The 113,867-nt window shown below is 44.9% G+C and overlaps 1 protein-coding gene and 1 pseudogene across 2 annotated transcripts; one reads left to right on the forward strand and one right to left on the reverse strand.

Annotated features, from left to right (window-relative positions):
- Positions 1 to 1,626: 1,626 nt before the first annotated feature.
- WDR59 (WD repeat domain 59) lies at positions 1,627 to 66,021 on the forward strand. Of its 2 annotated transcripts, XM_040982368.1 has the most exons (27): positions 1,627 to 1,724; positions 10,232 to 10,281; positions 13,001 to 13,136; positions 16,077 to 16,162; positions 17,250 to 17,330; positions 18,786 to 18,823; positions 20,332 to 20,420; positions 24,068 to 24,184; positions 25,576 to 25,653; positions 27,150 to 27,306; positions 31,060 to 31,139; positions 32,235 to 32,367; positions 32,457 to 32,581; positions 34,294 to 34,458; positions 36,581 to 36,676; positions 36,936 to 37,092; positions 37,575 to 37,644; positions 41,639 to 41,792; positions 45,173 to 45,229; positions 49,658 to 49,791; positions 52,887 to 52,968; positions 54,447 to 54,559; positions 55,863 to 56,013; positions 56,121 to 56,193; positions 57,280 to 57,406; positions 57,881 to 58,023; positions 65,589 to 66,021. In XM_040982368.1, exons 1-27 carry the CDS (start codon positions 1,671 to 1,673, stop codon positions 65,822 to 65,824), a joined length of 2,982 nt encoding a protein of 993 aa, XP_040838302.1. In that variant the 5' UTR covers positions 1,627 to 1,670; the 3' UTR covers positions 65,825 to 66,021. The 2 variants fall into 2 exon arrangements, with proteins under 2 accessions (XP_040838302.1, XP_040838303.1); XM_040982369.1 differs by lacking the exon at positions 45,173 to 45,229.
- Positions 66,022 to 77,808: 11,787 nt separating this feature from the next.
- On the reverse strand, positions 77,809 to 92,496 carry LOC121157915 (annotated as a pseudogene).
- Between the last annotated feature and the right edge of the window lie 21,371 nt (positions 92,497 to 113,867).

The raw sequence follows: 113,867 nt of genomic DNA on the forward strand, positions 1-113,867 counted from the left end.
GGACTCCCAAAGCTGCAGAATGCTAAATAAACAAATAAATATTAAACATATTTTGAAGGAAAGGGGCGCAGTGTCATGGAAGAGTTAACTGGGGAACAGCGTATCCTTCAGGGTCTTTGTTCACACTCTTAATACTGAAGTGCTTGCTTTGGTAGTGTACCCTATCAGAAGCAATACTGCACTTGAAACTTCAAATGTCACCTTCTTCATGCCAGCTGACAGTCTGTTACCTCCTGACCCATCACATGCAGGTCTAGGACAGCATGCTTGTATTTGTTGTAGGGTAACTGACCACTGCAGCTCACCTGATATAAAACAGTTTCCTGAGATGGAATCTTTTTTCTTAGATGCAGCTAACACCTGTCAACTCATGGGCAAACCAGCCCAAGTGGGTAGTCACCCTAACCTGTCCACAGTATGATCTCCAGCTCTCTGGAAGGAAAGGGCCCCCACTTCCTATCTCTATTCCAATTTTAGTATATGTGCTGCTGAGGCGAGCACTCTTATCTCTACTCATGCCATGACTTTCACTTGCTAACAGTGACAATATGAATAACAACCACAGTTTATGTTTCAGCCTTTTATACACCCAGGCCCTGTGGTGTGGATAGCACTTCACAAAAATCAAATGAGATGCTATTTTCCCCTTTTACAGAGAAAATGAGACCAAATCACTTAAACCAGGATTTGAGAAAATGAGACTCAAAAGAAGTTGATGATCACTGATTGTGGTTCTCAAACATTTTGATCCCAGGATCCCTTTAAACCTTTAAAAATTATGGAGAACCTTAAGTATTTTTTAATGTGGGAGTATTTTTAATGTGGGCTGTATATGTTGACAATTACTATCAGAAATCAAAACAGAATTTGAAAAATTCATTATTTAATTTAAAAGTTAATTTGAATGAACAGTAATAATACATTCTAAAGTGAAAAAACACTAACATTATTTTCCAAAATCCAAAAGTGTTAGTGGATTACGGTAAAACACCTGTTCTTCCCCCCATCTACTTCTACGTTCAATCAGCTGCAATATTTATGCCTCTAGAAAACTCAGCTGTTAAGCAAGGGGAGAAAATGAAAATAACTCCCTTAATGTTTTCGGGACCCCCTCCCCAGCCAGGAAACCCCTGGATACCCTAAAGGTGCTACGGTACCAGCACAGACTTTCCAATGCCTGAAGGAGAAGAGGTGCCTTTAATTTTGCACGAATGTTAAGGTTTACTTTGGTAGACTGTCCTCAATGCCCCAGACATTAATGAGGACACAGGACAAGCTCCTGCTGTCACCCAGACACCCACCTGCGAGCTCTTCCTGGGTCACTGACTCGGTGTCCTACCTCAAACTACAACTCCCGGCAGAGCTCACGGCGAGGGCTGGGGGGCCGTGCCCGCAGCCGCGGAGAGCGAGGAGGACTCAAACTGATGACGGAAGTGAGAGGAGGCGTGCCTGTTTGGGGTAGATGCCGTGCTTCGATTGGAGAAGCTGTGGAGGATGGGCGGAGCCGTCGCTTGGGACAGCCAATGGTTTGTGTTCAGGCGCAATTTGGGGGGGAGGACGGGGCGTGTCAGGGCTGACTTGTGGGCTGCGCGGGGCTCACGGAACCTGGGGGACGCGGGTCTGAGGGGTGGGAGGGCACCGTCCAAGGGCCCGGTCGGCGGTGTGAGGGGATGGCGACACGATGGAGCAGCGAGAACGTCGTGGTGGAGTTCCGCGACTCCCAGGTGAGCCGGGGTCCAAACCGAGCCGTCTGGGCATGCGCCCTCCGTGGTTCCCCCTCCCCCCACGTCGCCCCGTGGATCCTCGGGGTCGCCGGGAGAGCCTCCGGCGCGGGCTGAGGAGATGGGCATCCTGTTGGCCTGGAGCTGTCGGGCTCCGGCCGGCGAGGGGAGCTTGAGGACGGTTGGGGGTTGTTGGCGGGCACGTCCGGGGTTGCGAGGTTCGTTGTAGGGGAGTCCAGAGCACAGGGTCCGCCTTGGGGCGATGACAGGAGGTGCCCCATGCTCAGGGTGGAGAACGAGGGGGGTGTGTTAAGGCCGGGGAGTGCACTTAATGACTTCGGGCAAGTCACCTGCAACCTCTGCGGGTACTTGACCCCTGACTTGGGGAGGAGGATACCATGAACCTGCTACTTGCAAAGCGCCTGTTAGGACGCCTCAGTTGTTGAGGAGTTGCTGATGATGTAGGACAGTGGACCCCGAGTGTCTTGCCCGGATTGAAATCTTGGCAGAGGTCTTGGCCTGTCTTGACTCTCTACCTGCCAGTTTCCTCACCTGTAGGAGAGACTTCCTCGCCTCTTCTCGCAGGATTGGCGTGAGGATATGGGGAGGGGTGTGTGTTTGTGTCAGTCACAGAGAAGGGCACATGGTAGGCTTCCAGAGATGTGACTCCTCATTAAGAATGTTGCCCTTTTTCTGTATTGTGAATTTCTGTACATTTTCTTCTAACTCATGAAAGAACCATGCAGAGAGGGAGAAGCCGATGTCCGTATGATCCAGTGACTTGTCCAAGGCTTCCGAAAACATGACCATTGGTGGGAAGCCTTCTTATTTCGCAGTAGAGCCTGTTCACGCTTCCCCAGCACCTAGGTCAGTGTCTCGATGAACCTGTTTGTTCAGCAGAGGTTTATGGAACAACCTGTGTGTACCAGATGTCCAGTTATTTATTTGACAAGGAGCCATTGAGATGCTAGCAGGTGTCTGTGGTGCCAGGGCGCGTGTCTGTAGGCAAGTGATTGCTGCTGAGGGGCTGGGTGCCTTTGTCTCCCACCAGTTCGCGGGCACTGCCCGTGGAGAGTGAGCAGTGGCGTTTGGGTGCAGGGTTCCTGAAGCACTTGGCACTGTCAGCGTGGCGTCTGAGACCTGATGTACCACAGAAGGTGCTAGACTCTTGGCGGGGGACGGGGGGCGGGGGGGGAGGGTCAGGGGAACCATGTCCTTGTCACCCTTCTCATTAGTTGAGTCTACTGGGGACAAGGATGGAACAAGAGCCCGTGTCTGTGCTCCCGCGCCTGTTCCTGAGGAAGCTGCTAATCCGCAGAGCCTTTAATTCTCACAGAAACCCAGGTAGCCTCGCTCCTTTTTAATAGAAATGTAATTGCAGAGGCCTGTAGCAGAGCAAGTGCTGACACTTCGATTAGGGTGCTGTGAAGTAGGAGCAGCAAATAATTAAACCCAAACAGCAGTAGTCATAGGGAGAGAACAAAGTAAATTGGATAATTTAATTGCCTTGTGGGAGTTTCCATTTTTCCTTTCTGCTTTTCCTGTTTGGTTGGAAGAATATTAGTGTGAATTAACATGGCTTTGTGGTTCATGCTTGTCATGATCGGGAAGGGGCAGGAGCTAATTGATGAACCTTTTATTAATGTAGAAAAGAAATGTGGAAATTCCTCATATTGCCTTTCTGAAAAGGCCAAAGCAATAAACTTTTCCCACATCTATGAAAATAACTTTTTTTTTTTAAGATTTTTTTTTAAATTGGAAAATCAGCTATACAGAGAGGAGGAGAGACAGAGAGGAAGATCTTTCATTCACTCCTCAAGTGACTTAAATGGCCAGAGCTGAGCTGATCAAAGCCAGGAGCCAGGAACCTCCTCTGGGTCTCCTACACGGGTGCTGGGTCCCACGGTTTTGGGCCGTCCTCGACTGCTTTCCCAGGCCACAAGCAGGGAGCTGGATGGGAAGTAGAGCAGCCTGGATATGAACAGGATCCTGGCGCATGCAAAGCGAGGACTTTCACCACTAGGCTACTGCGCTAGGCCCACTAGCACTGTTGTTCAAATAAATAAATCTTTAGTAAAGCAAATGCTTATTTTAGGATAGTTTTAGATTTACAGAAAAACTGGGAAGGTAGTACTGAGAGTTTCCTTGGAAGCTACCATTTTCCTGTTGTCTGACCTGCATTTTACATTTCTGTGGTCTTTCCCACTAATAATGCACCAATGCTGATCCATCATTACTAGTCAAAATCCAATCTTTCCTGAATTTTCTTAATTTTTACCTCATTTCCTTTTTCAGATCTGAGGTCTTATCCTGGATTCCACTTTACATTGAGTTGTCGTATCTCTTTAGGCTCCTCTTAGTTGTCATACTTTCTTAGACTTTCCTCGTTTTGATAACTTTGGTAATTCTTGGAAGTGCTGGCTGAGTCTTTTTTCTTTCCACCAAGAGGGTGTGAAAGCAGCCACCCTGCAAAGGCAGTGAGTGCTGCTATGCCAGATCTTGATCTCTAATAGCAAGCAACCTTCAGTAAAAGGAACCAGAACTCCTTGGAGAAGTGGCTGATCTGAGGACTGAAGTAGGAAATACACATTCTACAAATAGAGCATCTTACAGTGCCAGGACGTTAAAAGAGAAACAGCTACAACCCCAGGATAAGGAGGGTTTGTCAGAGGAATCAACAACTGACTAATCAACTGGGCTAGCTTCCTTTGATCAGGGCTAGAGCAACCTCTTTTTTTTTTTTTTCTTTTCTCAAAAAGGCTTATTTGCCTGAAAGGCAGAATTAGAGAGAGAGCAGAAATCTAATGCTAATGAAGTCAACTTGATGGATTGTATCTTTTTTTTTCAAACTGGTGTTTATTTTCCACCAACTTCATTTCCATGTCAGCTTCAGGGTAGATTGTACTCTAAGAAAAATTTCCATATCCTAGGTAAAGATACTCTGTGATAGTGTATTATTTTTTTCTCCTGATACCTCGAAATTGAAAATGAGATATCTCAGTAGAAAGTGTGCCCTCTGCCATCCTGATGGCTTAGAGTCTCAGCATAAGATGATTTTTGCAGAAAGATATGGAGGCAGGGGATTACCCTGTTATGCCACAGTGCTGACCATCAGCACATTTTTGAGCTCAGAGTAAAGGGGGAAATAGTTAATAGTTTGTGCATTGTTGTATTACAATCCAGCTCTGGTGTCTGCTTCTATAATTTTATTTAAAGCTTATGTTGAAACTCTAGAGTTGGAGGGATACAGTAGGCTTATTTTTTGTGGAATTGATATTAAAATGGGAATTTTGTTTTCAGAAAAGTTTACAGTTGATGAGTGGGGGAACAGCATAATGCAGCAAGGAGGACAAGGGTTTGGAGCCACAGTGCCTGTGTTCAGAAACAGAGAATGCCACCTGCTATAGTATCTCAAATAAGTTGTTTCCAAACTCCAGTTTCTTCATCCATAGAATAAGGGTTATAGTATCTACCTATGTTGGGGTTCCACTGGGAGGCTTCACAGTTGTACTTGCTGCTGCGACAGTGAAAGAGCATGAAGCAAAATCCCAGGGAAAAGGCAGACATGGCAAAGTTGGGAGAAAACCAGGTCCAAGCTTGCAAGATCCTCTCACTGAGGAGTCATATGGGGCGTGCTTAATTCCTCCACCACTGAGTTGTAACTACACCTGTGAAAAGTGCCAGGAAAACTCCCTGGGGACTGAGTGTCCAGGGTTTATTTGGGGATGGTCGTGTGGACACACTCAAAACTCCAGATTCCCAGAAGGAAAGGCCGTGATCAATGTATACCACCTGTACATACAGTGTAAGTCCGGTGGGTGAGGGGAGTCTTACCAGGAGTTCAGGAGTTCTTAGACTCTGGCTAAGAGCCCCCTAACAGCAGAGCTTTGTGAGTCTAGCAGCAGGGTTGCTCTGACAGCTCTCTTCTGCACACTTCTTTCCTGAGCTGCCTTGTGGGTCAAATGAGAATGTCCACATAGCACGCTTAGCACGGTGCCCAGCTACTCAGAGTACTTACTGGCTGAGAGTGATGATGTTAGAAAACTGGCTACACAAGCAACAAATTAGGCTGGAACAAGTAGATCATAGAGCTGGGAGGGTGTCCCATTAGCTGCCTTATTTTAAAGAGGAGAAACATGAACCTCAGAAAGCTCTGGAGGATTTCCCTCCTGATACCTAGTGTGTCCCCTTTTAGGTGCTAGGAAGTGAGTGTTCCTGTTTTGAAGGGAGGCTTCCCAAGTGACACCCTTCTTGTGAGCACATGATGGAGAGCCTGAGAGATAATGCAGTAAGCGTTAGACAAGGGTGGCTCAGAAATAGCTCTGGCTCACTGTGTCTTGAATTTAAATAGAGATTAGATCTTGTCATTTGAAATGGTCTGATCCTTTTTATGTCAGTGGGTTTCAGCTTGTGCTTTTAGTCTATGAAACCTGATAATGCATACATTATAGTCTTTACTCAGGCCTGTGGCAAACCGATATTAGGGGAACTGACCCATCTCTAATTTGCGTTAATAGGATGTTACCATTTTGTCTCCTTTGGAAGGATGAACAGACAAACTGCTTTTTTTTTAAATTTTTATTTAGCTGGGAGTGAAAGAAGGGCTTGGTTTTTTCCTAATACCTTCAAGTAGACACATCCTAGATTTTGTTTCACAGATAGCAGAGCTCTATAGAAAGGCTTTGCTTAACATTGAATCAGGGTAGATAGTCCCATAAAGCTAAAATATGAGTTCTTTATAGAGAGGTCAACTTTTAAAAGTAAGATCTGTGGACCGAGGCACTAGAGCTCAACCAGCTAATCCTCTAACTCCAAGTGTCCGCATCCCCATATGGGTGATGATTTATGTCCTGGCTGATCTGCTTCCCATCCAGCTCCCTGCTTGTGTTCTGGGAAAGCAGTAGAAGACAGCCCAAAGCCCTGGGACCCTGTACTCAAGTAGGAAACTAGAGGAGCTCCTGGCTCCTGGTTTTAGATTGGCTCAGCTCCGGCCATTGTGACCATTTGGGGAAGAAACACTGGATGGAAGATCTTTTTGTATGTCTTCCTTTCTATAAATCTGACTTTCTAATAAAAATAAATAAATATATATATTTTTTAGAAAAAGTAAGATTTGTGCTATATCAAAATTTACCAGAAAATTGAAAATGAGTTTATAATACATTCCATCTTTAAATTTGGTATCATGTCTCTTTTTATCATGTCTGCTATTGAATAAAAAAAAAGCATGAGCTTTTTGGAGTATAATTCATATACTGACCATTCACCTGTTTTTTACTTTAAATTTTTTTTGAAAGGCAGTTTTTCACAGAGAGAGAGAGAGTTAATTATCATCCATCTCCTAGTTTGCTCCTCAAATGGCCACAACAGCCAGAGCTGAGGCAATCTGCAGCCAGGAGCTAAGAACGTCTTGCTTGTCTCCTACGTGGGTGCAGTATTGTAAGAATTTGAGTCATCCTGTGCTGCTTTCTCAGGCCATAAGTAGGGAGCTGGATCAGAAGTAGATCAGCCAGGGCATGAACTGGTGCCTATTTGGAATGCTGACACCACAGGCGAGAATTAGCTTGCTGTACTATTGTATTGACCCCTACCTATTTTCTTTTTAAACTTTTGTGTATAGCAGCAGTCTGTTTGTTTAGAGACAGAAAGAGAGCATGAGAAATGAACAAATTCTATTCTCTGGTTTGCTCACCAATGGAACTGGTCCATGCTGAAGCTAGGAGCCAGAGACTCAATCTAGGCCTCTCACATGGGTGACAAGGACCTAACTACGTGAGCCATCACATACACTAACTGGAAGCCAGAATTGCTTTATTTTTAAAAATGTTTTATTTATCTGCTTTTGTTTTTCGTTGACCTGAAAAGGCAAAAGAGAGAGTGATCAGTCTTGCATCAGTTGGTTTGCTCCCCAGATTCCCACAACCACAAGAGTTGGGGCTAGGCCAGGCTGAAGCCAGTAGCCTAGAACTCTGTCAAGATCTCTTATGTGGGTGACAGGGGCCCAAGCACCTGGACCATCCCCTACTGTTTCCTGCAGCAAGTAGGTGGAAAATTCTACCTCTGTCATTGCAGAAGTTGCTTTGTCCTGTAGTAAGATCATCCCAGAGTCATGGTCTCATGTTTCTTGACTCCTAATATCTACTTTACACCTCTCAGCCGTTCTTCACGTGGTGCATGGGTGGCGGTGTAGCCTTTGGTAGTGAATGGCTGAGCTCCACAAAGCACAGCCTATTTTGGGGGTTGGGTTGTTTTCAGTTCCCCTGCTTAAAGTGCTTCCCTCGCCCCATGCCCTCTTAGCTCCCTAACCCTCCCCAATGTGTTCCTACAAATGCAGCAGTAGCTTCTTGCTAGGGAAGGGATGGGGGAATCAGTTAAGTAGTGTCCTTTTAAAAAATAACTTCCTCTGATGTGATGAGTTATCATCCTCCATTAGCATCAGATGCATGAAGCATTTGATGGGTTTTGGATAGATTCTTTAAGTGGGATTACAGGATCAGAGGATGTGAGTTTTTGGACTATTGCCAGATCATGCTTTATTAGCGTTCTCTTACTATTTAACACACAAATTTAGCAGCTCTAAATACCATTCTTCTGTCAGCTCCAAGTTCTGTTTGTCAGCAGTCCAGGCATGGCCTGACTGGCTTCTTTGTTCAACATCTCACAGGCTACAAGCAAGACAACGGGCCTCATCTGGAGGTCTCACTTAGGACAAATCCATTTCCAGGTTGTTGACAAAATCCAGTTCCTAGGGATTAGAGGACTAACATTGCTGTTTTGTTTCTGGCTATCGCTTAGGGGTTGCTTGGCTTCCAGAAGGCACTTTGAGCCCTTACTGTGCAGCCCCTCCTCCACAGCTGGGACTGAAGGATCTTCCATTTGGATCCCTTAACCCTTCCAGTTTCTGACTGCTGGAGCTGGATTTATTTAGAGTTGTGTTTGTTTATTTACTTATTTGTACAGTGGATTAGATTAGGTCTCCTACGCCTCCCTCCTTTTAACTCTTCATCATCCTGAACACTGAAACACTGCACCTATTAAATAATAGCTCTGCATTTTTCTGTTCCACTCTCTGTGCTGGAAGTCGCTATTTTACTATCTTTTTCTATGAATTTGCCTATTTTCAGATGGAATAATGCAATATTTGTTCTTTTGTTTCTGACATGGTTCATTTACTTTATTTAGTGTGTGTGTGTATATATATAGTTTATATAGTATGTATAGTTTAAATATATACTATATAGTATGTATAGTTTATATAGTATGTGTAGTTTATGTATATATACACACATATAAATAAATAAAGATTTATTTGTTTGTTTATTTGAACATCAGAATTACAAGGAGAGAGGAAGTGACAGAGAGAGAGAGAGATCTTCTGTTTGCTGGTTCACTCCCTGGATGACCTCAATGGCTAGAGCTGGTCCAGGTTGAAGCTAGGAGTCAAGAACCACATGGGCGTCAGGGGCCCAAATGCTTGGGCCATCTGCTGCTGCTTTTCCCAGACTATTAGGGAGCTGCACTGGAGGTGGAACAGCAGGGACTCTTAATAGTGCCTGTGTGGGGGTCCAGCGGCGTGGCCTAGTGGCTAAGGTCCTCGCCTTGAAGGTGCCAGAATCCCATATGGTCACTGGTTCTAATCTCGGCAGCTCCACTTCTTCTCTGACTCTCCTCCTCTCTGTATATCTGGAAAGGTGGATATACAGAGAGGAGAGACAGAGAGGAAGATCTTCCGTCCGATGATTCACTCCCCAAGTGAGCGCAACGGCCGATGCTATGCTGATCCGAAGCCAGGAGCCTCTTCCGGGTCTCCCACGCAGGTGCAGGGTCCCAAAGCTTTGGGCCATCCTCGACTGCTTTCCCGGGCCACAGGAAGGAAAGTGGGGCTGCCGAGATAGCACCGGCGTCCATATGGGATCCCGGGCGTGCAAAGCGAGGACCTTAACCACTTGCGCCACTGCCCCGGGCCCCTCAGCTTAATGCTTTTAAGGTTCATTCCAGTACTAATATGTGTTAGAGTTTCCTTCACTTTTCAATGCCAAATAATACTCCATTGATGTGAAAATCACATTTTTCTCATCTGCTCAGTCATTGATGTTCATTGAGAAAGAATGGTATTCCCTTAGGAATTAGTAGTCCTGGGAAATGAAACCCGCAATATGTGCTAGAAATGTCAGATTGAATGCTAACTGGCATCTCAATAACAAGTAGCATTGGGGTTTTAATGGGGATAGTGTTTGAGTGGAACCAAATGCTACACGGTTGAAGTGACTGCTAGAGCCCAGGGCTCATTCAGAACACTCAGCTTTGTGTGGTCCTGGTGCAGTGCTGCTGTCAAAAGTGAGTGTGAGATCTGGGTGGAAACTAGAAGGAGCAGCAGAATCCACTGTGGAGCGCTGATGATACGTGCTACTGGGAACTGCCTGCAAGATGAGAAGAGCCCGAGCCAGAAGATCTTGGCTCTCCCTCTGAGCTGGGTTTACAGCAGGACTGACTTGGTGTCTCTCTTATAGGCGACAGCAATGTCTGTGGACTGTCTTGGGCAGCATGCCGTGCTTTCTGGGTAAGTGAGCTTTCCAAGTTTGTCTACCTTGATTGCTAGGAAACATTGTAAATTGAGAGGTCTCTGGGAACTTAGAAAATGTGCTTATATTTTAGGAATTGGATTATTGAATTTAGTTGTGATATCCTGTTGATCTCAGGGGTACACATGAGATTGTTTACAATTTATTTTGCCTTTTTCCCAACAGGTAAGCAGTAACATTCCCTAGAAATCTCACTAGAGGTGTGGTCTTGAAATGACAATTTTCTGTTTACTACAGAGACTCGTTAAGGATACATACAGTCTGGTGTAGTCAAAAGGCAGTTTGCAGAATTGAAGAGATCTGGTTTCTGGTAGGGAAGTGCTGCTCATTATGAGCCCATAGACATTTAGTTGGCTGGCCTGGCTAGACCTCATTCTTTCACAAAGGAATTAAAAATTCTCAGGAAGAAATTGAATTTCATAATTACTGTAGTGTTGTGTACATATGCATATATATGTATATATACATATATATATTTAAGATTTATTTGTTTTACTTGAATAGCAGTATGAGAGAGAGAAAGAGAGAAAAGAGAGAGAGAATGAGATTGAGAGAGAATCTTGCATCTATTGTTTCACTTCCCAAAATAATATCTGGGGCTGGACCAGGACATGATCAGGAGCCTGGAACTCTATCTGGGTCTCCCATTGTAGATGAACAGGGACCCAAGAAGTTAAAGTGTAATCTCCCACTTTCCCAGGCACGTTAATAGGGATCTGGATCAGAAGCAGAGAAGTGGGACTTGAACCAGTGCTGCCATGAGATGCTGGTGTCATAGGTAGTAGCTTAATCCTCTGCTCTACAATGCCAGTTCTGAAATCTTTCAGTGTTTTTAAGAGTCTGGCAGTTGGACCCGGTGCAATAGCTCACTGGCTAAATCCTTCCTTGCATCTGCTGGGATCCCTTATGAATGCTGGTTTGTGTCCTAGTTGTTCCACTTCCCATCCAGCTCCCTGCTTATGAACTGGGAAAGCAGTGGAGGATGGCCCAGAGCCTTGGGATCCTGCACCTTTATGAGAGACCTGGAAGAAGCTCCTGACTCCTGGCTTCGTATTGGCTCAGCTCCGACCATTGCGGCCACTTGGGGTATAAACCAGTGGACGGAAGATCTTTCTCTGTGTATTTCCTTCTCTGTAAATTTGCTTTTCCAATAAAAAAATAATAATAATAAATCTTTAAAAAAAAAGAGAGAGAGAGAGACTTCCCTTTTAAAAGAAAGTCTTGCAGTCAAGGGGCATCCTCTGCCTTTGCTAACTTCCCCAACATTGTACCATTATAATAAAATTTCACAGTCAGGGTTTCCTTCCCTTTCATATCACCCTGGATTGCTACCCCTGCTTCTCAAATTCAGCTACTTTCTTATTTTCATTAACTTGATTGTTGATGAACCTGTTTAAAAATCAATGAAAGCATTTTCTTTCCCGTTAGCTTCATTATTTTATTTTGAAATTGTGTTTCAATCTTTTTTTTTGATTCTGTAACTTATTTATTTTACATTTTATATATTTTATTATTATTATCATTTTATGATACAGTTCTATAAGCCCCTGATATTTCCCTTATTCCCACCCCAATTTCCACCCCCCCAACTTAGTTCCTCTATATCATTACTAAAGTATAGTTCTTCATACACAGTCATATGTTTGTCAGTTTTTGTCTCGAGGCTTCAGGAGGGGATAAAGATAAACATATACGATCAATCAGATAAATTTGTCTCCGAGTGCCATTTTATGCTGTCCTACATTTGCTCTAATACCTCTGAACTCCTAGGGATCTACACCTCATATGCTTAGCTTTTAGTGTTGCACTGTTTTTCTTTCTAGTGCTACAACACCAACCTGCCCACCACAGGGCCAAATGATCCCTTTGGAGAAGATCAGAACTTCTAGACCTTTGTTCTATGCTGACCTACCAAGTCTGTGAAATCATGTATTCCCCAAGCTTTTCTTCCTGTTTCTTTCTTAACCATCCCTCCTTACAGTTTTCCCTACACCTCTAGTTTTGCATGACATTTCCTGGAACTTCTGAACTGGACTTAATGATTTTTTTTTGAGCCTACCTATGCTCCTTGAGATCTAACAGCTTAGATAGACTCTGCCACAGACTCTGGCAGATCGCCACAGGGATTTTGAGTCACACTCCACAGATTCTTTCATTGGAATTGAACATGGGGTATCCCTGTAATCAGTGCTGTTTAACACTCATTTCCTGCACGCAGAGCACTGTGCCTTGTGCTATGGGGTAAATGAAATGGTTCAGACCTGGTCTGCACTCTAGGCACTCGGCAGGACCAGGACAGGAGCTTTGACAGTAGTAGAGCTGATGTAGAGATAAGCACTGCCATTAAGATGTCAGCTACGTGGTGATAGTGATGCAGAGACAGATCATTCTTTCTGGGGGGATTAGGAAGGACTGGGGGGCAGGCTGAAGCTGAACCCCAGTGCAGAAGCCGGACTCTGTCATGTGGGTGATGTGGTTGTGATGGCTCACAGAGACACCGTACCCCCTTGCCTCGTTGCGAGCTTGAGTTATTATTGTCACTTGGATGCCTTTCACAGTGGATAGGCATCTTGTGTAGCTAAGGTTTTTCTGGAGCACAGCTTACAAAATGATGGTAGTTCCAAATGTGCTTTTTCTGTCTCCATATTAACGCTGTCATTTATGTGTGGTGTTAACACAGTGTTGGGGTTCTCCCAGCCGCAGATTCCTATACATCGTCAATCTGGATGCTCCTTTTGAAGGTCACCGGAAGATCTCTCGCCAGAGCAAGTGGGACATCGGAGCTGTGCAGTGGAATCCTCATGACAGCTTTGCTCACTATTTTGCAGCTTCGGTGAGCTCAGAGTCTATAAGAATGTATTTAAATGTGCCATCTGGGGCTGGCAGGTCTGCAGCCCATGAAGTGAAGAGATTGTATTCCTCATTGCTCAGAAACAAGGTTTGAATGATTTTGGGAAAAAAAAAAAAAGACAAGCTAGTTACAGGTTGAATGTATGTGGTGATATTTATCAGCCCTGTCTATGTCAGGCTTGCTTTATATTTCCTGGAACTTCATCTGGACTTTGAAAGTGGATAAGTAGGTAATAACCCTCATTTTTGCTGGTTATCAAAGCGACTGTGTAGCTGGTCAGTGCCAAGTGTAGATGCCTCTGCAAGGTGATCTAAGAGACTGGGAGCTGGTCTTGAGTTTGCCTTCAAAAGGAACGGATTAACTACAACTGCCCTTCAGAGGCACCCGTCCTTCTGAGCTGGGGAATTGTTAACTTGATTAACCCCTCACATTTCATGTCACCAAGATCTGGTAAGTTTCATTCTGGAATTCATGACTGTGGCTTAGACTGTCTAAGAACCTTTGTGTGAAATTTTTACTAGCCTTGTTTTCTCCTAGTTAGGTGGTTAGACATCTAAGCCTTTTGCTTTTTTTGTCCTGGCCACAAGGAGAATGCTTAGAAGGTTCTTACTAGTGAGGGATGGGGGACGAGGGATGGGGCTTCCCGCAGTGCCTTTCAGGAGTGAGGCTTTGACAGGAAAGCACCTGAGCAAAGGGGCCGAGGCACACTGTCTCCTGAGAAGGAATAGAAAGTCGCTCTCTTCATTCATTTCCCACTGAGTGTGTTGTTAAGCATGAATGTCTGAGGCAGGACTGGTCTTTGGGTTTTTCTGAAAGGAAAGAGTTGGTCTACGGCTTTTCCTAGGCATCACAAGGATGCCCTTTCTGGCTGCTTATACCTCTGGACCCTTTAGTTCATCTCTCACCCTCAGTCCTGACGAGCTGGTCCAGGCTTTCTGCACATTGGTGCTGGGCACTATTCCGTAAGTTGTAGGATGGTTAGCAGCTGCCCCAGTGCCTGCCTGCTTGATCTCAATAGTGTCTCTCCCTTTTCAAGTGACAACCAAAAATATCTAGGCATTACCAAATGTCCCTTAGGAAGCAAAAATCACCCCTGACTGGGGATCTCTGGATTAGGCTAACTCATCTGTACTTGTTCAGGAAAGGTAAGGAAGAGAGCTTTTCTGGTTTGTTAACAATTTTAGTAATCTCCCTTATCCGTGGGGCTAACTTCAGGGCTTGCAGTGGATGGCTGAGGCTGTGGATACTGCTAAACCCAATATACACTGCTTTTTTTTACTATATATACACACCCATATTAAAATTTAATTTGTTAATTAGGCAGTATAAGAGATTAACAACAAAAAATCAACAATGAGATAGAGTGATTATTAAACAGAATACAGTAGTAAAAGTTGTGTGAATATGACCTTTCTCTTAAAATACTTTTCTATTCTTTCTGCCTTTTGCTTAAAGAAACACTTCATGGCTTCATTTGGCATATCTGCTCCTGCTCTTTGGGACCATTATTAATCAAGTGCTAATGTGGCATCAATACATGATTGAGCACAGTCATACCATGATACTGCTCAAGGTGGTGCACAGCGCAAAACTTCTGACTCACTTTTTTTCCCAAGCTTTCCTATTCATTATTTTTGGGCAGTTCTGACTGGGTAATTGAAACCATGGAAACTGAAATCATGGAAATGGGAGGGCTATTATAATCATTCTATAATGAACAAATTAGAAATGGCTGTTGGCCTATGGTGAAGCTGCCAATTGAGATGCCACATCCCATGTTGGTATGCCTGGATTCAGATCTTGGCTCCATATCCAGTTTCTTTTTCCTGCTAATGCACACATCCTTGGAGATGGTAGGTGATGGCTCAAGTGGTTGGATTCCTACCAGCCATGTGGGAACGTGGGCCCAAGTGCCCAGCTCTGAGCTTCTACCAGGATCTTGGAGGCATTCAGAGACTAAGCCAATGAATGGAAACTCTGTCAACTGTCTTTCTGTGCTTTTTCTGCTTCTCAAATATAAGTAAATTAAAAATAAGTAAATAAATAAATAATTTTAAATGAAATAAATTTAAAATGAGCAATTCAGTGCCCTGGACTGCATTCACAATGTTGTGTAACTACCACAGTCATTCCGGGAGCCATGACTGGGCATCAAAGCTAGGTATTTTGATATGGGACAGCATGTCTTAACTGCTCATCTTATCGCCTGCCTGCTATTAGTATTTTTTATTTATTCTCAATGTATTTTATATACTCATGGCATTTAGGAAGCTGTTTCATAGTTTAAGTGAAACTTTATTTGATGAAAGTTTTTTTTTTCCTCCTTTGTGGCTTATCCTGGTCCATTTTTTCCATGTCTTTCTGATGAACTCTTTAAGATAAGTTTCAGAGTTTTATGTATTTTTGCCTTCCTGGGGCATTGTTTTGGTGGTTTCTTTTGTGTGGTTTGAAAATGTGGGAGGTAGCCTCGGGGCATTTGATAGTGAGAAGGGTGAGCTAAAACATCTGGTGTCACTGAAACTGGAGACATAAGTTTGTGACCCTCTGATGGGAGAGGAGCATTTGACTGATATTTAAATTGTCTTCATAGCCCATAAAGTGTGTGCTGAGCAGCGAATCTGTAGCTTCAGTTCAGCTGTGGCTTTGCAAGGAGGTTTGCTTTTACTAGTACTACTTTTCCATGTTGAAATTCACAGCCCTACCTACTGAGCTGAGGTTAAGCTAATGTTAATCATATGTATTTCTGATGACCTTAAGAAAAAACAAAAACAAAAACAAACAAAACTTCAGCTTATAGGAACTGCTTTGCAAATTGACTCCTAGTTGGCTTCTTTGTCATAGTTGGTAAATTGGGGTGAGAGCATATTTTCTGATGTGCATTGTTATACCACTTGTTGGCTTTTTTCCCTCGTTTCTTTCCAGAGTAATCAACGAGTTGACCTGTATAAGTGGAAAGATGGTAATGGGGAAGTAGGCACAACTCTACAAGGCCATACTCGTGTCATCAGGTAGGCACCAACCCTCCATAGGCACTTGGCCTTTTTTTTTTTCACAGTTCCTTGGGAAGAGAAATGAGGATGCCATCTATATCACAGCTGGCCCTGGGCGGCCGGTACATCCTAGTGTCTACTGAGGTGATTGCAGAGAACACGGGGTAGAGTAGCAGTTATTTAGGAAGCATCACTTATGAGGTGTTGACCCCAGTCCCAGAGACAGTGAGATACAGCCCCGTCTGGAGTAGAGGATGAGAACAGACATTTTGTCACAAGAGGGTGAGGAAGCTGTGTGACAGACTCTCCCAGTTGAGGCTCCTCAGTGTCCAGGGGTATGTGGAGACCTCAGGAGTAGTAGGTGGTGCTCTCAGACCATCACCCCATGCACAGTTGCCTCCCACGTGGTCTTCCAGTTGGCCTCAGGTGTGCCTGGACACATCTTGCCTGCCCTGAATCACTTTTCTGGATAGGAGAAACTTCTTTTGAGGGAATAGCAGCAGGGAATTCCAAGGTGGGAGGGGGTGCATGGGGTAGGATGACGTGGAAGTGGTAGGAAATTGATGGGCCTGTGGGAAATATCCTGTGAAAGAACTGCCTGTCTGGGAATGAGGGTGTGGGCTGGGAGACCCCCAGGCCTGCCAGCCATCGTTGAAAGCTGAGAGTAGGCATCGCAGTTGGCCTCCACCTAAAGTGATGGCTTTACTGAGATGCTTGTGGTTGAATCTGACTTAGAAAAGAACTTAGAAACTGATGCAAGTGTTTTATTCCTCCCCTGCTTTGGCCTGAGGGTGGTTGAGGGAGAAAGGGATTAGTTGAAAGAGCGAGACTGATTTAACTGAAATGCCCCATTTATTTGTGTGGAGCAGGTGATAGTATAGCTGTTGACCCTAGTGAGAAGGACTGGAAAGGTTCGTTCTAGCTCAGGTAACTGTGTAGAGTAGCTAAAGTAGAACTGTGGGTTGCAATCTGAACCGTGTTAGGAAGCCTGTTAGCACTGGTCTCTGAAGATACTAGAGACCAGATTGCTCATACTTTGGGATCAGATTCTGAGATTTTTTTCTTTATTTTTTTTGTCTTTGTTCTCTTCATTCATGTGTTCCAGTGACTTAGACTGGGCGGTGTTTGAGCCAGATCTTCTGGTTACCAGCTCTGTGGACACATACATCTACATCTGGGATATCAAGTAAGAACAACAAAGAGGTATAACCACTTGCTTACAGGACCATCGGGGACATTTATTTTGGAGAGCATGTGTGTTGGTATGGTTCCCCTAGATGCAGGCCCTAAGACAAGGATTTGATGCAGATACGTTATTTAGAAGGTGAAAGAATTATGGGTAGGGTGATGAAGAGAGAAGGAAGGAGCATTATCCACTGAGTGACACAGTGAGCAGGTGTAACTCAGTATCCCAGGAATCAGTAGGAGCTAGAGTAGAACTTCCTCCTCAGAGGACCAGGGAAGCAGGGGTCCCACCCTGTCAGTCACTGGCAAAGGGTGCAGTGAGGGACCTTAATTCCATGGCACTTGAGGCTGGTGTCACAGGTTTGCAAAGCAGGCAGGGAGAGGCCCTTTTGTAAAGAGACACAGGAGCTGACACTGGGAAGTTGACTGAGTGGCAAGTGACAGTTGGGGGTATTCTGTTGCAACAGGCGGTGCTGAGACACTTCTGCTAAGCTCTCTATTGGCTCCAGTTTCCCACATATGTGAGGGGACTAAGTCACCTCACAGAGTTACATTTCATGGAATAAAGAGTAAGGGAGCACCTTGCCCAGGGCCTGGCGTATTACAGTAACAACAGATGGCAGGTGGTTGGGGGTGGCTGTTCTAAGAGTGTCGTCTGTGGAGTTGCCGGCCTGGCCACCCATTCCCCTAACCAAGTTCCTGTGGCTCTGTGGTGTCCTGCACGGAAGCCTTGGAACCCTGCACCCATGTGGGAGACCTGGAAGAGGCTCCTGGCTCCTGGTTTTTGGATTGACTCAGTTCTGGCCATTGCAGCTATTTGGGGAGTAAACCAGCAGACGGAAGATATTTCTCTTTCTCTCTCTCTCTCCTCTCTGTATATCTGCCTTTCCAATAAAAATAAATAATAAATCTTTTTTAAAAAAAGTGATAAGTATGCTCACATTTGCCAATTAACTCCCTGGATAGTCACAATGGCCTGGGCTAGGGCAGGCTAGGCTGAAGTCAGGAACCAGAAGCTTTCCAGGTTTACCGTACATGTTCAGGGACCCAAGTACTTGGGCCATCTAGGAAGCTGGATCAGAAGTGGAGCACCTGTTGTCACTCGGAGTGACTGTCACCTGTTGTCACTCGGAGAAACAATATTAAGAAGGGATTCTTGTCACTTCTTCTGCTGTGGCCCCGGGCGGGATTACTCAGACTGTGCTGAATCATGTAAAGCATTTTCTGTGTTAGTATAGCCAGGTGATTTGAAACCCAGACTCGCCTCAGTTGAGGTGACTGAGAAGGTTCATCTACCTGGGTGACAGTTTGTATGCTATTTCCTAAAGTCATCAAGGCAGATCTAACTAAAAGTTCCCACTGAAAGAAAAGCTAAGAGATGTGTACAAATGGTGAAAAGTGCTAGTGGATGGTGACGTATGTCTTGGGCATTTATCTTGTGATTTTTGTGTTTCAGGGACACAAGGAAGCCTACTGTTGCACTGTCTGCTGTAGGTGAGCATACTCCCACCTCACCTTGTCTTCATCATATCCACTTCTCTTCCTTTCCCTCTCACACTCTGACCACCCTTGCCCTGTGCTCCATCATGGTAAACCCTGCCTTGCCAGGGCCTTGCCTCGAGCTGCTCTCAGAAGCCAGAGTACAAGCTGTTGAATGTGGATCAGAAATTTAGACTCGGAGGACAGGAGTCACATTGCTCTGATTAATAAACAATTTGTCGTGGAAAATGTCAAACAGGAAAAGAGCAGATAATGAGCTGCTTTGTATTTGTCATCAGCTCTTAGAGTTGTTACAGTAAATCATATTTCAGAGCCAAAATGTTTGACTTATTAGTGAAGACACCCATTTCCCTTCTCAGGGTCCTAGGCTGTGACACTCATGCACAGCTTCTGACTGCAGCTTCTGATGTCGCAGGCCCTGGGATACAGCAGTGCCCGCTTAGGGAGTCGGATCTCTGCTGTCCGCATGGGAGGCATGGAGTGGGTTGTCAGCCCAGGGCGTTGGCTTTGACCCAGTCTCAGCTTTGTAGGCATTTGGGGACCAAAACGGCAGATGAGAACTCTGTGTTTCTGTCTCTTTGCCTATCAGGTAATGTTTAAAAAAAAAAATAAAGATGTATTCGTTTTTATTGGAAAGACAGATTTACAGAGAGGAGAGACAGAGAGCCTCCATACACTGCCATGGGTCTACATGGAGCTTATTAAACTGAGCTTCTGCTTGAGGTAGGATTTTCCTATGACTGTTTCTTCAGAAACAGGAGGTGGAATGGAACCACTGTGACTGCTGAAGTTCCTGTGGTGTCATTGCTTGTAAGGAAGGGTCATCTAATGAAACAGTCGCATTCAAGAGTTCTCTGTGTAACCACTGCCTGATAAGAAGCTACCTGCTCCAGGGAGCTGACATAGCACAGTGGGTAAAGCTACCACCTGTGACACTGGCATCTCATTTGGATGCCAGTTTCTCTTCTGACTGCTCTACTTGCAGTCCAGCTTCCTTGCTACTGGCCTGGGTAGAGCAGCCCAGCTACCTCATATAGGAGAGTTGGAGGAAGCTCCTGGCTTCTCCCGTCAGCCTGGCCCACCCCTGTTTGTCACAGCCATCTGGAAAGTAAACGATGGAGGGAGGATCTCCATCCTTCTCTGTCTCTTGTTCCCTGTGACTCTTTCAGATAAATAAATAATTAAAAAAAGAAGAAACTGTTTGCTCCTGCTGATCCTACTCAGAGTAACCCGCAGAATTCTCCTCTCTGAGATCGTGCCCTTACTTAGGTGACTGTGGTGGTTCCGTTCCCATATGCTAGTACATTTGTATGTGTCATAGGGTGCTGATGTGGGCATAGAACCTGGAAGAGCTCTGCTCGTTCAGCCAGAATTCACTGTCCAGCTCCCCTGGATGAGCCTCACTCTGTGTCCAGATGTGTTTAGGAGCATGGGGAGCAGCAGCTACAACAGCTTTCTTCCCGCACCCCCACCCTTTTTTTTTTTTTTTTTTTTTTGCCCAGCTGGTGCCTCTCAGGTCAAATGGAATAAAAAAAACGCTAACTGCCTGGCCACCAGCCATGATGGTGATGTACGGATATGGGACAAGCGGGTGAGTGATTCCTTCCTCCTACCTCCTGATTTGCCTTTGTTTCCTTGTGAGTTCCAGGACTTGGCTTGAGAGTCTGGGAAAACCTGTGCAGCTTGTACGAGGTGACTTTTATGTCCCAGTTGAATCAATATTAACCGAAGGTAGAGAAAGTGAGGCATAATGATCAGTGGTGAAGATAAGCAGACTTGGTATATTGCTGCTGAAATTAGCACAACAAAAGTGAACTTGGCTGCTTGCTGTGACAGCACAAATAGTAAAATTGGGAAAGATTGGAGGTTAACATGTCTCCTGTGCAAGAGTGACATGCAGATTCGTGATGTAGTCTACTTGCTTTCAAAGCACAAGCTTAGCTGGAATTTAACTGGAGCCCAGTTTTGGTGCTTCCTTGTCATTACATCAGGCAAGCTAACTGTATCTTCTTTAAAAAAATTTTTTTGAGATTTATTTTTATTGGAAAGGTAGGTTTACAGAGAGAAGGAAGGACAGAGGGAGGTCTTCTGTCCACTGGTTCACTCCCTAAATGGCCGCAATGGCCGAAGTTGAGCTGATCCAAAGCCAGGAGCCAGTAACTTTCTCTGGGTCTCCCACGTGAGTGGAAAGTCTCACGGTTTTTTGGGTCACGCTCGACTGCTTTCCCATGCTACTGACAGGGAGCTGGATGGGAAGTGGAACAACCAGAACATGAACCTGTGCCCATATGGGATCCTGGCACATGAACAGGGGAGATTAGCCAATTGAGCCATTGCACCAGGCCCTGCTCTGTGTTTTATTACCCAAGTGTCTGGCAATAATACACAGGGAAGGCCCTTTTCCCATGTCATGATTTTCATTGGTGCTCATATGCCAAACTTCAGTAGACTTTCATTGTGCCACAGTTTGAACTCCACATTCTCTCTAAGCTTCCCACAGGTGTAAGATCTTTCTCTCTGTCGTCTTCTCTCTGTAAAATCTGCCTTATTTCAAAACAAAACAAAAAAATAATAGAGTGGTCAACTTCTGTAAGATGTGGAATGTAACACTGCCTCACTCTGAAACCTGGGGCCAGAGACCTTCTGCCCTCATGGGAAGGTTTTGTTTGGGAATGTCACTACCCAGTGCTGACCATCCAGTCTCAGCATGGTTTCTGGTTTCACTGCTCCCTATCCTTGTAGCAAGGATCCTTGTCTTATGTCTGGAAGAGAAGTGGGAAATGAAGAAGAAGTTGGGTATGGCAGATCCTGTCAGCAGGAGCAGGTTCCAGGCCTGCTGGGGAAGCAATGTGCTGGTACAGTAAGCTACCTAAAGAGCTAAAGGATGGGAGGTGATTTTGTGGTTTGTGTCTTTAGTGTAGTCTGGTAATAGCCACTTCTTCTTTTTCTTTATTTCTGAAGTTGGTGATGGATTTTTTTTTCATATTGTCATTATATTAGCACTTACAACGTGTAAGTGGTTAAGTAAAATAAGTTTGGTTATAGTGTTTATTTGGTCTTGGGCACCACAAACAATTTACTATTTAGCTGTGATATGTCTTGCTAAGTTTTTCCTTTCTAGTTTCCTGATTGGTCCACAGTAACACTGCTTTCTGCTTTTTTAATTTGCTGAAAGGGTTTTAAATGTTTCTGTTTTTGATGTTGATAATTGGTCTTTGTGGTCAGGTGGGTTGTAAAACTTAGTGATATATTCACTTCTCAGAGACTCTGATGTCAGCCACACTGAGAACAGAAAGCATCATGGGCTTGCAGAAGGGCAGCGTCAGCGGGCCCTGCAAGCTCACGTATAACCAGTAAGACTAAGCTTTACTAAGCATTTGCTCCGATAGGCTTTGTTCAAAGAGCTTTGCATTTTGATTAATTTCTCTTTGTAACTAGCCTTGAAAGTCAGATCTGTGATCACCCCTGATCTACAGATGAGTAAAATGAAGTACCCTTTGCTGTAGGATGTGAACTGAGGGAAACAGTTTCTGGAGTTGGCACTTTGAACCCCACAGACCTAATGCTCATTATAAAAGTATTGGGACTGGGCCCGGCGCAGTGGCGCAAATGGTTGAGGGTCCTCACCTTGCACGCCCGGGATCCCATATGGGCGCCAGTTCTAATCCCGGCAGCCCCGCTTCCCTTCCGGCTCCCTGCCTGTGGCCTGGGAAAGCAGTTGAGGACGGCCCAAAGCTTTGGGAACCTGCACCCACGTGGGAGACCCAGAAGAGGCTCCTGGCTTCGGATCGGCATAGTATCGGCCCGTTGCGCTCACTTGGGGAGTGAATCATTGGACGGAAGATCTTCCTCTCTGTCTCTCCTCTCTGTATATCCACCTTTCCAATGAAAAAATAATAAAAATAAATCTTAAAAAAAAAAAAAGTATTGGGACTTTTTTTTAAGGAAATAGAAAAGATAAAAGCCAGCAACAAGTGCTTCCATTTTGATGGTTTTTTTTCCCTTCCATTTTCTTAAAGAAAGCATGATTTATCATATCATACACAAGATTCTAAATACTTAACACTGAACAACAAATGTGTTCCTCCCATATTGTCAGCTCTAAGTATGATCTTAGTGACTGTATCATACTGTATCACATGACCATAGTGTGTGCTGTATATAATTTTTTTGATTGTTTACCACTTACTGCTTATTTTGGTTGATTTTCTAATGAATAGATAGCACCATGATGAAAGTATTGTATCTAAAATTTCTTTGTGAATTTGAATTATTCTCTTTAAGAAGGGAATGAGCTTTGATAAATGCTACCAAATGTTTTCCTTGAAAAGGTTGTATTTTATATACATGCCAGTAGTAACAAATGTAGCATCAATAGCATTGAGTGTTACTTACAGATATCTTCTTGCTTAATCAAGTATCTCTAAGGTTTCCACAGTTTGTCTTATATTTGCCATTTATCCTGTGGTTTTCTTTTCTGAGATCTGTTCATTTACACTATTTATACTGTCACTTGGAGATTGTGGTTTAACCCTTGCAGTTGAGGTTGGGTCTTTTTGGATGTCACAGCCCCTCTTCTTGAATGGCTGTGAGGAAGAGGAACAGGACTCATCAGATTGACTGTTAAACCAAAGGGGAAGAACACAAACTAGTTACACCTCAGACTAGAATGGGAAGCTGGGTGGCTCACAGGCCCATGGACATAGCATGTGAAGGAGAGCTGGCAATGTCTTTTGCTGTTATCTTTGGCTTAAAGAGAACAGAACAGGACTAAAGGGACTAAAGTCCTCACCTTACATGCGCTGGGATTCTATAGGGGCACCGGTTCTAATCTCAGTGGCCCTGCTTCCCATCCAGCTCCCTGCTTGTGAGCTAGGAAAGCAGTCGAGGATGGTCCAAAGCCTTGGGACTCTACATCTTGGGAAGAGGCTCCTGGCTTCTTGTTTTGGATTGGCTCAGCTCTGGCTCTTGTGGCTGCTTGGGGAGTGAATCATTGGATGGAACTCTTTTTCTCTGACTCTCCTCCTCTCTATATCTGCCTTTCCAATAAGGAGAGAACAAGAGCGCGAGAGAGAGAGAGAATGAGAGAGAGAACAGAACAGAACAGGATAGAGTTTCTAAAGGTCAACGCAGTGTTTGGCAGTATTTGTGTATCCTCACTCAAGACAGCTGACTTTTGAGAGTAGTGTACCCTCAATGAATTCTTTTGGGGTTGATAGACTGACTGGTCTGTTGTAGAAACCCAGCACAGCAGTGGAGTATCTAGCAGCCCACCTCTCGAAAATCCATGGCCTTGACTGGCACCCGGACAGTGAGCACATTCTTGCTACTTCCAGTCAAGACAACTCCGTCAAGGTGAGTGGTGCCCACTCTGGGAGTTGGAAGAGCTATTTAAGTGGCATTGGGGATGTTGGCTAGGTCTTCTAGAGTAAAATTGTGACAAGTTAGTATAGTCTGGTATGTCCTGGGTACATGTGCTTCTTGGGGAGCTGTGCAAGTAAGCCTGGTACTGTTCACCAGCAAGTGGTGGTATAGCACCCTTCTGATATGCCTCTCAGAATCTGTGAAAGGGAGGCAGAGGCTAAAGCATTTAGATAGATAAAGAAGCTGCAAGAGAGTCAGACATATACACTGACATGTAAGTAAAGGACAAGGGTGTACACAGAATTGTTGCGATTATCAGGATTACAGTGAGTCTGTGGTAGGAGAACGTGTTTTCTCATGTGATGATCAAATCTGCTGAAGTTGTAACATCTCAGACATCAGCACTGCCAAAGTCAGGAACAGCATAGTTTCATTAGGACCTCTAACTTACAGGAAATGCTCGAGGTATTTGTGTTTCAGTGACCCTGTTGTTTTTGACTTTTCTCAGAGTTGCTTGTTTTTCCTCTCTGACTATGGCAGGGCAATCATCTTTGTACTGTAATTCCTCTTGCTTGTTGAATCTGTGTCCTTAAGGACTTGGATATGACCACAGAATTTGGTTTAGGGATTTTGTAAATCTGTGCCATTAATGTAACGCTTTGTTGTATCGACATAGGCATTTACAAAATCTTTCTGGTATGATTAGCAGAACTATAATAATACAATAAAGCTTAAAAGTGAACTCTGTCTCCAGGATTGTAAATCTCCTGAGGTTGTCAGTTACTTTTACATGCAAGAAGTGGCTTTTCTTTTTGTCCATGTTGCCTTGACCTTTTGTCCCTACATCCTATTCTACTTGTGTTCCAAGTGCAGGAACCAGAAATCATCCAGTTCTACATTGGAAAAAGGGATTAGTAACACCCATTGTGTAGTTGTAAAGATTAAATGGGTTAAAAAAAAATAACCAACCAACCTAATGCTTTAAATGCATGTCTGATTCATGGATGTGCCCGAAGCAGTCAGGTCATTTTAGCTGTTGTTACTAAATTGCTCAAAAGGTATAAAATGGACACAGGATCAAAACATGTTGCTTTTACCTGTCAGCCAAGGTCACTTAATCAATACTCTGGTTGACAGTGACTAGCCATCACTGAGGGTCCTCGTGAGGTCCAGAAATTGCCCTGGAATTTTGTAAATGGAAAAGGGAGGATTCTTTGTTGTGTCTGTCTCAGTCTCATGGTTATAGGGACCCAACTAAAAACACAATTGAAATTTATCCTCACAGGACAAAAAGCAATGAATTCAAAGACTATGCTTATTTCACTAGTTGAATTTTTTAAAATGGCATTTATTTCACAAATTATCTTGCTTTTCCATTCTAGTTCTGGGATTACCGCCAGCCTCGGAAATACCTCAATATTCTCCCTTGCCAGGTGCCTGTCTGGAAGGCCAGATACACGGTGAGTAAGGCAGCCCTTCCTGGCCAGGAAACTCATTCAGTGTTCTTCTGGAACATGCAAAGGGCCAGGGAACGTGGTCGTCCTCTTTTTCTCGCTTGGTTTTGGAGTGAGGTAATTGCGGTAAAAATGATATTAATGCTGTTAGCTGTTCAAAAATCTATCTTTGGAATGCTGGGTAGGCATCTGCATTAGGATCACTCACTAAAACTCGTTGAGAAACCTGGCAGTGCAGAGATGGACTCCAAGGGCAGGACAGCAGGGTCGGCTAGCAGGGAGGGTCGAGAGGCTGGCAGACGGTGAATGGCCATGGGAGACATTCTTACTTCAGGTATAGGAGACCTGTGTTTGGGGCCCAGCTCTTATTTCATGCTCCTGCTTGTGTGGCTTTAGAGAACATACAATTGATTCTGAGCACAAAATTCCTCCTGTGTAGATTGTGAATGATGCTTTCCTTTTTTATTGTAATACAATTCACCGTTTTAAAGTGTACAATTCAGTGGCATTTAGTACTTTCACAATCACCCATCCTGTTGAAATATTGCACATAAATGTGCTTTATAAACTATAAAATGCTGCGGATATAGGGGGTAGACTGTTATCAACCTTCCAACAGTTTTCCTCTGGCTGCTTATCAGAGATAACTTATTTCCTTAATGTCATCTTGAAAGCCAGCACAGGGATGCATAAAACTTCCTTTATGTGTTAGGCTGTTGCCCTGAGGCATTATAGAGCAAAGAAGAGAATTGGGGTATTAAATTGTTTTTGCATTTGGGATCACTTGCTAAGAAATCAGACCCTGTTCTTGTGAGTCAGAATACCTGCCTAGATTAATATATTTGCTTTAAAAAATGAACTGAGAAGTCCTGAGTGTTACCAAGAGAGCAGTGGAAGGTGAGTGTGCTCTTAAGTGCTTGAACCCTTTTCCCTTTTACAATTTAGTCCGGTTGTCACCCAGATGGGCCCTTCAGTGACTGGCAGATGCAGTGTCAGTAAGTAAACTGTGGCATTGCTGAGGTGTCAGACCTTGTGGAAGGATATTTGTGGTGTTGGGACTATGGGAAGGTGGCACGTCATGTGGATGATGTGAATCTAGCACATTTACATTGGGCAGACCAGGTTTGCTGCGTTAGGCTTTTTCCCAGTCAGTCTAGCATGCTTGTTTTGGAAAAACAGTTGATAGCATGAGTGAGATCATGGCGAGAGGTAGCTGGGATGTGAAGCAGCAGCCAGAGCCATTCACTTCTTTTGAAATTTTAGAAGTTCTTGCACAGGCATTGGCTCAGCCTTGTTTTTCACCTGCAGCTATTCCTTCCATGGACAAAAAGAAGAGTGGATATAATGGTCAGCTTATGGAATTTAGGGAAATTTTCTCTAGATGAGCTGAGGCCTGCCATCATCTAATTTATTTTTATTGGGAAGAATTTCACTTTTGGAAACTGAAGACTCTGATGGTTTTCTTTGAAAGAATCCCCTTCCTTTTCCCTTTCTGGCCATAGCCTTTTAACAACGGGCTGGTGACTGTGATGGTTCCCCAGTTGCGGAGGGAAAACAGCCTTCTCCTGTGGAATGTGTTTGACCTAAACACACCGGTCCACACCTTTGTGGGGCATGATGATGTGGTGCTGGAGTTCCAGTGGAGGAAACAGAAGGAAGGTGAGTGCCGTGTACCTTCCATTCTTTTCACAAACATGTGATGGTGATGATGATGGTGTTTTACTTCATTTCCTTGAAGATAAACTTGGTCAAATGACTTGCTTTGATCATGATCAGAGGCAGAGGTGAGGTGATCTGTCCTGCCTTGAAGTGTTAGGAGCTCGTGTACGATAGTTAACAGCCTTTCCTCTCTTTGCTGCTGTCCTGGCAACTGGCAAGAGTCCAGGTGGATCAGCTCCCAGCAGCTGCTAGCACAAGGATAATGTGGAGAAGTAGATCAAGTTAGAAATCCTTGTTTTAACCCTGAGATTGCAGGTTGGTTGTTATTACAGCTGAGTCTAGTCAGTCCTCACTATTACAAGGTTATTGTATAATGGAACCACATAAGCATTTTGCCTCAGTTTCTCAACTGACTCTTCAGATGCAGCCTGTTTTCTTGAGATCTCATTATCATGATCTATAAATGTTTATTTGTGACTCCCATAAATCTCTTCTAGGATATATATGTACACACACACACAGGGTTTATTTATTTATTTGGATGGCAGAGATACAGAGAGAAAGAGACAGAGAAAGATTGATCTATCAATCTTCTATGTGCTATTTCACTCCCCAAATGTCTGCAATGGCCAGGACAGGACCAAGCAGAAGTCAGAAGCCAGAAGGTTCACTGGGTCTCCCACGTGGGTACAGGTGTCAGATACTTGGGCAGTCTTCTGCTGCTTTCCCTAATATATTAGTGGGGAATGGATCAGAAGTGGAGCAGCTAGGACTGCAACCAGGGCCTATAAGGGATGCTTGATATCACAGATATCACAGCATGTGCCAGTATACCACAATGCTGGACCCAGGATATTTTTTGTTAACCTTTATTTTTTCCCTCTTTTTGAGATTTATTTACTTATTTGAGTTGAGTGGGAGAGACTGTGATTTTCTATTCACTGTCCAGATGAGCCATGCCAAAGCCAGAAGTTGGGAATTTCATCTGGGTTCCCCACTTGGATAGAAAGGGTCAGAGCACTTGGGGCTGTCTTGTGCTGCTTGTCTAGGTGCATTAGCAAGGAGATGGATCAGAGTAGCTGGGCTTGAACTGGCACTCATTTGGATGTCAGTGTTGCAGGCACTGGTTTATTCACTATGCCTCTGTGCAGGCTTCTTAGCTTTCTTGTTATCTCCAAAATCTTTCCTGCTTCCGGAAGCAGGTGACTACCTGGTCTTGATTCCCTCAGCTGCATACATGGTTTTGTCCTTGAACCGAATCTCTCACCTTTTGCCACAGGAATCAAATGATATAATTTTCCTATATTATGGTGGGAAGGAGTTGACCTGTAGTTTTGATTGAGATGAAACGTGTTTAACCAGCCATTTTTAACTATCTTTGTCATCTTTAAGCTGGTGGGGTAAGTTATATGAATTAGAGCTGTTGAGTATAAGTTACAGAATTCTTTTTTGAAGAGATACATCTATGTTCTTTTTAAAAAAATTTTAAACTTTTATTGCAAAGTCAAATATATAGAGAGAGGAGGAGAGAGAGAAAGAGGAAGCTCTTCCCTCTAGTGATTCACACCCCAAGTGCCTGCAACAGCTGGAGCTGCGCCAATCCAAAGCCAGGAACCTCCTCCAGGTCTCCGATGCAATAGCTCAACTGGCTAATCCTGCACCTCCAAGCATTGGGATCCCATACGGACACTAGTTCATATCCCAGCTGCTCTACTTCCCTTCCAGCTCTCTGCTTGTGGTCTGGGGAAGCAGTAGAGGATGGGCCAAAGCCTTGGGACCCTGTGCTCATAAGGGAGACCCAGAAGAAGTTCCTGTCTTTGGATTGGCTCAGCTCTAGCCATTGAGGCCATTTGGGGAGGGAACCGTAAACAGAAGATCTTTCTCTCTGTCTCTCATTTCTATGTTCCTATGTAACTCTTCCTTTTCAATAAAAATAAATATATATTTTTAAAGACTAGGAATAGGATGAGCCAGTTGGCAGAGATTTCTGACTTCTCCATTATATGGCAGAGGGAAGATGCAGGATTGGGAGTCTAGGGGAAAACAAGGGTTCTTTGCCGAAGAGTGGGATAGGGTTGAACGCACAGGGAGAGGAGTTGAGCTTGAAAATTTATGAGACACAGCTTTTGGCCAGATGCAGGGTCAAGATGGTGGAACCACCACAGGCCTTGGTTAGAGCAGTCACTGCCTTGCTAGATGTGTTTAAGGATGTAGTGAAACACTTAAGGCTTGGCTTTTTGGTGGAAGATACTTACACCAAGGAAGAACCGATGAGAGAGAACTAGGTGTAGCATCTCCTGGCCTGGGATGGGGTACTGGACGACCCACCCTTCGGCCACGGGCAGCTTGTGTGCTCTGTTGCTTCAGTTTTCCTGTCTGCAAAATGAAAGAACTGGATTAAACTGTTTTTGAATTCTTTGCTTTCTGGAGATGTTCATTAAAAGTATTTTAGATAATTTACCTCAAATACCCTGCTCTTTCATAAAATACCCTGAACCTTTTTTTAGGATGATTTTCCTGACTAGATGTAATGTATGAAATACAATTCAGTCAATTAAGAACATTAAAGATAGATTATTCATTTAAAATGGGATGCATATTTATCAAAAAAATTCCTTTGTGAAATAAGACACTATAGCGCATTTAAAACAGTTCATTATATGTATGTAAAAAAATTCATCCTCAGCTCTTCAAGAGTGTACAAAAGGAGGAACATTTGTAGAGGTGAAAGTTTAATGTGATGTTAAATCCCAACACCACTCTTTGCGTGCTAATTTCGTAGTTATTAATTCACTTCATTTAAGCTTCTGTTCAGGGAGCTAGCATTATGGTATTGCAGGTTAAACTACTGTTTTCAAAGCTGGAATCCCATTCACTTCCATTCCAATGTACATAGGAAGGCAGTGGAAGATGACCTAAATGTGTGTGGGGGTCCCTTTTACTCACATTGGAGAAGCGGATGGAGTTTTATAGGCTGCTGGCTTTGGTTTGACTCAGACATGGTTATTCGGGCATTTGGGAATGAACCAGTGGATGGAAAATCTCTATCTCTCTTTTCTCTCTGTCTTTGTTTCTCTCTGTTGCTCTGCCTTTCAAATAAATAAGTCCTTGGGGCCCAGCGGCGTGGCCTAGCGGCTAAAGTGCTCACCTTGAATGCACTGGGATCCCATATGTACACTGGTTCTAATCCCGGCAGCTCCACTTCCCATCCAGCTCCCTGCTTGTAGCCTGGGAAAGCAGTCAAGGATGGCCCAAAGCCTTGGGTTCCTGCACCCATTTGGGAGACCTGGAAGAAATTCCTGGCTCCTGGCCATTGCGGCCACTTGGGGAGTGAATCATCAGATGGAAGATATTCTTCTCTGTATATTTGACTTTGCAATAAAAATAATCTTTAAAAAAAGAGGAAGAAGAAGTGGAGCAGCCAAGAAACAAACCTGTGCCCATGTGGGATGCCAGTGCCACAAGTGGAGGAATTGCGCGCTATGCTACCATGTGAGGGGGAGGGCTTTTCATGTTTTATGCCACTTACTATGTGCATTTGTGTATTTCTGCCATGGGAATGTGAGATCTAAAGACATATTGTCTTGTTTATGATATAATCTTGGTGCCTAGAACGGCACCTGGTGTTTGGGAAATATTCAATGACTATTGGTTGGGTGAAGGAGTGAGCTGATGAATCTGACTCCATCGTGACTTGTAGCAAAACGGATGTTGACTCCAGAAGTTTCCAGGATTATTATTGATCATTTCTAGGGTCCAAAGACTACCAGCTGGTGACATGGTCTCGGGATCAGACCTTGAGGATGTGGCGGGTAGATTCTCAGATGCAGAGGGTATGTATCCAATATTCCCCTTGGAGGAAGGTGGTCGATGCCCTGGAAGCTCAGCAGGACATATGCAACTCAGTATTGTAGGAATTAGAGGATGCATGGTGGGCCTGAAGTACAAGCTTGCTGGTTAGCTGAGTACTGGTGTGTGCCATACCTGAAGCTCTGGGGTCCTTAAGAGCTTCAGGATTCAGCACTTCAAGGTGGAAGAGCCTCTAAGCAAAATTTTTTTTCCCTCTTCTAAAAAAAGAAAGTGGGGATACCACACAGAGCACATGTGCTGTATGTCTCACATCTTTCTCTTCTAAATGAGCTGAGAAGTCTCACCTTGAACTCTGCATGTATTCAATACCCTCTGCCACCTCCTGTATGAAGCTGCCTCCCATTTTGCTCCCATAAGTGAAGTTTCTAGTACCATCACAGTGGTACCTAGCGTGAAGTGCTTTGATAAAGTCCTTGTTCCGCTCTGCCTCATCATAGGACTGGGTCTCCTGCTCACTCAGGGACTAAATCCCTTGATAGAGACAAATGTGCCACTTATGCAGGGGCATTTCACAAAATTTGGGGAAACATGAGAGTGAGAAATAGGTTTATTTTGGAGCAAAATCTTTTAAGTCTGTGTGTTTGTATGCTGTTCCCCCACCTTGCCTACATTGCCCAGAATTTTTAGAAAATGTTGGCTAACAGTTACAGTAATTCTTAATAGGAAGACATGAATAAGCATTGAGGTCAAGGCTCACCACCTTACTGCCCTTTCAATCTGCTTCTCTCCCCGCAAAGTACTATAAGCTTCCAATGCTTTGAGGTTAAGTTAGATTTGCACTTGTGTTAGCTGATTAAAGTTAAACTTCAAATCCCCCCACCCCCCAAGGCTTACAGAAACTCTACATAATGCAGACTTGCAGGGTGAAATAATGGAGCCTGTTACCCTCTATATTTAACAAGGGAGAGCTGGTGAAGGGTGAAGTCTGATTGTGCTAGTTGTTGGCTGACACATCTCTGCCCTGTGATTCCTATTTTTAAGTCCAGATGCTCTATCCAGAACTGATGATCATTTCCACCAGCTCCTCTAGCCTTGCTTGTCCTCTCCTTTCGTTACAGCTTTGTGCAAATGACATATTAGATGGTGTTGATGAGTTCATCGAGAGCATTTCTCTTCTACCAGAACCAGAGAAGACCTTGCACACTCAGGATGCAGATCAGCAGCACAACTCAAGTCATGGGGAGGAGGAAGGTAATTTAGGAAGTGGCAGTACCCAAGAGCTGTTCACTGACTGCTTTTCAAAAGATATTTCCCAAAATTAAGCTTGTCTCTCTTGGTAGCCCTGAAGGAAGATCCCCCGAGCAGTGTGTTGGAAGAAAGGAAGTCAGATCAACTGGGCCTGCCCCAGACCCTACAGCAGGAGTTCTCCCTGATCAATGTGCAGATCCGGAACGTCAATGTGGAGGTACTGAGGGCTCAGACTGACCGTGTCTCAGGCTTGCTAATAATGTGGAGGTACCGAGAGCTCAGACTGACCGTGTCTCAGGCTTGCTGATAATGTGGAGGTACCGAGAGCTCGGACCGACCGTGTCTCAGGCTTGCTGATAATGTGGAGGTACCGAGAGCTCGGACCGACCGTGTCTCAGGCTTGCTGATAATGTGGAGGTACCGAGAGCTCGGACCGACCGTGTCTCAGGCTTGCTGATAATGTGGAGGTACCGAGAGCTCGGACCGACCGTGTCTCAGGCTTGCTAATAATGTGGAGGTACCGAGAGCTTGGACCCGACCGTGTCTCAGGCTTGCTGATAACGTGGAGGTACCGAGGGTTCAGACTGACTGTGTCTCGGGCTTGCTGATGGCAACCTGGTGAGGGAGACTTTCCAGTATGATCTGGCAAACTGTTTAGTTTTGCTGCTTTTATGTGTCTCTTCACTTACTTTTTTTAATTCCTAGATTTTCCAAAGAAGTAGGTATTATCACAAACCAGACTTTTTTTCCCAATCCCATTCTTTTCTCCTAAAACAAGCCAAGAGGTATGCTAATGCCCAGCTGCCTCAACACCGTTTAGGTGCCCCAATATCTCATTTCACCATTTACAAAGAGACTTGCATTGGGACTGCACAGTGAGAGACAGGCATTACTGGGCAAGTTGATGGCATGCCTTTTGTGCTGTGCTGTCTTTCCTCACAAGCTGCTCATTTCCTCAGTGAGTTAGATTCAGAGTAAAACAGCGGCCAAAGGCTCTGTGCAGTGAGCACATGGGGCGATCATTGTTGTTGGGCAGATGCTAAACTTCTTGTTTCAGAAAGTTGAGTCTGTAGGAGAGAGTTTCGGAGTTTGCTTAGTTTTTTCTTTTATGCAGATTTGGTTAACTGTGGGCAGAGATACGTACTCTCACATAGTTGTCGACTGGCCTTGAAAGCAATCTGCAGTCAGTGGTTTTATTCCCATCTTACAGATGAGCAAAGACACCAAGAAATGAAGTGATTTGTTTGAGGAGGGAAAAAGAGTATGAATCCAGATCTCCAGATTTCCCCCGTGCACGACCCTTTTCCCTGGACTTCCTGCTCTAGTTAGTGGCATAAGGAACCCCAGAATTTTAGAGATTTTTTGATTACATGGGTTTTCATATCAACTCAGATTATGATCCCTTTGCTTTATTTGAGAACAGTAATCTAATTTAAGAAAGGGATTTTGATTCTTTTCCTTAGGGCTACTTCTTTTTTTTTTTTTTAATTGGGAAGTCAGATATACAGAGAAGAGGAGAGACACAGAGGAAAATCTACCGTCTGTTGATTCACTTCCCAAGAGGCTGCAACAGCCAGAGCTGAGCCGATCAGGAGCCAGGAGCTTCTTTCCAGCTGTACCACTTCCCTTCCAGCTCCCTGTTTGTGACCTGGGAAACCAGTCAAGGATGGCCCAAAGCCTTGGGACCCTGCACCCAGATGGGAGGTCTGGAAGAAGCTCCTGGCTCTTGGCTTCAGATCAACTTAGCTGCGGCCATTGCGGCCACTTGGGGAGTGAACCAGCAGTAGATAGAAGATCTCTCTCTGTCTCTTCTTATCTCTGTAAATTTGACTTTAAAAAAAAGGGGGGGGGCTGTGTGATTTAAATCTTTATGCCTCTTTAGACCCCTTGTGATTTGTTTCTGCTGCAGTCATGGGCTATCTTTTGCAGATGGACGCAGCGGATAGGAGCTGTACAGTGTCCGTGCACTGTAGCAACCATCGAGTCAAGATGCTGGTGAAGTTCCCTGCTCAGTACCCCAATAACGCAGCGCCTTCCTTCCAGTTTGTCCACCCTACCACCATCACGTCCACCATGAAGGCGAAGCTGCTGAAGGTAGGGATCTGAGTTCCCACATTCGCTTTGCTGGTGTGAACCAAAAGCTCTGCTCATGTGTGTCAGTGTCTCCAGAGAAGAATAAGAGCTGTGGTCCACAGAACATGGAAGGTGTCTTTGCCTTATACACTGCTGTGTTAGCCACATAGCTACTGCACTTGTTCACGTGGTGTGGAAAGCAGGAGAGCAGTGGTTCTTAGCCTTTGTTGGCTCATAGATTGAGTTTAAAAGTCTAATGAAAACTGGATCCTGTCTTAGAAATACTTATGCAGATGTCCTATATCATTTCAAAAATATTACATTAGGTTAACACACAATTCTGCAATGGCATAGAAGCTGCTCAGAGTTGTCATTAAAGCTGTGCATTAAGAATGCTACATATAATTCACTTTACCTGGAAACAGTAGGCCAGCCATGTTGTATAGTTCAACAATATTTTAAAGTATTTTTTTTTTAAAGATTTATTTTTATTATTTTTTCATTGGAAAGGCGGATATGCAGAGAGGAGGAGAGACAGAGAGGAAGATCTTCCGTCCGATGATTCACTCCCCAAGTGAGCACAACAGGCCGATGCTATGCCGATCAGAAGCCAGGAGCCTCTTCCGGGTCTCCCACGCGGGTGCAGGTTCCCAAAGCTTTGGGCCGTCCTCAACTGCTTTCCCAGGCCACAGGCAGGGAGCTGGAAGGGAAGCGGGGCTGCTGGGATTAGAACCGGCGCCCATATGGGATCCCGGGCGTGCAATGCGAGGACCTTTAACCACTTGCGCCACCGCGCCGGACCCAACAATATTTTATAGTCAGAGAAAACAAGCATATGTAGCCAATAAAAATATCAATTCCGTAGAAAGAGCTGGTGTTGTATGAGGAAGCTGCCCACTGCACAGGTAGATATTCTGTGGAGTGGCTCAACCCGGCACACCCAGCAGCTTTGAAACTTGAATTATCTGTGTCACCAGAACTGAATGGGCGGCACTGCCATCACAGAGCCCCCTGAGCCGGGTAATGACACAGCTGTTTCAGTTTGAGCAGAGTCACGAGGTAAGGAAATGAAATGTCCTGACAAACACACGTTGACCTCAGGATCACTCATCACTTGATTGTCCTCTTGTTAGGGACACAATGGTTCTCAAGTGGCTGAAGGTTTTCTGAAATGCCTGTTACTCAGATTTTGTTGTATTTGGTGTTCTAAACTTGGAATTTGAGTATCTCATTGCCTAGCTTGAATTTTAGATTTATAGCACCTCTCATTTTGGAGTAGCCCCATTTCATGTGCTCGCCAGTCCCAGCTGCCTAGTGACAGTGCGGGTCTGGTGTGTATGTATGCCTCTTAAGTGTGTGTCTGTCAACTCCATCTATAGTATGCACCTTGAAATGTTTAGGTTTATAGTTTCAAAGGACACACACACGAAAGACGCATTGTAATACTCATTAAAAGGGTGTATATGTTCCTCCTGGTTTAAATCACTTAGTGAAATGTTATCTAGCACATCAGTTAATGCTTACAAAGTGCTGATCTAATGGTGGGTTAGGATCAAGGGAGTAAAAAGGGCAGAATTCATGAGAAAGAAAAAGTGGTCATTCTGTGACAGATTGAGTGTTCCTGATCCAAAAATCCAAAAGCATCACTCAAGGGTATTCCACGTCAAGCCTCCTCTGATAGGCTGCAGTCAAAAGTATAGACACACTGCAGTTATAGATCAGAATACCTTCAGGTGTATGTGTGAGGAATCTGTGAAGAATAAGTGAATTTCATCCCTAGACTCAGATCACATCCCCAAAACTTAGATCATGTAAATGCAAATATTCCAGAATCTCACAAAATCCAAGACATTTCTGTTCCCAAGCATTTGAAATAGGGACTATCCAGCCAATACTAGAAACTGCTGCCCCCTCTAAGCCAGCATGCATGCCTCCCTTGACTGAGAAAAGGGCCATTTGAGCACATTCAGGCACAGGTCCCATTTCGCCCTTTGTGGAGGGTAGGTTGGGCTGGGCTGTGTTGGAGGTTTTAGACTCAACCATGCTTTTCCTTGTGTCTCCCTTGTTTCTGACCCCTTTGCAGAGGCAAGCCAGGTGGAAGGAACATAGTGCTCATCTTAAATGTGTTTTTGGCCTTTTCTAGATCCTAAAGGACACTTCCCTGCAAAAAGTGAAACGCAACCAGAGCTGTTTGGAGCCCTGCCTGCGCCAGTTGGTCTCCTGCCTCGAGTCTTTTGTGGTGGGAAACATGAAATTGTTGCATCATCCTGTGCTTTGATGTTTTGTCTCATTGCTTTCTCCTTAAAATCCTAGGCTCCCTGGTTTTAACCCATTCAGTTTTAAATCATTATGTCTCAAGTTTTCAGTTCTGTGCATAATTTATTTCAGAATTACCATGAATAGTCTATTTACTGCTTGGTTTAACTCTTTAGAGGTGTTCTATATATACATAATGGATTCAAACAAGGAGTGGTTTTTAGTTGATTTTTAAATTTCAGAACCAGGAAGACAGTGCTTCCAGCAACCCATTTGCACTCCCAAACTCTGTCACACCACCTTTACCGACGTTTGCAAGGGTCACCACTGCCTATGGGTCGTACCAGGATGCCAATATACCCTTTCCTAGGACGTCCGGGGCCAGGTTCTGTGGAGCAGGTTGGTCTCTCTGTTTCTCTGATTCTAGATTTGAAAGGGAACAGCAAATAAAATTACATATCCTCTACAGACATTTTCATCTGAAAATTTTCATTGTTCTTTTCAGAGAATTTTTAAAAATCCTTTTTAGATAGTGTTATGTGGTCTGATATCAGATTGATATCCATGGACATATCCTTAGGATGTGCACTAAAACTGAGGCTGTTCTACTCATTCTTGAGTACACTTCGATCTGAGTCTTCCTCAGAGCCCTGAGACGTCCCCTCAAAGTGATCATGCAAAGCGTCCATGAAGGCTTTGTCTGCCCTATATACAACACATCTCTCCCATGTCCTGAAAGTTCTGGCCTGTGCTCTTGCTCATGGGCTCCTGCAATTTATGAAATGAATCTCATCCTTTAGGAATACTGAGCACAGAAGTTACTGACAGATTTTGCCGTGGGATTCGCCACTGATGGGCTCATGTGCTGTCTCCTCTGTCAGGTTACCTGGTGTATTTTACAAGGCCCATGACCATGCATCGAGCTGTGTCCCCAACAGAACCCACTCCAAGGTGAGTCCCAGAGCTGTAGCAGGAGTTCATGCTCATGAATGGGCAGAAATCTGGGGAGGACCCCTGCGTTTGTCTTTGGACAGTTTATTTTAGTCCTTTGTAAACTCCTATTCAAGATAGATTAAGTTCATTAAATTGTTAGAAAAAAAAAAAAAGCCAAGATTGCTGTGTAAAGGTATTTACTCCTCCCCCCACAAAAATGTATTTACTCTTAAACCATTAGAAGGTGTGACTCACTTCAAAACAAAATAAAACAAAAACAATTAATTGATCTAATCAGCATTAAATAAGACTGCAGGAATAACAAAAGAGTATCTATAGTCCGAAAAAAACTAATATGCCACTTCTAGCCAAAAAAAAAAAATACATAGTTTTTACAAAATTACATAGGTTGTATTCTAGAAAAACTCAGACACTGTGGAGTTCTGAGCTCGGTGTGAGAGCCTTCCCCATCCTCTGTGTGCTAGGGAGGTGACTGTATACGGTGGAACGTCTCTGTCTCTGTCTTCATCAATTTCCTGTCAGTTTGGTAGAGCCCTAGGAATATGGACTTCAGAATCAAGCTTTCCAGGTCCCAATTTGATATTGCTGCTCCATGAGAACAGACAAGTAGCCTAAGCCATTTTAGTGTCTTCCACAGTAACATGGAGAGGCTGACCTTCCTCCGTTAGTTGCTGGGAAGATCAGAGGAGCTAATGTCTGAAAGCACTGAAAATCACTGCTGAACATGTGGGGAATGCTCTCAGTGTGTTTCCTGTTATGGCCAGGGTTTTGTAACTTAAAGATTGTACAGGAAACTTCTGGTTCTGCAGGAGGATAATCAGGATGGCCCAGAAACCTTCCTGCTCAAACACCTGAGTATCTTGGATACAATATCATTAGCAGAGTCAAGAAGAAATAATTAAGCCAACAAGAAGAGAACTGAATGTAGCATTGTGAGCTGGCAACTATTGCCAACTGGACTGGGAGACTGTGAGGCTCTGCAGCAGCCCAGGCAGGTGAGACCATGGCCCCAGAAGTAGGGGTTGAGTACTGGGGAACCTCTGTATTATTCCAGATTCCATATTACAAATTGGACTGGAAAACAGTAATCTATTCTCACAGGGAAACAGTGAAATATCTATCTGAAATTTGGGTCAACTGTCATAGTAGAAGCATTTTTCACCCAATAGTACATTTTTGAGGTATAGTTTACAGCACGCAGATCTGAAGTGTACAACTTGGTGACCAACACTCAGCTCAAAATGCAGAGCTTTGCCCTCACCCCTGAAGGTTCCTGGTCCCCTTTTCTAGCCTCTCCTAGCTCAGAGAAACCTGACTTCTACCACCATGGCTAAGCTTTGCCTGATCTTGAACTTCATTGAAATGGAATAATGCTACATGAGCTGTTTTTACATCTGGCTTTATTTGCTCAGCTTAGTGTTAGTGGAATTGATCCACACTGCTCTGTGTATCAGTAGTTGCATTGTGGGAGTATAACACAGTTTATTTATTCATTTTCCTGTTAATGGCACATTTGGATTATTTCCAGTTTGGGTCTAGTAAACCTAGACATCTGTGTTTTTTGTGGATGTGCATATTAATTTCTCTACTGACAAAGTAGAATTGCCAAGTCACAGTATAAAGAGCATGTTTAATTTGATCAGAAATCTCCGAAAGGTTTGTGCATAGCAGTTGTACTATTTCACCTTGTCATCAGCCGTGAACAGAATGCTGGTTCCAGTCCTCTCTATAAGTTGCCATTGGCTAATCTTTCCACCATAGGGTATTGTGGTGCGTGGGTGTGCAATTTCCTCTTGTGGTGATTTTAATTTGCCTCTCTATGGTGGTGATGTAGGATGTTGAACAGCTTTTGTGTGCATATTGACTATTTGGGTGTTTCCTTTTGTGATGTAGCTGCTTAAGGCTTGCACATTTTCAAACTATTTTTATTCATGACAGTTACCTATTTTGCTTGTGCTGGATGTATATATTGATTTTCTCCTGATAATGTAATTTGTCTTTTTCCCTTCCAATGACTTTTGATGAATGACAGTTATCAGTTTTAGTGATGTATAATTTATCTCTTTTTAATTTTATGGCTAATTATTTTTGTATTTTTGTTTAAAAAGAATGTTTACCTTCTCCAAGGTCATGAAAATATCCTTTTGTGTTTTCATTTTAAAGAGTTTTAAATCCCCTCTTTAAGATATATTTTACCTCAAATTAATTTGTTGTTTGATGTTAGATAAGGTCAAAGTTTGTTTTCTTCAGTGGAAATAAACAGTTGTTCTAGCCCCAATTATGAAAAAAGGTTTCTTCCTTGCATTTATAATGGTGACTTTGTTTAAAAGTCAGTTGACCACATATTTGTGGTCTCTGAACTCTATTTTTTCCTTAGGTCTATTTGTATCTCTTTTTGCCAACACTACGCTTATAATGTAGCTTTATGTAGGAAGTTTTCAAATCTGATAGCATAAGACTTCCAGCTTTATTGTGTTTAGTTTCATGTTGTCATCTATTCTAGGTCTTTTTACATTTCTGTAACATTGAGAACCCCACTTATTTGTTTCTATAAAACTCCCTGCTCATATTTTGAGTACATTTGTGTAAACTCTGTAAGTCAATTTAAAAAATATTGGTGTCTTTTTCTTCTTTTTATTTGAAAGGCAGATGGGCTGATTGATATATTCACTGATTGACTCCCAAACACCATTCATTCAGTCCCGAGCTGCTTCTAACAGCCAGAGCTGCACCAAGCCAGAATCAGGAGCCTAGAACTCTGTCTGGGTCTCCCACATGAATGGCAAGACTGAAATACTTCAGCCATCAATCTGCTGCCTCCCAGGTTGTACCTTAGAGAAGGAAAGAAGCCAGGACTTGAACTAGGGGTGCAGATGTGGCATGCAGGCATCCTGAGCAACATCTTAATGGCTATATCATGGTATCATAACATTATGGAGTCTGCTAATCCTATCTGTGCATTTTTGCATGACCACATTTATTTATTTATATATATATTTGAGAGAGAGAGAGACAGAACATACACTAGCTCCCACCCACCAGTTCATTCCTCAGATATAACAACTGGGGCTAGGCCAGATTGAAGCCAAGAACCAGGATCCCAACTACTGGAGCCATTGCTGATGCCTCTCAGGGTTGTACTGGCAGGAAGCTGGAATCAGGAATCAGAGCCAGGAGTCAAAACGAAGCTTTCCAAAATGAGACATGGGTACCTCAACTGGTGTCTTACCCACTAAGCCAAATAACTGCCCCCACTGTGTCTGTGAACTTCTCTCAACAGTATGTTGTATTATCAATGTACAATTTTCCTATTAAATTTGTACCTAGGTATTTGATGAGATTAAAAATGTTTATTTTTATTGGAAAGGCAGATTTATAGAAAGAAGGAGAGACAGAGGGAGATCTTTCATGTTAATTTATTCCTTAAAATGGCCACAACGGCTGCAGCTAAGCCAGTCTAAAGCCAGAAGCCAGGTGCTTCTTGCAGATCTCCTGTGTGTGTGTACAGAGTCTGAAGGCTTTGGGTCATCCTCTACTGCTTTCCCAGGCCATAGGCAAGGAGTTTGATGGGAAGTAAAATAGACAGAATAAACTGGTGCCTGTATGGAATGTTGGTGCTTGAAGGTGGAAGATTAGCCAATTGAATCATCGTATCAGCCCCCAAACTATCTTTTTTCTAAATGTTTGCTTCTGATCTGTTAAAATATGAGCACAATAGGTTTTTATAGCTTGACCTTGTATCTAAATTTTCTTACTGGTAGCTTTTAGATTCCTTTGGAATTTCTGTATATACAATCAGAACCATTCTATACTTGTGCAGATAAAGCAGTTTTCAGTTCTGACAGTTTTGTTTGGCTCTTTATTTGGCATTTCTATTTTTTCCCCGTTTTGTCCATCTTTTCCTCTTGGTTTCATCAAATGATGAGAATAGCAGTACTTAGAGATGATGAGGTTTGCCAGCAGTATGGATAATTCTCACTTTCCTCTGCAGATCTCTATCGGCCTTGTCAGCTTACCACACTGGCTTGATTGCCCCAATGAAGATCCGCACAGAGGCTCCTGGGAACCTCCGATTGTACAGTGGGAGCCCCACACGCAGTGAGAAAGAGCAGGTCTCCATCAGCTCCTTCTACTACAAGGAGCGGGTAAGTGCCCAAGCCGTGGTCTCTGATTCTCACTTTTCCTCCTGCATCCTTGTTTGTCTCCCAGCCTGCCAAACACAGCAGCCTAAATTAGTAATCCCTCTCTAGTGTTTTTCTTTCATAATCAGTTCACTTGAGGAATGCCCTTGTTCCTTTCACCTGGTTTTAACCACTGTTCAGTTGTGTGTATGAAGGAGGAGGGATTAGTTTTTATAATCCATATTCTTCACTTCCTGTTTAATCCTGAACATTCATTGAGTTGGTTCTTGATATTTCAAGGGGTATTGTTTAGTTTCAGGTTGTCTTTAGTATGCTGATGTGTATCAACAAATTAAGGAATGTTTCTGAAGGCTTGGAATGTTATTATGCTTGGAGCTTTGTAGTTTTGGGAAGTTCTAAAGTTATTCTCCAAAGGAAAGAAGGAAGAGGGAGGGAGGAAAGTAACATTATATACTTACAATTGTTTCTGAGCTATATTGAATCTTTTTCTTTGTATTAATATTACATTATCGTAAAAATATATGGGAAAAACCTAAAATTCTAGAGCATAAAAAGTTGATCTTCAAAAAGTTTTGTTCTTTTACTAATTCTGCACTCAAATACCCATTTGAATGGACCAGGTTTGTATAAAAATTATCTGAATTTGTTCTTGTAGCCCTTATTTCTTCAGGAATCTATTATCCCTAGTTAGTGAACTGTCTAAAATCTTTGGGAAACAATGGAGGGAATGTTGAAAAGTATGGGAAGGAACCTAAGAACTCTGTGCTGTGTTGTCTGAGATTGTGACTTAACCAGTACTTTAGCTGACATGTTCTCAGTAGTTGTCTCTGAGCTGCTACAGACTCCGTCGGTGGGACTTTTCTGTTGCTCCCAATGAACGGAAAATAAGGGACTATCTAGAATTAAAATCTATTTTAAAAATGAAGAAAAATTGTGAAACAGTTCCCAGCAAGTGTCAGAAGTACCTTTAATTCATTTGCAGCCCAATATCTAACCTCAGCTCACACTGGTGGTTGGCTGTCTCTCACTTAAGGAAGGGGTTACCTGTGACTGAAATTAGTGGTATTATCTGGTGTCAAAGACAAGAGCAATCTTGGGCAGAACTGTGTAGGTCACAGGGAATATTCCTAGCTGACTTTCCACAGTCCCCTTCTTGCCTCTGCTGGTGGAATTCTACCCTGCATGTTGTCATAGACCTCCTTAGAACCCCTCCTAAGTAATATCCTCCCCAAGCTCTTTGCTTTTATAATGTTAGCTTCCTTCTCACCCCGTAGCAAAGTATTTGGAGGGATTATTTGATAAAGTACTTGGAACTTAAGTTTTTATTGGCATTAAAAGACTCATAATTGGATGTATGTGAAATGATTCTTTAACCTCAGGAGCCAAGTTGAAGAGATCTTTTATCAAAAGCAAGTTTCTAAATTCCTTTTCAATTCATCTAATGTACTGCTTTCCGTGCCTGAATAGCATTGAATCTCATGGGTGACTAGCACTTTTTACTGGTGGTGTGTGTAACACCCATCTCTGGTTAAAATAACTAGATCCCGATGTAAAAACATTGGTCAAGCATACAGTCCTGTTTTTGACAGCCTGGCTTCCTTCCCTACAAATGTGATTATAAAAAACAACACCAAAAATCATGTGGAAAATTTCTTCCTGCCGGAGTTTTTTGGGAGAGAAGGAAAGATCGTGTATTTACCTTTAGGGTAGTTTTCGTTGAGCCTATCTCCACATAAAGTGGGTTCTTGTCTTTGAGTGGGACATCATTAGTGATCTTCAAGTTTTCTTTCAAATAGTGGCCACTAAAATGGAAGGACATTTTTGTTTTTAATAATCTTGTATGAAAGCTTTGTATTTACGTATGACATGTATGTATGGCAGAGAAGTTCATGCATGACTCATCACATAGGACAAAAATAGTATCATATAACAACCCCAGAATCCTTGTAGGAGAGGGGACATATTTTAATAGATGACATATACTAATTAATAAAGCATATGAAATTGCTGGTATTTTATCATTTTTATCTAAAAGAAAGTTCTATATGTTTCAATCTGATAGGTTAAGAAGATAAAAAGTGTGTTGAAATGTGGGGCAAAGGGTTGAATTCAGGGACTGGAATATGGCCATGGTATCTTAAATAGGCTATCTTCCTTGCAGAGGTTGATAATTCTTGATGTGTATTTTCTGATAATTAGGTGTGTAGCTGTCAAATGGCAGCACTTTTGTTCTGGAAATGATTCCAGTTTACTACATTTCTTGTCTTCATTTACAACCCCAATCTCTGCTAGATATTAGAAGTTTATATAAATGACAACTAGAAACTAGACTATGACCACATTAAAGCATATCTTGTAGAGGAATCTTTGAGATTGCAGTAAATCATTTTAAGAGCAGTTTGGGGATTGTTTACTTTGTGTATTTTTAACCTCCTCTACATTAGTCATTGTTAATTGCTCAAATGTTCTCCAGGTGAAATCCCCAAAATTCTCATATGTATGTAAGAGACTAAAAAGTTCAAATTTCATAGAAGTAAGAACTCACAAGGAGATGTTAATGAATTTGGCAAGTAAACCAACAATTATGGGCTGAGGAAATATTGTTCATTCCTAGGGTAAATCATAAGACTCAGAGCTTGCAATGAACATGAAGCATTGCCCTACAAACATTTTTGAAATTTTACAACTTTCTGCCCTTTGATCAGTTTGTTACTTAAATAGCTCTGATGTCAGTAACTGGGGAGATCTGTAAGTTAATGGAATAACTTCTGATCTCCATACAGCACTGTCTGCACCCAGTTGCATACTCAGACGCTTGCGTGGTTAGTGTGAATCCCAGAGAAGGAGCGTCAGCCTGAGCTCCCCCCGACCTACACCTCACTTTTCCCAGCATCCCTCCGAAGATCGTTCAGCAGTATCAGTGTCAAGACACCCAGTTCCCCTCACTGCCCTCAGCCCCATGCCAAAGTGTATTTGCTGTGGAGCCTGCTGAAGAGTTTCTTCTTTTCTAGGCATGAGACTGTCCTCCCAGTATGAGTTCTGCTCACCTCCACCTGCATTCTCATCTGAGTCCTTGCTAGGGAACCTCAGACATTGATTGTTACTTTGTCAGAGCTATGGTGACATCACCCCCCCTAATAACCTGAACTGCGATGAGGGACAAGGGAGTTGAAGCTGGGTTTGGAGTGTGGTAGGTTGGGGGAAGTGAGGAAGTCGAGCACTGCTGTGCTTAGGTTCAGAGTCCTCAGACATCCTGATTTTGCGGCGTATTGTGGGAATCCATCAGATATGTGGGAAGCTTTCATTTTATTCTATATTTTTCCCCTTTTAATTTTCTTGGTGTTTTTCTTCCCTCCTCCTGGGTATAATGTTTTCACGCACAGATGTCTCCTCGCTCTGCCCGGCGACGTTGGTCCATACAAGCAATTAACGACTTCCCGGTACTGTGCGCTGTGCAAATGCTCTCCATGACTAATCCTGTCTCTACCCCAAGGCCCAAGAATAAAGTGCCACCTGCCTGGCTTTGAGGAACCTGACTTGACAGCTGGCTATTTTTCAGGACCAGTAGACATCAAGTTTTCACTCCTGAGGAGTCAGGCACTGGCTCTTGTCAGTCATTCAGTTGAAGTAGGTTGACATTGTTAAGGATCAAGAATGGCTCTTCGCAAATTAAACTGAATAGCAGGCTTCTTGGAAAGCCTTTAGCTCACCTGATTGCCCTTGGAGCTTTTGTCTAATTTCTTGGAGCTTGCTAAAGTCTACCTTTGGCAAGGGAAGAGCAGAGGAAGATAGAAGAGGCTTCAACCATTTTTGGGGGGGTCTCGATCCAGTTCTGAAAAGGAAGTGCCTACCTGCTTCCTCGGCATGACGCAGGAGCTGATTTTTGTCCTTTCTCTGCAATAAGGGTTTTTCTTACCATTAGTATTTTACATTGACAATAAAACCCCTGCTACGGACATTCCCGCTTCCTTTTCTTCCTTTCTCACTCCTGTTGGCCATCTCCCCTCTTCTGTCTTCCTCTCCCACCTCCTCCCTGTTTTAGTGATGCCAAGGTCTCCTCAAGGTGACCTGCTGAGCAAAGCAGTCTTGAGCCTTTGTGTAAATTTTATTTGGTGTGAAAAATATTTTATAGTGTTTTGCTGTGAAAAAAAAAAAACAGTTAAAATCAGGAGCTCCAATTAACAAGTATCACTGCTGCCTGCAACTTGGAGGTGGAGCCACCACTGTGGCCACTTTCCTCAAAAAACCTGCCCCAGCCCACTCGACTGCTGAATCTCCTCTGATTTCTCCAGACACCCCCGCTCCCACTGCTGTTTAAATTTGAGCTCTTTTTTGACTCACTGCCCACTCTGCTGATTATGCATTGTTGATGGGGTTGCTGCGAAGCAGTTGGTGGCTTATTCTTGGGCTGTTTGCGCATTTAACCCATTTATCGGCATTGATGTTGCCTCTGATTGTAGCAGTGACACTGGTGATACAGTCGCAAGCTGGCTGTTGGTTGTCATTCAGTGCAATTTGCACCAGTAATCCCCTCCTGTCCCCTCTACCCACTCCTCTCTTCCCTGTCCTCTTTCGATAACTCCCCAGACACCTTCTTGGTATGTTCAGAGGGGCATCCCAGTGTTCATCTTGTAGTAATTTGTCTGTCCTGCTTTGTCTTTCTTCCCTCAATCCCTTCTCATGAAATCTGTGGGAAAAGGGCATTTTCTGGTTGGCAGAACAATGCAAACACTTAAGAGAAATGCAGAATCCCCTTGCTCACCCAGAGGTCCTGATTTTTCCTCAAGGAAGAGAGACTACATGATGGGTCTATGAGAGTGAGACCAGATAATCACAGGAGTCAGGGGCCTTGGGACTGTAGTGTCCTTCCCTTACCCAGGAAGATGACTCATGCCTTCACCTGGGGTGTCAGGGTTCTCTGAAACCAAAGGATCCCTAAAGAATTCTGATAGGTGTACAGACAAGAGAAAATCCCAAATGGACCACCAAGGCACTAGGGGAATGATACATTTTCAGGGGACTTGACTAGGTGGTCAGTGAGTCCTTTTCATTGAGTTTTAATAAGTTTATTCAGTTAGTTAGTTTATTCATTTATTTATCTAGGATTGCTTATGAAGTCAGGCCACTGGTTATTTTCAGTGTGCTGTGACTGCCAGTGGAGCCTGTCCTTCCCAAGTCTCCATATATTTCAGCATGAAGTTAAATGAGCTGTAATGAACTGCTCAGTTGTTCATAGATGTCTCATTTTCTGCTTCTGGTCAGGCCCCATAGTCACTGCCTAGAACCATGTTTTAGAAGCCTTCCAACCAACCCAGAAGACCAGATTAGAGAGTACCTAGTCCATTTCAGGTAGAATCTGTGTGGGGAGCTTTTTTTTTTTTAGATTTATTTATATTTTTTTATTGGAAAGTCAGATATACTGAGAGGAGGAGGAGAGAGAGAGGAAGATCTTCCGTCTGCTGATTCACTCCCCAAGTGGTTGCATAGCCGGAGCTGAGCAAATCTGAAGCCAGAGGCCTGGAGCCTCCTTCAGGTTTCCTACACGGGTACAGGGTCCCAAGGCTTTGGGCTGTCCTTTGCTGCTTTCCCAGGCCACAAGCAGGGAGCTAGATGAGAAGTGGGTTTGCTGGGATTAGAACCGGTGCCCATATGGGATCCTGGCACATGCAATGTGAGGACTTTAGGCACTAGGCTACCACACTGGGCCCAGGGCATTATTTTTAAATCCAGCCCCCTGAATCTCATCTGAGATGACCAGCTAAGTGGAGTTGGTGGGAGTATTGTTTCCTGGGACTTACAAATTCCAGGAAACCGAGTGAAAATCACACTGAGGTGAGTTTGTGTACCTTTCACTCTCCCTATTCTAGTTGACCTTGTGCTGTTCACTGTGACCACTGGGCTGATGCACGCTACTCTGCCTTCCTTAAAAAGGGTTCTATGGCTGTAATTAGTGCATGGATGACTGCATTTGTCTTATGATGTTAACACTGGCTGCAGTCCATTCTGACAACATGTACTTTCTTTCACATATCTGCCTTATACCCAAAGCAGGATGTTCATAGTTAAAAGGGATAGTGGTGTGAGTATGCACGTCATTTCGTGAGATTAACAATAAATTATATGGCAAAACAGTAAATAGTGGCTGAATGGCTGCCTAAGATCAGATAGTTGAGGTTCAAAGATGATAGTGTAGTGTATGCATTTACAAGTTAGTGATAAACAATTTGCAGACTCTGAACCAAGTCCAGGGGTCCTGGATTGAGTAGGTTCCAAGACAATAATCCTAAAGGTAGATACAATGTGTTTGGTCAACTTTGGAAATTAGATGTGACGTCACTGATCAGAAATGCCTGAATTCAGACAAAGACTAATTCATAGAAGAGTAGAGATACAAAAATCACTATACAAAAACACTTTTCTTGTGAGCATCAAATTCCTGAGTGTACATTTTGTTATGTTTCATTTCCCACAGTTTACACTCACACCTTTCACTGAATCCTCCTTATTAACCTTGCAAAGTGGAAATATCCAAACTCATCATTATCCCCAAGTTAACCACCAGTGATGAAAAAAAAAAAAAGTTAATATCCATGAGGCTGACTTTTCAGCAAATATGTAACTTGCCTAGGGCCATAGGGAGTCAGTCATGTGGAAGAGCGCCATGGTTTCAAGTTCCCAATTACAGGCCCTTTTTACCTGCTGTTTTTGCTTCCTTTATTATAGCCCAAACCCATACACATATGTATGTATTTAAAAGGCAGACAGAGAAGGACAGACAGAGGATATCTTCTATCCACTGATTCATTCCCCACAAAACCACAACAGTTGGTTTAGACTGAACCCAGGAATCGGGACCTGCATCTAGATATCCCGCTGGAGTGGCAGGAATTCAAGCACTTGGGCCGCCATCCTCTGCCTCCCAGAATATTATTAGCAGGAAGCTGGATTGGTAGTGCATAGTAGCCAGGATTCACCTAGTCATTCTGTATGGGTTGTAGATGTTACAAGTGGTAGCATAGCTCATTGCACCACAAAGCCTGCTCCTATAGCCCCTTCCGTAGTTTAATTACTTGATACGCCCTTTTAAACTTCTGACCAAAATAAAATAGAGTATTTGTCCTTTGGCTAGTTGTCATTTGAGGATTGCAGATGGGGCTACACTGCAATAATTCTGTTTCAAGACACCTCTCATTTCACACATGCATTCTTCTTACACATGTAGCCACTTAGAGATCAGCCCCTGGGGAAATGGGACATTTGTTTAGGATCTTTCATATCCCCAAGTTCTTTTAGTCACATATAAGTATCCTGAGTTGATTACTTCTAGAAATATTTAAGTCTGCTACAACAAAGTGATTTCCTCAAGCTGCTAAATTTCTCTGTCTCCCTGCCATAGATTGAGGTTTGCAGAATATACACTGCTGTGTCTGAGTTAAAGTTTCAACAAATCCTACTGAAAAGAAGAAAAAAAAACCCTTTGATTAATTTCAGGCAAGAACTTTGAATCTGGTACTGAAGTCAGCCTTAAAAGTTATTCTTCCACATTTTTGTGGTTGCTACTAACTTACTTGCTCTTTTTGATTAATATATTAATTAATTTTGGCTTTTGGGTCTCATTTTTGAGCACCTGCAGAATGTATATAGCCCTGAAGTAGGTGCTTACTTTCCTGTTAGGATTTTGGATCAAGAACTCAATGCCCTTTGTCACCTTTCTTTTTCCTACAGATGCTGATTCATGTAATTGTGGGCATGGTATAATTTAAAGTCTGCAAATTACCAATGACCCAAATATGATATGCTTTGCTCTGCTACTATAGGTTTTCCACTCATCAAAGCCTCTGTTACTTACATCTTGTCATCTCTCCCAGAAATCAAGGCGATGGAAGAGTAAGCGGGAGGGATCAGACTCTAGCAACCGGCCCATCAAGGCAGCTGGGAAAGTCATCATCCAGGATATTTCTTGCCTCCTTCCTGTCCACAAGTCACTTGGGGAACTGTACATGTAAGTTCATGCTTTGAAGTAGCACTTACACAGGACAAGCAAACTTCTTGAGTGTTGGAATCAAGTCTCCAAAGACAGTTTCAAGAGAAGCCCCATGTCTTAACTTTTTGTTGCTGCATAACAAGGTACACAAACTAAGCAGCTTCAATTAGCATACATTCTTTAGCCCATGATTGTAATGGGTCAAGATTCTAGGAATGACTTTGCCAGGTCCTTACCCAGAGCTCACCAGACTGAAACCATGGCTTTGGCCAGGGAGTAGCCTCATCTGATGCCCTGTCTGGGTCTTCCAGCAAGCTTGTTCTGGGTGTTAGCAGAACTCAGTCCTTTGCAGTTATAGAACTCTTTGGAGAATTGCATGTTCCTTGCGACCAGCAGGAGTGGCTCACAGACACTTGACCTTCCTTCTAAGGCCTTAGCTGAGAAGGTCATTCCCATCCAGAATAGCATCCCTTTTGACAAGTTCAAAGTTAACTGGTTAATTACCTCATCAGGAGACTAATGTCCAATTATTTTTGACTGGTGCTGCCTATATTCAAAGGGAGGAGATTATAGAAAATGTGAATGGTGGGGGGCAGGAATCTTGGAGACCATGTTGGAATTCTGCCTCCTGTCCCAGTTTATAAAGCAGATAAAAGTAAAGCTGTTTTGGATGAAGAGAAGTGGGAGTTGAGTGAGCAGCTTGCATGTCCAGCCTGCAATTTCCTGTCTTCTTTCTGAATTTAGAAATGTAAATGTTTCTATTTGACATTTGAATTCTATATTCAAGATTCAACCAACTGCACATCAAAAGTAGTCATCAAAAAATTGCATTTGCACTAAGCATAAACAGACCTTTTTCCCTTGTCATTATTCCCTAATTAATAGAATAACCATCATATTAGGTTTTAGTAGTAATCTACAGATGGCTTAAAGTATACAGGAAGATTTGTCTGGTTATAACCAAGTATCACATCACTATTTTTATACTTAGAATACCTTTTTTAAGAAATTAAGTTTTTTAAAAGTTTCATTTATTTATTTGAAAGGTAGTTACAGACAGAGATATGGAGAGACAGACGGGGTGATCTTTCATCCATTGATTCACTTCCCAGATGGTTACAATTGCCTGGGCTGTGCCAGGAGCCTGCAACTCTATCTGGCTCTGTCATGTTTGGCAGGGGTCCCAGTACTTCAGCCTTTCCCACTGCTTTCCTAGGTATGTTGATGAATTATATTTGAGGTGGAACAACGAGGACTCAAAACGATACCCGTGTGGGATGTTGATGTCACAGGTGGCAACCTGATTCTCTATGCCACAATGCTGGCTCTAATAAATTTTCTTTTATTTTCATTTTATCTTCTGTCTGCTGATCCAAGTGCGTACAGTAGCTATGGCTGGACCTGGTCAAATCCAGGAACTCAGTTCCATTTGGATCTGCCACATAAGTGCTAAGGGCTAAACTACCTGAACCATCCCCTGTGTTGCTTCCTAGGGCGTGCATTAGCGAAAAAGCTGGAGTTGAAAGTGAAACTAGAACACAGATACAGGATGCAGGTATCCAAGTGCCGTCTTTTACAGCAGATGCTTGTCTCTTACTACACCAGTATACGTTAGGAATTTGAGCATTCACAGATTCCAGTATTCACGGGGACTCCTGACACTGATTCCCCACAGATACCAAAGGACAGCTGTGGGGCATACAGGGTATGCCAGAGTGTTAAGAGTCACAGTCATCACATAATGCAATGCAATTAACAATAATAATAAAAAAAGAGTCACAGTCACGGTTGTATGCATTTAAATCCATTTACAGTTTTAAAAAGGTATGTATTTATTTGAGGTAGAGTTGTGAGGAGAGAAAGAAAAACAAATAAATAAACCTCATTCATTCATTTGGTACTTCACCTAGTGCTGTCAAAGGCTAGAACTAAGGTGAGCTGGGAATGCAGTCCACTTGGGTGGTAGGTGTCTCCCAGGGTCTACAGTAGCAGGATGCTGGAAGTTGGTAACTAGAGGCAATATCAAATCCAGGTACTTTGATGTGGGATATAGGTATCTTAACCTCTAAGCTAGATAACCGCCTTTTTAAGTCCACTTTTGTTCAATCTTCAAGCCTTAGAAATACTGCAGAAAACATGGTTGGTAAATAGGTATTTGAGTATGGCCCCTTTTCCTGACTTCAAAGCTGTGGGCAGGGACTGGCATTAGAGTATAGGGTGCTGATTTGCCACTTGGAGTGCCTGCTTTCCATACCAGAGTGTCCTTGGATCAAAGTTCCACTTCTGCTCCCAGTCCAGGTTCCTGCTGATGAGCCTGGGAGGCAGCAAATGATAGCCAAAGTACTTGAACTCCTGCCACCCACTTGAGAGGCTCTGATGGAGTTCCTGACTGCTGGCTTCAGTCTGGCCCAGCCCTGACAATCGAGATTGTTTGGGAAGTGAACCAGCAAATGGAAGAGCTGTCTGTGCTTAGCCATAGGTAACTGTGCCTTTGAAATAAAATAAAATAAATCTGAAAAAAAATAACTATGAGAAATTTCACCTTTTCTAGCCTAGAACCAACAGCTGTGTTAGCATCAGTGCTGGTTAAACTTTTCTTTCATGTCAGGTAGAAGGGGAGCTTAAGGCCAATGCAAAAAAAAAAAAAAACCTTAGAGAGAAATTTATGTATTTATTTATTGATTGATTTGTTTATTTATTGAAAGGCAGAGCAGCAGAAGAAAGGAAGGAAGGTAAGGTGGAGGGCAGTAGTGGAGGCAGAGAGATTGATCTTCCATCTGCTGGATCACTCCCCAAATGGCCACAAATCCAGGGCCGGGCCAAGTTGAAGCCAGCAGCCAAGGACTCCATCTAGTTCTCCTGTTTGGGCCATCTCCTGCTACCTTCCCTGGTGCACTAGCAGGGAGCTGGGTTGGAAGTGGAGCAGCCAAGACTTGAACCTGTCTCTCCTATATGAGATGCTGTCATCACAAACAGCAGTTTAGCACACTTCGCCACAAAACTGGCAGCCAGGCAGGGGAGTGACAACCGCAGAGACAGTTTCTCATCTTTTTGTATAGAATATTTGATTTAGAAAATGAGACAACTTTTCTTTTCTTTTGAAAAATTTTCAGATTGAATGTGAATGACATTCAGGAAACATGTCAAAAGAATGCCACATCCGCTTTGCTTGTTGGAAGAAAGGATCTCGTGCAGGTATTGTGCATCCCTTCCGAGCGGCTCTTTCTTGAAGGGCAGTCTGTGCCCTGAGAGCTGGGGGGGCTTTTGCTTGGTAGGACCTGAGGGTAGCAGCTTTCCAGCTGCCCTGGATGGCCCTGGATGCCCAGGGAAGATCTGGGAGCATTGCCTGAGGCACTGGTTGATAGATTGTTTGGACTCTTTTCTGCCCCAGCTCCATGGTGATTCATACACCTAAATTTGGGTTTCTGTTCTCTGCCATTTTCACCCTCAAAAAAATTTTTAACTTTTTTTTTTTTAAAAAAGCTTCATTTCATTAACAGTTTACTAAAATGTTTCTTTATTTAGAGATGTTGAGGGTTTTTTAAAAAAGATATGTTTTTTTTTTCAATTGGAAAGTCAGATATACAGAGAGGAGGAGAGACAGAGAGGAAGATCTTCCCTCCGATGATTCACTTCCCAAGTGGCTGCAAAGGCTGAAGCTGCTCCAATGTGAAGCCATGAGCCCAGAACCTCTTCTGCGTCTTCCACTTGGGTTCAGGGTCCCAAAGCTTTGGGCCATCCTCTGCTGCTTTCCCAGGCCATGATTAGGGAGCTGGATGAGAAGTGGGGCCACTGGTATTGGAACCAGTGCCCATATGGGATCGCAGCATGTTCAAGGCAAGGACTTTAGCTGCTAGGCCACCATGCTGGGCCCGAGATGTGGAGTTTTAAAATATGATTTCATTGTACAAAAATTTAAATTTCCTTCATTTTATAGGAACACACAAATAAAAGCAAGCTCCTTTTATGTTTTTATTTTTGTCTTATTTTTAGATTTCTGTTATTTATATGGAAAGCAGAGTTACTGAGAGGAAATAAAGAGAAAGAAATCTTGCAGCCATTGGTTTGCACCAGCCAGGGCTAGCCAGGCCAGGCTGAGGCCAGAAGCAAGAACTTTATCTGAGTCTGCTATGTGGGTGCAGAGGCCAAAGAACTTGGGCCATCCTTTGCTGCTTTAAACAGCTGATAGAAGACTTCTTTCTCTCCTCGGTGTCTGGAACTTCGACTTTGAATTAAATAGATAAATATAAATATTTTTTAAAATACACAGACACACAAAATAGAGACCTTAAAGGAAATCTAGAATGCCATTTTCCTCTCCTGCCAACCCAGTTCTATAAAAAGCAGCCGAAAGTGTCACATGTGTTAGCAGTGAGATGACCTGCTGACAAGATCACAGTGTGTCATTTCTTTGCTGTTTGCATAATGAAAGTTTCAAGACTGGAGTTTCTCAGGCTTTGTAGTACACACACGTCCCCTGAGGCCTCATGAAAAGACAGACCTGCCTCCCTAGGCCTGAGCAGGGCCTGAACTGCCTCTCTGCAGGCCTGCAGCATCTGCCACCCTCCAGGCACCAGGGCCCCAGGCTGCTTGCATAGCTGCAGTGGGTAACCGTCATGATTTTTTGGGTTTTTGTATTCACTGGTTTGAGTGTTTCTCTTTCATTTATCCAGGTTTGGTCGCTGGCGATGGTAGCTACAGACCTTTGCCTAGGTCCGAAGTCTGACCCAGATTTGGAAACACCCTGGGCTCGACATCCATTTGGGCGACAGCTGCTTGAGTCCCTGTAGGTTTTCAAGGGTGAAAGTGATGTCCATTTTGGGTCACTAACCCCAAATACTGTGTGTGTTGTTGCCCAAGGGACAGGTACAAAGGCCTGGGACAGGAGAAGTAGACTCTTGCTTTTATTGATGAGATAGTTTCTGTGCAAAACCAGCTTTCCATAGCAGAAGGGATTTTGCGGTAGCTAAGGGTTTGAGACATCTGAGACTCAGGAGTTCGTTAGAGATCCCTGCTTGATTCATGAGTTACAGCAGTGTGAACCCTGGAGTTGGAACCCTTAGAATGCCTACATTTTCTTTTGGCTGCTGGGAAAAATGTCAGAGACTTGCACGTTGGCGTTTATATTTTCCAAAACTCGTGACCCCTTCACCCTCAATGGGCAGCTCATGAGAACGTTTGTGCAGAATTCTCAGTGCTGAAATACGGCAGAGGGGAATTCCAGTATACGGAATAACATGCCACCAAGTAACATGAAACCACTTGGTGTCCGTAACAGTGAGGCCCAGGGCCGGGCACAGAAACTGCTTCCTTCAGAAGAGAGGTCACTCGGCCTGCTTGCTGAGGGCAGACCTGGGAACTGTGTTGGTGCCGCCATTGCCTCCGGACTGAGCTCTTTCCACCTCCTCCAGTAAGACAGGGAGAGTGAGGCTCCTACAAGATTTGCTGCAGATTGACCAGTGTCAGTGCTCACAACAACAGAGGCTTTTCTCGTCCCTGCTCTCATGTTCTAGCTTGGTTGTCCTCACAGGACAAAGGGAGCATGAGGACCTAAAAGGTGAAAGTGCTCCTAGCCATTTTATTTACTAGTTCATTTTCATAATTCCCTCCTCTGGAGTGTCCTCACTGCGGTATGGTGTGAGTATGCTTTCAGCTCTTCATGTCACTTTAGGTTCCCTGAGTGCTGTGTCTAGGGAACCCCCTGAAAAGCATGGTGGCTCTTTCTTGGAGTGAGGGAGACCGAGGGAGCAAATATGGCCTTGCCCAGAGGCTAGTAAGTGTGCTCAGTTCTGGGAGAAGCTGCGCTCAAGTCTGAACCCAGGCCTGGATGCCAACTTGCAGTGCTCAGGTTTCATGCTATCCAAGTGATTTCTAGTACTATGATGCCTTTTATTCCAAAGCAAATTTAGCTAGACTCCAAATAGGTCATACCATTGGATCTGTAGGCACCCCAGTTCCTGGCAAAGGTTTCCGAGGCAGAATTAGCCATCCTACCAGCCTCAAAGGCAGTAAACTCCCTGCCCTGCTGGTGCCAGTTATCCCCACCTTGCCTTCTGATGGGTTGTCTTCCCCCTTCTCCTTTGCTGCAGGTTGGCTCATTATTGCCGGCTCCGGGATGTGCAGACCTTGGCCATGCTCTGCAGTGTGTTTGAAGCTCAGTCTCGGCCTCAGGGAATACCAACCCCCTTCGGGCCTTTTCCCAGCCGGTCTTCCACTCTCATGGTGTCCCACAGTCGCTATGTAAGCTCGGAGCATTGCAGTGTGTGTCTGAATTTTGCCTTCATGTGAGCTCCGCTGTGGACTGGGTTTCTGATGCCAGTGATCTGTGTCCCTCTTCCCTTCGGCAGCCCAGCTTCACCTCCTCTGGCTCCTGCTCCAGTATGTCAGACCCAGGGCTCAGCACCGGGGGCTGGAACATAGGTTGGTATGCAAGCGGCACAGGACGCTGTAAGTTCTGTGCAGCGGATTCCTGATGACCTGCATGGGTGCATGTTCTCCATATTTTTCCTTGATTCTCATTTCTCCTTCAATATAACAGGCTAGGGAGAGAGCCCAGCTTGTGGGCTAGACAGGCCACTGCCTGGTTGATCACTCTGTCTTGCTGGGTTCCTTTACATCTCATATCTTTGAAAAGCTGATGGTGGGGCTCCCCTTTGTTCACCCCTAAACCTAACCCTTATCCTTTCTCCTTCGCACATCTTTGCCTATGATCACCTACCACTTCCTGTCTCCATCCCTCTCCAGGACCACTCAAGGGTAGAAAAGTAAAACTGGGCCTGGTTCCAGCTGGCCATAACGTTTGCTTCATGAATAGGAATATTTGTTGTTTCCTGGATTGTAAAATCTTCTTTTTCAAAATGATCTTAATCTTACTGACTATAACACTAGTTATATTGCAAACGAAAATCTGTGGACAAGAAGCACTGTGAGGGAAAATAGTGATCTTTGATTTCTCACCCAGGGATAATAACTTAACCTTCCAGAACATTTTCCTCTGATCTGCATATGGCCGTGCCCTTTGCATACATGTGATATTTGTGTTCCATTTCTAATTTTTTCACAAGCATTTAAACAAAATCTTTGTAAACAGTAACTATGTAATATCCTGTTACATCACTAGATGACAAAGTCCTTAGTTATCATGCTGTGGGCTTAATTGCCAGGTTCTCTTAATAATGAAATACCTGGACAAAAACGCAAGGCTAAGAGAGTGGTGTTTAGTTGAGTTCCTCAGAATGCACAGCTCAGCTTGTTTCCCCCCAGAGATTCAGTCGTGCACATGTGTACACACACATACACACACACACACCCATGCTGGGAGGGCTTGCAGACCCTGCCCTCAGCCTCTCTGATTGCTGAGCATGCACACACACACACACACACACACACACACACTCTCTCTCTCTCTCTCTCTCTCTTTCTCTCTCTTTCTGCAATGCTGGGATGGCTTTCAGACCCTGCCCTAGGCCTCTCTGATTGCCGTCCTCCCTCTGCTTGGTTCTCCAGCTGGCAAGGAGGCAGAGCACATCTCTTCACCTTGGGGGGAGTCCTCACCTGAGGAGATGCGCTTTGGGAGCCTGACCTGCAGTGACCCTCGGGAGCGGGAGCGTGACCAGCATGATAAAAATAAAAGGTAACTGTTTTCCTAGGCTGCAGCACCTTTCCAAAACTCTAGATTCTCTCAAACTGAGACTCCTACTTTGACAAAGGTCTGTTAGAGGGGGCATTGTGGCACAGCAAGTTGAGCCACCGCTTAGAATGCCAGCATCCCATATTGGAGTGTGAGTTTGAATCCTGGCTTCTCTACTTCCATCCAGCTTCCTGCTGAATGTGCCTGGGAAGCAGTGGGTCATGGTCCAGGACCTGAGTTCTTTCCACCCAGGTGGGAAATAGCTGGCATTCCCAGGCCCTTGGTTTTAGCCTGGCCCAGCTGTGGCCATTATGGAATGAACCAGTAGGTGGAAGATTCCCTCTGTCTCAGTGGCTCTGCCTATCAAATAGACTTATTCATTAATGTTTAAATTTTAAGGAGACCTGTTAAGTGCTTTTGGATCCAGCTTGTTTTCCTTAAAGGAACCAAAAAGAAATTTTTTTTAATTTCCTGTAGACTTTTGGACCCTGCCAATACCCAGCAGTTTGATGACTTTAAGAAATGCTATGGGGAAATCCTGTATCGTTGGGGTCTGAGAGAGAAGCGAGCAGAAGTGCTGAAGTTTGTTTCCTGTCCCCCTGATCCACACAAAGGGATTGGTGAGTATGAATTTCTTTTTCTGCCACTATCTGGAAAGTTCTTTACTATGCTCATAACTTCAGTTTTAAAGTGAAGTTTTAGCTTCTGATTGGTAGTCAGAAGTTTCTGAGAGATATTTTTGATCCATTCCCAAGGTTCTGAAAACTTGCATTTCATAAGATTAAATTTCACTTGTGAAAGAAGTGGTTTTATAGACAGTTCTGAGCTATTGATTTGCAGTAGGAACACTAATTTATTCAACTAATACATATCGACCTCCTCTTAGGTGACAAGTTCTTGCATCCCTTCCTTTGGTGTGCCTCATAGCTGAATGGGAAAGAGAAACCAAATAGTATTCTTGAGCAAGCACAGTGCTGCGCAGCATGAACAGAAAGCATTTGGACAGATAGGAGATGGGTGTTAAGGGAGGCACTCTTGGGCCTGGCAGCGTAGCCTAGTGGCTGAAATCCTTGCCTTAAACAGAGGTACATTTTGGCTGCTAAGTGAGGGATTTGAAGGGAACAGAGAAGAAGGATGACCTTTAAGGAAACTCGCAATAGTTCGATCTGCTGTCTTGTCTAAGTGTGGGATTGCTAGAGATAGAGAGAGATGGATTAGAGTCTGTTTTAGAAGTAGGTGTGTGCTGTAATGATTAAGAAGCAAGTACAGAGCCCAGCGCGGTGGCCTTGCGGCTAAAGTCCTTGCCTTGAACATGCCGGGATTCCATATGGGCGCCGGTTCTAATCCTGGCAGCTCCACTTTCCATCCAACTCCCAGCTTGTGGCCTGGGAAGGCAATTGAGGATGGCCCAAAGCCTTGGGTTCCTGCACCCATTTGGGAGACCTGGAGGAAGTTCCTGGATCCCGGCTTTGGATCGGCATAGCATCGGCCGTTGCACTCACTTGGGGAGTGAATCATTGGACGAAAGATCTTCCTCTCTGTCTCTCTTCCTCTCTATATATCTCACTTTGCATTAAGAATAAATAAATCTTTAAACAAAAAAAAAAAAAAGAAGAAGAAGAAGAAGAGGATGACGAAGAAGCCTAGTCCATCCCCTGCATCCCCTATTGGAGTAGCTGTTTGCTCCCTGGTGGAGCTGCCAAGCCTGGGTTCCTGCTAATTGCATTTTGGGGGAGGCATGATGATGGCTCAAATGGTCCAGTTCCTGCTACCCGTGAGGGAGGCCTGGATTGAGTGCCTGGCTTAGTTTCTGTCTCCCAGCAGTGTGGGCATTTGGAGAGTGAAATGGCAGGTGGGAACTCTGTCTCTCAAGTAAGTAAATGATGATCCTCTCCAAGAGGTTCAGGAAGCAGTGGTATCTGATAGCTCTAGAACGTGATGGAACATAAACGTAGGAATCTTGTTTGGTGGTTCTTTTGGGAATTCCAAACTGCCACTCCTACTTCTCAGATCTGGACATGCCAACTCTCCTCTGCCCCAAATGAAGATTGGATTTTTTTCAGAAAAAGGAAATGCATTTCTCATCAAGTCCCTAACATAATAAATGAGGAAGAGCAGGGTTACAGAACTTCTGCGGGTGGGGGAAAAAAAGAAAAAGATCACCTAGGAAAAGTGAGGCATGTGAATGAATGGCCTAAGGTCTCAGAGGATCAATCTCTGAGTTCCAGGATAGAACCTCAAGGAAGTGGCTTCCGACCTAGACTCACCTGTGTAAGTCAGCGATCAATCGAGTGTGAAGATAAGCATCAGCCTGTCCAGGGTGAAGGAGTAGACTCCCTGAGCGAAACACAGGCGTGGGGACACCAGGGAAGGTGCTCACAGTGTTCACAGCCAGTCTGTCCAGACTGGAGCCCTGCCTCCAGCAAAAGAATGTAGAAAACAAATCTAGGGTACTTCCGTGTCCAGTATACTTACAGACAACTTGGAAGTTCAAGGGAGAATGTGGAGGTGAGTTGCTAATAAAGTGCACAGCAAACTAAAAAAGCAAAAAAATCAAGGATATTGCTCTGGGAAAGGCAAAATATGCACTAAAGGAAGTGCCATGGTATATGGCGTGGCTTGCATAAGGCTGGCTGACTTAGCTAAGTAATGTGAAGTGGGAATACTGAGCAGCACTGCATGGGGAAGATGAGCAGCAGGTGGAACACGCATGCAGTTGGGAGTGAAAACTTTTCCCTGTGGGAAGTCAGTGGCTAATGCATAAACATGAAAATTAGAAAATCACTTTATAAATGTGTTTGGAGACAGGAAGGTAAAAGTTAGATGGCAAATGAGCTGAAAGGATTTTCTCTAAGGAGTAATGGGATGTGGTTGGCAGGGAATGGTTTTGCAATAAGGTGCATAGAGCTGTTTGGGTCAGGTTGTGTTTTGTTGTTTGAAAAAAACTAGAGAATGTATAACTTTAGGTGGTGAATAACAAGGATGATTTTAATGTTGATTATTTTGGTACATACATTTGGAGAACTGTAAAGACACTGTATTTTTTTTTTCAGAGTATTTCAATTCAGGAAAGGGTAATAGGAAGAGATTAATGATAGCCTTTAAAATTAATTTTCAGGGAGCATTCATTTAGCCTAGTGCTGAGGTTGCCTGTGTCCCACATCAGCACCTGGGTTCAGTGCCTGCTTCAAAGCCCTAACTCCGGCTTCCTGCCAATCTGGGCAGCAGCGGTGATGGCTCAAGCAATTGGGTCCCTGAAACCCAGAGGGTGAGAGGCCTAGACTGAGTTCTCCGCTCCCGGCTTTAGCCCTGGCCCAGCCTTGAACATGGTGTGTGTGTGTATGTCTGATTTTCAAATTAAAAAAAAAATTTTTTTTAGTTATTTTATGGAAAAAAATGACTCAGACATATGGAACTAATGTGTCGATGCTTCAGTCAGCTGAATCATCGCCAACATTTATTATGGATCAGGTGGGTCATATGCAGAAGTAGGAAGGGGTGGCTTGGTTGGGTAGATGAGAAGTCTATAATACAATCCAGTTCTGAGACATACGCTTAGGAAGACTTAAATGATAATCAGAATGAATTTGTCCTAACATATCAATTACTAGAATTAATATTTGAGTATTTTTACACAGATCAATGTGTAATTATTTCTTATAGACTTGGTTCTTAAGTGTTCCTGATAAGTTATGATCTTGCATTTAGATTTTGATTTTCTGTTTTTTATTTCTGCTTAGCAAAATGGAATAAGATTACCATTTAAAGAGTGTTTTGATTTATTTAAATATCATTGAGGGATAGAGATGGAACAAGGAGGGAGAAAAGGATTGTTCTCAGATGTCTGCTAGCCGAGGTTCTGTTTTTGTTGTTGTTTGTTTGTTTTGTCAGTCTTACTTAGCCCTTGCTGAGTAATTCCTGTGCACTTACCATGGGTTCTCCAGCCATCTACATGTATTTTCATGAAAATCATTTCTGTTTCTGGGCCGTAGGTCTGGGGATCCTGGGTCCATTCCTGTCCAACACATGTGTAGGGACATTGTCAGCATGCAGGTCTCTCTGCACTGGGTCAGTAGGGAAGAGGGCTTTCAGTGGTTTCTAAAGAGCCCTGATTTTGATGTTTCTTCTGTGTGTTTCTATTTCTGTCTTTAAACAAATGTAAGACAAAAGCAGAAACTGGAAGTTAGCAATGGAGCTAAATGACCCTGGTAAATGTACGGTTAGCAGTACCACCAAGGAGAAGACTCCTCTAGTTGGCCACATCATCAGGTAACAGGGCCTGGACAGTGGTTTCCCTCAGATGAAAAGATTTTAGATCAAGGGAATTCTCGGACCAGCAGGGAGCTATAAATTCACGTGATAAAATGCTTGATACTACCAAATGAAACAGATTTAAAAAGCTGACTTGTCAGGTCTGCCACTCTTCATAAATAGCCTTGGTATCTTGGTATCTTCTTGGTTGGTCTTTTTTCTTTTTTTTTAAGATTTTATTTATTTTTATTGGAAAGCCAGACATACAGAGAAGAGGAGAGAGAAAGAGGAAGATCTTCCATCCAATGGTTCACTCCCCAAGCAGCTGTAATGGCCAGAGCTGAGCTGATCTGAAGCCAGGAACCAGGAGCCCCTTCCAGGTCTCCCACATTTAGGTGTAGGGTCCCAAGCTATTCTCGACTGCTTTTCCAGGCCACAAGCACGGAGCTGGATGGGAAGTGGGGCCTCCAGGATTAGAACCAGCACCCATATGGGTTCCTTACATGTTTAAGGCGAGAACTTTAGCTGCTAGGCTACCACGCTGGGCCCCCCCTATTGGTCTTGAAAGACAGTTGTTGAAAACATTATGGTTTAGTAACTCCTTATTGTATACAGTCACCTAGGAAAATGGAATATTTTTTTTCTCATATTGTGAGTTAACTTTATTTAATTAATATTAAATTTATCTATTGATTAATTTGAAAGGCTGAGAGACAGATAGCTAGAGAGGGAGGGAGCGAGAGAGCTAGAGATCTGTCACTCACTGGATTGGTCTCCAGATGCCCACAGCAGTCAGGGCTGGGCCTGGCTGGAGCTGGGAGCTGGGAACTCAGTTCAGGTCTCACATGAGTGACAGGAGCCTAGTTACCCGAGCTGTTACCTGCCACCTTACACAGTCTGCACTGACAAGAAGCTGGAATGACACACCAGAGTTGGGACTCAAAGCTAGGCCTCCAGTGTGGGGTGCAGCCACCCCGTAGAGTAGGCTTAGTAAGTATAAGGGCCTCACAATAACGTTGCACTGATTTAGAAGCATGAGGAGTATCAAACATTTCCAGTTCATTCTGATATCCCTTTTGCTATGCATGTACAGAGGGGGGATCAAATCTGCAGTGTTGCTCAGCAGCCATCTGGCAAGTTCTGGAGGTGGTGCCCATTCAGGAGACACCTTGACACCCTGGTTAACATGCCCCATGTTCTTTGCACCCCTTCAAACAGCATGCAGAGGCCCCGTACTGCCTGCTCCGCATGCTTCAACCACAACTTGCCTTGTGGATACTGCAAAGAGGCAAGGGAGAATGGTTTAGTGTTTTTGCATTTTTTGTCTTTGTGGATTTAGATTCACTTAGAGATTGTCCAGATTCCTCCTAAATTATTCATTTATTAGCTAAGTGAAATATTAGTCCAAATTCTTAAAGTTAATAAGGATCTTGAAAATTATGTTTGCTCTGACTCACTGTAGAGAAACAATTATTTGTGACATTCTGAGTTTTTTTTAGAGAGATGAAACTTTAATAATCTTACTTAGATAAATGAAGTTTACATTTACAGTTATCTCAAGTGCCAAAGGACAAACCATTCAAAAAGACATATTATTATAATTCAGTTTACTTGCACATGCAATTTTTGTGTTCTAGTAATTGTAAATGTTGAATAGAAGTAATATCTGACCAATAAAGCCAGTAATAGGAATTTAAGGTTTTTCATGAGAATGTGAGGCAGAGTCTTATGTAATATAAAAAGTCAGGCTTACGTGGAGAAGACCTGACTCTTTTTAAACCAAAATTATCGAACTGGTCTGATCAAACTCAGGATATCCCTTAACTAGGACCTCTGTAAACATTTGTGTTAGTTACTGTGTATTCAAATAGATTTTGTTGATGTATTTTTATGACGTGGCTGTAATACAGCAGAGGGGTCAGGTGTGATAGAAGAGAGGTGCCTGCCTCTGTCAGGAACGACAAGGAAGGCCCGACTTGGGAAGGTGAAGGTGTTATGCAGAGGGAAGTGAACTTGGCAGAAGCTCAAGGGAGCCATCTGAGGTTGGAAGAAGCACACTGGCCTAAGAGACCTGACAGTGTCTGAAGTGAGAGGCATGTCTTTTTTCTTTTCTTTTCTCTTTTCTTTCTTCCTTCCTTGCTTGCTTGCTTTGTATTTTTTTAAAGGACTTATTTACATTTGAAAAAGTGACAGGTCAGAGAAAGAGGGAGAGGGAAGGAGGGAAAGAGAAGGAGAAAGGAAGGAGAGCAGGAGAGAGATCTTCCATCTGCTAATTCACTCCCCAAATAGCTGTAACAGTCCAGTCTGGGTAAGGCTGGAGTCAGGAATCAGGAACTCCATCCTGGTCTCCCATGCGGGTGGCCAGGGTCCACATACTTAGCTCATCTTCCTCTGCTCCCTCAGCCATATTAGCAGAGAGCTGGGGTTGAAAGCAGTACAGCCAGAACTCAAACTGGCATCTGATACAGGGTGCTAATATTGCAAGTGGTAATTTAACCTGCTGTACCATAATGCTGGCCCCTTGAGTTATTTATTTTCATTTTCGTTGAAAGTCAGAGAGACAAAGACACACAGGGACAGAGAGCCATCTTCCATCCACTGGTTCACTTCTCAAATGACCACAGTAGCCAGGACTGAAGCCAGGAGCCCAGAATTCAGTCTGGGTCTCTTTTGTGCATGGCAGGCCCCAGCTGCTTGAGCCCTCTTTCACTGTGCATTAGTGGGAAGTTGGAATTGGAAATGGAGCTGAGACTCAAACCAGACACTGTGGTATGGTACATGGACAACCCACATAGCACCATCCTCCAGGATTCTTTAGCTTCTTGGGGACAGGCATGCGTGCACAGGTGATGAGGTTTGTCAAGGTTGAGGTTTTTTCAGATGCTGTAGTTGAAGGAAAAGAAGGATAAAGAAGTTGGAGTTGTCTGCAGAAAACTAGTAGAGTTTAGTGTGTGGGATTCAGGTTGACCAAAGGGCTAATTGCATCCAGAAAGAGGCAGACAGAGAAAAGTGGATTGCAGACCAGAGGGAAAAGACTGAGAGACCAGGTGAGCCAAGGGCTGGTAGGGTGGATTTGTTAGACACGAAGGACTGTACTAAGTATTGGGCCAGGGTGTATTTCACCCTGTGAAGCAGGTGGTTCTGCAGAATGTCAGTGGATGGCTGCTGAGAGAGTGGAAAAGGCTGGTGCTGACCACTGGACTCAGCCTCTGAGCAAGGTGACAGTCGGGAGCAAGAAGGGCTGGGGCCTTGTGTGCACCTTTGCTCTGACTGTCATGGGACTTAAGGAAGAAATGACCATTCACCCAAGTCAGCAGAGACAGTCAGCATTTAGTTAGGGTCTGGTGGGGAGGGGAGCATCCCAGCAAGAGAGGTAGAGCATGTGGGGAGGTCTACCCTGGGGACAGAGAGGAAGGATGCACTGAGCAGCAGGGATGAGAGGGGAGCCAGGGCAAGCAGGGCCCCTGGTCCCTTTATTCTACATGTTAGTAACATGCCAACTGGGTCTTGGGAGGGTGGGATGAACCTTGCAGCCTCTCCCACAAGGCGTGCCACAGTGGTGTCCTGATGGGGCAGTCTTCCTGAACAATCACTTAGCACACAGACCGGAAGGAGGCCCGGCCATAGCAGTCTGCTCTCTCCTGAGAGGCTTCATGAGTTGTGCAAAGTATCTGATGAGCACCTTCTTTGTGTTGGGCCCCTGCCAGCCATGAGTGCAGGAAGAGATACCAGATGACTGCTGTCAGTGCTAGTCATGCCCTCTGCCCGTGCCCTGCCACTGCGGTGACACTAGCTGCCCTTTCTAACACTTACCTACATAACAGAAGAAATTCTGCTTGTGAAGATGAAAACCAAAGCCATGCCGGTGCCCAGTTTCCTCTATTCAGAGCAAAACTCACCATTCCTCTGTTTCCCCCACCCTGCCTGATTCCAGAGTTCGGCGTGTACTGCAGCCACTGCCGGAGTGAGGTCCGAGGCACGCAGTGCGCCATCTGCAAGGGCTTCACCTTCCAGTGTGCCGTCTGCCACGTGGCTGTGCGCGGATCATCCAATTTCTGCCTGACCTGTGGGCACGGTGGCCACACCAGCCACATGATGGAGTGGTTTCGGACTCAGGAGGTGTGTCCCACTGGGTGCGGGTGCCACTGCTTACTGGAAAGCACTTTCTGAACTTGCAGATGCCGGCAGTTGTCAGGACCCCCCCAGTGCCGGCCACCAGCGTTCAGCCAGGAGGTATTGGGCAGGCACTGCAGAACCAGGAGCTCCTGGCCTTTGCAGAGTGTCCCTGTGCCTGCTGCTCGGGAGCCTTTGCCTGCTCTGACTGTGCCAGCATGGATGTCTCTTAGGAGGAGGGGACACGAACTCAGAGCCATGTTCCATGTGTTGCCAGCAACAGCTCCAGAGCTGGAAGTTGTCATGGAGGAAAGCACCTGTCCCCAGAGCCAGCGTGAGCTGTCAGGGTGTTGGCCTTCACCCTCTGAGGAGTGTTCTCCTGATGTGAGCAAAGAGACCAGAGGCTGACGTAGAAGGCTGTCCCCTGAGTCAAAGAATGTGACGGTCAGGGTCACTGACCAGCAGGCCTGAGATGTTTGCAGCTCTGGAAGTTGGAACAGCAAATGGTCTCATGGAGAGTAGTCTTCCGGAAAGCCATGCTTATGTTGGTAAATATGTGAAGTACTTATGGAGTCCTAAGATACATTTTTTGTTACTTCTCTAGCTGCTGTTCCTTGTCTAATAAAATTCCAGTCATTTGAAAAACTCTGTCTCCACAGAGAAAGTTAAAGGTTTTAGTGAATCATTTTTTACTCCAATTCTAATTGAGCTCATTTTGGATGGATAGGATGAAAGTCACTGCTCTGACTTTTAAAGGAAATGCTGATGTGTTTATGTCATCCTACAGGAGAAAATAGAGTTTGACACTCAAGGTTGTTCCCAGCCCCAAGAGTATCATAATTACTTCCTCTAGGAAAGACAAGGCGAGACTGCATCGCAGCGTTGAAGCATGAGTGTCCCCTGTCACGGTGCCGTTGGCCAGGGTTCTGATGAGCACCTCTCTTCATTTAAGTCCCTCGGAAACTTTGCCCATGTTTTCCTGTAGTCTGAGTGGATTACAACTCCTACATACACCAGTTCTTCAGTGTAATTTTCAATTCTGCATGTTTATAATATGCTGGGAAAAATCTTTTAAAAATGTATTTCTGTTGAAATCACTATTTTTTAAGTGTTTATATTAATTTCCACATTAATCAGTGTAAGGATTGTACCATAACATAAGAGTATTGTGCATCACCAGCTTCAAAGTGCAGGAATTCCAGACCCGTGGCTTCAGCCTGGTCTAGCCCTGACCGCTGTGATCACTTAGGGAGTGAACCAGCACGTGAAGGAGCTCTCCCTCTCCCTCTCTGTAACTCTGCCTTTCAAATAAATAGTAAATAAATCTTTTTTTTAAAAAGCTGCTTTGTAAATGGCATCATATTGTATGTAAGTTTTTTCATTTGACTTTTCACTCATGTAGTTCCCACAAAAGCCACCCAAATTGTTGTGTATGTCATGATGTGCTTCCTCTTTGCTGCTAAGTAGTACATTCTGTGGTGTGACCGTACCAGAGTGTTTGTTTTCCTGTCGACAGATGTTACCGTCGTAGCTAGTTTTCAAAATTCATCTTTGAAAATTCTCTGTTAATTTTTTTCTTCAAAAGCATTTTTTTAAGATTTATTTATTTGGGATGCAGAGTTATAAGTAGCAGGAGGGGAAAAAGAGAGAGATCTTCCATCTGTTGGTTGACTCCCCAGATGATTATAACAGCCAGAGCTGGGCCATTCCAAAGCCAGGAGCCAGGAACTGCCTCCGGGTCTCTCACATGGGTGCAGGAGCCCAAATACTTGGACCATTCTTTGCTGCTTTCCCAGGCACATTAGGAGGGAGCTGGATCAGAAGTACAACGGCTGGGTCTTGAGCCAGCACCCATATGGGATGCTGGTGCTGCAGGTGGCAGCTTTATTCACTATGACACTGTGCCAGCGACACCAAAAAAAAAATTGTTAACTACAATCAAAAGAATAATACATAGAAATAAAATTAATGCTGTTGTTCTTCTCTCCCAGCAACCAACATGAGCAGCCCTGTGCTTATCCTCACATACTTTTTATCTAAATGCACAAGTATCGAAGGGCATTTCTGTGTTTAGTGTTGTTCTGTTATACACTTCGCCCTGCAATTATGTCCCTCATAGTTGGATGGGTAAAGAGTGACTTGCCATTTGTAGCAGCACCTCCTTAACACACATCGCAGACAAGGATCATGATATTCTGGCCTTCAGGAGAGACAAGGTGCAGTAGACGGTCTCCCTGCGCCTGCCTGCTTCTTGCAACCCTAGACCTCAGAAGTAATGCCAAAGAACTCTATGAGAGGTGGGAAAGGAAAGGTGAGCTGAGACTCCAGGCTCAGAGGAAGGAAATCTTACACCTGTCCCGCACTCCCTGCCAGAGAACCAGGCAGTTCCCAACTTCCAAGCCAGCAGTGGAAGGCACCCTCTGCCCCCTTGTGAATCTCTCAACTCCAGTGAGACCAGCAGTACCAGCAATGGGGCACACACTCCTTCCCCCTTCTCCTGAGGTCCCTCCTCCACAAGCCTAGCACAGGAAGTGCCTTTGTCCCCAGGGGCCTGGAGGCACGAATGGCACCAGCCTGGGCTATGTTTGGCCCCTCAGACAGCACCAGCAGGCACCACTGGGAGCCCCTAAGAGCATACCAGACAAGTTAAACCACAGAGTAACACCACTGGAAGGGGTAGGACTGATACAGTCACAACACTGCACATCAAGAGGAGATTCTAAGGAATATTTCAGCAGCTCACAGAAAAGCAGAAACAGAGGAAACAGACAAACACTTAAACAGTAGATGTGTGATAACCCCTAGCTGGGATTAACCCAGCTGTCCTCCAGGAGGTGAATGATAAAACTGCAGTGCATCATCCTATGGGATGTTAGTTGTCAAGAAAGCAGAACAGACCGCTGGTACACCAGATGGCTAAAGGGCACAGGACTGAGTACAAAAAATAAATCCCATAGTGCTAACATTTTGTACAGTTCTTTGTTAAAGTTCTCTTTTCATTTTTTTAAGTATTTTTTTTTAAAGTTATAAACACACACACAGATCTTTCTTTTATCCATTGGTTTGCTCCTCAAGTGGCCATAAATGGCTGGAACTGAGCTGATCCAAAGCCAGGAGCTTCTTTAAGGTCTCTCACACATTGAAGCATGGGCGTAAGGAGTTGTGTCATTCTCTGTTGCTTTCCCAGGCCACAGGCAGGGAGCTGGATGGGAAGTAGAGCAGTCAGGACTCAAAATGATGTCCATATGGAATGTCACCATCAAAAAAAGTGGAAGCTTAGCATAGTGTGCAATGATGCCAGCACCAATTAATTGCCTTTTTACTTGAAAGGCAGAAAGAGGGGTCTATCACACAGGAAGTAGGTCAGGCCCAAGTCAGGGGCCAGGAATTCCTTCCAGGTCTCCCTCGTGGATGGCAGGGACCCAAGTCCTTGAACTGTTCCCTGATACCTCTGAGGGTGCACGTCATCAGGAGGCTGAATCAGAAGTGGACTCAGAACTTGAACCAGACACTCTAGTATGGGCTGTAGGAGTCCCAGGTGGCATCTTAACCATTATGCCTGTCTGGCAAAACTAGGGCTGGAGGAACAGGCTGGTGGTTGTCAGGGACAGGGAGGGCAGGAGACAGGGAGAAATGGACATAAAAAGTTCCCTGTGGAGGGCCTGGTGTGATGGCTCAATTGGTTAATCTTTCCCTTACAAGTACTGGGATCTCATATAGGTGCGGATTCATGTCCTGGCTATTCTATTTCCCATCCGGCTCTCTGTTTATGACCTGAGTCAGTAGTGGAGGTGGTCCAAAGCCTTGGGACCAATCCTGCAACCACATGGGAGACCTAGAAGAAGCTCCTGGCTCCTAGCTTCAAATCGGCTCAGCCCAGCTAGCTGTTGCAGCTATTTGGGGAATGAACCAGCAGATGGAAGATCTTTCATTGCTTCTCTGTAAATCTGTCCTTCCAATAAGAAAAAAAAAAAATTTTAAAAAAAGAAGCCTGTGGAATGTAAGTTTCAGACGTTGATGGAGGTGAATACATCCCTACATTGCACTATCATTCACGGAGCTGAGTGCCTGCTCGTGAGTGTACATCAAACGGGGAATCTGAGCAGGTGAGTGCATCGAGTGAGGGTCAGCCTCCTGCAGAGATCTGACACTAGAATTGTGCAGAACATTTCTGTGGGAGAGAACTGTACAGAGGATGCCCTGCAGGTCTCAGTAACTGATCACAACTTTTTTTTTTTTTAATAAAAAGTGTAATTACTTAATGGAGCCGGTTGTTGCTGTTTCCCACAGTTAATGCTGAAAAACAGTTTCAAACTTTTGAGCACCACCTCAGCTATCCTAGCCCTTCCCTAGATCCAGCTGTGGTCTTGTTGGCCAGTGATCGTGGGATTTTTTTCAGTGTAGGTACTTAGGGAGCCCTCAGTGTAGTGAACAAGATCCAATTTGTACTTAGCCCTTCAAGGTCCCAGCACCTGGACCAGCACCCCTGCATGCTCCCTTCTCCTGCAGAGTCAGGCGTGAGTGTGACGAGCAATGAAACAGAGGGTTTGTGTTGACAGCTGCCACAGTGCATGCCTTGCCTACAGCAATAGCAAGTACAATGTTCCTCACAAACAGTGGGAATGGAGAGGAGAAGGCAGAGTGTGGTACCTAGTGATGGACCCAGCAGGATGCAGTGCAGGCCCAGCACTGCCCCTCGGAGAGGGATGGCTGGTGTTGTGTAACAAGCAAATATGGCTTCTCATTCCAATTTTAGTCCATTGACTCACTTCCCTTAGGAAGGTGGTAGTTATTTTCCAGTAACGTTCATGCTTGTAAATCAGCAACTTCCAGAAATGGCTGATAGTTCTGATGTCTGTCATCACTTTGGAAATACTCATCTCCTGGGACACCAGTTGTCTCCTGCAAAACCAGATGCAGAAATCCTCAAAGCTGCCCCTGGGGAGAAGGCCTAGTCATGCATGGGAAGACCATGATTCAACTCCATTGAGTTCAGATAACCAAAAACAAGGGGCTGGCACCATGGTGTGATAAGCTGAGCCTCTACCTGCAATACCAGCGTTGCATATGGCAGCTCCACTTCCCATCTAGCTCCCTGCTTGTGACCTGAGAAAGTAGTGGCAGACGTTCCAAATCCTTGGGACGCTTCACTCATGTGGGAGACCTGAAAGAAGCTCCTGGCGCCTGGCTTTGAATTAGCTCAGCTGCAGACATTGTAGCCCTTTGGGGGAGTGAACCAGCAGATGGAAGATTCCTCTCTGTGTGTCTCTTCTCTATTTACCTTTTATATAAAAATAAATCTTAAAAACATAGGAAGAAAGCACTGACATGAATGCCCAGCTTTTCGCCATCATAAAATTTTGCAAGAACATGAAACATGAAACAGTCTCTAATCACTACTTGTATTTATTTATTTAATTTTATTGGAAAGGCAGATATACAGAGAGGAGGAGAGACAGAGAGGAAGATCTTCTGTCCGATGATTCACTCCCCAAGCAGCCGCTGTGGTGGAGCTGAGCCAATCCAATGCCAGGAGCCAGGAGCTGCTTCTGGGTCTCACACGTGGATGTAGGGTTCCAAGGCTTTGGGCTGTTCTCTTCTGCTTTCCCAGGCCACAAGCATAGAGCTGGATGGGAAGCAGGGCCGGCAGGATTAGAACCGGTGCCCATATGGGATCCTGGCGTGTTCAAGGTGAGGACTTTAGTCGCTATGCTATCGCGCCGGGCCCACTACTTTTATTTTGTTACCTTACACAACACACAGTATGCAGAAGGAAAAGAGAGATGCACAGAAATGCACAACTCTTTGCTCATCAAGCTTAGCTGTTTGCTGCTGTGGTTCTGCATTGTAAGGCAGGAGTGTGTCCTCAGAGCTGGGAGCTCCAAGAGGCTGGGAGCTACTGGGTGCTTGGATGCCCTTGAACCCAGGGTGGATGTAACATTGGGTTAAATAGGCCCAGACCTAGGCCAAATGTCATTTTGTTCTGCCACTCTTCCTTCTCCAATTTCGACAGAACCTTGATGTGGATAGATGAAAATTCGGACTTTCTACATGAGCATTTGGTTTCTCTCTCCACCTTTGCCAAGTGGAAATGAGAAATGGATGGAAGGCAGGAAAGATTGACATCAGTGCCCCAATCAAAACAAACAAAAAACAGTCATTTTCCATTGGGGAAATAGCCCAACAACTAACGTTCCTATACCCGGAAGGAATCACACCTGTTTTGACTTTTTATTTCTCATACACATTCTGGGCACATCTGAGACAACAGAATTTGCACATCTTCGCAGGACAAATAGAGGAGAACACCTTTATTGTTTTTCCCCAAGGAAGTTGAAAACTCTGGGATTTGCAGGGAAGCTACAGGGGTAGCTCTCAGCTGGTAGCTTCCTGCAGCTGAGATGACTAGCACCAGGTGGCGGCAGAGGTTAGCGCCTCAAGCGTGTTGAGGATACAGTTTCCTCCCACCAGATCTGTAGTTGATCTCTAAATGTGAGATGAGAGCTCTGCTTCCCTCTCGTGCCCTCCAGATTCTTCGATGCTCCAATTGGAAAGACATCAGAAAGAAAAAGCTGTTTGAAATGTTGCCACTTGAAACAGGCCTTATACATCTTGCAGAACCCATAGCTGTGAAGGTTAGCTTTAAAAAAGAGAAACAGCTCCAATACAGTTGTAATGCAAGAAGATGGGTGTGGTCGAGTCAGATCCTAGAGCCTAGCCAGTCAGGTGGTTCCAGGGGCTCTAGCAGCATGGCCTCCACAAGCACATGGGAAAGGCAGAAGTATAAAAGAAACAAAGCCTTAGGAGCAAAGTGTGTGTGTGTGTGTTTTAATGTGCTTTGACCTCTGGCCCTCATTACCAGCCCGCTTCAGGAACACAGTTCATTTGGCAGTTGGTGAGCGTAAGACTCAGACACACATTCAGAGCAACAAAACTGGCATTGGAGCCCAGCTCTGCAATCGGGGCTGATTTATTTCCTCCCACACTGCTTTAGCCCCAAGCATGTGATGCCCTGCTCACAGGAGAATGGATTCTGCTGGCTGGGTGGATGCCGTCATTCTTATGTTGGATAATGGCATCTCATCAGGGTGTTAAAAACTCCAGACTGGAAAGATAAATTATATGAAGGCTAGAGGTAGGTCTCCAGTGAATTAGGAACAACTGCAGAAGTATGGGTTGAGGGAGTTCATGTGACAAAGACCTAGAGACTCTAGCCAACTACAGGCGGTAGATGAATGACATGAGTGTGTGGGAATAGAAAACAAACAAAACATCAGTGTTCCGGATGTCACTGCTTGTGTTGAGACAGGAGGTAGTATCCTCTGTACTGGTAGAGAGCAGGATGGGAAGCTGGGTCACCAGGATTAGAAATGGTGCCCATATGGGATCCTGGCACATGCAAGGCAAGGGCTTTAACCACTACGCTATCGCACCGGGCCCTATAGAGGACTTTCTTGCCTTGCTTAGGGAGATACTTCAGTTGAACCATTAGGATCCTTATGAAAGGAACTGCCTGTCACTCTACCTGCCATTCAAAGGTCAACTGTGCGTTTACATTTGAATTCAATGTGACTCAAAGTGTGCATATTTAAGTCACTGATTATGTTTTGAAAGATCTGATTACATTTTCAAGTGTTTCACAAGTTGCTGGTTTCAGCCACCATGCTACTCTTCTTTTTAAAATATTTATATTATTTCTTTGAAAGGCAACTGCTGGTTCATTCCTCACATGGCTATAGCAGTTAGAGTTGGGCTAGGCTGCAGCCAGAAACCAAACACTCCATCCAGATCTCTCACACGGATGGCAGGGGCTTAAGTCAAATACTTGGGCCATCTTGTGCCGCCTTCCCAGGTGCACTAGCAGGGAGCTGAACTAAAATTAGAAAATCTAGGACTCAAAATGGCTGTTCTCCATGGGATGCTGGTATTGTAGAAGTTTAACCTTCTGTGCCACAACATGAACCATTGTGCTGACTTTAATTCTTTAGCCATGACTTGCACACATCTGTTAATTATGATCTAGCATTTGAAGGTGCCCCATGCTTGCGAGGATGGGTTTGCTGGGTCGCGAATTGGGAACAGCAGCTGTGCCTCTGGAAGCCTTTGTGTTTACCCCAGCTTTGCTGTGTGACTGAGAGAAAGCGCAGGGCCTCTGTGGAAGTCTGACCTTGCCTCTGTACGTGCGGATGCAACACTGCCTCTTTGCCACCCATTCCAAAGCTCACAGGGTTCAGGCACGTGGCAGAGGTGATGCAAGCTGGTGCCGAGATTTGTTTCCCGATGACATCTCCTGGTGGAACTCTCTGGGAAGGTACTTTACTGACTAGGCCTTTTTTGCACTAGCCTCCTCCATCAAGAAGTGTGTTGTCTCCCAGCTTGTTCTTGATGGACCCAGCCTTTGAGCTCTTGCATTCGTTCTCCCATATTAATAGAGATGTGGTCGAAGAGGGTTTTGTGGCCCACTAGACTCCCCTGCAGGTGTGCAGAGCAGACAAGGGATGTTTGAGATTCTGAGTGACTCACAAAAACTGCAGGAAGGCTGCCCATGGAGGCTGTGGTAGCCAGAGTCGGGGAAGGAAGGGGTGGTGCAGGGGAAGTGGGAGGAGTTGGTGGGGCTTGTCAGATAAAACCAAAGAGCCCCATGCAAATCTGAATTTCGGTTGGAACTTATAAAGTTGTTGTTAATCTAAAGTTCAAATTTCAATGGACACCTGGTAGTTCTATTTGCTAAATCTGGCATGCCTAACCAGGGATCAGAAAGATAAATTCCATGGGTCCTTTTTATCTGCAGAGGATAAGTTCCAAGAAGATAAGCAAAACTGTGTTTTCACTTGTGCAGCCATACTCAGACGTCAGGCTGCTGCCATCTCAGCCCAGTGCTTAGGCACACACACCATGGCCAAAACAGCAAACGCGGTGCAAACGTCCTTCTGCCTCCCTGCAGCTTTGCTCTCCCTGTGGATCTCAGCCACCTCAGCATGCAGTGGTTTTTGTGTGTGTTTTTCTTTTTCTCTTAAGAGCTTTCCCCATCTCATTGGAGAGAAGCACTTTATGGTGATCATTCTGTATCTGAGTGCCAGTACTCCTACTTTTGTGTTTTAGGGTTCATTACAGAATAAATTCAGGGTGACATGAACACAAGGACGAAGGCGCTGTGACAGTTAATCTGATGACGGAGATGGCTGCTAAGAGACCAACAGGTGAGTGGTGTGTACCGTGTGAATGCATCTGGGAAAAGGTGACTCGCATCCCACACATGAGTTGTCACCAGTCCTGTTCCTGGAAATACCCATTTACTATTTTTAAAAAATATTTCTACCTATCTCTGTGTGTAGAGATAGATATCTCTATGTGTAGAGATAGATAGATAGATAGATAGATAGATAGATAGATAGATAGATAGATAGATAGAGATTGCCATCTTGCATCCATTGGTTCACTACCTTACAAAAGCCATCAGCAGCTTGGGTTAAACCATGTGGCTTTGCATCTCAGCTGCTTGTATTTTAGCTGCTATGCCTCAGTTTTCTCCTCTGTCAAGTGTGGCCAAGGTTTTTTTTTTGTCTGTTTTTCTGAGACACAAAGTGAGCACCCATTCTCTGGTTCACTCTCCAAATCCCCACACCAACCTGGGCTAAGCTGATCTGGAATCCAGGAGCCAATCCAAACCTCCTCATTGGGTGGCAGGGACCCAGTTACTCAAGCCATCACTGCAGTCTCCCAGGGTCTTATTCATAGGAAGCTGGAAGTGGAAGCTGGGTGTCTTAAACCCTGGGCTATATTCCTGCCCACTCCCACCCCCATGCAGATTTCTAAATTCCCAGGCGCTTCACACTCAGACACCGAGCCATCTGCTCTCCCAGCCTGGAGAAATGAAAACCATTGACTTGCCTTGGCTGCACCCCCAGCCTGGCCACCATCATCCGCTTTGGAAAACATCATGTGCATTCATTGTATCTTGTGCCTTTGTGCATGTCAACCCAGGAAATACGTTAATGTGCTACAGCCAGGTGGCCAAGTCCACGTCACCAGCAAGTAGCCTCCGACAACACCATCGGGGCAGTGATAGCATACTCCAAAACGTCTCATGAAAGGTAAGGAGAAAGGAAGACTTGACATTCTTTCTTTCTTGAAGCTTTTGTATATTTCTTTGAAAGACAGAGTAGTACACACACACACACAGAGGGAGAGAGAGCATAAGTGAGAGAATTTTCATGGAACAGCCCAGACTGGGCCAGGCAGAAACAAGGAGCCAGAAATTCCACCTGGGCTTCCCATGTGGGTGGTGGAGACCCAGCTACGTGAGCCTCCACCTGCTGCATCCAGGGGTGTGCTAAAGATGGTTGGGAAGCAGAGACAAGACTCAGTCACGAGCATCTCCGGTGGCAGTGGAACTTGGCTGCAGTACAGTAGCCACTCCAGGTGACTATTCTTCTCTATGCAGCATATTGTTAGGAAAACCAGCTGCACAGAAACCCTCAGTGTGGTGAACTTTATGAATTTCATCCTTTTCAAAAATTCTAAAGAGAAGCATGAACTCTTCTCAATAATTGACTCACAGTTGCAATTATTCTTTATATGTTATCTACATACTTCCCCTCATTCATAGCTTAACTTTTTAAAGATTTGAGATATAGTCAGAAAACTGCATAAAAGGACTGCTCAAAATGTAAATAAATAATATTTCCAACACAGACTGTAAAACTGACTAATCATCTTTAGGAATTAGGAGAGACTTTTGAAGTGGCCTTTATATTTCTCACTCCCCTGCGTTTATTTACCTGGGCTCATGTGTTAGCTTTGTGTTACTACTGGGCCCAGGTAAATAACTGGAAATATAACAGGTAATAGCTGATGTAATTCACCTGGATCCAGTTACAGCTGTTACTACAAGCTATTGATGATGTCATAAAGCTACTGATGAGCTTTATTTTGGTCACAGCTTTGGAGGTTTGAAGGCGTGATGCTGCATCTATTCCATTCTGGCAAGCACTGAAGCAAGCGGTCCTGCCTTGACCTCCATAGTAGACAGAGGGGAAGAGGGACACAGTAACAGAGAAGGACCCCCAGTGATATCCCCTAAAGTTTCTGGCACTTCCTGTTGGCACCAAGATAGGTACCAAACCTTGAACACATGGACCTGCAAGGGATATGCAAACATCGGATCATAGCCATGATCTTAAACATGTCATACACTAACTCAGAGCACATACATATGCATGCAGGACATACCGTTTTCCACTTACCGGTCAGGCATAGATGGGAAGGTTGAGCACAGCCATGCTGGCATATGGGAAGATGTATGTGGTGTCATACGTCACTGGTGGAAGTGTGAATGCACACGGTCTTACAACCAGCATGGCAGTGGCTCTGTAACTGTCCAGCACCCAGCCCTTCCACTCAGTTGCCTTTGTGGGAATTTATCCCCTAGGAGTATGCGTACAAATGCAGGAAACTATTTGGTTGAAGGTATTTACTTTCACATAACTTGTAGCATGAAAAGAAACAGCCTAAATAAATGATCCTCGGAAGGGAGCTGATTAAATAAATTGTGGCATGTTCTAACAATGGAGTACTACACAATCCCGGAAAAGCAGACCAAGGTTAAACATGCTACAGTAGATGTTATCAAGTAAAAGAACACACTGCCAGACTTATATTTAAAATGTCCTATTTTTTAAAAATGGTATATGTGTGTATAAAGGCATAAAAAAATTCTGGGAGAATACATGGTTAATAGCAATTTTCTTTGGAGATTAAGCCTGGGGAAGGGGTTTTGAGAGTGAGAAAGGACTTTTATCTTTAGGTGTTTATATTTTTTGATTTTTTGTTTTTATTAGAAAGATTTGTAGAAAAAAAGGAGAAATAGAAAGATCTTCCTTCCTCTGGTTCACTCCCCCAAGTGGCCACAACAAACAGCTGGAGCTGAGCCAATCCGAAGCCAGGAGCCAGGAGCTTCTGCCAGGTCTCCCACATGGGTACAGGGTCCTAAGGCTTTGGGCTGTCCTCCACTGCTTTCCCAGGCCACAAGCAGGGAGCTGGATGGGAAGTGTAGCAGCCAAACTTTGATTTTTAAAAATACGTTCTATTCAAATCATGACAGAAGCACCTCATTAAATATTGTAAGGCTTCCTCAGACCTTCAAAACCTGAAACTCAATTCCTTTTTTAAATACTGGAAAAGCATCTATAGACTGCTTGGTGCCTGAGTGAATGGCAGGTGCTGGTGCCGGTCACAGCGGTTCTTAAGGGTCATGGCAGTTCCTGTGTCTGGGGAGATGTTTGTATAGATCAATAGAAGCACCCACCCACAGAATTTATGCTTCTTAAACAGATTTATTACCAGGTAATTCTCGTGGGTGTGTTTTATGTGTCAGATGTTACATCAAGATAGCCTGAAGGAACTGGCCTGTCACGACTTAAAGGTGAACAGTAATACACAATGACAATTACAAATATGTTTTTGAAAGCCCCTCCCTAAACAATATTTATAGGACAGACGGCAAACTTATCAGTCATCCTGAGGAATCAGGATAAACCTCTGAAATGGCCTCTGTACCCCTGGTCATCCTGCGTCTATGAACTTGGCCACCTGTGTGAGTCAGCCTGGTGTTACTTCTGAAGCAGACGTGAGAGAAGCTGCTAATGAAGTAAACAACTGCATTTGGGTCCATAGTCTTGGAGGGTTGAAGACCTGGTCCCTGCCCTAACCCTGTGTTGCCATCCGAGAATGCTTGGCTCATCAGAGTAGGTGCCATGCGATGGTTGAGGTGCCAGCTGGGACAGGTAAGTCATGTATTAGACTGGCTGGTTCAAGTACAGCTTCCTGCTAATTCACACACACACTCACACACACACACCCCAGGAGGCAGTAGACGATGTCTTAAGAGCTTGGGCTCCTGCCATCCACTCAGGGGACCTGGATTGGCAGGGCTCCTGACCCAGACTTGATTATTATGGACATTAGAAGAGTGAACCAGCAAGTGGAAGGTGTCTGTTTATCTCTGCACCTTTCAAGTAAATGAAAATAAAGGACACTAAAATAAATAAATAAAGGTTCCTAACTTAAATCCATCTGCTCTTTTGGTCCAAAAGCCCATAGCCTGCTGGTTATATTGAGGACTTGGACCACCCAGCAGCTTGCAGAAGGGCCTGCCATTCCTTTGGTTCCTCATACTAAGCGTCCGTGTCTCTGGTGCTTGTAAGCTGAGGAGTTAAACAGGTAGGCCAAACAAAAAAATTACCTGCACAGTGGAATGGGTAAGAGTCATTACCAAGGGAGAGCAGAAGTGGATGTTGAGAAGGTGACCAATAAGGCCACTGTGGGAAGCAGCTGTAAATTAGGCTTGACTTGGAGTACATGGGCAAGATCAATCTCCGTTAAGGTTTATCAGAAATCTGTCAGTACCCTCCAATGGAAGCCTAGCAGGAATACACCTATGGCTGAACTACCTAGGTGCATAGCCCACCTCTGAGGTGAGAGAACCACAGGCCATGGAACCTGGGGCGTTTCACTAGGGAGGTGCCGGCAGGGCCTTGCAACAGGGTTTGTGCATTGAGTGAGCTCATGGAAGGGGGTCGCTGGTCAGGCTTGGATGTTGTGTTGCTGTTGGAAGCCAGGGTAATTCTAAAACTGGATCATAACAAAACCAAATGAGAAAGGGTAGCTCAGAACTGAATGCCACTGCAGTCATGTTTAGGAGGCAGCCATCAGTGCTGGGGATGCTATCTGGATTTTGTGTGGGTTCCAGCATGGTACCCTGTTGCGCTTGTTTTGGGTGTCTCCATCACGGTCGCAGGGAGCCTTGTCAGATGCTGTTGCTGTATGCAGTGGTGAATACTCACCAGGGGAGCAGCAAGGCCTGGCTCAGGGTGCCAGGGGTGGCTTTCTGCTATCTCATCTGTTATTTATAAGAAAAAATAATAATAATAACTGAGAGTCAAGTTACTTTCAGAGTAAAACCTAGGTTGTTATCTATTCCTCTAAGTCCGTAGCATTTTGGTAACTTTGCTTGTTCATAGCAGCTCATCCTCCCTAAGGTATAAAAGAATCACATAGCAAAGTGTTCTCAGTCTGTATTTAAAAAAAATTTTTTTTTTTTGCTATTTAAAATCCAAACTTTTTAATGTATCTGTTATAGTCAGACTTTATGTTTGACTGGACTCTGTTTTAGACGTTGATGCTCTTGGGGAAGGCAGCCTATGTCTCTTGGCAGTCCGTTCCTGGTGTTCCTGGTATTCCTGGTGTTTTTCTTTAGCTTCCTTCACGCTCTTGGCAGAAAGTTTAGCATATTCCACCGCCTCTTCCTTGTTCTCCTTAGTCTGCTGTCTCTTCAGAGCAATGCACTGGCGTTTGTATTGAGGAATCATGGAGTAACAAGGCATTGAATCTTAGGTGCTTTGGTTCTAGGTTTCTTGCCTTCTTTGTTTAGGGGCTTTCTTACAACATACTGGCTAACATCAACTTCTTTAGAGAGACTGAAAAGTTTGCGCACCTGGGTTACGAGGCACCATGCTATCAGTCAACTCAGGAATATGTTTTTCTCTCTCTCTCTTTTTTAACAATAATCAAGTTGAGAACACTCAAGTTGGCAGGCCCAAACAGATTTGCACTTTTTTTCTCCAGTTCTTGATCTGTAGCAGGAGTGCCCTTGCTTAGCAGCAGGAGGTCCCAGCCTCATATCAAGACATCTTGCTTCACTGGAAAACCTTGTTTGGACCATGTAGCTCTTCCACTCTCCACCCATAGCATTGGCACGACTTCAATGGCCACGTGCTTCTCATAGAAAGACGGTTTATGTTCATTGTCCATTTCAGGGAGTTTCTGGCAGCCAGTGGCTGGGAAGGAGCTGTTCGGCTTCATCTAACATCAGTTCCTCAAGTCCGTATTTTAATGATCACTTAACACTGAATCCAGAGTTGGAAAGCAGGGGCAGCATTCAGGCTGGTGTTAAGATGCCTTGATCCTGAGTCTTGACTCCAGCTTTCTGCTACAGACCCTGAGAGGCAATACATGATGACACAAATGATCAGATGCCACTCATGTGGGAGACCTGCATCACGTGAATGGATCCTTGCTTTGGTCCGGCTCACTCCTAGCCCTTGCAGGCGTTTGGAGAGTGGAACCATCAGTTGGGAAATCACCTGTCTCTCTGTCTCTTAAATAAAGAAGTAACTTCTAAAAGGGTCACAGAACAGCCAGGTGACAATAAGATAGGAGTTCAACAGAACTGAAGAGCAATACAGTCCGATGTGACATGTGTCCTGTGGCACTTTTCATGTCTGTAAGTGGAACAGCTTCTGGAAGGACACACATCAGACCACCCACCCCTGGGCAGCAGGGAGATCTGATGGAGGCACCTTACTTTAGAAGCACTAGGCCTGTTTAGGGAGCAGTTCACAGCAGCCAACAGTGATGTTGAGTGGAAAGCACAGAGCTCTCACGGCCCATCCTCTTCCATGAGCAACACCCGCATCAGAGTGACACATTCATGGCTCACATGAGGGTCCCCTCTCGGGGTTGTTCCCTCTGGGTCTGGATTGACGTCTGTCAGCCCACATCTGCCATTGTAGTGTCAGGCAGAGGACTGCACCGCCCTGGTAGTCTCCCTTGATTGGTCCATTCTGCCCAGCCCTCCACCTTGACCCCAGAGATCACCAGATCTGTTCAGTGTCTCCATATTTTTGTCTTTTCTGGAATGTCACAGATTTGGAATCAACTAGTACACAGCCTTGTCCTAATCTGAATTTCCATCAGCTTATTGAAGACCCCCTTTATAGTTAAAATTTGAACTTCAACAGCAAAAAAGGTGTAGAGCCTGTCCCCCATTATCATGGGTCACTCCCATTTGTGGGAGCCTACCTCGTAAATAGTTCCCGGAAAAGTAGCCTCTCGGTCCCGTATTTTACCAAGGAGGAAACTGAGCTTCCATCAGCTAGGACTCCAAGGCACACAGAAAGACTCCCGACCCCCTTCCTCTGCCACTGCGAATGAACTGGTTGGTCCTGGCACTGAGCCCCTCTTCTGACTGCCACCCTCCACTGGCTGGAAATACCCCTTGCAAATAGATCCATGATGTGGCAGTCTCGTGCTGTGGAGGACTTTCTTGTCCCTTCCTGTGCACTGTTTCCAGACCCCACAAGTAAAAGCTGTCCCTGGCAGCCCTTGACATCTGTTCCCTGGCTCTGATCTGTCTGGCACTCCCTCTGCATCAGACTATCACAATTTCTGGTGTACATTTTAACGTTTCTTGTAGTATAAAAGAGCTTGCAGACTTTTTTCCTCCCATGTGCATTTGTTTGTTTCTTGTTTCCCTGGTAGTGGGAAGGGCATATCATATATGCACAGGTGAACCAGCCAGCCTAAGGCTCAGGGCCTCCTGCAAATCCCTAAAGACCCACCACAATGCCCAGTAGCCAAGTTATAGCAAGAGCCAGGGCACAGACTCGGCCAAATGCATTGTGAAATCATCTCCAGGTTCTAAGATTTCAATCATGACCATTTGTCCCTGAATTTACTGGATTTTCTCAGGTCCTAGCCTTTTCAAATTCATGTTGTAACAGACCAAGGAAAAGCATTCCTTGTTACTGTGGCACAGTGGACTTTCAGCGCTAGCATCTCATATGGGCACCGAGTCCTGATAGTTCTACTTTCATTCCAACTCCCTGCTAAAGCTTGTGGGAAACCAGCAGAGAATGGCCTGAGTACTTGGCCTCTGCTACCCATGTGGGAAATCCAGAAGCTCTAGGCTACTGGCTTAAGCCTAGCCAGCTCTGCCCATTGTGGCTATTTGGGGAACATATGGAAGATCTCTATCTCTCTCTCTCTGTGTAACTGCCTTTCAAATAAATCTTTTAAAACAAAATTTTAAAAAAGACCAAAGTCATGATTTTATGCATATGTTGGATACCATGTTAATGTAGACCCATGGCTTTTCATCTGGCAATCTTACCTGATGGCCACTGCTCAGAGTCATCCCTTTGTTAGACAATGAAATTCCAAGTCCGCCATTCCAGTTACATAACTTAGCCAGTGTTCTTTTAGAAAGAACTTACCATATTGAGTAGTTCATGTAGGAGAAAGCCAAGCTCTTAAAGTTCAGTGTTTGTAAGCATTGAAGAAAAATCCTTATAAATAGAAGAAAGCCTTGATAAGAATTTAGATAAGCAGGGCCCAACGCAATAACCTAGTGATTCAAGTCCTTGCCTTGCATGTGCCAGGATCACATATGGGCACCGGTTCTAATCCCAGTGGCCCCGCTTCCCATCCAGCATCGTGCTTGTGACCTGGGAAAGCAGTTGAGGGCGGCCCAAAACCTTGAACCCACGTGTGAAATCTGGGGTGTGTGCCTGGCTCCTGGCTTAGGATTGGTGCAGCTCCAGCCATTGCGGCCACTTGGGGAGTGAATCATCAGATGGAAGACCTTTCTCTCTGCTTCTCCTTCTCTCTGTATATCTGACTTTGCCATAAAAAAATAAATCTTAAAAAAAATGAATTTAGATGACCTTCCAGATCATCAGATATATTCACTCACAGGTTGCTTAGTGATGGGGCTATGCTCTGAAACAGGCATCTTTGGTGCTTTTGCCACTGTGTGAACATCCTGATAGGAAGCTAGCTAGCACAGCTCATGGCATGCCTGCACTGGACACAACGGCCTGGTGCTCATGGACTGCAAAGTCGTGTGGCAGATTACTGCTGTGCTGCTTATCAAGGCACCTGAGGAAGGGGTGTCTGGGTAGCTACACGCAGAAAAAGTGCAGCAAAGGCTGTGGGATGAAAGGTGAAAAAAATGTGCACCTGTGCAGAGCATCCACTGTGAACTGAACTTGCAAGACTGGAAGTTGCTCTGGACTGCCAGTGAGTGAGTGACAAGAAGGCTTAGCTTGATAGAGCTCTTCTACCTTTTAAACTTGGACGATTTTGACTCTTCAGTGTCTCTGTAATAACACTTTGCATAAAACACAAGCATATCCCACAGCTGTATAAAAACATTTTTCTATCCCTAAACATTTTCTGTTTTTAAAAATGTTTTTATTTATTCTTAAGAATTTTTTGTATCAAAAACCAAGACATAAGCACACACATAAGTACTAAGTTTGTCTACACCAGCATCACCTCAAACATGTGGGTAACATGTGCACCATGACATTTTGACAACCCATCCCCAGGCAGTCGTAAATCTCAGCTCCATTAAAACCTTTGGGAATCACCATTGTGGAGGTGGTTTGTGGTGACTGGAGCATTGCTGGCAGCACATAACTGCATCACTTCCTTATTGCATCTCCATGTGCTATAGATTGGAATCAGGGCAGGTGTGTGGCATGCCACATGGGACATCTGTATCCCACCTCCAAGTGCCTTGGCCCGAATCTGGTCTCCATGTCACGTCTGCTTTTCTGCTAATGCAACAGATGATGATGATCTGGGAGTTCCGAGTTCTGGGTTCCTGGCTTCAGCGTGACATAGCCAAACTGTAGCAGGCATTTGGTGAGTGAACTAGCAGATGGAAGATCTTTCGCTTTTGTCTATTTCCCTGCCTTTTTCATTTAATAAAAGGAAAGTATAATGAAAAAAATAAAATGTTAAAATGTTAAAAAATAAAATGTTAAAAATTATCAAACTTACACATTTGGAAAAGCATAACTCTTCAGCATTTAGATGTAGATTGTCTAGTCATTTGCTAAATCCTCCTAAGGATTGTAATTAAAATTGTGTATTATGTTCTCTCATATTGTCTGAAATGGTTCAAGCCACTGAAAACAGAATGAAGCATGCAAAAGGAAGCACAGTGTTTGCACGGCTTTTTACTTCAGGATTGGCACATTATTTTCCTTTAACTCTATGCTTGTTTCTTTTTACATTGGAGATTCACTTGTCCTCTTGAAGGGACTTAGACAAGTGTCTCAAGCATGGGAAGGTGATTCAGAGTGACGGCCAAAGCGAGCCAGAGCGTGGAAGCCTGGCTCCATCAGAGGCAGCTGGACCAGGCAGGCACAGTGTCTGTTAAGTGCACACCTTGAACATGGAACTAAACCCAGGGTTGTCATACACTCTGGTCATCTCCTGCAGTTTCATCTACACTCACCTTTCTTTATAGGGTTAGTCGATAGTATCCTCCCTTCAGCCCTCAGTCTTCTGGTCGCCTGGTTGAGAGCTCATTGAATTCTGCACTCTAAATTCAAGGTTTCCCACCTATCCATCCAGTCCATGGGTGTTTGTTAACAAATTGAGCTGACCATATAGGAAAAGTGTCCCCTTGTTTACTTTATCATCCCTATTGGTATTCTTTTGGTACAGAAATAGCTATTGAAGGATGAAGTAAGAGTTTCTCATTAAAAGCTTTCAAGTGAACAGAGTGATTACTGGTAAGGTGTGTAGTGGACCGCATGCCCACGTGCACTTCGGGGACATGACAGATTACTGAGGCATGCAGAGAACATCAAGTATCTTGGACGGCAGAACAAATTGAACAGCTCTCCTGGCCAAGCTTTGACAGCAAGTGTCTGGATGAGTGGAGACTCTAGGGTGGACTATGTCAACTAATGGACTTTGGAAGGATTTCCTCAACCTTGGAGCAACAAAATCAACAACATCTCAGGACTGTTGAAACCACTTAAGCAGTACGCTAGGAACAAGCTCCACATGGGAGACCCTAAGATGACATCAAGAGGCCATCCCCCATCCCCCATCTCCAGGAATTGATGCAATTAGGCTGCTGGGAGTGGCCCTCTCCCATTCTCTACTCCTACCCCCAGATACAGGAGGAAAAAGAAAATTTTGAAGAAATTGTCTCACCCACTTTCCCCCATGCCTTGCCCTTCCCCACCTTAATCAGTGGTTAACATAAGTATACATCCTTCTCAACTATGTAAATATCACTTTTAAAAGATATATATTTTTAAATATTTATTTTATTTTATTGTTGGAAAGTCAGATATATAGAGAGGAGGAGAGACAGAGAGGAAAATCTTCCATCTAATGATTCACTCCCCAAATGACCGCAATGGCCAGAGCTGCACTGATCCAAAATCAGGAGACAGGAGCTTCTTCCAGGTCTCTCACACGGGTGCAGGGTCCCAAGGTATTGGGCCATCCTCGACTGCTTTCCTGGGCCACAAGCAGGGAGCTGGATGGGAAGCGGGGTTGCCAGGATTAGAACCGGTGTCCATTTGGGATTCTGGAGCATTCCAGACAAGGACTTTAGCCGCTAGGCCACCATGCTGGGCCCAAGATAAATTTGTTTTTTTAAAAAAGAGTTGGCAAGGAGTGACGTTAAGCATGCATCTATTTGACTCAGTTCAGTTCCTTGTCCACCCTTTTAGCTTGCTGACTTCTGCTCTCTCATTTCTTCATATCTATAGGTGAGAGGTCTTAAAGGGAAAATTTTGCTCGTTTAGAAAATACCATGATGCAACTCACTGATTGTGACATCTGTGTACTTTGGACACAGAAGTATCTGTATAGTCCTGGTGCGCCAGGTCTCATAGAGTACTGGCATCCACTGCCCTCCTGCAAGAGGCTTGGGGCTTTGCTTTCAGGCAAAGATGTTATTTAAAACAGCTTCTGTTATTTCCTTGACTGTTAAGTAATAAATTTCCACTCCAAAGATACATAGATTACTATTATCTGTCAGTCCATTTCTGTTATTAATTTGTCTTTATCTTAGAAGAACACAAGGCCTTTCTTCTGGAAATTTCTAAATGTGAAAAAAATTATATTCTTTCTAATACAATAACTTTAAAAATTCTACATTTAAAGAAAAAATGAGCTGGCATTTTGGAGCAACAGGTTAAGCTGCTGCCTGCAATGTTAGCGCTCTGTTTAGATGCTCATTCAAGTCCTGGCTCCTCCATTTCCTACCCAATCCCCTGCTGATGGCCTGGCGAGAGCAGCAAAGGAGGCCCTCAGTGTCTGGGCCCCTGCCACCTGTAACAGAGACCCAGATGAAGTTCCTGGCTCCTGGTTTCAACCTGACTCTGACCTGGCTATTGGAACTATTTGGAAAATGAACCAGTGAATAGGAGATCACTCTATGTGTCTCCCGCTGTCTCTGTAACTCTGCCTTTCAAATAAATAAATAAATCTTAAAAATAAGCAAAGAAAAATGTAAGAATCTATAGCATGACATTTCTAGCTTGGGATGTTCATTGTTGCCACAGACGTGATTATGAAAAGGACTTTTCTTTATCTTCCTGATTTGAATGGCTTTCTTTTCCCTCACATATTGTGATGACAGTAAATATATATATATAGGGTCATTAGGAGTTTTATGTGATCCTGGAGGCGGAAAGTACTTTGTGTTTGGAGATATCCCAAAGCATTTAAACCAGCCCTGCTTGCCAGGTCATGGAGCCGATAGGCCATAAGCACCTGTATCTCCATTGTTCCTAAATTATACTTGTGCAGTTTGATCCTAAAAAGATTTTTGCAGGCCCTTAGAAGTTCCTATGACTCGTTGGCTCTGGATACAGTCTGTTGCATGGGAAAATAAGAATTGAGTTCCTAAAGTTTAGTCCAGAATTATTTCTGTTTTATGATCATTTGCAAATGTATTATTGTAAGCAGCTTAAAATTTTACTGTCATAGGCTTGGTAATGACACTGGTGAGGCAGCTTCAGCATTTTCCAGTTCACACTGCAGCACACTGTGTCTTGGGCCACAATGTCTACTTTGTGATCAAGTCCAGTGAGACAAGACACTGACATATGTAAGTGAAGGAAGTGCATTAACTCACCAGAGAAGGCAAGAGGCAGTAAAAGTCTGGAATTGGTGAGGAGCAGGCTCTCATGCCTCAGAAAAGCTGCCCAGGGCTGATGGAGTCTTGTTTGGTTTTGTATGCTTGACATGCAGCTGAGGGTCCCCAGAAGGAAGCCCACCCTGAGCGTTACACCTTACAGACCAGAAGACTTGGTGGAATTGCAGCTTGGTGGGACTTCTTGTTCCTGGAGGTGCAGCAGCAGACCCTGAGCTGTTGTAGCTAGTCCCGCCTGTTCTGGGATACCTCATCCCCAACTATATTCTACATCTGTTCTCATCAACTGTAAGTGGTAAAGGGGGCAGTACTTTTCAGATGTGATTACACTTGGAGAGGGCAGACAGAATGAAGACAGTGGGTCCAGGAGGAATCCTTCCAAGAGGGAGGCAAGAGGGTCAGAAGCAGAGAGAAGATGGGAAGGTAGATTTGGAGGTTGAAGTGAGGTGCTTGGAAGGCAGGGAAAGAGACTTCAGGCAATGGAGTACAGGGACCTCTAGAAGCTGGCCAAGTCAAGGAAATGGATTCTTTCCCTGGAGTCCCCAGGAGAAACACCTGGCTCTTCCCGCACTGTAGTGTTAGAAGACCCATGTTGAATGTCTGAACCTCACAATCACAAAATAGTAGAAGTTCTATTGTGTTAAGCCAAAAAAGGAACATAAAGGAGTTATTGTAGGTTCTTCCCTTATTCTAGAATATATACCATAAAGCCAGCAAGGCAACAGGCAAAAGAGAAAAAGAATCCTCACCACCATCAATGATGAATGGCCTGCTGGACTATAGCCTGACCAGTTCTTAGGACATTGTGATCATCTGGGGTGTGAACCAGCAGATGAAAAATCTCTCTATATCTGTCTCTACTTCTCTCTCTCTCTCTCTTCCTCTAGATCTCTCTCCCTCTCCCTCTGTAACTCTGCCTTTCAAATGAATAAATGAATCTTTTTAAAAGAGAAATATGCAGTGATGATGTCATTCAGAGATGATATTCTTGTGGCCAGAGAAAGCCCTGGATGATTCTTTTTCTCTCTCTAACCCTTTTTATGGTGTCCTGCAGGCCTTTTTGAACTCAACAGCTTGGGCAGGTACAAGAAGGTTTCAATCAGTCTGCCTCAGGAAACCATAAAATAAGTTCACTCTTAATAGCTCCACATAATTAAGGACAATTCCTGCACTATTACTTCTCCACATGGAGTCCAAAACCTCTTGCCACAGCAACACAGGTCAGTCTGTGAGGCTCCAGTGATTCCAGCCAAAATGCTCTGTAGAAGAGGGATTGGAAAATGAGGCTTCATTCTCTCAGAAAGTCCTGTGTCGTTTTAAACCACAGGAGCTCTGAGGATTTCATGACCTGAAGTTTGATTGATGCATGCTTAAGTAGACTGTGAAAGTTAAGGTTCTAAGTGGGTGCTTTCATGGAGTGTTTATTGTTGATTATTTACAGCAATCTTATTACTAATAATTATTCATAGTAGGTGATTAACAACATAACTGCTTATAAAGCCATGAACACGTACACATTATTATTAAGGAGTTGGTCTTTATGAATCTGCTTTTTCCCAATTTGTTCTCAGGGGTAAATATTCTGTTGCCTTACTGTCGTGGTGACTCTGCTGTGGAGTTTGTCCGATGACCCTAGATTCTCCTGAAGGAGAGAGCAAACAATGAGTTTTTCCAGCAGTAACCTTGTAAAACTGCCACGGTGTTTCTATGATGTGCTCAGACATACAAGGGACTTTCTAAAAGTTCATTGGAAAGTGTAAATTGTCTTCTCATTCCATTGTTCATGGAAACTACCCTTGGAGGACGAAATTTAGACTTGAATTGGGGACATCCCAACTACTGTAGTCAGGATGCATGTCACCCACAGAGCTTGTTAAAAACAGACCTGCCATTGCCCAAGCCACTGTGCCTTCTGAGGGGTCCCCTAGGACCCTGACCTACAACTTTGGGTTGCTGTATTTGTTCCTGTTATCTGAAAAAAAAAAAAAAAAACAGTAGGCCACGCGAATGTGGATAGCAAACGATCTATTTTAAGGAATTGGCTCACACAGCCATGAGGCTGGCAAGACCAAGAGTCCGCTGGGTGGCTTGGCTGAGGAACCAGGAAGAGCCAGTGTTGCGACTGAAGGCGGGAGATAGCTGCTGACAGAGTTATCTCCTGTTTGGGAGGCGGACTTGTGCTCTGTTTGGGCGCTTAACTGATTGGCTGAGGCCCATGCACATTCTAGAAGGTAACCAGCTTCCCCAGAAGGTCACAAGTCTTTTCCAAAAACATCCCCACCACATCATCTAGAATGATGCCTGACCAAATAACGGGACATTGTGTCCCAGCCAAATTAACAAAAATTAACCATCATCTTTTTCTGCATTTCCCCCTATCACCCATTCCTGAAGCAATAAGCCTACAATTCCCTGGTTACCACATGAGTGGCCAGGTTGTTTAAAAAATTATTCAAAAGGCATAGTTTCAAAGAGAGAGGGCGGTCTTCCAGGTTTTCCATTGACTGGTTCATTCCCCAAATGGCCACAATGACCAGGGCTGGACCCAGCTGAAGCCAGGAACCAGAAGCCAGGGGTTTCTTCCAGTTCTCCCACATAGGTACAGGGAACCTAGACTTAGGTCATCTTCCATTGCTTTCTCAAGCACATTAACAGGCAGCTGGATTGGAAATGGAGCAGCTGGGACTCAAACCAATGCCCCCGTGGGATGCCAGCACTGCAGACAAGGTCTTAAACTGCTTTGATGCAATGCCAGCTCCAGGCCAGGTGATTTTGGGGGGAAAAGGATATATCAGGATTGGAAACATATAGGTTAATTTTTGCAAAGGTATCCTAGCACATTGCATAATAAGACATATCTCATTGTCCTTTTGTGAGTTTTGAACAGGCTCAGACTGCTGAGCACATATTGAGTACCCAGCCAATGAGAGCTATCACGGTCACCGCTGTTGCTGCTTTTATTAGCTATTATTTTAAGGGACTATTGTTAAAGAACTTTTGGACTTTCTCCACGGAAGAAAATAAGAAATAAGGGGTTATTTTTGGTCAAGTGGCTCCATGGCTAAGCCCTGGAAGGATAAATAGAACCTTCAAAATACTTGGAACCATGTCGTCCAGTGTGGTAACCCTTAAGCCACATGTGGCCATTTAATGCTAAGTTGAATTTCATTTGAAATTCAGTTGCCTGGTCACAGTGAGCTTTATTTGAAGTGGTCAGCAAAGGGCAGCCAGCACGTGTGACTAGTGTAGATACTGAATATCTGCATCATCACGGAAATTTCTGTGGGACTTGTCTGCTTTGCAAAATGAAAGCAAGGTATTAAAGGTTCTCTTACATGGCGGGCCAAGCCAATGGAGCCATCCTCTCTTAACCATTCCCAGAGAGGGGCCAATGTTCTTGAATCTCCAGCTGGACCCCTTGAATGTCCACATGTGGGAATGGACACGTAATGACTGACACTGTGGCTCACAAAGGCCCTTTCCACATCACTGCCCTCTGCAGCAGAGGTTCTCAGCCTCCTGAGAATGAGATGTGTCACCATCTGCCTCTGCCAGGCTCATCTCATTTTTCTAGGTTTTAAATGAAGAACTGCAGAAAAAAATCAGGAAGATGGTATTGGAGTTTGCCTGTTTCTAGGCAGAGTCATTTACCTACATCCAATGACAAGCTTACTTAAGAAAAAATTTATTCGAAAGGCGGCTTTACAAAGGCAGGGAGAGAGAGTTCTTCTACCTGCTAGTTCACTGCTCAGATGGCTGCAGCATCCAGGGCTGGGCCAGGCCAAAGCCAGGAGCTTCCTCTAGATCCCCAGGTGTATAACAGGGTTCCAACCACTTGAGCCATTTTTGCTGTTTTCCCAGGCCATTTGCGCAGAACTCGATCAGATGCGAGGCAGCTGGGACTAAGATCATAGGGGATGCGGACAGCATACAGGCTCAGCTTAATGTGGCACAACGCAACACCAGCCCCATAAATTCATTTTAAAGTAATCTATTTTCTAGAAAAAAATGTGTGAGTAGATGGAGCTGCAGGGTCTGGGGTTTTGTGTGTGAATAAGAGACCTTCAGAAGAACTGTGGAAATCCCATTTCCATAACAGCAGTCACTGCCAAAGTGTGCTGGGATGTTACCACACCAGGGTGATACCGACCACAATGCTTTCTTAAAGAACAGCTTTCAAAGGGTTTGCCAGAGATTGAGTATTTCTAATCTGAAAATCCAAAATCTGAAAGTTGTTGAAGCCCTCTTTGATGCCACAGTGGAAAACTCCACACCTGATCTCGTATGACAGGTTGCAGTCAAAAATATTGCATAACATTTCCACATGGATAAAATCTGTTTGAACGTATGTGAATTCTGCATTTATACTTTGTCCTGCTCATAAGAGATCTCATTATGTTTATGTGTCTGTTCCAGTGCCTCCCCACCACCCCGCCCACCACCAAAGGCAAAGTGTAAAACCCAAGATGTTCCCTGGTCCTAGGCATTTTGGATGAAGATTACCCTTCTCACCATCCTCTCCTGACAGATCAGGAAGCAGTCAGAGATGAAGTAACTCTTCAAAGTTGTCCAGCTTCCATGTGGTGGAACCAACCTCTAATCTCAGTTCATCACACTCAGGTGATTCAGATTAATTTTATCTCAGTCATATCTCTGCCATAATGTTTGTTATTCAGTACCAGATGGTATTTTATTTATTATCCTATAAGCCTTTCTCTTTCAAGACCTGGGACTCCTCCAGGTCAAGACCAGTGCCTCACATTTTGAAGTATAGACTTGTCTGGAAAAGTCAAGCCTCCAAAGGCAGTTTCTTAGTTTTGAGCTCCCTTGGTGTCCTGCCGTAGAATGTGTTGAACTCCTTCTATCAAAAGTGTCAAAGGACAGGAAATAGTCTTACCGTCTTTCAGGTGACCAGGATATGAAATATGAGACCTGGCTTGGCCACTTCTCTTCTCTACCTGGGCCACAGGGTCTTACACAAGTACCTCAATGAGGGGATGTAGTTTTGAGTTGTTTATGGTGGAGATGGGTGTGCCAGCATGACCCAGTGATTTCAGGGGAGAAATGATGATTGCCTTCCTGTTCCCTGGCCCTCTACAGCTATTTCATTTCCTTTTTTAAATTTAGGCCCAGTTCTTCTGCCTTTCATCTGTTTCTTCCAGAACATTCTCCATGTTTCATTTGTTTACAAGGCTTAAGCCTAAGAATCATAACTAACACAGGAGTTTATGCATAGCCACAGGATGAGAGTTTTCCATTAGTCAGTGCTTACTGAATGAATGAATGCATGAAATGCTGTAAGCCCCAAAAGAAGGGAGGACTAAAAGGAGGAAGTAGGATAAAAACAAACGTGTCATAAGAACTTTGGAACGTGAAGTGCAGAGAAAGTTACTCATTTTAATTCTAATCAGTCAATCAATTAATTAATTCCAAAGAGTTTCCATTCACTGGTTCACTGCCTGAACACCACAACAACCAGGACTAGGTTGGATTGAGCCTGGAGCTCAAGCCAAGTCTCCTGGGCAGGTGTTGGACCCCACTAATTGAACTTCCAGGGCTTTCTGGTGGGGTGAGCGTTAGCAGGAAGCTGGAGACAAGAAAAGAAACAAAAACGTTCCCCTGTCAGACAGCAAATCAAGAATGCAGCAGACATGATCCTTACACGTTCAAAGGCGCTGTTCTTTGTCCTAATACAATTTGGCACTGCTAAATCAATCAATCAATCACAGGGTTCCCGGGAGGCAGGTCTGCTGCTCGTTCAATTAATTTTTTTCAAAGTTAAATCAATCTATTTAAAAGGCAGAGTAACAGAAAAAAGATGCTGGGGGAAAAAGAGAATCTTTCATTTGATTTACTCCCCAAATGGCCACAATAGATGGGCCTAAGTCAGATTTAAACTAGGAGCCTCAAAACTCCACCCTCATCACCCAGGGGCTCAGGCATTTGGATCATCACTGCTGCTTTCCCAGGCACATTAGCAGGAAGCTGGATCAGAGACAATGCAATAGAGACAGAGCAGTATCTATTTTGGGATACTGATATCTAAAACCAGTGGCTTGGGCCCGGCGCGGTGGCGCAAGTGGTTAAAGGTCCTCGCCTTGCACGCCCGGGATCCCATATGGGCGCCGGTTCTAATCCCGGCAGCCCCGCTTCCCTTCCAGCTCCCTGCCTGTGGCCCGGGAAAGCAGCAGAGGACAGCCCAAAGCTTTGGGAACCTGCACCCGTGTGGGAGACCCGGAAGAGGCTCCTGGCTTCGGATTGGCGTAGCATCGGCCCGTTGCGCTCACTTGGGGAGTAAATCATTGGATGGAAGATCTTCCTCTCTGTCTCTCCTCTCTGTATATCCGCCTTTCCAATGAAAAAATAATAAAAATAAATCTTTAAAACCAGTGGCTTAACTTGCTGTGCCACAATACCGGCCCTGAATTCTTCTGTCAGAGACACAAAGACAGACTTCAGAATCCGTTTCACTTTTGCCCTTTGAGACTCCACACTCCCTGCTAGAGCACCTACAGGTGTAACATGATTTTGCACGACCATGAGGATTCTGCCCGTGTTTCCAGCCTCATCTCCCCACACTACAGAGTTCTTTCCTCCAAGCTCCTTGGTCCTCCTCCAGCACACCTCTGTTACTGGCTTGCTTTGTGATAATAGATAGTTTCTAAGGTACCATTTTGATTACCTGTTTTTTTCTGGAAATGCCTTTTTTGGGAGGATACACGTGTGTGGTTGTTCTAACAACTAGAATGAATGTCTAATTTACAAGAATCTAGGTCCAGAGGCAGGCATTGTGATATATTGTAAAGCCACTGCCAGCATCCCCTGTGGGTCCCAGTTCAAAGTTCTGACTACTCCACTTCCAATCCAGCTCCCTGCTAATACAGCAGAAAACAGTCTAGTGCTTTGGCCCAAGCATCCACAAGGGAGATCTGGAAGAAGCTTTTGGATCATGGCTTTGGATTGGCCCAGCTCCAACCATTGCGGCTGTTTGGAAAGTGAACCAGCATATGGAAGACCTCTTTCTTTTTCTCTGACTCTATCTACCTCTCTTTCTGTAACTATCCATTTCAAATGAATAAATAAATCTCAAAAGAATCTAGTTCTGCAATACTTAATCTCAGTGTTACAGAAAAGCTTGGCTTCTGTTATAGCTCATTCTCTCCACCCTTCTTTATGCTCTTACTGTCCGATAGATTACATCATTATAGATGATGTATGTGTAACACTGAACTATAATTATTGCTCTGTGCATTTGTCTCTTAAATCAGATAGGAAGTAAAAAGGTTATGACAAAACACTCTAATGCTGCGTCTTGTTTACCATTGCAATTAGCTCCACAAATCTTCTTAATTTCTTTATGTGGCTTCAACTTACAAGCACTTGGGGCCATCCTCCAGTGCTTTCCCAGGCACATTAGCAGGGAGGGAGCTGGATTGGAAGTACAGCAGCCGAGACTTGAACTAGAGCGCTTCAACTTGAAAAGAATCTCTCTGGAATGCATAGTAGGGCAAGTTTGCTGCAATGAAATCTGCTTTTGTTGACTTAGGAGTATCTTCATTTCTCTTTTATTTTTGAGGGATAGTTCTGCCAGCTTACTGTGTTTTTCTGTCTTTCCACTGCCTTCTGGCCTCCATGGTCTTTGTTGAGAAGCCAGCAAGCAGCACTCTTGAGGCTTCCTTGAATTCATGTGTGTTCCACTTTGGCTTTGGACAATTTGAGGTGTCTTGATACGGGTCTTTCTGTGTTGGAATTTTTTTTAGGTTTCTTAGATGTATAAATTAACTTAAGGAATACAATTTGACAAATTTACCGTATTTTTAAAATATATTTATTTATTTATTTTTAATATTTACTGATTTTAAGAATCAGAGGTATGGAGAGTATGGAAAAGAGTGAGAAGTCTTCCTTCAGGTGGCCTACTCCCCAGAAGGCCACAATGGCCAACACTGGGCCAAGCTGAAGCCAGCAGCTAGAAGCTTCATCTGAAGCTCCCAGATGGATGGCAGAGACTAAACACTTGGGTCATTTTCTGCTGCCTTTCCCAGACTGTTAGCAGGGAGTTAGATCAGAGGTAGAACAGCTGAGACAAGAACCAACACCCATGTGGGATGCTGGCATCACAGGTGGTAGCTTTACCCCCTAACACCACAAAGCTGGGTCTTTCATTCTTAGTTTTTAAATGTCTTTTAAAAATTCACATGTGAGGGTTCGGCTAAAGTCCTCGTTTTGTACACGCTGGGATCCCATATGGGCACTGATTCGTATCCTGGCAGTCTTGCTTGCCATCCAGCTCCCTGCTTGTGGCCTGGGAAGGCAGTCGAGGACGGCCCAAATCCTTGGGACCCTACACCCACATGGGAGACCTAGAAGGGGCTCCTGGCTCCTAGCTTTGGATCAGCACAGCTCTGGTTGTTGCGATCACTTGAGGAGTGAATCATCAGATGGAAGATCTTCCTTTCTGTTGTTCTTCCTCTCTCTATATCTGACTTTCCAATAAAAAATATTTACATGTGATAATTACATATTTAGGGCCATACTATGATATTCCACATGACAGATACAATGAATAATTGTCACATCAGTGTAATTAGCATTTTCCTCTCCTTATCATTTCTTTGGATTAGGATGTTTCAAACTCCTCCCTCCCATTTCCTCAAAAACCATAAATTGTAGGGCCAGTGCATTGGCTCAACTACTTAATCCTCTACCTCCAAGCACCAGAATCCCATATGGACACTGGTTCTTGTCCCGGCTGATCCACATTTTTATTTTTTAAAGATTTATTTTTATTGAAAAGTCAGATTTACAGAGAGGAGAGACAGAAGAAAGATCTTCCATTCACTGGTTCACTCCCCAAGTGACCACAATAGCCAAAGTTGAGCCAATCCAGAGTTAGGAGCCAGGAACTTCTTCTGGGTCTCATGTGGGTGCAGGGTCCTAAGGTTTTGGGTCACCCTCAACTATTTTCCCACAAGCAGGGAACTGGAAGGGAAGTGGAGCAGCCAGATACAAGCCGGCATCCGTATGGGATCACCGCGAGATGAGGACTTTAGTTAGCTACTAGGCTACTGCATTGGGCCAGCTGATACACTTTTAATCCAGCTCCAGTTCATGGCCTAGGAAAGCAGTGGAGGATGGCCCAAAGCCTTGGCACCCTGCACCTGCGTGGGAGACCTGGAAGAAGTTCCTAGCTCCTAGCTTCAGATGGGCTGTTTTTGTATGCACATGTGTATGTAAGTTGCTGTGAACTAGTCATCCCACTGCGCTGTGTAACATTGGAGCGTATCCTCCGACCTGGCTGCATTCTGGTGTGCATTAGCCAACCTGCCTCTAGCCCCATTCACCTATCCCCTCCTCCAATGACCACTATTCTGCTCTAACTTCTACTAAGCTAACTTTTTTTGAAGATTTATTTTATTTTCACTGGCAAGGCAGACTTACAGAGAGAAGGAAAGACAAAGAAAGATCTTCCATCAGCTGATTCACTCCGCAGTGGCTGCAATGGACAGCGTTGAGTCAATCCAGGCAAGGAGCCAGGAACTTCTTCCAGGTCTCCCATGTAAGTACAGGGTCCCAAGGCTTTGGGTCATCTTCTACCACTTTCCCAGACCACAAGTAGGGAGCTGGACAGGAAGTAGAGCAGACAGAATACAAACTGGTGCCCATATAGAATCCCAGCTCTTGGACGGTACGGATTAGCCAGTTGAGCTATTGCACCAGGCCCCCTAAACCAACTTTTTTTTTTAAAGTATTTGTTTTTACTTGAAAGGCAGAATGACATAGACAGTGGATTTACTCCTCAAATTCCTATAATACCCAGGACTAGATTTGGCCAAATTCAGGATATGGAAACTCCAGACTCCATCTGGGTCTCCTACATGGGCAGCAGGGACTCAGGTACATAGGCTATCATCAGCTGTCACCCAGGGTGTGCATTAGAAGGAAGCTGTGTCAGGAGCAGGGATAAGGCTTATACTCAGACACTGATACAATACGAGAGCATCTCAAGCAGTGGCTTCACTCACTTTGCCACAACACCCACTCTTAGGACATCAGCCTTCTGAGTTTTTTATACTATTTTTTTTTTTTTACCTGTGTCTCTCTCCTCTTCTGTTATTTCCATTATTGTGTGCATTGGTGAACCTGATAGCAGTCTTTGAAGCTCCATTCCTGTTTCTGCATTCCTTATTTTCCTTGCCTTCCTCAAACCTGGGTAGTCTCAGTGGATCTAGCTTCAGTGTCTGTGGTGCTTCTTCTGCCCACAGCTGCTTCTTAGTCTCGCGTGTGAGATTGTTTTCCAGGTATTTAAGTTTTCCAGAACTTGTGTTCTTAATCATATTTTAATAATTCACTTTTCTTTTATTATTTTATTTTATGAGAGAGAGAATGAAATCTTCCATCTGCAGGCTCACTCTCCAAATACCCAGAATAACTAGGCTGGGATCAGCACAAAGCCAGGAGCTAGAAACTTTATCTGAGTCTCCTCCTAGGTGTCAGGGCCCACATACTTGAGTCACAACGTGCTGTGCCACAGGGTGCATGTTAGCAAGAAGCTGAAGGTGAAAATATAGCCAGGACCCAAACCTAGGCCCTTTAACATGGGCTACAGGCATGTTGGTCAGAGTCCCAACCACTGCATAAAATGCTCAGCCCCCTGAAAATATCCTCAGATATTCTTGCTGCTCTGTTATTTTTCAATGACCTGGAGAAGGTTGAAGGTGATGCAGTTTGACACATTTTAGTCTTGGTGGGAAATATTGTAATCATGTTGCAAAAACATGGTAGAAGTCTACACAACCACTTCCTTCCCCTTCCTTCCCGTCTTTGCCTGAAAACTAGCAACCTGCATAACTGGAAGTCACAAATCAAGCTGGCAGGGAAGTAAGTGATGGCCTTTCACTTCTGAACTAAAGGTAGCAGGAAAGATGCCATTGCACACACACCCTGTTTCTTAACAGCATTTTAAGCACTCGGTGGTGTGATGGTGGTGAAGATTAAGTCCACCAAAATGGACTCACATTTAGGATTATATGTTTCTTAACTCAGCCCTGACTATTTCTCTTTCTTTCTTTTTTTTTTTTTTTACCAAAGATTTATTTTCATTGCAAAGGTTGATATACAGAGAGAAGGAGAGACAGAAAGATCTTTCATCTAGTTCATTCCCCAAGTGGCCGCAGCAGCTGGAGCTAAGCTGATCTGAAGCCAGGAACCAAGAGCTTCCTCCAGGTCTTCCATGCAGGTGCAGGGTCCCAACACTTTGGGCTGTCCTCAACTGCTTTCCCAGGCCACAAGCAGGGAGCTGGATAGGAAGCAGGGCTGCTGGGTTTAGAACCGGCACCCACATGGGATCCCAGCGTGTGCAAGGCGAGGAGTTTAGCCACTAGGCTACTGTGCCGGCCCCCTGACTTTCCATAAGACCTAATAAGAACCTGCTTTCTAATGGTTGGGAGTGGACTTTGGGAAACCAAATGCAAGCTGCTGGCCAGGGCACTTCTGTTAGGCAGCATGGGCTGGTTTCCTAACGTTGTCAGTCTTTAGTTAACTCATATGGAAGGTGAACACAATGATAGTGGAAGGCTTTCTCAGGGTTGTTGGGAAGATGAAATGCAACAATCTGTATACAGGCTTAGCAATGACCCAGTGTGATATAACCCAAAAGCATGTGACCAACCTCATGGCAACCGTGTCACAGTGATGGGGGTGCATAGTACTCCCAGAGTGGCTACTGTGTCGTAGAGGCCCTCAATCCCGGCTGCCCAGCAGAGTGGCAATCAACATCCTCTGAGGTGACTGACTGAAATCAAGCTGTACTGCCACGATCGAACACACACAGGATTCCAAAGATGTGACCTGACACTTCTAAAAAGGAACAAGATATCATCAATAGCTTTCTATATTGGTTACATATTGCCTTGATATCTGGGATGTGTTGGGTTAAATAACAAATTGCTCAAATGAGTCTCACTTCTTTTTCAGCTTTTTAAAGAATAAGCATCTGTAGGTGGCTCATACACTCACACAGCCTGTGATTTCCTGGGATATATATGTTTTTAGGTTTAGAGTTAACAAAGGTACTGAATTAACAAATGCCACAAGTCAGGCTGTGCAGAGCTATCCTGCCAGACAAAGGTGCGTACTGCCACAGGAGTACCCAGAGGAAGGGCTGTGTCTCATGCAGGCAGAAGAGCTTCACAGAGGAGCTGGTGTCCGAGCCACGATTCACTCTCCACAGAAAGCAGAAGGAAATTCGAGGATGTTAACTCACCGTGGGTTTCTCTCCTTTCAGAAACCGTGTCTGTGTGCATTAGAGACGTAGAAACTATTGTCATATTCCCCACCCCACTGGCAGCCGCACAGGTCCTGCTCCTGCAGCCCTGGGCCAAGCTGGAAAGGTAAGGGATATTCTGAGAACTAAATCTGAATTGTCCTGTAAGGATCTGGCCTCATGAACCGGTGCCTATATGGGATCCCGGGTGTGCAAGGCGAGGACCTTAACCACTGCGTCATTGCTCTGGGCCCTGTAGACTGCCTTCTTGCCCAACACAGAGCAAGGTGCCACCTGTGATGCCAGCACTCCATAATGGAGTGCCAGGTCAAGTCCAACTGCTCTGCTTCCCATCTAGCTCCTTGCTAATGCACCTGAAAAGGCACATGGGAGAACCAGAAGTTCCTGGCTCCTGGCCTTGGTCTCATCCAGACCCTGCCATTGCAGGCATTTGGGGAGTTAAGTGGTGGTAGAAGACATTTCCTCCTTTGTAGCTTCCTGTCTTTCTCTCTGTCACTCTACCTTTCAAGTAAATAAAAAGTGATTCTCTCTTTAAAGAAATAAAGTTGGACCTGGTGCCATAGCCTAGTAGTAGAATTCTCACGTTATATGTGCTAGGGTTCCATGTGGGTGCTGGTTCATGTCCCAGCACCTCATGTTCATGTCCCTTACAGCTCCCTGCCTGTGGTCTGGAAAACCAGTTGAGGATGGCCCAAAGCCTTGGGACCCTGCACCCACACGGGAGACCTGGAAGAAACTCCTGGCTCCTGGCTTTGGACTGGCTTAGCTCCAGCCATTGCAACTACTTGGGGAGTGAACCAGTAGATGGAAGATTTTTCTCTCTGTGTCTCCTTCTCTCTGTTAATCTGACTTTCCAATAAAAATAAATCTTAAAAAAAAAAGGACAAAGAAAAAAAGTCACTTCAGATGCATGCAGGTTTCTGTGTTCTCACTGCAGTCCTTGTTAGGTGGACCAGGCATCCGTGTATATGCCACTTTTCCTCTTGTCACATACAAAGTCCAAACCCAAAGTCCTGGTGGGTCCACACAGATTCCTAAGGCCACAGCACAGACTGCTTGCATACACAGAGCCTTCCACACCTGTACTGCAAGTCTTCTGGAGCAAACTCAGCCGCCTGTGTCCACAACTGCCCTCACTACAGGTCTCCCCTGGGTCAAGCCTCTGTAGTCACCGGTTTTCCACCCACAGGGGCCGTGTCCATGGCTACACACAGCATACACACCTTCGTCCCTGTACCTGACTGCCTCCTGAGTCCCTCTCCAACTTCCCTTGGAAAGAAGCCACTCCATTCCCAACATCGTCTTGTACACACACCACCTTTTGCTAACTGTGGGCAGCCATCTCTCTCCATACTGCAGGTCTCCTCGTGTCACCTAAAGGTTTCTGCATCCATAGCACAGTCACCATTGAGGTCCATAACCATTGCCCTGTGCATCATACACAACCTCTCATGCCCTTTTATCACACACAGTAATTCACTGAAGTCCTCCATGAATAACCACAAGATCCCCTCTATGGCCATTGACCACCTGACATACATACCAGACTGATTCAAGTTCCTTGTGTTGGTGCTTCGTTCAGCACTGCTGGTACTTCACTTGAACGTGGGTTTTTGTTATTGTTGTTTTGTTTTCATTTCTTTCTAAACCTACGTCCAAGCCACTGATGTCTTAACTTGGGGGAGAGTTAAACCAGAGGTTAAATATAAGTAGCCTTGCTCAACAGATCACAACATCTTTCATTTAAAAAAAAAATTATTTATCTTTATTGGGAAGGAAGATTTACAGAGAGAAGGAGAAACATAAAGAAAGCTCTTCCATCTAATGGGTCACTGCCCAAGTGGCTGCAACAGCTGGAGCTAAGCCGATCTGAAGTCAGGAGCCAGGAGTGTTCTGGTCTCCCATTGTGGGTGCAGGGTCCTAAGACTCTGGGCCATTCTCTCTTCCTTTCCTAGGCCACAAGCAGGGAGCTAGAAGGGATATGGAGCAGACGGGACATGAACCGATGTCCATATGGGATCCTGATGCTTGCAACGCAAGGATTTAGCCACTGAGCCATCGTGATGGGCACAGATCACAGCGTCTTGAGTGGAGGAGATCCCCACCCCACCCCAGCTTTGAGGTTTGTGGCCAACTTTCTCAGCGCCTGATACATTAGTGTGGCTCGTTGCTGGATGGGAGGTTGTTCTAGGCTGGGTTTTCCAGGGTCCAATGTGGTGATTCTTGTGCAGATGATTCATGGAGGGAGGGATCTCTAGGGAAAACCTGTAAGTCACTAAGGGAAACAGGGTAGAGCTGAGCAGAGAGGATTTCAGAATGAGACCAGCCTCACCCAGACTCCAGGGGGCGCTCCGGAGCGTGAGCTGTGCTGCTTCACAGGTAGGCCCATTACTCACTGGCCTCAAGGTGTGGCAGGAAACAGTGCTTGATGTCCCAGACATCTCCAGAGGAGGCAGCTCACCTGGTGGGGTGGGGAGGGATAAGGAAGGCAAGGAGTGGTGGGGAGGAGTGGAGAGGAGTAGGAAGGTCAGACCCAGAGCCCTCAAAGGAATTCTGCAGCCTGAGCTGTTTCAGGGTGTGGATGGGTTGGCTAATTTCACCCAGGATCAACTCCAGGACCTGGAAGAGGAGGGACCTATGGGAGGCAGGGTCCTTGCCCCTGCCTGACAGCTTCAGGCTTGGTCTTCCCTGCAGTGGGATGTGCATGGCAGAGTGGAAAGCCAGCACTGCTGAGACCAGGAGAACCCGGAGCCAGTAAGCCAGTCCCATGACCACCTCACAGGAAGAGCAGCAGGCAGACCCCAGAAGAAGCCCCCAGGCACTGACTGACTAACTCCTAAAGTTCCCTTCCACTTTCCAGGAGTATAGAGGGGTTGGGATGGGCAGAGCATCTTGTGACAGCTCCTGTGATGTAAGAGCTTTACTCACCTAGTAAGGGAGGGCAGGGTTTCTGGCAGCCTGGTCCCAGGGACTTCACCTGCGGATACTTGACCTTGGTACCATGGCCAAAGACCCCCAGAGGAAGGGAGCCCTTGGAAACAGACCTAGAATCTGACCCCTTCCTGAACCCTCAGACAGCTTCGTCACAACCCAAGACACCGTGCCAGCCAGGCTGCTCCCATGCCAGCTCCAAAGGACCTGTCCATCCATACCTCCCTCTGCTGGAAGCTCTGCCCTACACCTCCCCAGGAGCTCTCCATAATCCAGGCTCTAATCCCAACCTCTCCTCTGTCTTCCTGGCCCTAGGAGTGGGAGTTACTCCTGAAATTGCAATATCTGGGTTAGAGCAGTTTCCCCCTTTTGCTCTCTCCTCCACCCAGCACCTGTTTAGATCCCTGGGTTAACTTATCCTGATTAAAGCATATAGTGTGGTTACTTAGTTTGGTTTTTCTGGGTGGAGCCTGAGCCAAAGCTTCTTAGGACTCAGTAGGGGCTGTGGGGCAATTTCTGGAGGAACTAAAATCAAAGGGGATAAAATAAGGGCAAAGGTCAAGGGCCAAAACCATGGCTTAACTGACTAATCTTCCACCTTCAAGTGCTAGCATCCTTATGGGTGTCGGTTCATGTCCCAGGTTCCCATCTAGTTCCCTGCCTGTTCCCTGGGAAAGCACTGAAGATAGCCCAAAGCCTTGGACCCTGCACCTGCAGGGGAAATCCAGAAGAAACTCTTGGTTCCTGGCTTCAGATGAGTTCAGCTCCTACCCATTTGGGGAGTGAACCAGCAAATGAAAGATCTTTCAGTCTCTCCTTCTCTCTGCAAATCTACCTTTCCAACAAAAAATAAATATATCTGAAAATAAAAAGTTGGGGAGGAAATAAAAAATCATAGCAAAAAAAAAAAAAAAAGAACCAGACCATATTTGACTGGCTGGGGGACAGAATCCCACATGGATTGCAGAGAACATCTGGAAGGATTACTGCCTCTGACCGGCTACTATCATGCCTTTCTAATCCGAATCCTCAAACTCATCTGGTCTCCCCTGCCGCTTTCCAGACAGCATCCTGCAGACCCCCACCCCCTGTCCTATCCTGTCCTCATTTCTGCATGCCTGTGTCACCAGGCAGCAGCTCCTCCCTCAGGCCTCAGGGGATTGTAGTCAACACCTCAGCCCAGGTGAGCCCATCGTGAGGGCTCCTGGCACCTTCTTACTCACTGTTGCAATGCCACCACCTGGCCCTATGCCTAGTGACTTCTCGCCATTGGTCCCTGGGCTCCCACCAAGAATGATTTGCTTCCAGCAGGTTCTTTCCTCACCCACTGCCCCAGGATTTCTTGCAGGTATTCTATCAGAGAAGACTGACTGTTTAACCCACATTTCTGGACCCTTCCCCAGGAGGGTCTGGCCCGCCTGTCATCATTCTCACCCCTTCAGGGTATGTGCCAGGCAGAGACCTGTATCGTCCTTGGGACAATGGCAGTGGAAACTGGCACTGCAGGTACTGGGAACCCAGGTTTTCCCTCACTTCTTGCTCACCTTCTTGGTGCCAGGGATGCTTGTGAAACACGTAGTCAGAGGTGAGGTCACCTTGTGGATGTGTGACCCAGCTTGTTGCACTGGGCTCTGGTTCCATCTAAGGCTCCACTGTCCCCACCATGGAATTCCTAATCATTTTCGAACAAGGGGTCGTGCCTTTGTGGTTTGCAGAGACTATGCAGTTTCAGATGTAGGGGTGAGAAATCCTAGCCCAAAGCAATGGTGAGCACTTGAGGGCTGAACCATGAGCTTGTCTTGCCCCATGCCCTCTCCCCTCCATAGCTCAAGCCTCCACTGAGGGAAGGTGGTGGGAGACTTCAGGCCCTGCAGAGGAAAGTCTGTCCAGGTCTGCATGGCACTGACAGGAAAGTCCCCATCATTGCTGTGGAGCAAGGCAGGGGACTGGGGAGGGAGGATTATGATTTCTCATTGGTGTCTGCTTGCTGCCTTGGCAGGTCTGTGTAGGCCAGAAACTAGTGGGCAGAAGGGGCAGGATTACTTCAAAAAAAGAGAGAGAGATTTATTTAGTTTTGTTCGAAAGGCAGATTTATAGAGAGAAAAGGAGAGACATGGAGAGAGATCTTTCATCTGCTGCTTCACTCCCCAGATGGCCACAATTGCTTGGCCACTCTCAAGCCAGAAGCTTCTTCCAGGTCTCCCACATGGGTTTAGGGGCCCAAGCATTTGGGCTATCTTTCGTTGCTTTCTCAGGCACATAAGTAGGGAGTTGAATCAGAAGTGGAACAGCCAGGACTTGAACCATGCCCATATCTTGACCAATGTCATTGGTTTCAAAACCCAACCAACACATCAGAAACTAAATGCTGGCTCCTTCCCTGCATTGCTCAGCACAGTCATGGCCACCAATTGGTCACAGCCATCGTGAGCTTGGCCTGGATAGCAGCTGTGGCCTCCTGACCCCGTTTCTCTCTTGCTGCTGTAGCCCCCTTTAGTCTATTCTCAACCCTGCAACCAAGTGATCCTGCTAGAGAGACTGGCAATTGCCATGCCCCCTGAGATCCAGTGGAAAACAGTAAAAAGGCAGTACCATACCAGCAAGCCAGAACATGTGATCCCCTCCGTTCACATCTGAGTCAAACCACATCCTTCTTCAGACCCCTACTTCTGCAGCAACAGAGCCCCAAGCCTCACCAGCAGTGGGATGCTCATCTAGATCCTGCCTCCAGCATCCCCCTCCAGCCTCATGTGTACCTGCTTCTGTCCAGCTCCCTGATCATCAGGCACTAACTGTTCCTTCTGCTGGAATGTTGTTCCCCCTGTGGTTTGCATGGCTCAGTCCATCCTTGCAAGCCTTAGGATGAATGGTACTTTCTTCATCAGGCTTGCTCTGAGCATCCCGGGATTCCAGCCTGATTTCCATGGAAACCAAGCTCCCCCTTGTGGCCACTGGTGACCTGGTGGAGCCCCTGAGATCCTTGTGGTCTGTCCCCAGCGAGATGTCCTTTCCCAGTCTCCTTGGCTGGCTGACATGGGGAAATGCGTGTGGCAGTCACGCCTTGGGCTCCAGCCAGGCTGAGCTGTGACATGCTGCACTGTTTCTCTCTCCTGAGGTCCAGTGTGTGGAAACCAAATGGTTGAGCCTGGATGACCCTGAAAGCCTCTCCCAGCCTCCTCTTCCCCTTGGACCACACCTCTGTCCAGTGCTGCCCACAGCCAGCCTCTCGGTATCAAGGACTGAGGAAGCCCTGATCACTAAGCCTCGTGCAGGACAGGAAGTCAGCAGTGAAGGCCAGGTGCACCCAGTTTGAATAGCTTCCGTCTCACCTCTGTTTTCACTAACAGTTTCCTAACACTGGGTCCATGGAAAATAGTTATTTTATTTTATTTTAGTTTAATTGATAGGGTAAAGAGAAAGGGCAGAGACAGAGAATCTTCCATCTGCTGGTTTACTTCTGAAATGCCCACAGCAGTCAGGAATGGGCCAAGCCAAAAGCCAGAACCCTGAAACTCAATCCAGGTGACCCACATGGACGGTAGACTCAAGACCCTGAGCCATTCCTTGCTGCCTCCCAGGAGGAGCATTAGCAGGAAGCTGGGATGGAGAGCCAGGCCAGTGCCAGAACCCTCTAATAAGGGACATGAGCATCCTAAGCAAGGACTTAACTAGCATGCCAAGTGCCCACCCCCACAGCTGCTGGGACAAAGTCACTGAACTTGTATGGAGAAAGTCATTCAATGTTTGCCCTCACTAAGCTCTAGGGAGACTTGTGGGTGTCTCGGTAGCGGGTGGCATCAGCCGCACCAATGGACAGAGACTATTCCATGTCCTGTTAGTCATGGCAGCCATCCAGGTAAGTCACTTTTCAAGTTACAGGATCTCGAGGGATGCCCCTTACAAGGCCTAGTACCTGAGTTAAGCATAGGGCTCTAGCTCTTAAGTCCAGCTTCCAGCTCAAGTGCTCACTGGCAAGCAGCAGTGACAGCCCAAATTCCTGGGTCCCTGCCACCCTTATGGACCTGGACCAACTCCAGATTTCAAACTGGCCCCTTCCCTCATTTGGAGAGTAAGTGAAGTAACAGATACAAGTTCTCACACTCTCTCCCTTTGTTTCTCATATCAATAACTTTTTCAAATCCACTTGACCTTGTTAGTTGTTTATCCTGCTGAGAATGCCGCAGCCACCAGCCCAAGCACAAAACAGGCTGAGAACCCCCTGTAGGCATCGTTTTCCTTTCCCTGTGGCCCAGGAAGCTCCAGGGTTTTGTTTTGAAAGCCGCACAGGTGACCCAGGACACCCCAGGCCAGGGTTGTGCCCCACCAATCCAGCAAGGCGCCTTCCTCCCCCTAGTGCTAAAAGGCGGCGCTGCGCTCTGATCCTCACCGATGGCCAAGGCACCAGCTGTCCCCACTGCCCCTTCACTGCCCGCCCCTCCCCCAGCCCAAGACCCGAAGAGTGGCAGTTCTTCAATCCCTTGGATCTAAACATTTTCTTCCCCTCCCTCGCGGTGCCCTCCTGGCCAGGGCAGTGTGGGAGGGAGCTAATAGGAACCTCGGTTTTGGTGTCCAAAATCAGTCAGTATTATCCGCACGATTCCTTTAAAAGACTGGCGCTGGGTCCAGCACGGTAGCCTAATGGCTAAAGTCTTCGCCTTGCATGCACCGGGATCCCAAACACTAGCGCATATATAAAAGCAGTTTTACATCACTGTCACAGACGGGAAAGTCCCATATCGTGCCTGACCATGAAGACAGGTACAGCAAGGACAAACAATGAACTCTTTGTTAATTAATCCCAGCTGGGCTCTGGATGCCCGTCAAGGGCGCTTTCAGAGAAGTGGCAAAGACTTCATAGCACCTATGGAAGGCATGCAATCCGTCCTCTTCATGTTAGTACAAAAAATTAAATCAGGAAAGACATAGTAGCATCAAACACAGGATTTCTCTGTGACATAATGAAAAGGCCTGGCTGGGGGGCATTGAAAGGGGATCACTTTCTTACCGTGGTATCCAAGTGGGGCATGCTTTTGAGACACAGGTCCTGTGTCGAAGCGTCTGGGCGCAATGCCACTCTGGCTCTGGATTCTGGCTTTCTGCCTATATAGACCCCAGAAGGCAGCAGGTGTTGGCTCAAGTCCTTGGGTCCCTGCCACCGATGTGATAAACCCGGATGGAGTTCCCAGCTCCTAGATTCAACCTGGTCCAGCCCCTAGCCTTTGGGACATTCAAGTAGTGAATCAGCAGATAGTCTGCCCATCTGCCTGTCCATCTTTGTCTCTCTGCTTCTAAAAGTGGATAATTAAAGATTTTCTAAAATGTAAAATTATTACTGTGGAAGATCATCCCCCACTTTGCGGGTGGGGGGGAGGTCACCACAGGTGGCCAGGCTGAGCGGCTGGCAGCCCAGGTCCTGGGAGAGGAGCTCAGGGCTAGGGGTGCTGATGGGGTGGATACCCCAGGCTCTGCACTGATGAATGCCTGGGAGGCCACAGGGTCCCTCCAGTGCTCTGTGTGCTTGGGCCCTGGGAGGCCACAGAGGTGGACAGGAAGGGCCAGGCTGTTGTGCTCAGTGGGGGCCTGGTCTCTTGCCCTCAGGCCCACTGCCCTTCTGTAGGGACTCCAGGCTGGGGCTTGGGCCAGGATTTGGCACTCAGGCCTCTGTGTTGCTCCTTTTAACAGGTTTTCCAAAGGAGAGGAAGAATTTGGACACAGATCATGGATCTGGTAGAGCCTAGAGGACCTAAGGTACCAGGGGGGAAAGAGAGAGAGAGAGAGAGAGAGAGAGAGAGAGAAACTACAGGCTGCATGAACATGATACATGATGACCTCATCCAACTTGTCCTAAAGGATGGCCAAACCCTAGCATGATTTCCAACAGCCACAAGGCCATGTTTCTAGAATGTTTCTACCTGAGATAAAGGACTTTTTGTAATATGAAATGGATTAGTCCACAAGGGATGTGTATGTGTATGTGTGTGTGTATGAAAATATCATGATATGCACCATGAATGTATAGTCTTTGTCAAATTTTAAAATTGGGTCTATCAGGAACATACAGTTATAGATACGGATCTCATGTTCATAATGTTCAAGATGCAGAATCAAGTTAATTGTCCTACCATTCAATGAATGGACCAAGAGAAGTGCAATGCAGTTCTTGTACAAAGAAAGCAGTTTTTGCCCCAACATGTTAACGTGAAGGACATTGGGTTAAGTGAAGTAAGCTAGGTATAAAAAGATAGTGACTGCATGGTGTCACTCACATGAAATCTAAAAAATGTTGACCCATAGAAGCAGAGAATGAATTGGTGCTATACCAGGGACTGAGGTGAGCATGGGGGAATGTTGAGAAAGTCTGGATGAAGGGAACAAAGTAGAGGCATAAAGGAGGAATAACTGAAGACACTGTTGCCCAACGGGTGATTGTAGTTGATAACCACATACTGTACCCTTGAAAATGGCTCAGAGTAGATCTTAATGGTTTTGTTTGTTTGTTTGTTTTTGTTTTCATTTAGTTATTTACCGTGGCCTGGCACGGTAGCCTAGTGGCTAAAGTCCTTGCCTTGCACGTGCCAAGATCCCGTATGGGCACCAGTTCTAATCCTGGTGGCCCCACTTCCCATCCAGCTCCCTGCTTGTGTCCTGGGAAAGCAGTCGAGGACGCCCCAAGGCCTTGGGACCCTGCACCTGTGTAGGAGACCCAGAAGAGGCTCTGGGTTCCTGGCTCTTGATCGGTTCAGCTCTGGCTGTTGCAGCCACTTGGGGAGTGAACCAGTGCATGGAAAATCTTTCTATCTTTCCTTCACTCTGTAAATCTGGCTTTCCAATAAAAATCAATAAATCTTTTAAAATATGTATTATTTTTATCTTAAACACTTGAGCCATCATCTGCTGCCTCTACATATGGGCAGGGGTTGGGAACAGAGCCAGCCAAGGCTCAAGCCCTGGGACTTAGATGTGGAACATGGACATCTGACCTGCTAGGCTGATTCTCTCCAGAGAAATCCAGATCTGAGCTGCAGTTACTTTTACGGTCCCAGGAAGCTTTTCATGGGCACTGATCATATTATTCTCAAGCTTTTACAAGAAAAAGCAAAACTCTAAGCGTGAACCAAGACACTCAGATGAGAACAGAATGCATGCTGTAGTTTTGTCAAGTATCAAGACTAATCAAAAGGTAGAATATAATACATACAATGAGATATTGGCAAAGGAAGAGATAAGCATAACTTCTGGTAGATGCTCCACACTTAATCTAACCCTACATTAACAAGGCCAAATTGTACTGTTTTTTTTTAATACAGCTCAATAAAAGAACAAAATGATCCTACATTCAAGACCACATAAACCTAAATATTATCTTCAAAACTGAGCAACAAGCTGAATATGTTTTGTGGGCATACATATACAAGTGATTTAAATATATATACAACTATATCTTATTAATATTATTGACAGTATATTTATATATAATAATTTAATAATTCATATAGCCGAATAAAATAAAATAATAGATAATACATTTTGTGATATTAATTTAATATTATTGATAAATTTAATAATATTTAATAAATATATATTTAAATATATGAGATGAAAGATAAAAGGCAATGGAAAGATGAGCAGAGTCAGGAGAGGCAGAAGTGAAAGACAGTGAGCCACGGGTTCAGGCATTTGGTCGTGTCCCAGCTTTTGGGCTGAAAGCTGGAGCAAGGAATTAACTATGCCATACTTTGCATTAAAGCTTACGGATCCATATGGGTATTTACTTGTGGTTAAGACACCTGTTCCCTTGGGCCCGGCGCGGTGGCGCAAGTGGTTAAAGGTCCTCACCTTGCACCCCCGGGATCCCATATGGGCGCCGGTTCTAATCCCGGCAGCCCTGCTTCCCTTCCAGCTCCCTGCCTGTGGCCTGGGAAAGCAGTCGAGGATGGCCCAAAGCTTTGGGACCCTGCACCCGCGTGGGAGACCCTGAAGAGGCTCCTGGCTTCGGATCGGCATAGTATCGGCCCGTTGCGCTCACTTGGGGAGTGAATCATCGGACAGAAGATCTTCCTCTCTGTCTCTCCTCTCTGTATATCCGCCTTTCCAATGAAAAAATAATAAAAATAAATCTTTAAAAAGACACCTGTTCCCACATCAGTGTGCCTGTGCTTAATTCTCAAATCTGGCTCCTGACCCCAGTCTCCCACCAGTGTAGACCCTGGAACACTGTAGTGATGGCTCTGGTAGTTGAGTTCCTAACACCTTTATGAGAAACTTGATATGAGTTCTGGACTCCCAGCCCTGCCTGGCCCTGGCCCTGCCTTAGCCAATGTGGGCATTTGAAGAAGTGAATCAGCAGATGGGAGCCTCTTATTGTGTATCCGGCTGCATCTCAGATTTTTTTTTTTTTTTTTTTAGAAAGGCAGATTTACAGAAAGAAGGCAAAACAGACAGAAAGATCTTCTAACTGCTGGTTCATTCCCCAAGCGGTCACAACAGCTAGAGTTGGCTAAGGCAAAGCCAGGAGCTTCTCTCTGGTCTCCCATGCAGTTGCAGGGTCCCCAGGCTTTGGACCATCCTCCACTGCTCTCCCACGCCATAATCAGGAAGCTGAATCAGAAGTGGATCAGCCAGGGCATGAACTGACACCCATCTGGGATCCTGGTGCTTATGAGGGGAGGATTAGCCAACTGAGCTATCACACCAGACCCTGCATCTCAAATTTAAAACAAAAAAAAAAAGCTTTACATATACTTCTTTACATAGAAAATATTTTGAAAGGTTAAATAATTACAAACTACAAATACTGTTAGAACGCCACAAATTTTTTTGTTGTCTTTCACTATAGATTGTCCTGGAAATTATTCTGTGTTAGTATATGAGGATCTGTCTCATTAATTCTAGTGACTGCATGAAGTCTCCCTCTCTGTGTATTCCATAATTTATTTAAGTATTCCTCTCTAATCATGATTGATTTATTTTTATTGGAAAGTCAGATATACAGAGAGGAGGAGAGACTGAGAAGATCTTCTATCCTCTGATTTGATCCGCAAGTGGCTGTAATGGCCGGAGCTAAGCCAATCTGAAGCCAGGAGCAAGGAGATTCTTCTGGGTCTCCCACACTGGTGCAGGGTCCCAAGGCTTTATGTCGTCTTCGACTGCTTTCCCAGGCTACAAGCAGGGAGCTGGATGGGAAGAGGGGCAGCCAGGGTATGAACCAGCACACATATGAGATCCTGGCGCATGTAAAGTGAGAACTTTAGCCACTAGGCTACCATGCTGGACCCTGTGTTTTTTTAATAGTCAGTCAACAGTGTTGCTATTGAAATTACTCCTACATCCTGGTATGGTATCTACCCAAGACCAAACTTCTAGAAGTGGAATTCCTAGGGTAAGAAACAGTATTGGAGCTGGCATTGTGGTGCAGCATGTTGAGCCCCTGCCTGCAATGCCAACATCTCCTATGGGTGCTAGTTTGGGTTCCAGCAGCTCCATTTCCGACCAACCTCCCCTGTCCGATGCTCCTACAAAGCAGTGGAAGATGGTCAAGTCCTTAGGTCCCTGAACCCACATGGGACATCTAGGTGAAACTCCTGGCTCCAGCCCAGCTCAGCCTCAGCCATTTAGGGAAGGAACCAGTGGATGGAAGATTACTCTCTGCTTCACTCTCTTTCTCTGTAAGTTGGCCTTTCAAGTAAAATAGAATTAGAAAGGAGGGAAGGAGGAAGGGAGGGAGAGAGAAGGACAGTGTCGCAATGCCGAATCGATGGCTGAACTGATTATCTGAGGACAGTGATCGTTTCAGGCAATGGTGAGACATCCAAGTGGGGAAGCCCCACAGATAGTGTGAGCAGGAAGTGTGTGCGCTCAGATGCTTCTGCACTGGCAGCTCTCTGGAACAGGACAGGTGTGGATGTGGGCTAAGGGTGACTCCTCACGTATTCACTGCTTGAGAGAACCAAGATTCCAGAACCATAAGGCCTGCATGACTAGGGGGCAGCTGTCCCATGGCAGACACAGGGTGTCGCCGGAACTCTCCTACTCCCTGAGGGGGAAACGCAAAGAGATCTGGACGGGGAAGAGAGAGAGAGAGAGAATATGTGGACATGGGCAAGAGTGACTCCTTTTCCCAAGCGCAGCAAAGGCCAGCCGCATGGGGCGGCCCCCTCAAGAGAAGGCTGCGGTTGCAAATGGGAGGTTAGGGGGGGATTCCTCCCGCTGACAGCAGGTGCAGCTATGTGCAGCTCTTCTCCAATCCAGACAACATACTAATCATAAACACATTTCAGCCGGCATCCTCTCCAGGCCCATGTTCTCGATGGCATCAGTAAATATTCCCCGTCCGCCCACATACCCAGGGTCCTACCTTAGGGACAGGGCTAGAGGGAGAGGTAAGGCACTAGCCCTGGGCGTAAAACATATAATGGTACAAATTAAAAAGTTGATAATAAATATAAATATAATTTTAATGAACTACTTTAAGGATTTAAAATAAGGCAAAAGCTCCACCATGAGCCGACTGTCCAAGTTTAAAGAAAAACCAGGATCCCACTCCACACTTGCACCACCCTGCTCCACTAGTCGTAAATCTAAACAAGCAATGCACATCCCCCCTCTAGCCTCATAATTGGTCAATATTGATGCTTTAAACGATTTATTTATTTTTATTGGAAAGGCAGTTTTACAAAGAAGGAGAGACAGTGAGAAAGATCTTTCTATCTGCTGGTTCACTCCCCAAGTGGCTGCGGCCAAGGGCTTAGCTGATCCAAAGCCAGGAGCCAGGAGCTTCTTCCTGGTCTCCCCTGTGGGTGCAAGGTTCCCAAGTCTTTAGGCCGTCCTCTTCTGCTTTCCCAGGTCACAAGCAGGGAGCTGGATAGGAGATGGAACAGTCTGGACACAAACCGGCTCCCATGTGGGATCCCGGCGGATGCAAGGCGAGGATTTAGCCACGGTACCATCACGCTGGGCCCAGTCAATATTTTTAAGACGTTCTCTGTTTGTATATTGTTGCAAACACACACATAATTTACACACCCAGAGTTGGCCATCTCATCCATTTTTTAAGTACTCAGTGACATTTTTTATTAGTACCTCCAGGTTGTGTAACGACGGTCTGAAAATGTTGTTTTGAAATATATTAT

This window comes from Ochotona curzoniae, unplaced genomic scaffold, assembly GCF_017591425.1.
Source record: "Ochotona curzoniae isolate NIBS_2020 unplaced genomic scaffold, NIBS_Ocur_1.0 contig_3622, whole genome shotgun sequence".
Lineage (NCBI taxonomy): Eukaryota > Metazoa > Chordata > Mammalia > Lagomorpha > Ochotonidae > Ochotona > Ochotona curzoniae.

Coding starts and splice junctions, on each gene's coding strand:
- WDR59 (XM_040982368.1), top strand. CDS start 1,671: ATGGCGACACGATGGAGCAGCGAGAACGTCGTGGTGGAGTTCCGCGAC. Junction 49,792..52,886: donor TCACTTGGGGAACTGTACAT/GTAAGTTCATGC, acceptor AAAAATTTTCAG/ATTGAATGTGAATGACATTC. Junction 52,969..54,446: donor GAAGAAAGGATCTCGTGCAG/GTATTGTGCATC, acceptor TCATTTATCCAG/GTTTGGTCGCTGGCGATGGT.